The 144,179-nt window shown below is 42.4% G+C and overlaps 1 protein-coding gene and 1 pseudogene across 1 annotated transcript; both read right to left on the bottom strand.

The window, feature by feature from the left end:
* Positions 1-34,355: 34,355 nt before the first annotated feature.
* LOC124798435 (alpha-tocopherol transfer protein-like) lies at positions 34,356-141,028 on the bottom strand. Its single transcript, XM_047261844.1, has 7 exons — positions 140,969-141,028; positions 134,741-134,810; positions 101,632-101,788; positions 55,370-55,622; positions 50,055-50,165; positions 43,592-43,697; positions 34,356-38,922 (listed from the first exon to the last, which is right to left on the bottom strand). Exons 2-7 carry the CDS (start codon positions 134,808-134,810, stop codon positions 38,771-38,773), a joined length of 849 nt encoding a protein of 282 aa, XP_047117800.1. The 5' UTR covers positions 140,969-141,028; the 3' UTR covers positions 34,356-38,770.
* LOC124799453 lies at positions 54,800-54,917 on the bottom strand (annotated as a pseudogene).
* Positions 141,029-144,179: the final 3,151 nt, after the last annotated feature.

Genomic DNA, 144,179 nt, shown 5'->3' with positions numbered 1-144,179 from the left:
CACGTAGGTAAAAAGACGAGGGCTAGTAGAAAACCTTGGGTAACAGAACAGATACTGAATTTAATTGATGAAAGGAGAAAGTACAAAACTGCAGTAAATGAAGCAGGCAATAAGGAATACAAACGTCTCAAAAATGAGATCGACAGGAAGTGCAAAATGGCTAAGCAGGGATGGCCAGAGGACAAATGTAAGGATGTAGAGGCTTATCTCACGAGGGGTAAGATAGATACTGCCTACAGGAAAATTAAACAGACCTTTGGAGAAAAGAGAACCACTTGCATGAATATCAAGAGCTCAAATGGAAACCCAGTTCTAAACAAAGAAGGGAAAGCAAAAAGGAGGAAGGAGTATATGGAGGGTCTATACAGGAGCGATGTTCTTGAGGACAATATTATGGAAATGGAGGAGGCAAATTGGTTCAAATGGCTCTGAGCACTATGGGACATAACATCTTGGGTCATCAGTCCCATAGAACTTAGAACTACTTAAACCTAACTAACCTAAGCACATCACACCCATCCATGCCAGAGGCAGGAGTCGAACCTGCGACCGTAGCAGTCACGCGGTTCCGGACTGAAGCGCCTAGAACCGCTCGTCCACCGCGGCCGGCAAATGGAAGAGGAGATAGATGAAGATGAAATGGGAGATATGATACTGCGTGAAGAGTTTGACAGAGCACTGAAAGACCTAAGTCGAAACAAGGCCCCGGGAGTAGACAACATTCCATTAGAACCACTGACAGCCTTGGGAGAGCCAGTCTTGACAAAACTACTATCTGGTGAGCAAGATGTATGAGACAGGTGAAATACCCTCAGACTTCAAGAAGAATATAATAATTCCAATCCCAGAGAAAGCAGGTGTTGACAGATGTGAAAATTACCGAACTATCAGTTTAATAAGTCACAGCTGCAAAATACTAACGCGAATTCTTTACAGACGAATGGAAAAACTGGTAGAAGCGTACCTCGGGGAAGATCAGTTTGGATTCCGTAGAAATGTTGGAACACGTGAGGCAATACTGACCCTACGAAGAGGAGTTTGTGGCACAACTTGACTAGAAGAAGGGATCGGTTGGTAGGACATGTTCTGAGGCATCAAGGGGTCACCAATTTAGTACTGGAGGGCAGCGTTTAGGGTAAAAATCGTAGAGGGAGACCAAGAGATGAATACACTAAGCAGATTTAGAAGGATGTAGGCTGCAGTAGGTACTGGGAGATGAAGAAGCTTGCACAGGATAGAGTAGCATGGAGAGCTTCATCAAACCAGTCTCAGGACTGAAGACCACAACAACAACAACCCCCCTGAACCCTCAATATACAGGGTGAGTCACCTAACATTACCGCTATATATATTTCGTAAAGCACATCAAATACTGACGAATCGATTCCACAGACCGAACGTGAGGAGAGGGGCTAGTGTAATTGGCTAATACAAACCACAAAAAAGTGAACGGAAGTTTGTTTTTTAACACAATTTTTAAATGGAACCCCGTTAGTTTTGTTAGCATATCTGAACATATAAACAAATACGTAATCAGTGCCGTTTGTTGCATTGTAAAACGTTAATTACATCCGGAGATATTGTAACCTAAAGTTGACGCTTGAGTACCACTCTTCCGCTGTTCGATCGTGTGTATCGGAGAGCACCGAATTACGTAGGGACCCAAAGGGAACTGTGATGGACCTTAGGTAAAGAAGAGACTGGAACAGCACATTACGTCCACATGCTAACACCTTTTTATTGGTATTTTTCACTGACGCACATGTACATTACCATGAGGGGTGAGGTACACGTACACGCGTGATTTCCGTTTTCAATTACGGAGTGGAATAGAGTGTGTCCCGACATGTCAGGCCAATAGATGTTCAATGTGGTGGCCATCATTTGCTGCAAACAATTGCAATCTCTGGCGTAATGAATGTCGTACACGCCGCAGTACATCTGGTGTAACGTCGCCGCAGGCTGCCACAATACGTTGTTTCATATCCTCTGGGGCTGTAGGCACATCACGGTACACATTCTCCTTTAACGTACCCCGCAGAAAGAAGTCCAAAGGTGTAAGATCAGGAGAACTGGCTGGCCAATTTATGCGTCCACCACGTCCTATGAAACGCCCTGTCAAGGGTCAGCCTAGTGTTAATTGCGGAATGTGCAGGTGCACCATCATGCTGATACCACATACGTCGACGCGTTTCCAGTGGGACATTTTCGAGCAACGTTGGCAGATCATTCTGTAGAAACGCGATGTATGTTGCAGCTGTTTGGGCCCCTGCAATAAAGTGAGGACCAATGAGGCGGTCGCCAATGATTCCGCACCATACATTCACAGTCCACGGTCGCTGTCGCTCTACCTGTCTGAGCCAGCGAGGATTGTCCACGGAAAAGTAATGCATGTTCCGTAGATTAACTGCCCCGTGGTTTGTGAAACCCGCTTCATCGGTAAACAGGTGGAACTGCAACGCATTCTCTGTTAATGCCCATTGACAGAACTGCACTCGATGAGTAAAGTCATCACCATGTAATTGCTGATGTAGCGACACATGAAACGGATGAAAGCGGTGACGATGCAGTATGCGCATGACACTACTTTGACTCAGTCCACCGGCTCTCGCAATGTCCCGTGTACTCATGTGTGGGTTCATGGCAACAGCAGCTAACACACCAACTGCACCCGCTTCTCCTGTGACGGGCCTGTTACGGACCCGTTTGCGTGCTACGACCATACCTGTTGCATACAGTTGGCGGTAGATGTTTTGCAATGTGCGGCACGTTGGATGCTCTCTGTCCGGGTACCGTTCTGCATACACTCTGCAGACTTCAGCTGCATTTCGTCGACACTCGCCATAGATAAGTATCATCTCCGCCTTTTCAGAGTTCGAATACACCATGGTCATAGTTCCAACACTACGCTATCACAGACGTCTGGTAACACGGTGTACTACAGTTGGTCTGCGTGCGGGGACGAATGCAGAATAACAATGCAGCAAGCGCTACATGCGGACACTGCGACAGCTAGACCAAACCACAACAGTGCACTACAGCCACACTCGTAAACACGGTCGTCATCGTAAACATGTCCCTGCAGATGCTGCTCGCCGACCGTGGCCCGTGTTTGTTACAACACGCAACTGAACGTTGGAGGTTTCAAGCGTCAACTTTAGGTTACAATATCTCCGGATGTAATTAACATTTTACAATGCAACAAACGGCACTGATTACGTATTTGTTTATATGTTCAGATGTGCTAACAAAACTAACGGGGTTCCATTTAAAAAACGTAGGTTTGTGTTAAAAACAAACTTCCGTGCATTTTTGTATGGTTTGTATTAAACAATTACACTAGCCCCTCTCCTCACGTTCGGTCTGTGGAATCGATTCGTCAGTATTTGATGTGGTTTACGAAATATATCCAGCGGTAACGTTAGGTGACTCACCCTATACACACTCCTGGAAATTGAAATAAGAACACCGTGAATTCATTGTCCCAGGAAGGGGAAACTTTATTGACACATTCCTGGGGTCAGATACATCACATGATCACACTGACAGAACCACAGGCACATAGACACAGGCAACAGAGCATGCACAATGTCGGCACTAGTACAGTGTATATCCACCTTTCGCAGCAATGCAGGCTGCTATTCTCCCATGGAGACGATCGTAGAGATGCTGGATGTAGTCCTGTGGAACGGCTTGCCACGCCATTTCCACCTGGCGCCTCAGTTGGACCAGCGTTCGTGCTGGACGTGCAGACCGAGTGAGACGACGCTTCATCCAGTCCCAAACATGCTCAATGGGGGACAGATCCGGAGATCTTGCTGGCCAGGGTAGTTGACTTACACCTTCTAGAGCACGTTGGGTGGCACGGGATACATGCGGACGTGCATTGTCCTGTTGGAACAGCAAGTTCCCTTGCCGGTCTAGGAATGGTAGAACGATGGGTTCGATGACGGTTTGGATGTACCGTGCACTATTCAGTGTCCCCTCGACGATCACCAGTGGTGTACGGCCAGTGTAGGAGACCGCTCCCCACACCATGATGCCGGGTGTTGGCCCTGTGTGCCTCGGTCGTATGCAGTCCTGATTGTGGCGCTCACCTGCACGGCGCCAAACACGCATACGACCATCATTGGCACCAAGGCAGAAGCGACTCTCATCGCTGAAGACGACACGTCTCGATTCGTCCCTCCATTCACGCCTGTCGCGACACCACTGGAGGCGGGCTGCACGATGTTGGGGCGTGAGCGGAAGACGGCCTAACGGTGTGCGGGACCGTAGCCCAGCTTCATGGAGACGGTTGCGAATGGTCCTCGCCGATACCCCAGGAGCAATAGTGTCCCTAATTTGCTGGGAAGTGGCGGTGCGGTCCCCTACGGCACTGCGTAGGATCCTACGGTCTTGGCGTGCATCCGTGCGTCGCTGCGGTCCGGTCCCAGGTCGACGGGCACGTGCACCTTCCGCCGACCACTGGCGACAACATCGATGTACTGTGGAGACCTCACGCCCCACGTGTTGAGCAATTCGGCGGTACGTCCACCCGGCCTCCCGCATGCCCACTATACGCCCTCGCTCAAAGTCCGTCAACTGCACATACGGTTCACGTCCACGCTGTCGCGGCATGCTACCAGTGTTAAAGACTGCGATGGAGCTCCGTATGCCACGGCAAACTGGCAGACACTGACGGCGGCGGTGCACAAATGCTGCGCAGCTAGCGCCATTCGACGGCCAACACCGCGGTTCCTGGTGTGTCCGCTGTGCCGTGTGTGTGATCATTGCTTGTACAGCCCTCTCGCTGTGTCCGGAGCAAGTATGGTGAGTCTGACACACCGGTGTCAATGTGTTCTTTTTTCCATTTCCAGGAGTGTATATATATTAGCTATGGGTGTTTTGTTTCATTTATTATGGAAGCACAGCAGTCGCCATTTTCCCCACATCATTTATTACATCTGTGTTATGTTGGGTAATTTCATAGTTTAATAGCACACCGCAGAAGGTTGTTTCCAGTGCACTTTCATGTACAAATTATACTTTTTGCTACCCAGTGCGGCCTGAAGTTAAAAATATAAAAATATTAATTAATGTAGGTGCTGTAAATATAGCCTATCGTGCAACAATCTGGAAACAGTTTCATCACAGCACGGACATTAAAGCTTCAAATCGCTACTGACAGTGCTTTGGGAATAAACGAAAGGTAAATTTAAAATCTTTTATTTAATCAGAAAAGAAAAATAGTTAGGTTTAGCGACCAAGGAACTGGTAGCAGACGTACAAAATGAAATCAGGAAGGTAGTTAGTTACACATGGCGCTGGCACAGGAAGGGATGAGTGCTATTCGCTGCTAGGCATCAAGCAGTTAGCCGAGCATCCGCCAGGCAGCGCCGCTGTAGCTATCGGCTAGCCGCGTGGCGCCGTACGGCGACGGACAGAGGCGCGGCTGTTTGTTGATCGGCACGGCCTACGGCTGGCCATGCATAAATTATTTGGCGCAGGCGGCGGTCGCGGGGGTGGGGATTAGGACAGCTAACATAATTGTTCCATACATTATCGCGGCGGCGCACCTGGAGCTGCCGCAGCCGCGGGGGATACTGGTTCCCTCGGCAGCCACACAGCCCGCTGCGCTTTCCGGAACATAGCCTGACAATCGCGTTGATAACATTACCTGCCGTGATTAGCGAGAATCGCTGCACTGCGCCGCGCTGTTGTATAAACACTACACGCCGTGGCCGTCACGCGTTTTTTGCGCACAACTGGAGCCGTTCCGACGCATGTGTTGCGAGTATATACAGCAGATATATGTTTTCCATTATAACATTTTTAACAGTGTAAATTTTTCACGCACATTTTCCACATTGTCTTTTAATTTCTTCATTGACTCGATGAATATTTATTTCATTTGCGTTTATATTTTTTTATGTGACATGTAAATGGTATGTACACTACTCGCCATTAAAATTGCTACACCAAGAAGAAATGCAGATGATAAACGGGTATTCATTGGACAAATATATTATACTAGAACTGACATGTGATTACATTTTCACGCAATTTGGGTGCATAGATCATGAGAAATCAGTACCCAGAACAACCACCGTTATTACGGCCGTGATAAGCCTGGGCATTGAGTCAAACAGAGCTTGGATATCGTGTACAGGTACAGCTGCTTCAACACGATACCACAGTTCATCAAGAGTAGTGACTGGCGTATTGTGACGAGCCAGTTGCTCGGCCACCGTTGACCAGACGGTTTCAATTGGTGAGAGATCTGAAGAATGTGCTGGCCCGGCCAGCAGTCGAATATTTTCTGTATCCAGAAAAGCCCGTACAGGACCTACAACATACGGTCGTGCATTATCCTGCTGAAATGATGGGTTTCGCAGGGATCGAATGAAGGGTAGAACCACGGATAGTAACACATCTGAAATGTAACGTCCACTGTTCAAAGTGCCGTTAATGTGAACAAGAGGTGACCGAGACGTGTAACCAATGTTACCCCATACCATCACGCCGGGTGATACGCTAGTATGGCGATGACGAATACACGCTTCCAATGTGCGTTCACCGGCATGTCGCCAAACACGGATGCGACCATCGTGATGCTGTAAACATAAGCTGGATTCATCCGAAAAAATGACGGTTTACCATTCGTTCACCCAGGTTCGTCGTTGAGTACACCATCGCAGGCTCTCCTGTCTATGATGCAGCGTCAAGGCTAACCGCAGCCATGGTCTCCAAGCTGATAGGCCATGCTGCTGGAAACGTCGTCGAACTATTCGTGTAGATGGTTGTTGCCTTGCAAACGTCCCCATCTGTTGACTTAGTTAACGAGACGTGGCTGCACGATCCGTTACAGCCATGCGGATAAGATGCCTGTCATCTCGACTGCTAGTGATACGAGTCCGTTGGGATCCAGCACGGCGTTCCGTATTACCCTCCTGAACCCACCGATTCCATATTCTGCTAACAGTCATTGGATCTCGACCAACGCGAGCAGCAATGTCGCGATAAGATAAACCGCAGTCGCTATAAGCTACAATCCGACCTTTATCAAAGTCGGAAACGTGATGGTACTCATTTCTCCTCCTTACACGAAGCATCACAACGTTTCACCAGGCAACGCTGGTAAACTGCAGTTTGTGTATGAGAAATCGGTTGGAAACTTTCCTCATGTCAACACGTTGTAGGTGTCGCCACCGGCGCCAACCTTGTGTGAATCCTCTGAAAAGCTAATTGTTTACATATCACAGCATCTTCTTCCTGTTGGTTAAATTTCACGTCTGTAGCACGTCATCTTCGTGGTGTAGCAATTTTAATGGCCAGCAGTTTATTATGTTGTTTGGAGACTTTTTAACATGGCAAAAAATTCTTGTGGTGTGTGTGTGTGTGTGTGTGTGTGTGTGTGTGTGTCTGTTCTGTATATTTAATTTGAGAGTCCTTTGTGCATCACACCAAGCGTAGTACATTAATCGAAATAAGCACACTGATAAGTGCTGCTTAACCGTTAAATGAGACCACGAGTCCCAAGTTACATTAGTGTTATAAATATCCTTACGTCGTTTCATAAATAATCGAATACTTTTGAAAATGGTGCCAATTTACTAAAAATTTAGATGAAGCTTATGTGTTTTTACGCGGTAATATTGCAGTACTGTCGTTTTTTTTTACATATTTTGAAGATGACGCAAATTTCATATCGTTTGGATACCTTTGAACAAGACGCCCTAATGAAACTACCATAAGTAAGCTAATTCCTCCATCTTGGCTCTTTCCAGTTTTTCTAATTTTTCTGTTTTCTCGCTAGCTGCTGTTTGTGTATGAGAAATCGGTTGGAAACGTTCCTCATGTCAGCACATTGTAGGTGTCGCCGCCGGCGCCGACATTGTGTGAATGATTTTTATGGCCAGTAGTGTAGAAACAGAGGATGGGTTGTTGATACACAGAATGTATTGTAACTATTCGAAAGCACGACAGGAAAGAAGAAATGAAGTTGTCTCATGCTAACATGTGATATATCACGAGCGTGGCTATAATGATCGTCAGTGTGCAAAAGGGGTTGCAATCTTATCAATCAAAATCGTAGAAACTAAATGTCTGTTATTTTTTAATCCCTCTGGTAATCATAATACACTACAAATCAAGTTTCTTGCTGCTGTTTGGACACATGAACCTAGGAACGCTTTTTCCCATCTAACATAATACTGGCGTCAAATTGCTCAGTATAACTGATAATCGTATTGCACAGACCTACCAGTATTCTCAGTCAACAAGCCCATAATTCTTCAAAGACGTTCTAGTAATCCATCTGTTCAGTTTCCACCTAAACAACATGATTTCTGCGTTTATTCTGAAGATTAACGCTTCAGTAGCTACATCTACACACCTATTCCGCAAGCCACCGAACGGTGCATGGCGAAGGGTACCTTGTACAATTTCTAGTTATTCCTTTCGTTCCACTCCTAAATTCAGGTAGGGAAAAAACCAGTGTCTAGAAAAAATGTATCATATATTCATATAGGACACAGTGTCGTAAAAAAAAATTATTATTATTTTGAGCATTTCCTCATTACAGAGGCTTATCTCCAACATAATAATTTACTTGGAAATTACAATACAAACAATAAACGTTCTTAAACTATATTTTAAAAATATTTCTCCAGGTATTTCGATCTTGTGTGTCTTCTTCCTCTGCGCCCATTCTCCTCATTGTGTGCTGTAAATTTTGGAGCCAGGTGGTCATAGGTCGTCCCCTTCTTCTTCTCCCTTCCGGTTCCCACTCCAGTATCAATTTTGGTATTCTGGTTTTCTCCATTCGTCGTACACGCCCGTACCACTGTAATTTCTGCCTATCTATTACGTCATATATTCTTTCTTTTATTTCCATTCTCCTTATTACTTCGGTGTTCCTTATCTTTTCTTTCCTGGAGGTTCTTGCCGATCTTCTCCAAAAGTCCATCTCTAGAGCTTGTAATTTTTTAATGTGCTTCATGTCAATTATCCAGGTCTACGTTCCATACAGAACCACACTCTCTAATATGGATCTATATATTAATTTTTTAGTTCTGCTCATTACATTTCTGCTCCATAGGACTGAGTTAAGCATCCCAATGACCCTCCTCCACTACTAATTCTTTTATTGATTTCTGACTCTGATTTTCCCTCGATTTCTAAAATGGATCCCAAATAACAGAAAGTGTTTATATTTTTGATTTTCTTTCCTTCTATGTATAGCTCATCTGAATCATTAGTCAAGTATTCTGTTTTTTGGTAATTTATCTTCAAACCCCAAGTTTTGTATGCTACTGCTAGTTGATTGCACATATAGTTAGCATCCTCCCCATCTTGTGCTACGACTACTTGATCATCAGCAAATAATAAATGATGTAGGTAAACTCCATCTCTTATTTCTAATCCCATACTATTACATTTACGAGTCCATGTTCTAAGCCTAATATCTATATAGATTTTAAATAATGATGGTGACATGGGACAGCCCTGTAAAAGGCCTTTGCTTGTTCTAAATTTCTGTGAAAGTTTATTACCATAAAGGTTCAAATGGCTCTGAGCACTATGGGACTTAACTGCTGAGGTCATCAGTCCCCTAGAACTTAGAACTACGTAAACCTAACTAACCTAAGGACGTCACACACATCCATGCCCGAGGCAGGATTCGAACCTGCGATCGTAGCGGTCGTGTGGTTGCAGACTGTAGCGCCTAGAACCGCTCGGCCACTCTGGGCGGCTGTTCGTCAAAACTAGAAGAAAAGTTCCTATAGTTATATATCTGGATACCAACACCTGTTGAGATGTGGGATAATCTGTCCTCTCATTACCATCCGCTTTCATGTAGAAGCAGACAGACTAAGCAGTGCTCCTTGTGGTTTTCACGCATCCTGACATTGCCTTTAGCCCTTCTTCACAGTGAATCACGAAGTCTTTCATATACATCTGCCTTCATTCGAACCGCGTTACAAGCATTGGTCACACACTGGTGTAACGTCTACACATTGTCGATGGGTTGGGCAAGTGTCCCTGTAGTCAGATATCTGACAGATTCAGGTGCAGTGAAAAGGAAGGCCATTCATCCTCGATAAATCCACTGCCCGCGAAAGGTTGCACGATCCATAGAAATTCGAGTGGTGCCCCTTCGTTCGTAAACCACAACTGTTGTCTTTCTGCAAGAGTGACGTTCTCCAGTACTGCTGTAATTCAGCATTCTGAAAGCGATAATTCACAGCACATGTTTATTAGTTTGGTGGGATGTATAACAGTATGAGTTTGTCACGGACAATTACGCATCGTATATTTATACTCAAGCCATACTGATGCCTGACCTCTCTGAGTGCTCGAGGGTTTGCATCTGCACACATGTGGGAATTTACTATGCCATCTCTCGTGAGTCCTGCTTCGTCCGAAAATACACTGTCCAGTCACATTAATGTGACCTCCCGTCAGAAGTCTGAGTAGCCACCAGTTGCAGTGCGGACCGCAGTAACGCATTCTGGAAGGTATAGACAGGATAGAAGGGAGAACTGATAGAGGTACTCAAGGTACCCTCCGCCATACACCGTCAGGTGGCTTGCGGAGTATAGATCTAGAAGTGGATGTAGATATGGAACCATGACGATTCCAGCGCCGCGGACAGCTGCGCTAGGTTCCTCGTGTATAGATCCATGGCGCGAGCACCCCGATCGAGGTGGACCCGAACATTCGCGATTGCATTGAAATCCGGGGAGTTTCGTGGCCAGGGTAGTACAGTAAACCCATCCTGGTGCACTTCGAACCACGTACGTACATCGCGAACTGTGTGTCAAGTTGCATTGGCCTGCTGGTAGACGCCATCGTGTCGAAGACAAGCAAACTCTATGTAGGAGTGGACGTGTGTTGATCCATAGCGCATTCCAGAATGACGAGATCATTAAGGGATGCCACAAAAAAATTTATCAGACCAAAATGCTCTCTCTTTCCTCCAGCCTGGACCCTTACGACAATTGTTGCAGGATAATCGCTTCCAGATGTTTCACGCCAATGGAGCTTAAAATGTGAATCGTATGAAAAGGTTAGTCATTGCGGCTCAGTGGACGTTCAGCTACGATGTTGTTGTTGTTGGGGTCTTCAGTCCAGAGACTGGTTTGATACAGCTCTCCATGCTACTCTATCCTGTGCAAGCTTCTTCTTCTCCCAGTATCTACTGCAACCTACATCCTTCTGAATCTGTTTAGTGTATTCATCTCTTGGTCTCCTTCTACGATTTTTACTCTCCACACTGCTCTCCAATACTAAATTGGTGATCCCTTGATGCCTCATAGTATGCCCTACCAACCGATCCCTTCTTCTAGTCAAGTTGTGCCACAAATTTCTCTTCCCTCCAATTCTATTCAACACCTCCTCATTAGTTATGTGATCTACCAATCTAATCTTCAGCATTCTCCTGTAACACTACATTTCGAAAGCTTCTATTCTCTTCTTGTCTAAACAATTTATCGTCCATGTTTCACTTCCTTATGACTACACTCCATACAAATACTTTCAGAAACGACTTCCTGACATTTAAATGTGTACTCGATGTTAACAAATTTCTCTTCTTCGGAAACGCTTTCTGTGGTGTCACCGCCAGACACCACACTTGCTAGGTGGTAGCCTTTAAATCGGCCGCGGTCCGTTAGTATACGTCGGACCCGCGTGTCGCCACTATCGGTGATTGCAGACCGAGCGCCGCCACACGGCAGGTCTAGAGAGACTTCCTAGCACTCGCCCCAGTTGTACAGACGACTTGGCTAGCGATGGTTCACTGACAAAATACGCTCTCATTTGCCGAGACGATAGTTAGCATAGCCTTCAGCTACGTCATTTGCTACGACCTAGCAAGGCGCCATTACCAGTTACTGTTGAGATTATGAATAATGTACCGTCAAGAGCGACGTTCACCATTTACGGATTAAAGTTAAGTATTCCAGCAGCTACGTCCTTTTTTGCTAAAGTCTAACTTCCTTGTCCTGTTCCAAACCTCACGCCAGCCTGCGTGAGCTAAAACGCGTGCCTTTCGGCTTCCTCTCATAGTGGGTTGGCTCTCTTGCCAATCCACAACACTTTCCTTGCCATTGCCAGTCTACATTTTATATCCTCTCTACTTCGACCATCATCACTTATTCTGCTCCCCAAATAAGAAAACTCCTTTACTACTTTAAGTGTCTCATGTCCTAATCTAATTCCCTCAGCATCACCCGACTTAATTTGACTACATTCCATTATCCTCGTTTTGCTTTTGTTTATGTTCATCTTATATTGTCCTTTAAAAAAAAAAAATGGTTCAAATGGCTCTGAGCACTATGGGACTCAACTTCTGAGGTCATTAGTCCCCTAGAACTTAGGACTAGTTAAACCTAACTAACCTAAGGACATCACAAACATCCATGCCCGAGGCAGGATTCGAACCTGCGACCGTAGCGGTCTTGCGGTTCCAGACTGCAGCGCCTTTAACAGCACGGCCACTTCGGCCGGCTCCTCCTTTCAAGACACTGTCCATTCCGTTCAACTGCTCTTCCAGGTCCTTTGCTGTCTCCGACAGAATTGGAATGTCATCGGTGAACCTCAAAGTTTTTACTTCTTCTCCATGGATTTTAATACCTACTCCGTATTTTTCTTTTGTTTCCTTTGCTGTTTGCTCAATATACAGATTGAATAAGATCGGGGATAGGCTACAACCCTGTCTCACTCCCTTCCCAACCACTGCTTCTCTTTCATGCCCCTCGACTCTTATAGCTGCCATCTGGTTTCTGTACAAATTGTAAATAGCCTTTCGCTCCCTGTATTTTACCCCTGCCACCTTCAGAATTTGAGTGAGAGTATTCCAGTCAACATTATCAAAAGCTTTCTCTAAGTCTACAAATGCTAGAAACGCAGGTTTGCCTTTCCTTAATCTATTTTCTAAGATAACTCGTAGGGTCAGTATTGCCTCACGTGTTCCAGCATTTCTACGGAATCCAAACTGATTTTCCCCTAGATCGGCTTCTACCAGTTTTTTCATGCGGCTGTAAAGAATTCGTGTTAGTACTTTGCAGCCGTGGCTTATTAAACTGATAATTCGGTAATTTTTACATCTGTCAACACTTGCTTTCTTTGGGGTAGAAATTCCAGCCTTCTTCATCGATGAACAGTAGTCAGCACGGGTGGATGAATCAGGTACCTACTGCAGAGGCCCATACGGAGCAAAGTTTGCTGGACTGTCGTTGAGGAAACACTGTTGGTATTTCTTCGGTTCATTAGGGTGGTCAGCTGCTGAAGAGTTGCACGTCTATTCGGCAGCACACGTCTCCACAGCCGTCGTTCATACCTGTCATGTATGGCCTGCGGTTCACCACAGTTGCCTCAGCGGCGGTTTTGGGTAGTGTCATTTTGCCACGCACAGCATGAAAACAGTTTACAAACTTAGCTGTGCAGGCTGTGAACTGCGGATTTTCAATGGACCATATCTCAATAGGAACTGATTTCTTGACATAACATTATGGGACCTTGTTTTCTAGTTTTGAGCACTAATACCTGTACCTCGCGTCGAAATACGTGACACTTGTTTTTGAACACCGGTATATAAGGTGGCAGGGGTAAAATACAGGGAGCGAAAGGCTATTTACAATTTGTATAGAAACCAGATGGCAGTTATAAGAGTCGAGGGGCGTGAAAGGGAAGCAGTTGTTGGGAAGGGAGTGAGACAGGGTTGTAGCCTCTCCCCGATGTTATTCAATCTGTGTGTTGAGCAAGCAGTAAAGGAAACATAAGAAAAATTCGGAGTAGGTATTAAAATCCATGGAGAAGAAATACAAAATTTTGAGGTTTGCCGATGACATTGTAATTCTATCAGAGATAGCAAAGGACTTGGAAGAGCAGTTGAACAGAATGGACAGTGTCTTGAAAGGAGGATGTAAAATGAACATCAACAAAAGCAAAACGAGGATAATGGAATGTAGTCGAATTAAGTCGGGTGATGCTGAGGGAATTAAATTGGGAAATGAGACATTTAAAGTAGTAAAGGAGTTTTGCTATTTGGGGAGCAAAATAACTGATGATGGTCGAAGTAGAGAAGATATAAAATGTAGACTGGTAATGGCAAGGAAAGCGTTTCTGAAGAAGAGAAATTTGTTAACATCGAGTATAGATTTAACTGTCAGGAAGTCGTTTCTGAACGCATTTGTGTGGAATGTAGCCATGTATGGAAGTGAAACATGGACGATAAATAGTTTGGACAAGAAGAGAATAGAAGCTTTAGAAATGTAGTGCTACAGAAGAATGCTGAAGATTAGATGGGTAGATCACATTACTAATGAGGAGGTATTGAATAGAATTGGGGAGGAGAGGAGTTTGTGGCACAACGTGACTAAAAGAAGGTACCGGTTGGTAGGACATGTTCTGAAGCATCAAGGGATCACAAATTTAGCATTGGAGGGCACCGTGGAGGGTAAAAATCGGGGAGGGCAACCAAGAGATGAATACACTAAGCAGATTCAGAAGGATCTAGGTTGCAGTACGTACTGGGAGATGAAGAAGCTTGCACAGGATAGGGTAGCATTGAGAACTGCATCAAACCAGTCTTAACACATATACCTCTGTACAAGCCCAATTGACAGAATTTCTGTTTTGTGTGATGATTGCCAACGTGGTCCAAATGTACAAAAATATAAGTCAACGCAGGAAGTAGGAAGCACAAACCTGTATTTTCCGAATACATTATTAGCTGTGTGCTGCTTGATACACCCATATTACTAAATATCTTGATGTAAAGTTGTAAAGCGATATGAAATGGAACAAGCACGTAAGTTCGGCTGTGGGATAAACGAATTGTCACTTTCGGTCTGTTGGGAGAGTTCCATAAATTTGTAGTCGATTTACAATGGAGACCGCGTATAAAACGCTAGTATCACCCGCTCTTGAGTACTGGACGGCCATATTTCAGTAAAAGACTTCTACCTGGAAAGGACCACGGTCCTTACGGAGTGATCTTATTTTTCCAGGCTGACCATTTCCAATTTCTGAAATAAGGCTGTTGAGCTTCCCATACAGTTTCTGCAGTCCCCAACGCGAGATGTACGTTTGTGGCAATGGGACAGTGTTGTAGTCAGTTTTAAATGCCGGTTCCCTTAATTTTCTCAAAAGTGTTTCACGAAAACACAGTCGTTTTCGCCTACGGAATCCTATTTGACATCACAGAACATTTACGTAACAGTCGCTTGTTGATCGAAAATACCGACAAAAGTCTAGCATCACACATATAAATTGCTTCAATATCTTCCATTAATTCCACCTGCTAAGGATCCCAAACACTAGAGCAGTACTCAAGAGCGGGTGATACTAGCGTTTTATACGCGGTCTCCTTTGTAAATCAGCTAAAAATTTCTAGAACTCTCCCAACAAACCGAAATTGACAATTCGTTTACTCCACAGCCGAACTTTACGTGCTTGTTCCATTTCGCATCGCTTTACATCAAGATATTTAGTAATGTTGGTGTATCAAGCAGCACACCGCTAATACTGTATTTGGAAAATACGGTTTTGTGCTTCCTATTTTATGCGTTGAATTATATTTCTGTACATTTGCACCACGATGGCATTCATAACACCAAACAGAAATTCTGTCAAAGTCAGGCTGTACACTCCTACAGTCGCTCAACGACGACATTTTCCATTTTCCTGCACACTGCAGCCTCGGTCGCAAGTTACTGAACATCTTATCCATCAAAAAGTTTTATGTATATACAGAACAAAAGCGATCCTATCACACTTCTCTGGGGCACTGCTGACGACACACTTATTTCTCATTAACGTTCGCCGTCCAGGAAACCGTAATGGGTTCTGTTACTTAGGAAGTCTACGACACTCTCACAACGCAGTGAGCATTTTTCAGCATGACATTGTTGCTCTGGGTCAAACGATTACCAAAATCTAGGAACATGGAGGCAGCCCTGTTTGTAGTTGCTGGTGCAGCAATATATTATCACAATAGAAAAAAAACAGTGAATAGTAGAAGGACTATGAGTGAGAACCTTTAGTAATTACAACTTTTTGGAGAACCAGCTGGTAAATCTTACACAAAAAAATGACAAACACAAATCAATTGAGGAATCGTGTTTGATAGGCAAAGCATACATTCGAGTGGACTCTACACAAATTCTCCCCCGGAGTAATCCCTTGCACAACGCAATCTGACTTTGTTTACATGAATCCACTCCCAGGCCCAACTCTTTTCAAACAGAATCAATTGCGATCAAGTATACCACAAGCTATGGTTATCATTTAACAACCCTACGTCAGTGCAGCAGCACTTTACCCTTTCAGCTTGAATTAGGCGGCAGCAGAAAATGGCGCGCTGTGGGCGAGGAGTGATGCACCGCGGCAACTATAATGTTCTGAAGAGTTCACGAAAATATGCAAACTACGCGACTTGAAGTTCTCTTCATCAGAACGCAGGAGACTTCCCTATCAGAGGTCTGAAGTCTCGGCAGATTGCAGTCTGAGGTGCATCCGTTCGCTGGTCTCACCAAACCAATTTGACTCCCAAGCACGAGAGTGCCTGCTGAAACTGTCAAAAGTCAGACGTCATACACGATATGTACGAGATGATATGCAGTTACAATGTCGATGCAGTTGGAAACTGCCACAGGCCCTTAGTCCGTCGCAAGATATAAACCACAAGTCTCACCCACTAGGGAAGCACCTAAAGGTCTTCACCGGCGGAGAAACAGGAGGCGAAGAAAAATGGATAATAACCAGTTTCCACCAAGTCTCGGTACAGGAGCCGAATTAGCAAAAACGAAACCGCCCACCATTGCAAAAACCAATCGAACTATCCTCTACTCATTGAATTTCGCCTCTTGACTTTTCTGTTGGCCTGGTGGCCAATCCGGACACAGCCTCTACCTTGCATATCCTGAGAGGAGCCAATCAGCGACTCCATATCTCTTTTGTCTGGAAAAAGAAGATTTTAGACTAGGTAGCCGTCTTTCTCACGGGAGGCACGGCCACGTTTTAGCAAAAGACATCTACCTAAAAGGACCACGGTCCCTCATTTACGATCTTATTTTTCCAGGCTGACCATTTCCAGTTCCTTGAAGAAGGCTGTTGAACTTCCCAGACAGTAGTGCCCATGAAATACATGGTTTCACCACTCGCCAAAGGAACTTTGTGACTTCCTGGCGTCATAGGGGAGTTACAGTCCTACCTCCACTAAACACGTAACCAGGCGCTCTGTCTGTATCGTCCCAGCTTCTAATATGATAACGCTTGGAATTTTTATGGACTTCCCACCATTTGCACAAAAGCTCTGTTTACAGCAGTCTCTCTTAAGTGGCTCCATTCATCCACTTTCAACCCTCTGACCATCTTCGTAATGGACTAGCGCCTGGCCCAGGTAAAACATTTTGCGAACCGGCGCCCTTCTGTCCGACCCTAAGCGGAAGTAGGAGAGAGCTTCAGCCAGAAGTCCCTCTGCAGGTAAAATCCACTGAGTCCACTGAATGCTGATTCACAGAATCACTCACAGAGCCAGGTCGATGCACTCAGCATTTATGGCCCAAATTCACGTCTCTCTCTGTCCTCTGTCACCTGATCTTAATCTGAATGACAGTGTTGTTAAGGTGAGAGAGTGGCATGCCACCTCTCAATATTTTCATCGCACCAGACATGTCGGGTCTCTGAAAAGTGTAATAATCGTAAATGACATCATGATAACTCTTTGACTGTAAAATTATCAATTGTACAACTCAATGTTGTTATTTCAGCTGCCTGGCCATTGTCAACTGTAAATAATAGTGCTCTAGCACCTGTAGAAACCTAAAAATCACCTCAGATGTATGTACGTCATCGTTGGGTGTTTAATTTTACATATTTTACATGAATTTAGTGATTATTAAATTAGTTAATTTGTTTATTAATTTGACTTCTGAAAGTGATTATAGGCATAGGTCAACAAAAGTGCCATGACTAACTTCATTAATTCACATAGAAAACTCACGTGAGTAGCACACGATTTGACGTTATTGCCAAGATAACATTTTTCTTTATGTAAAGATTACAACATTTATTTTCACTAAGACATATATTTATGATTAAAGCAAGCGACAGCATGCAATAGTGCAATTCATCATATCATGACAGAATAACGCAGATAAAGTAGGATTACAACTTTGAAAGTAAAACTTGTATTATGTATATTAGCCTTACCAAACAGTCGTCTGTTCAAAACATTGTTTTTTGATGTTCATAAAGTTTAATATAGTTTTTCAGTGTACATGGCGAGCCGAAATACGAGGGCGTGCTGAGAAGTAATGCCTCCGAATATTTTGTGTGGAAACTCTTTAAAGATTTTAAAGAAAACAAACGTTATGAACATTCTACACCTTTAGTCTTCATGTTTACAAACAGGGTGACAATTATTGAAATACATGAAAAAAAAAGTTTAGTTACGAACTACGGCATCCTCACACTTTATTCAACATGTAAACGTCATTACGGATACTCGGTTTTAAGACATGTTCAATATGCCTACCATCATTGGCAACGATGTGATGCAGACGAATAGCGAAATTCTGCATGACCCACTGAAGTGTCGGAACAGCGATGCTGTCGATGACCTCCTGAGTGGCTGTTTTCAGATCAGCAATGGCTTTGTGATTGTTGTTGTACACGTTGTCTTTAATATAGCCCCACAAAAAGGTGTCGCATGTGTCCAGATATGGAGAATATAGTGGCCAGTCGAGGTCTATTCCAGTGGCCTCTGGGTACCATAGAGCGAGAATGCGGCCCCAAAGTGCTGCTACAGGACATCACACACCCTCCTGCTTCGATGGGGTCGAGCTCCGTCTTGCATGAACCACGTACGGTCGAAATCAGGTTCACTTTGTACAATGAGAATGAAATCATCTTCCAAAACCTCCACGTACCAATCGGTAGTCACCGTGCTATCAAGGAATAGGGTACCGATTATTCCTTGACTGGACATTGCACACCACACAGTCACCCGTTGAGGTTGCAGAGACTTCTCGATCACGAAATGCGGATTCTCAGTCCCCCAAACGCGCCAATTTTGCTGTACCGTGACATTTTCACTTGCAAATGGCCGACAACAACAAGTCGTGTGCGCATGCGCATACTGATTCTCGTCATACCCTGTGGCCAGCCTTCCAGTTTGAACGTCCTAACGCAAGCCGTTCAGAAGTTATGACGGTTTTATTTCATACATTTCAATATTTGTCACCCTGTATCAGCAGCCCTCTGCCAATGGAGGTTTCCGCATAACAGCTTGTGCCATATAAGTTGTGTGACGTAACTTCTGCGGGGCATGAGGAACAGCGTTCTGTTATCGAGTTCAGAATTAGAAGAGTTCCTACACTTATGGAATACCATCACCTTCAGCATGACAACGGCAGGCCACGCATGAATGGTACGACAACAAGCCGAAGCCTTGCGTTTACTGTCACCGATCATCATCCATACAGTCCCGGCTTGGCCGCACCCGATTTTCGTCTGTTTGCAGAACTTAAAGAGCACCTTCGAGGACTTCACAATGACAGTGGTGAAGTGGTGCAAGCAGAGGTGAGGTTGTGGCTCCGTCAACAAAGTCAAACATTCTACAGTGACAGTATCAACAAACTAGTTTCTCGTTGGAAGAAATGTGCTCGTCCCCAAGGTGATTTTGTTGACAAATAAATATGTTGACATGAGAATGAAAATGTAGAGAGTTCATAACGTTTATTCCATTTAAAAGGCTTTAGGCGTTTTCATATTAAAAAATTGGATGTATTACTTTTTCGCACTCCCTCATAATGTGACCACCTGCATACTGGCGTAATGGTCCGCGAAAAGCAGCAGCGATTCTACATGGTACGTATTTGACAAGTCTTTCTTATATTTATTGAGTTGTGTGGTCCAATCCATTCATAGTCACGCACTTCCCGTACGTTAGTAACCTATGTTCTGTGGTCGCGGAACTGGTGCCCGATAACGTCCCAATCTCTTAACATCAGGCGAATCAGATGGCCAGCGCATCATAGTGAGTTCACTATTATGCTCCTCTAACCACTGCAGCATCATTCTGGCCTTGTGACACTAATAGTTATCTTGATGGAAGGTGCCATCGCCGTCGGGGAAGACATTAAACACGAAGAAATAACGTTCAAATAGTCCACAACTGTCATGCTCCATTTGAATAGTTCCACAGGTTCCATGGAATCCCAATTAAATTTTCCCGATAGCATAATGGCACAATCATGCTCAGTGACAAAATTGCTCAACATTGTATACGAACAGTCGCGCCACATTTTATTACGACAGTCGGGAAACACCAATAAAACATCGCGGAACAGCCCTGTAGCTTGTCCTGCGATTCGCTTCCAGAACTTTGTTGCTATGTGTGCACTCGGTTTAGTACTGCTACCCTCCCCCCCCCCCCTCCCTCCCTCCCCCCCCACCCCCACTGCGGTCAGCACCCGCGACGAGGGACGAGTAGCCCATCTGAACATGATCATCGACTTGCTGTAACAAGAAAAAATAGACACACATTCAGCAATGTGTGCTGATGGGTGCGTTGAGATACACTTGTGTCTGCATCAGAATAATACTCTGTGCTCATATCAGCCACAGAACACCGCCTCCCTTGCTTTAAGAGCGGGCAACCCTTCAAGCTCCACGTTCTGTGGTGAGACTTGGACGTCCAGCAAACTCTCGCTTGCTCGTGACGTCTCTGTCCTTCTACGAGTTTCCGTGCATGCCACCGTCAGGAACAACCGACCTGCGTCGCCATTCCCGAGATGCTCGTTCCTAGGGGCCGGCCCATAAAGATCTGCGCTTTGTCATAGCTGCTTATGTCAGGTGAATACTACACTTTCGACACATATCGTCACTAGAATGATTTCCCATCCATTTCTGCCCCGTTTGTATAGTCACTAGTTCAGTACCAGATGTTTCCCGGGTACGTATTTATTCCAATCTTCTATTAGTCCACCTGCTCCCTCCCCCCCCCCCCCCCCTCTCAGTCCATCTTCTTCCCCGCCTCTGTCCATCTACCACCTATGTCCAGTTCCTCCACCCCCTGCCCCCCCAGAGGAGGAGAAGAATGAGATTAGTGTTTAACGTCCCGTCGACCGCGATGTCATTAGAGACGGACCACAAGCACGGATTAGGGAAGGATGGAGAAGGAAATCGGTCTTGCCTTTTCGAAGGAACCATCCCGGCATTTGCCTTAGGCTATTTAGATAAATCACAAGAAACCTAAATCGGGGTGGGCGAATACAGGCTTGAACTGTCGTCCTCCAGAGTACGAGTCCAGTAGGCTACTCACTGTGCTGTCCTGCTCGTTTCCACTCGCCCCCTCCACCCCCCAAATCTCTGTCGATCTTCTGCTGACCCTCTCTCTGTGCGTTTGCTCTTCACCTGTACTCTGTCCATGTGCTCCTCCCCTCTCTCTAACCATTTACTCCTACCCCTCTGCGTATCTGCTCCTTCATCCTCCTTCAACCTCTCCCTGTCCCTCTTACCGTCTCACACTTTCCAGGTAATGACTTATATGTGTATCAAATTTGACTGAAACCGTTCCAGAGACTTAGGACGCTCTTTTTACCCATGGTTTTGCCCACATATGCATATATTTCAAATATAATTGACATATTTCATATGTTACTCTACCCATTTTTATCCCATATCTCTAGCGAATTTCGCCCTGCAGTATCATTTTCACGCAACGTCATTTATGTGACTTATATCTCCTAAATTAAGTGCTGTACAACTATATAATTTTACGAATGCTTCCAGCAGTATTTGCAGCCGCTGTCTGCGAAATGGGTTGCGAATAGAGGTAGTAGCAAAGAAGTAATAAATTTAAACATCAAGCATCATGCAGCAATTTTCCTGTGTTAATAGCAAAAACATAAAAAGCGATAAATATTTTTCCTTTCATTATTTTGTGGGGGTTGTCAGCGAAAGCAAGTTTCGTAAAGGCTTGAAATTATGTATAAAGTCTGTCGCAAGTCATTAAGTGTTATCAGTCTCAAACAATGAATGATAAATTCTGAATATTCGCTCGTCTTAAGACACACTTCCTTTTCACCCCCAAACCAACCCCTTTGATAAGTATGTGGTTCTTATCCCCACTTCCATTCCTTCCAGACAGTAAGTAATACATTTACCAAGTTTGACTGAATTGGTCAAGTGGTTTCGGAGGAGATGTGAAACATACATACATATATTTTTCTAATGTGTAAGCTGAAAGCAAGGGGAAACTACAGCCGTAATTTTTCCCGAGGACATGCAGCTTTATGTATGATTAAATGATGATGGCGTCCTCTTGGGTAAAATATTCCGGAGGTAAAATAGTCCCCCATTCGGATCTCCGGGCGGGGACTACTCAGGAGGACGTCGTTATCAGGAGAAAGAAAACTGGCGTTCTACGGATCGGAGCGTGGAATGTCAGATCCCTTAATCGGGCAGGTAGGTTAGAAAATTTAAAAAGGGAAATGGATACGTTAAAGTTAGATATAGTGGGCATTAGGGAAGTTCGGTGGCAGGAGGAACAAGACTTTTGGTCAGGTGATTACAGGGTTATAAATACTAAATCAAATAGGGATAATGCAGGAGTAGGTTTAATAATGAATAAAAAAATAGGAGTGCGAGTTAGCTACTACAAACAGCATAGTGAACGCATTATTGTGGCCAAGATAGACACAAAGCCCATGCCTACTACAGTAGTACAAGTTTATATGCCAACTAGCTCTGCAGATGATGAAGAAATAGATGAAATGTATGACGAGATAAAAGAAATTGTTCAGGTAGTGAAGGGAGACGAAAATTTAATAGTCATGGGTGACTGGAATTCGTCAGTAGGAAAAGGGAGAGAAGGAAACATAGTAGGTGAATATGGATTGGGGGGAAGGAATGAAAGAGGAAGCCGCCTTGTAGAATTTTGCACAGAGCATAACTTAATCATAGCTAACACTTGGTTCAAGAATCATAAAAGAAGGTTGTATACCTGGAAGAATCCTGGAGATACTAAAAGGTATCAAATAGATTATATAATGGTAAGACAGAGATTTAGGAACCAGGTTTTAAATTGTAAGACATTTCCTGGGGCAGATGTGGATTCTGACCACAATCTATTGGTTATGAACTGCAGATTGAAACTGAAGAAACTGCAAAAAGGTGGGAATTTAAGGAGATGGGACCTGGATAAACTGAAAGAACCAGAGGTTGTAGAGAGTTTCAGGGAGAGCATAAGGGAACAATTGACAGGAGTGGGGGAAAGAAATACAGTAGAAGAAGAATGGGTAGCTCTGAGGGATGAAGTAGTGAAGGCAGCAGACGATCAAGTAGGTAAAAAGATGAGGACTAATTGAAATCCTTGGGTAACAGAAGAAATATCGAATTTAATTGATGAAAGGAGAAAATATAAAAATGCAGTAAATGAAGCAGGCAAAAAGGAATACAAACGTCTCAAAAATGACATCGACAGGAAGTGCAAAATGGCTAAGCAGGGATGGCTAGAGGACAAATGTAAGGATGTAGAGGCTTGTCTCACTAGGGCTAAGATAGATGCTGCCTACAGGAAAATTAACGAGACCTTTGGAGAGAAGAGAACCACTTGTATGAATATCAAGAGCTCAGATGGCAATCCAGTTCTAAGCAAAGAAGGGAAGGCAAAAAGGTGGAAGGAGTATATAGAGGGTTTATACAAGGGCGATGTACTTTGAGGACAATATTATGGAAATGGAAGAGGATGTAGATGAAGACGAAATGGGAGATAAGATACTGCGTGAAGAGTTTGACAGAGCACTGAAAGACCTGAGTCGAAACAAGGCCCCGGGAGTAGACAACATTCCAGTAGAACTACTGATGGCGTCGGGAGAGCCAGTCCTGACAAAACTTTACCATCTGGTGAGTACGATGTATGAGACAGGCGAAATACCCTCAGACTTCAAGAAGAATATAATAATTCCAATTCCAAAGAAAGCAGGTGTTGACAGATGTGACAATTACCGAACTGTCAGTTTAATAAGTCACAGCTGCAAAATACTAACGCGAATTCTTTACAGACGAATAGAAAAACTGGTAGAAGCCGACCTCGGGGAAGATCAGTTTGGATTCCGTAGAAATGTTGGAACACGTGAGGCAATACTGACCTTACGACTTATCTTAGAAGAAAGACTAAGAAAAGGCAAACCTACGTTTCTAGCATTTGTAGACTTAGAGAAAGCTTTTGACAACTTTAACTGGAATACTCTCTTTCAAATTCTGAAGGTGGCAGGGGTAAAATACAGGGAGCGAAAGGCTATTTACAATTTGTACAGAAACCAGATGGCAGTTATAAGAGTCGAGGGGCATGAAAGGGAAGCAGTGGTTGAGAAAGGAGTGAGACAGGGTTGTAGCCTCTCCCCGATGTTATTCAATCTCAATATTGAGCAAGCAGTAAAGGAAACAAAAGAAAAATTCGGAGTAGGTATTAAAATTCATGGAGAAGAAGTAAAAACTTTGAGGTTCGCCGATGACATTGTAATTCTGTCAGAGACAGCAAAGGACTTGGAAGAGCAGTTGAACGGAATGGATAGTGTCTTAAAGGAGGATATAAGATGAACATCAACAAAAGCAAAACGAGGATAATGGAATGTAGTCAAATTAAGTCGTGTGATGCTGAGGGAATTAGATTAGGAAATGAGACACTTAAAGTAGTAAATGAGTTTTGCTATTTGGGGAGTAAAATAACTGATGATGGTCGAAGTAGAGAGGATATCAAATGTAGACTGGCAATGGCAAGGAAAGCGTTTCTCAAGAAGAGAAATTTGTTAACATCGAGTATAGATTTAAGTGTCAGGAAGTCGTTTCTGAAAGTATTTGTATGGAGTGTAGCCATGTATGGAAGTGAAACATGGACGATAACTAGTTTGGAGAAGAAGAGAATAGAAGCTTTTGAAATGTGGTGCTACAGAAGAATGCTGAAGATAAGGTGGGTAGATCACGTAACTAATGAGGAGGTATTGAATAGGATTGGGGAGAAGAGAAGTTTGTGGCACAACTTGACTAGAAGAAGGGATCGGTTGGTAGGACATGTTTTGAGGCATCAAGGGATAACAAATTTAGCATTGGAGGGCACCGTGGAGGGTAAAAATCGTAGAGGGAGACCAAGAGATGAATACACTAAGCAGATTCAGAAGGATGTAGGTTGCAGTAGGTACTGGGAGATGAAGAGGCTTGCACAGGATAGAGTAGCATGGAGAGCTGCATCAAACCAGTCTCAGGACTGAAGACCACAACAACAACAACAATGTGTATGGGTACCATATGCCCATACTGCTAGCAAGCGGCGCTAGGTCTCGTGGTGGGCAGTGTTTTGGCTGATCTGCGTATGTGCCCTATGAATAAATATAACGTGTATTTCTGTGGGTGTTGTTGTTGTATGGGAATAACTAGAAAGTATTTTAACGTCAAATATCATACATCTCTATTTACACGGAATTTATGTATCATGGAAGTTACATAACATCTGTTCTTAGCAAAGCAGTGATAGTATTCAGAAACGTCATTTATTAGTTCCCCACAACCTCCCAACTTGTTCTTTCTCCAGAGTCAGAACCTGCTATATAGGTCTGGTGAAATGTCTTCTAACAGCAGATAGCTGTTGTTAGAACTCCATTTCTGCCTTCGTTCAGGTCTTGCACTCTTGCTTTTTTCCAACGTGCCGTGGGAGAACTTCTTGCAGAAGGGGGACGTCACCAACTCGGATCCTCGCTGTTCCTTCATTTGAGCTTTAGACTTCGTAAAAGTTTGGCAAGAGCATGAGATATTCCTTACTTCAACGCCTCCAGAAATCTTCTGCTGTTTTCCGACGGAGTCTCGTCAAACCTGTTACGAACAGTGGCTTGGATCCTATTGGCAATGTACTAACTCTCTCGACGAGGAGGAAGTGTGCTGGAATGAGGACTTCGTCTTCAGTTTGAGAGATGGATCTCGGCTTCAGGGCTGTTTCAATATTCACTTCTACAGTTTGCAACCATTCTTCGTCCGCAATGAACCGTCTGAACTTTGCGGAGACATCGTTTGGTTGGGCCAACCATTGTCTCCCAGAATCCTCCCCACTAAGCCGCACGTGGAGCCATAAACTTTCAAGTTATGCCTTGTTGATTCAGGTATTGATGTGTCTTATAAGCAGAGATGGCTGTCCTTAATTCTGTTATCACTTTGTTGGCTGCGTGGAACGTTTGGGCGCTGTCATTGTAGACTCTGTGTGAATTCTGCGTCTGCCAATAAATATTTGAAGTGTCAACAAGAATCGATCCATTGATGCATTGTTTTAGGTGAAGGGCTATAGTCACAGCACAGGTAAATAGTACAATACAGCATACTGTGATACTTGCGACTTTGGCATACAACGACAGTCAGTTGTAAGGCCTTGCGGTGTTGTCTGGTCGGCTGGTAGTGCAGCTTTTATACTCTAAAGCAGAGAAAAATGCCTCGAAGGGATTATCCAAATGGGACGGAATATGGTAGATGTGATGTACATGTACAGATAAACAAATGATTACAGTTTCAGAAAAATTGGATGATTTATTTAACAGAAAGAGCTTCACAAATTGAGGCAACTCAATAACGCATTTATCCACCTCTGGCCCTTACGCAAGCAGTTATTGATATTGACTGATAGAATTGTTGAATGTCCTCCCAAGAGTTATCGTGACAAATTCTGTGTAATTGGATGGTTAGATCGCCAAAATCTCTAAATGATTGGAGGGTCATGCCCATAATGCTCCAAACGCACTAAATCGGGAAGAGATCCGGCGACCTTGTTGTCCAAGGAAGGATCTGGCAAGCGCGAAGACAAGCAGTATAAACATTCGTCGTGTGGGTGCACAAGTTATGTTGCTGAAATGTAAAACCAGGATAGCTTGCCAGGAAGAACAACAAAACGGGGCATAGAATGTCGTCTGCGTACCTCTGTGCTGTAAGGGTGCCGCAGATGATAACCAAAGGTTTCCTGCTATGAAAACAAATGGCAACCCTGATCGTTGTCGGGTCGTATGGCGGGCGACAATCAGGTTGGTATTCCACCGCAGTCTGGGCCATCTCCGGACAACGTCTCCGGCCTGAAAGCTCATTGATTGGTATAGAGCTGTCTTCAGTGTCGAGTCCCACTTACAACTAAGACCCGACGACCAGCGAAGATGTGTCTGGAGAAGCCCCAGGCAGCGTTGGCATACGACCCTGACTGTCGCCCGCCATATGGCCCGATAAGCAGAAGTGATGTTCTGGGGTGTCTTTTCATTTCATAGTACGACCCCTTTAGTTTTAATCTGCGGCTTTCTTACAGCACAGTGGTACGTCGACGATGTTCTATGCCCCTTTTTGTTGTTCTTCGTGGCAAGCTATCCTGGTTTTACATTTCAGCAAGATAAGCACGCCGGCACGCGTGAGAGCTTCTACTTCTTGTCTTCGTGCTCGCCGAACCCTACCTTAACCAGCAAGGTCGCCGAATTCTCCCCAACTGAGAACGTTTGGAACAATAGGGGCAGGGATCGCTAATCAGCTCGGGATATTGATGACATAATTGGACATAATTTGGAACGAGATCCCTCAGGATCAATGCTAAGCCGAATAACCGCTTGTATAAGATCCTGAGGTGGACTAACGTGATAGTGACTTGCTCAGTTTCTGAGGCTCCTTCTCATGAATAATTTTTTTTTCTGAAATTGTAGTCATCTGTTTTTCTGCCCATAAACATCATACTTACAGATTTGTGTCCCATTTGGATAATTCCTTCGCGGTGAGTTTTATTTTGTATTTTATTTATTTATTGATTTATCTATTTATTGTCCTAGAATGAATTTCTTGATCAGCTACACAGCGAGTATTTTCCACGGTGGGCGGCGCAAGAAGGAGATGCGAAGCTCTAGAAAGCACAATTCTAATTTCAAGTTGATGTCAACGTACGTGAGTAACTAGAGTTAAAAGCTTTGTGCAGTAATGGCGTCTCCGTCCAGGATAAGTGGATGTCGTTCTTACGTGGTAATTTTGGTGTAATCTAGACGTCCACCTAGACGCAACAAATTGGCATAATAAAAGATGAGGATTCATTGGATGGTGGAGTGATGTTCTTCAGAGCTTGGACGTATTGGAAAAGCACTTGGGATCATCTGAAATGACGGCAAAATGTTGCATTCTAAAGCGCATGAGTGCTGCAGTTACATGGGCAAGAAGTTTAAGCACTTTTTTCAAGCCGTCATTAAGCGAGGGGGAGCCCTTTCCGTGCGAACGCCTGTCGAATACTATTCGCCACATGGTGCATCCGTCTCTCTTTCTCGTCATCAATTGATGATAGAAACATAAGGAGTCCGCTGAATTTGGTAGTGGAGCCAGTTCGACGAGATCATTTCTGATCTGATTTGACATCTGAGTGTCATATGCGGCTCTAAGGACATCGTTCTTCTCTAGACGTCTCTGCAAAGTGAGGAGGCGTTTTCAGCATTGGGGATATTATTTGGAAGAACGGCTGACGATTTTAGTGGGATTCTGACTATTCTTTACTGATCCTCAATAGAATAGGAAGCGCGAAGATGTCCTATCATCCTGTCCCTTCTTCTTATCAGTGTTTTCCACATATTCCTTTCCTCTCCGATTCTGTGCAGAACCTCCTCATTCTTTACATTATCAGCCCACTTAATTTTCAACATTCGTCTGCAGCACCACATCTCAAATGCTTCGATTATCTTCTATTCCGGTTTTCCCACAGTCCATGTTTTCTACCATACAATGCTGTACTCCAGACGTACGTCCTCAGAAATTTCTCTCTTAAAAATAAAGGCCTATGTTTGATACTAGTAGACTTCTCTTTGCCAGGAATCACCTTTTTGCCACTGCTAGTCTACTTTTGATGTCTTCCTTGCTCCGGACGTCATTGATTATTTTACTGCCTAGGTAGCAGAATTCTTTAATTTCATCTACTTCGTGACTGTTAATTCTGATGTTAAGTTTCTCGCCGTTCTCAGTTCTGCTGCTTCTCATTACTTTTGTGTTTCTTCGATTTACTCTCAGTCCATATTGTGTACTCATTAGATTGTTCATTCCTTTCAGCAAATCACGTAATTCTTCTTCACTTTCACTCAGGATAGCAATGTCATCAGCGAATCGTATCATTGATATCCTTTCCCCTTTGAATTTTAATTCCACTCCCGAATCTTTCTTTCCTTTCCATCATTCCTTCTTCGATGTACAGATTGAAGAGTAGGGGGGAAAGACTACATGCTTGTCTTACACCCTTTTTAATCTGAGCACTTCGCTCTTGGTCGTCCACTCTTATTATTCCCTCTTGGCTCTCGTACATATTGTATATTACCCGTCTCTCCCTACAGCTTACTCCTATTTTTCTCAGAATTTGGAACATCTTGCACCATTTTACATTATCGAACGCTTTTTCCAGGTCGACAGATCCTATGAACTTGTCTTGATTTTCCTTGGTCTCGCTTCCATTACTAACCGCAACGTCAGAATTGCCTCCCTCGTGCCTTTACTTTTCCTAAAGCCAAACTGTACGTCATCTAGCGCATCCTCAATTTTCCATTCTTCTGTATATTATTCTTGTCAGCAATTTTGATGCATGAGCTATTAAGCTGATTGTCCGATAATTATCGCACTTGTCAGCTATTGCCGTCTTCAGAATTGTGCGGATGATGCTTTTCCGAAAGTCAGATGGTCGCCAGACTCATATATTCTACACGACAACGTGAATAGTCGTTTTGTTGCCATTTCCCCCAGTGATTTTAGAAATTATGATGGAATGTTATCTATCCCTTCTGCCTTATTTGATCATAAGTCCTCCAAAGCTCTTTCAAAATCTGATTCTAATACTGGATCCCCTATTTCTTCTATACGGACTCCTGCTTCTTCTTCTATCACATCAGACAAATCTTCCCCCTCACAGAGGCTTTCAATGTATTCTTTCCACCTATCTGCTCTCTCCTCTGCATTTAACGGTGGAATTCCCGTTGCTTTAATGTCACGGAAGGTTGTTTTGGCATGCCCGTATGCTGAGTCTGTCCTTCCCACTATCTAAAATGCAAGTTATACGTCTACTTACATCTGTGGTTCCTGTTACATACACACGGGCCGTCTGCCGGTAAGTGAATCCTAAACATCCGGTGTTCACGTTGTCGTCTGAAATATCTTCGGTAGAAATAACCGACGAAGAAAAATGTTAATAAGTTCTGCAGCCTGTCTTTCTCGCAAAAGAGACAAAATAGTTGTCCCCTTTGAGCCGTGCTGAGGCTCACGTTGGTGCTGTTTGTAGGTTTCCGTCCTCTCTTGGAGAACAGACGGTATCGTTTAGTTGGAATGGTTGTGGTTGTTTTTATTATTTTCGTGTTGACTGGCGCCACTTGGGTACGCAATCCTGTCCGCTAGTGGCAGAGCAGCGGTGGATATCGATAGATATGTAGTAACTGTTCCCCTGTCTTTGGGGTGACGTCGTTGTTTTTCCAGGTCGTGTGAGTGTGCGAGTTCGGTTGGGGACTCAGGAGGAGCCAGGTCCGTGCTGTGGAGAACACGCATGGACTGCCGGTTGGAAGGTCTGTGCTCACGAGGGCGCACGGCCTCGTCGTAAACCGGATCCAGCAAGCTTTACGATGAGTGCATTTCAATCCAAGTTGAGAAACCTCCACCATTGTGATATCTCGCTATTCTCCAGTGACCTGGTTTCGTGTTGCTGCTCGTAATGTCGCCGAGGCAAAGAGCAGCGAGTGGAGTGCTTGGGGAAGGCGGATCTGATTAGCTTTCCTCGACTCTTATTACTATTTACTGCGTTCATCTTGTTACAATTTGTTCAACCAGCGGTAATTTTTCTTGCCTCATGTCCGCTAACGCCCCAGTTACCTGCCCTGGGGGTTTGTGTATGTAACGGTAGTGTACGTTTCCTGGTTTCCTTCTTCTACTCTAGTGGTAGAGATTCCTTTCTCGTTCCGGGCGCTCTAAACAAAGTATTCTGGGGACGTAGTGCAGACCGCCGGTTACGGCTTTGGCGTTTTGTTTCATCCTTGCATTTGGTTTATCGGACGTCAAGTAGCTTCAGCAAGATTATCAATAGTCATTCGTTAGACTGCCACTAGTCTGAGTTACCATCTTGTCAAGTGAATGAAACTCTTGGCTGCCTATCTCATTGCTCGCGAAAGTGTTTGTTGCCGGACCTTCTCAGAGGTCGATTCCTGGAGCACCATCTGTGGCCCCTTCGTTCTTGTAAGACATGTATGTTCTAAAAGGAGGTCTGATGGCCAGTAGTTCAGTGTAACGCTCCTTCAGCTCACGCTTTCTGCAGGTATAATCTGCCTCAGTACGCTTTAAGGAACTTATGTACTGGTCCTTGTGTTTTATTATTGTATTTATTATAACAATACCTTGTAGTGCCTACATTGAAGGTTATGTATGTCTAGTTAATAGTTATGGTCGCCTTCAGGAATAAATCTAGCAGTGTACTGTTCAGTGGATGTTAAGGGCCGCATTACAATGTTCACTATCATCTTATGTCACCCGTCTGGTGATAAGTTGCTTGTTTCTTAATGAACCTTTGGTATTATATTTGCTGTTTTACAGCAGGTTTCTAAATTTTTTTGTATTATTGCCGTTCCTGCCGTGTAAGGCCTTCAGCCGTGATTGTGGTCATTTGTCTTAAAATTCTGATTTGGTGTTTGTATTTTAGCAGTAAGCCTTAAAACCTTATTTACTCCCATTCCTGGCCTGCTGTGTTTGTGGCGACGTACCCTTAATATTTCAATACCTGTAAGTTGTAAATTGCTGCGAGTTCTTAAACAATTCTTGATTTATTGCCATTCTTCAGCCGTGATTATGGTCACTTGCCGCAAAATTCTAATTTGGTAGTTGCATTTACGCAGTAAGCCTTTAAAACCTTATTTACTGCCATTCCTGGCGTCTGATGCCATTTGCTGTGTTTCTGGCGACTTGCCTTCAATATTTCAATACCTGTAATATGTAAGTTGTAGCAAGTTTTAAAAAATTCATAATTTATTGCCCTTCCTGGCGAGTAAGGCCTTCTGCCCACAGCACAGTGGCTTGCTTTTAAAACATTATCTGCTGTATTTGTATTTAATGGTGGTTTGCTAACTTGTAACTCATTGAAAACACTATTATTTACACAGTTGTTTATTCCTTCATGGCCGGGCGGAGTGACCGAGCGGTTCTAGGCGCTACAGTCTGGAACCGTGCGACCGCTACGGTCGCAGGTTCGAATCCTGCCTCGGGCATGGATGTGTGTGATGTCCTTTGGTTAGTTAGGTTTAAGTAGTTCTAAGTTCTAGGCGACTGATGACCTCAGAAGTTAAGTCCCATAGTGCTCAGAGTCATTTGAACCATTTTTTTATTTCTTCATTAATAGCGAGTGTTATTTTTTATTTATTGTTGAGTCTGAAAACACTATTATTTACACAGTTGTTTATTCCTTCATTAATAGCGAGTGGTATTTTTTATTTATTGTTGAGTCTGGAATTACTGGTTTAAAATAAATTGTGTGTAACTGAAAAGGCAACCAATGGTAACTGATTGTGGCCCCGTCCACAGTCGTAACCGAATCCCGCCTTCTTTTGACTACCAGGTTTCACCCTTTTTCTACAACTCTTTACTATGTGACCCTGACTGAAGCAAAGAAGAAGCACCGATTGCTAGATCGCAAAATCTTGAGGCTATCATGGACGTCCTTCACCTTCTCACAGCCCAGTGACCACAATGTTCGTAAAACACACAACAGGCTTCCACTTCCTGCACTGACTAACGTGGTCGAACGTTGACAGCTGCTGTACTCAGTGCAGTGTTAGTTATTCCTTTCAGCTGTCATTGCACCATCTACCTCTTCTGACCAAAATTGTATCAGTTTCAGGATATGCCATTCTGAAAATTGTGCTCTCTTCATATGAATTAGCCAGGGCCTATATATATATATATATATATATATATATATATATATATATATATATATATATATCTCTTCAGGAAAACTGCGAGGTACCTCTGGAACTGAAACTCGGCCATAAGCTCCTACGTTCCCCCTTAGTGCCTGTGGAGCTTCAATGGGTTTCTTACGTTGAGTAAATGTTAAGTTGACAATTCTGTTTCTGTCACCATTATGTGCACGTAATGTTTCCTTTGTTTGTTCATAAGCAGCTGTAGTTACAGTAATGCCTTGCACCAAACTCTCGGGTTCCTCTCGAGGTAGCCTGGAAGAAACAGCTGCAGAGGAGTGCATTTCAGCAAATAATGGGTGCAAAGATATTATTGTGCTTTTCGTGGAATGCAAAAACCGCAACAAAAGCTATCAGGGAAGAAACCGCCAGATGGGAAAACCATCAAACGGAAGAGAAGGCTAACAGATGGTGACGTTCGAGTCCTGTTCAGTGACGCTACTTTCTGGCACATACCAAGCTAAATTTCTACCGCGGTACGTAGGAGACGAATTAACGGCATATGGTACTCATAATTTTGAACAATTCATTCAGTGTTTTTTCCATTCTTATTATTTATCTTTCTTCGGAAAATAATTTTTGCGCTCTTCACAATTCTTTAGTCTTGGAAATAAAATTGGAAAGGAAATTCGACCAAAATTTTTCTCGTAAAATTAAATTATTTTGGCATGAAGAGCTAAACTTGTTCCCAATTGCGAACAGGATGATCTTCTTCTTGCGAACTCAAACTTTTCCATCTTGAAAAGTTAAATCATCCCTCCATTAGAACTCTGATTCTTCAGCCGTTAAAACTTTTTTGTAAAATAAATACTGATGTATGTTAGGAAATAAAGGAAAATTATTAAATGAAATTAGCTCGTCTTTCTACAACAAAGAAGTCGCAGAATGTGTAAAACATCTTATAAACGTACCTACTACGCAATCAAGGCAATTAACGTAGTTTTTCATAATTTTCTCCACAAGTTATCTTCAGCTTCATTTCATCTAAAATATAAGTCAGCGAAGACAGATTTTTCCGTGACTGTATGTGCGTGTGCGTGTGTGTGTGTGTGTGTGTGTGTGTGTGTGTGTGTGTTAGAGCCAGAGAAATGCTGTAGGGTTGCATCAGCTGGGCTTCGACAAAGGCACAGCTGGATGACAGCCAAGCAAGAAAATGAAAGATTATAGAAGGACATCGCTAAATGAAACCAAGTTGAAACACAACTCTTGGAAACAAAAGAGAAGAACGAGATGGAAACAGTTAACAGTCCCATCGTACTTCCAGAAATTAGTTCCTATTGTCTAACATATAGTATACGAAACACATAATACTGATGCCGCTAGCGTTATATATTCCGCTTCAAGGGAAATATCAAATGACGGTGTAAAAAACGACCAGAGAACTTTGCATCAATATTTAATAGGTGTCTCGCCTGTACAACAGAAAATACATTTCATATAAACCGAGAAATGCAATATAAATAAAGTTTATTAATGAAAAACGATATTTTATTTTTTTTATTAAATGCTCCCAAATAAATATTTTGTCAGAGTAATATAAAAGGAAAACACTTCTTTCTAATGTAAACATGTAGAGCACTCTTTCCTGTTACAAAATGTCTCTTGAGCAGAGCTGTACAAACAATATAGATTATATCTGCATTATTTTCATGGTTTGCCGCTTCTGATAGAATATATGTGAAAAAATCTTATACAGAAAAATGTTTCTTACCAAGCAAATAATCTGCTGACCTACTTTCATGCATTGTGTATAACAAAAAGTCACACATAATCTATTTATGCAGAATAGTTGCAAATCATAACGAATTTACTCATGTTATCTCTTTACAAGTAAGTTTAATCGAATTTCTGAATTTTAGACGTAGTGATGCTTTGCAAATTTACAGAAAACAATTACAAGTTCGATGTGATTTCTCGGAAGTCGACTTGAGAGTGATCCTGACTCTAAGCTGGGCAGTAGTTTAATAAATCAACAATATTCTCAGAAACAACGTAGTTCTTCACACAACTTCTTAAAATACGAATTTATGTTCATTTTGTTAGTTGTTGAATGAAGCAAAGCGTCCATTAATCGTACATTTTAGTAAATTTATGAAGGAAAAACAAAAAATTTCTTCATCAGTGAATTCGTATTAGCATTTGTGAAGCTATGCATGATTCGGTACAAAAAGGCTGTTATATATTACATGCAAACTACTATTAGCTTCGTCCACCTATCAGAAACTCAAGTGTAATCAGAAATACTTTTCCCTAACATTACCAAATGAAGTGAAATACTTACGCCATTTTTTGCCAGAATGAAATGCACTGCTTACGTCCTGCGAAAATTACTTTCATTTGGAATAAGTGAAGAAATAAAGAACTGAAATAATTACAAGATGAAATGTTCTCGGTTCTCGAGCTACGGTAACTGAGATAAAATGCTGAAGTAATTAATTTCAGGTGAATTCATCTTGAACTTTATGTTACATGTGACAGAACATGTAAGACGACGAGCGCTGCCTTAATCTAAACAAAGAGATTACCACGGCCGCCGACTGTAGCCGATGTGGCAAAGTTGCAGCGCAGTGATATAGCAACCATGTTTCTTTGTCAACGTGCATGTCATTAAAAGTTCTTCTTGTTCGATAAGAACGTTGGTTTATGAACTTCACTTTCGTCAAAACCACTGTAGTGATTTGTATTGCATTTTGCACAGAATGTGAAATTATCATTGGCGTTCAAGTGTGTAGAAAGTATTTCCAACAGGAATCCGTTTCTATCACAGATCATGTTTTATGTAAAAAATATGGTCTTTTGAAATTACATGTGACGCTCTCTACGGGAATGAGATCAATAGTAAAGACTTTTTCTTTAACGTTGCGGAGAGTAATATTTCATAACGTATTGATATAAGATACTGTTGGTTTGTCGTAGCAACAACGTTTTAAATCTACAATTCAACAAAATAATTCTAAAAAAATATATCACGCCTATGAAACGAAATGTGTTGAACTGTGGCAATACTTACTCCGAAGCAGGACATACTGCCAGACCTTACCTAGGCTTATGAAAGTCGTTGGAAGTGAACGGAAACATTCAAGACAGTAGTTTTATACAGACTGGGTATACAGCCTTACGGGAACACAGAAAGCATGTTGTAAGTTAATAATAAAATGATATTATTATCGATATCGACTTAATTGCCATGATCAGATGAGCTGCTTAAAAAGAAACAAAGAGGGTGCTAGTAAAATTCTAGAAATCTAAATTACAAAGGAAACTAACGTCTGTGCACGATTGTATGCGTTTGTATAAGTAACTTATTCAGGTATGTATAGTTGTGTGTAGAGGATAGTTCGATTTATTATTGTACCTCGGATTAGTGATAAACGTCACAATAATTTTCTTGCCTCGCTTGGCTACTGGAACCAGTGCTTGAGTTGCCTTTCGCCGCAGAAGAGCGCACCAGCGCCAGCAAAAATTGCTGCTTGCGGTATCAAGACGAGGCGTGGATCAGCGTCCTGTCACAGCGAGGAGCTGTCTCATGGACGGGAGAGAACTGGCAACAGCGACTTCGACAGCGACGGCAGAGACTTGGGTTCGACGCCAGGTCACATACGGTGTGGCGGCTGAGCTTGTTTATGTCCTAGCGTGGCAGTCGAAGCTGTTGGCTACTGAGAAAACGACCTTGTTTGGGTGGACAGTGGCCACAGCCATCATCTGAGAGAGTCACAGCGGAGACGACAGTGGAATGATGTCCAGGTAGAAGGCAACACATGTAGGAACTTCCAAGTGGAGCAGCTGGCTGGACATAGCAAAGCAGGAAGTCGCCGAGCAAGCCTGGAGGACTTGGAGTCTGGGCTGGCTTCCTGTCAACATAGGAAATCATTCCGGTGTGGAGTAGTGGACGGCAGTTGGTTTCGTCGATCCAGGGAGCGCAGAGTGGGCTGCAGTCTAGTGTTCTTAGCTGCAGTGTACATTCAGCTACGACGGTGAATCCTGGCAATACCAAGGCACTTTTCGTAATGAGCATTACAAATGAGGGTTGGGTACTTTATGCCCACCAAAAAGAAGGTTGTTAATTCTTGCTGAATTACATTACCAACAACTTTTTAAAGAGTTTTTTTTGTAAGTAGGGTCCAGAACCTGACAATACTTTGTAGCACACTGTTAGACTATCCATGTACTTTCAGTAACATGTTCTGCAGACTTCATGAAAACGACAAAAAAAAAAAAAGTTCCGTTCATTGTTGTTGACTTTATCTGGGAATACTTTTTAAAGATGTGCAAGTTAGACCCTGAACCTCAATATATTGAATACGGTATTCATTGGGAAAAGTGATATCTACTACAGAAACTTAAATTGTTAAGTTTAAAACATATGTGGAATGTGGGGGAAGAGTTCATTAAAAACAATAAATATTTTTTCAAAATTATAAAGTATAGTGCAGTCGTCTAGTGAAAGGAGTATGGCTGAGGCTGGCCAAAGTATGTTACCAACAGATCATGCTTTTCAACTACAGCCACTCACTTGTGGTTAGTGCAGTAACACTGGGAAAGTTATTTTATGTTGTTGTGTTCAGTGAAATTTCAATCTCACCTTTTTGTCGGCATTCACTGCTTCATTTCCTTTTCATTTCTTACGTACAGCAGTGGGTAGCTTGGGCTAATGTGTTCGACAGCTGATTTTAGCTCTCTCGTTAAACACTTGTGTATTGCTAGTTATGTTACCAGCTTTAGGTTGGGTATATTCTAAGCTTTGGGATGCCGAATGAAACTGATTATTGTGTTTTCCTGGTCTCCTTTTACTGTTGTGTTATTATTTTCGGTAAAATACAAAATTGGCCAACGTTATTGTAAAGTTGGTGAAATCCAAGGGGGCAGTTTATTTAATCGTTTGCTTCATTGTGTTAGAAATTCAGCTTTTGCGTTTAGGCAATTTGAGCGCTGAGCACCTAGCGTCGGTCATCATGCGCATGCACTCGAAGAAGCTGAAATTGGTCAATAAATAAATGTAAACATTGTTAAGGAATTACGCACCCGCCAGGTTAGCCGAGCTCGCTAACGCGCTGCTTCCTGGACTCGGGTAGGCGCACCGGCCCGGCGGATTAACGACGAGGGCCGGTGTGCCGGCCAGCCTGGATGTGGTTTTTAGGCGGTTTTCCACATCCCTCTAGGTGAATACCGGGCTGGTCTCCACGTCCCGCCTCAGTTACACGGCTCGCAGACATCTGAACACTTTCGGACTATTCGATGGATTACAATCGTCGCAGACCGTTGGGGTGCACTAATTCCTTCCTGGGGGGTACGGGGTGGCGGCAGGAAGGGCATCCGGCCACCCCCTCAACTATTATTGCCACATCCGATTAACCATGCCGACCCTGCGTATCTACGTGAAAACCGGCATAAGCAAAAGAAAGAAAGAAAGAATTTTTAAAGAATTATGCATATCAACATCCTGTCAGTTGTCACTTTCACCATTTCCTGCGCCAGGTAATTTTGTTTCCTAGAATTTTGCTACACTCCCCATTTTATTTTTGAACAAACTTTCTTTTTGTACAAACTAATAATGATATCATATTGGTGTGTTTAGAAGGGCGGGTAGATAATCTTGAGATATGCGGGTATCCAAACGCTAGTGAAAGCGAAGAATCGTGATTCTTGTTGAAGTAATTCTCCTAAGGTTGATGGTGCACTAGAATGTAAGCCGTCCCAGGTTATGAATGAGCTGGGCCGTGCCGGTAACTGGCTACTGCGGAAGCGAGCGTGGTGCAGCGAGACAGCGGCGGAAGGCCGAGTGAGGCGCGGCGCGCTCAGTCGATGGAGAGGGCGCGGAAGGAGCCCTCCATGCCGAAGACGTCGGTGGCGGTGAGGCCGCGCCCTGGCCTGCGGGACTCGTCCACCCGCAGCGCCTGCTCCGACAGGAACCACTCGCGGTGCTCCTTCAGCCGCTGCCGCGTCTCGTCTGGAACACAGCGGCGGACACTTGTTACAAAAAATGGCCATTCCAAGTAAGAATAAAACACGTTTGTTTCTCCAGAAGTTTTTATTCTAGATAACGAAGTGAAAATACATTTTTTTTAAATGTTCTCTATTGATGGAACTTTTCCTGATTATCGGACGAGTCGTGGCGTCGTGTTGCCGCAACGTTTCGACGAGTTTCCTACTCGACATCTTCAGGTGAAGTGTCAGGTTCTTGTCCAATTGGTCTGTTTGTAGCCGCCGAAGGCCTAATGGGTGGACCAGTCGCATACCTCCAGAAGAACTGTCGCAGCTGGCAATGGGAACCTCACGATGGGCTGGAGGTGGGTTTGAGCATCAAGGACTCTTGTTGCTACCTGTCTGTTTCGCCCGCTGCTTCTACAGCACCGGCATACCTCTTCCGGACGCAAGCTACTGGCCCATCCACTGACTCCTCGGAAAAGGATTCTGTAGTATAGACGCCCTAATAGAATTGAAAATGAACCCGACACTTCGCCTAAAGAAGACGAGTGGGAAAATTGTCAAACAGTTGCGATAGCAGAACGCCACGGCTTGGCTGACATCCCGAAAAAACTGTCTCGATGAAATTCCCCAAGAAACCCTGTGTATCCAAATCTTAGGTATTTTTCTACGTAGTCGCCGTTTGTCTCAGCTCTCCACAACATTTACTATGCCTTCTGCATACTCAGTGGCCACCAAATTGGCAAATTAGTCATTAGTGTCCGATCTCCTTTCTCTGTCGTTTTCACAGAGCTTTCTTCCCCGAAAGATCCTGCAATTGGGAAAAAAGACAGTGATGAAATGGGACCATGTCTGGAGTACATAGTGGATGCTCAGCAACGTCCAACTTACACTGCTGAAGACAATCCTCCTTCAAAGCATCAGAATGTGGGTGAGCGGTATACTGAAGAAGCACAATGCTGCTGGACAACATTCCACGCCCTTTGTTTTGAACGGCACGGAGTTGTCTCTGAAGGTTCTGACAGTACACCACTGCACTTTGGCACGGAAACACTGTGGCCATAGCCTTTATAGCGCTAAGATTATCCTGACTTTGTTTTTGTTTTGCTGGGTATCGTGAGTGACACCATTCGGACTAGGGCTTTGTTTCTGGACTTTTATGGGAAACACACGTCTTTCCACCGGTAACAACAAAAATTCCTCACCACCATTGTCGTACCGAGTGCAAAATGCAATGGAGCTCCCACTCGTAATTTTTTTGTGTTAGTCTGCCAAAAGTCGAGGAACCCACCTGAAACACACTTTTATCAAATCCCAGTCACCACCAACATTTTCAAAAAAAACTAATCGTGAAACGAACACAATACTGAATTTTTTTCTCAATAATTGTTTTGCGTTGTCACAGCTGAAAGGTCGGCATGATCGTTCTAGACTGTTTCCGAAATGAAGCTTCATTCATAGCATTTATATAAACTACTATCATCTGTTTGTAAATTTCGGTATGGTAGATTCTTGTTGTATTCAGAAACTGTGTTATACGACGATCCTCACAGTTGGTGGAATGTAATGTTTTGCCACACAGCCGCCGTTGTGGCGGTTCTAGGCGCTTCCGTCTGGAACCGCGCGACCGCTACGGTCGCAGGTTCGAATCCTGCCTCGGGCATGGATGTGTGTGATGTCCTTAGGTTAGTTAGGTTTAAGTAGTTCCAAGTTCTAGGGGACTGATGACCTCAGATGTTAAGTCCCATAGTGCTCAGAGCCATTTGAAACATTTTTTGCCACAGAATCTAAAATCACACATGCATCAGAGACGACCGTTGTTCCTTGCTGTTACCGTCACAGTATGCCAACGATTAGGAAGGTCTATAAACCGTAACTTCCTCGGGGGGGCGGGGGGGGGGAGGGGGGAGGCGGGGGGGCGAAATTGTGCGGCTCATAGATTAAAACGTTCTTTGCGTCTAGAAAGCCACTCGTATATTGTCAAGCTCACAGATGTTTGGGAATAAGCGCTGGTCACCAATATCTACAAGTAGAACACTTCTTATGTTTGGACGCTTGAGTACAGGAAGTGACGCTGTCCATACTCTAATGCAAGGGAATCCTACATAACTACTAAAACTTTTTCACGTTTGATCAGTTTCCATACCATTACCAGGTAGCAATTGCAATCGGATAAAAACATAAATAAAAATGAAAAGTGGGAAACATTAGAGAATAAAAATGTGTAAAAACAGGAGAGAAAGCTCTTTTAGACGTAATAGAAAAAATTATCTTGACTCTAAGACTTCAGACTGAGACACTTCTTACACGTCTTACATGTTTGCTGGAAGTTGACGATGGTATCTGAATCATGGAAGACAGCGAAGGTGATACTGCTCTGCAAAAAAGGAAGAAGAAACGTCTGTGAGAACCACAGAGGAATAAGCTTTCTAAATGCGTCTTACAAACGGTACGCAAGGAATGTTAAAAATGAAATGAGAAAGACAGCTAATGCCGTCCTAAAATAGGAACAAAATGATCTTAGAAAGGGTGATCGTATAATAGGAGTTACTATAATGCGCCAGTTAATTGAAAAACGACCAGAAATACAATCTGGAGACTCACATTGAATTCACAGATTGTGATGCAACTTTTGATAGAGTATACAGAAGAAGATATTGAAAAATCATGGAAGAACGGACGTATCCGGGCTCGACGACACTCCGTCATGCGAAAAATAGGCCACAGGCCATAGGACAGAGGTGTCAGAAGAAGGAATGAAATGTTGGTAGGAGGGGCTGCAACGACTTACCCGTGGTGCGACGCATCCCTGATGGATCAGAACACTGGTCAAAATTGGTGCCAATGTAACATAATTAACCTACCTTACAGTTCACATGAACTTCTAAGCTGTGGTAGTTTTATGGCCTGTATCGACTCTTTGCTGTTGGAAGCTTCGCTGAGCCCGAGGGTGACGTCACAGGCGCCACGCTTTTGCACCATTACAGAGGAGGATTGTAGGAACTTTTGGCCAATTTCAAACTAATATGTCCCAGTTGGAAGCAGTTGAGAGCTTTTGAAACAATGCGCCGTATATCTCGTACGTAGACGATATTGTTAGACAGCAGAAACGGGAAGTTAATGTGTCACGTTGAAGCCAAGACCCACAATCAAATAAATCCTCTCTTCATTACCGATGACCAGCCATTCAGAAGACGGAACATGACTTCCAGTTTGCAATTCATAATTTCAATCAAATATGAATATCATTTAAAAATGTCCGTAAAGAGCTAAAGTAGTGGCGTTTAAAGGGAAATTTCCAATACACTCAAAAACAGTACTAGATGAACAATAAGCAGAACAAAATGTAGTAATTCTATGCAAACAGAAGTTATTTTGGTAATATTTTCTTAGGCTACTAGTTTCGAGGTTCCAAACATGTCATCTTCAGTCCTGTCACATGAATGACACCACGTACAACCCGTGCATGTACAAAGCTAGGTACCAATATTAGAATCTGGTTTCGTAGATATCCGAACTTCATGAACATATGTGCTCTACACACATGCTAATTAAGCTCGGACATCTACGGAAACAGACACGAATATTTGTTAGTAAAAATTTTCGTATTTCAGAAAATAAACGTGTTGGAAAGTACTATCTTTATAGCCAGTCACACAAAAGCCCTTTAGGTACTATGATAAGAATATACCTTACTTCCTTTAACAATCCTAGCCCGGTTCCTTTTCCAAATCATCCCCCGTCTGGTGGTTAGTGCAGATTATTAACACAGTCTGGCCCTTATGCAAGCAGTTATTCGGCTTTATTCGGTTGGGCATTGATTGATAGAGTTGTTGGATGTCGTCCTGCCCAACTGGCGCGTCAGATCGTAAAATCAAAAGCTGGTTGGAGGGAGATCTTTCTGGCAGACAGGGTCTGTCAGCGGTAAAAATGCTCGCCATGTGCGGGCGGGCATTATCTCGTTGAAATATAAGCTCAGGATGACTTGCCATGAAGGGCAACAAAACTGCCTAGAATATCGTCAACGTACCACTGTACCGTCAGGAATCCGCGTATGCGAACCGAAGGGTTCCTGCTTTGTAAAGAAGTGGCACCCGAAACCATCATTCTGCTCGTCGAGCCATGTGATGGGCAAGAGTCAGGTTGGTATCCCACCAGTGTCTGGGGCTTCTCGAGACACGTTTCCACTGGGCATCAGGCTCATTTCGAAGCGGATCTCATCAGTGAAGACAATCTTACTACAATCAGCGAGATTCCTGTCCTGTCATAAGGGTCAGATGTGGGTCAAAGCATTTCTAACTTGCTCAATTTGTGAGACACTTTCTCTTGAGCAAATTACCCAGTTCCTCTGTATTTCTTTTTAGTCTTATAGTATAGATTTGATGACGATACGATTTCAGAAAGTTCATGTTGTGCTTTAACAAACGGGGTGGTTAATTTTCTGCTGGTTGCCCTGTGTTTGTACCTTGAGCTAGTTAGCACGTGGGAGAGGGTTTTGAGAAGGGACCGGGCTAGGATTGTTAAGCGAAAGTAAGCTATGTTGTTACCATGGACGTAAATTGCTGTCGGAGATTGTACTTTCTCAGTTGGTTTGTTTTCTGAGATTCGAGGATGATGCGAAGAAGGATGACGGAAATCATTATTCAGAGACCATTTTCGCTGGCGTAGCTGTTTTTCCATCAGTAACTTACTATGGTAGACTTCGAGGCTGTCCAGTTCACCACCATAATCCTTGGGCAGAACTGATTTCGGCACGTGTTTGTAAAATTCTTCCATGTCCTTTGAATGGACAAAAAGCTGAAAAATTATTGCAAAGCATTATTGATAGATTTTTGAATGCTTATCAATATGAAACTTTTATGTACAAAGCATTTTATAGTTGATATTTACACGATAATGTGTAATTAATGTAATATACTGTATAGAACACCAGAAGATCTGTTTTCACTGACATGTGTAATTAATGTAATATACTGTAAGAACACGAGAAGATCTGTTTTCACTGACATCCAGGAATTTTAAACTACATAAAAATAAAATATTTTAAATAAAAAATAAGGACTAGAAACGGGTCTTTTCCCACTTTTAACAAAAATGTTAAACTATTACCGGAAAATAAAATAATAACACTAATCTTCGCGTTCTGAGTATATTTTATTTATGAAAAAGTTATTAGAACAAAAACGGTTCGAAAATTTAATGCTACCGCATTCAAACAGCAAGCAAATGTGTTGACAATGGGATTCTGAGACAATAAAGATCCTTGAAAAATCTTGATAATTTCGGAAACCCCCGAAGTGAGACCCACAAGAGTGTGTTCACTGCTTCTACAGCTTAAGAATATTTCAACTCACTCCCATGCTTCTACAAAATATAGTCGACCTGGGCCTCATCTGGTAATCTTGATGGAAGTTCTATGTGTCCTCCTCCTTAGATTCACATTTCAAAACGATGCTACCAGGTGGTCTCGAATGATGTTGCTAAAGCTTGCTGGAGTTCCGTCACTCTGGAGTCAAATTGTTGCACGGGTACGAAACATGTTGTTACTGATAAGAACGTAACTGGTTCTCTTGCAGATCTTTCCAATTAATACTACCAAAGAAGGGCTTCGGTTTCTGCGGGAAACGGTGAATGGCTAAATTAGCTAAGAAGCTGAGGTGAATTCCGTCGTCGTGCAGCACAAACAAAGTATCTGTTCGTGCGTGCGTCGTAACCATTCGATATTTTCGACAGAATTGAAAAGTTATCTCTGTTATTGTATCAGAAAATGCTGCTACGCAGCAGTACTTGAAATTTAAATATTAAGCAACTGCTAACCTTAGGTATGAGTAATGAGCGTTTACTTTCAGTGATTCACATTTGAATGTACCTATGTATCAGGTAATCTTACGTTCTAAGAGCAATGTCTTCCATAGAAATAGCTGAATACTTTCGACGTTTACCTCCTGGTCTAAAGCACTTTTGTTTTATGCATGTTTATCTCTCGCATTGTACGAAACTATGTACTGACCAGGGTTCGTCTGTGGTAAGTACGTTAGGGGATGACCGACCATTCACAGTAACAAAGTTGTCGCAGATAGGTCTCCTTGATCTCTGTACAGGAGTCTACACTCGTAACGGTGATCATGACTACGTACTGATTTACTCACAGGATCACAATCCTGATCCCATAGAGGACAATTATCTTCTAGATAATACCACAGTAAATGGATCTTAAGTCTATAATTCAGGCATTATCATTTACTTTTTGGTGCGGTACCCATCTTCCCCCCTTACTCCTTGACTTTTTCTCTGTAAGAAGATTTTGAGAGGTGGCAATTTTTGGGCATTTATTAATTTAATGTAGTCACTCGATTAGTTCTTTTTTCATGGACCTTGTCCCGTAAGGATAGACGCTTCATTCATAACTGATGCCGTTATTCATATTGCTATGCAATCTGCTACATCCTTTTACTGTCCTGAAAAAGTGCTTCCCCCCAGTTGAATTCTAATCCCTTGTAAGTTTTGACACAGTATTTCCATACAACAATGTAGGAGTAACTGTGGGCTTACAAAATGTCAATCGTGTCTCTATATTTCACCTGTCAAGCCCCTGTTTGTTGTTCCACGTGAATTGTGAATTTTGCTACTTCCTTCTCGTTGTTCTTTTCAAACTGATATGTAATATCGTAGCCTGCTTAATTAAAATGTTTTACTTACTCTACCATTTTATTATTATTTCTTCTTACAGAATCGTTTCGCTTAAAACTACAGATTTAGTCTGTCGCGTTAATGTGTATAGGTTGCGTCCTTTAGGTGTTCTGAACAATAATTCGTTCTTATAGATTATTCTCTTTTGCTGATTAAAGTATAGTATTGTCTGCCATATAAAATAGTACGTCATTTATTGGAATAGAGAGACAGAGCTGAGCTTTCAAATCTCATAGTCCATCGTCGAGAATTATTTAAAAAATGGGTGGTTCCCTGCGCTCTGCTCAGACTCCTTGCTTACCGATGTACGTTAGTTTGGCACTTAATTTTAGTGAACAGGCTTCTGCGGACAACTATAAAATATTGCGGATCACCAAATTTTTCATTACGTTGCACATGATTCACGTTTAAAAAGTATTTTACAATGTCTATACATGAAAACTGGTTTTCATATTATATTGCATCTATTTCCAGGTATTTGTTTCGTCGCAAATACTGCCTTTCGGTGAATCTCATCATTTCTAAAGCCAACTTGTCTTCACTTGTGTCATTTTCAGCTATTTTTGCCCTACTACTTAGAGTCTCAGGAAGGAAATTGTATGCAGTGTCTACCTGTTTCGACGACATAATTTTTCTATTAATTTGCCCATTACCGTTTTGAAAATGTCATTACAAATACGTCTAAGAAATCACCCCCATAGTCATACATTTCAGTGCTGTTTCAACATACAAATAAGATAAAGAAGCAGCCAAATAACACGAGACGTAAGCTAGTATAATGACGACATGCTTCCAAATCCAGTGACTGGTACAGTAAGAACTTTGCTCTTGCCCTCGAATAAGCAGAGATGTGCACTCCTTAAGAAAACTCATTACATTTTAGTCATGGGAAATAAACATTATCTTACAAAACTATACAAGTAATAGGTAAATGAGTCATCCCTTGTAAATAACATAAAAGACAGCAAATTTATTAGAGTTACTTGTGATATGAAGAGTCAAGTACACTATGTAAACAAAATTGGAACCCGAACGCAAAAAATGTTTAAGGCCGCTACTCACAGTCGGATGGTTCTCTTATTGCTAGTACACGGATTATTCAATTACTCCTGAGTTTGAGGTACACATAAAACAATTATCGATTGCGATCGTGAAAAAGCTTACAAACCCATGCAAGTGTTCAGCAAGTCAGTCACTATTTTATTTCCACCACGGCTTTTGGAGGGTTAAACCTCCGTCATAAAGCAGTTTCACGTTAGTTAACATATTATATGTACTCGTATCTTTCGTATGTACGCCATCTGTGTGCCTGGTAGCAGAAGACAAGAAAAAACAAAACACTAATACAGTACAAGTTTCCAAGTTCTGTGGAGGTCTCTGACTGCAAGTACAGGGTGACAATTATTGAATTATATGAAAAACAAACGTAAATTAGTTTAAACTACGGCCTACACACATTTTATTTAACATAAAAACGTCACTGCAGATGTTCGCATTTAGGTTATGACATGTTCGATATACCTGCCATTATTGGCGATGATGTGACGCAGACAAATAGCGAAATTCTGCATGACCCGCTGAAGTGTCGATGACCTCCTGAATGACTGTTTTCAGCTTAGCAATAGTTTTGGGGTTATTGCTGTATACCTTGTCTTTAAAGTAGCCCCACAAAAAGGAGTCGCATGTGTTCAGATCCGGAGAATGTAGCGGCCAATCGTGGCCCATGCAGCGGTCCCCAAAGGGCTCTTCCAGAACATCACTCCCCTGCTTCGATGCGGTCGAGTTCCGCCTTGCATGAACTACATCTTGTCGAAATCATGGTGACTTTGGATAATGGGGATGAAATCATCTCCCAAAAGCACAGCACAGCTTCGATAGTCACCGTGCCATCAAAGAATGTCGCACGATAATTCCGTGACTGAACACTGCATACCATATTATTACTTTATTAATATATCTTCGTCGTTTACCAGCCATGGCTCGACAGACTGCGTCACAAATACAATGTTTATCAACTAATATTTATACGACACCATATACAAAATTTATATTACAAATAAAAGAAAATATTTATGCAGTGCACAAAAACAGATAGAACAGAGAGAAAATGAAATATAACTAAACAGGAAAGTAAAACTTCATAGCAGCAAATGAAAATACCATAAAGCAAAATGTTTACACATAAAGTTTCGTTTTGGCAAAATATGTACTTTAAGTAAAACACAAAATTAAATGTGCAGTTAACTGAGAACATAAAAAGAAGATTAAATTTAGGCAAAATTATATATAAAACATAACATTATTTATTATTTTGTCCATTCACTAGAACCACTGTTGAAAAACTCTTCCAAGGAATATAGTGGATGTTGTTTCAAGTCCTGAGCAATTTTTTTCCGAAATAATTCAGGTGGCAGGGATTTCACTTATGGAGGCAGTTGACTGTACATTTTTAGGGCGACTGTTGGAAAGCTGTCTTGTGTACTTGATAGGCGACACCTTGGCACTTCAATGTTCCTTTTACAGCGAGTGTCATGATTACGTATTTCGTGTCTTATGCTAAAATTCCTTTGATTTTCTTTTATATAAATGAGGCAGAAAAACACATACTAGCTAAAAACAGTCTTTATGCCTAGCCTGGTGAAAATAGGCTTACAGTGGTCCAGTCTTTTGCTAGAGGATATGATCCTGATGGCTTTTTTGTAATAGCAACACATCTTTGCAGCCTGAGGAGTGTCCCCACAACAACAGTCCATAACTAATGTGGCTGTGGAAGAGTGCGTGGTAGACTGTTGTGAGAAACTGGTCAGTTATTACCCTCTTCAGGTTCCTCAGGAGGTATATCACACGAGAAAGTTTGGTGCATACATATGCAGTGTGATCATTCATGGAGAGTTTGCTGTCAATCTTGAAGCCCAGTAGTCTGACAATTTCCATGTTTTCTTGCTCTTCATATGAAATGTTGGGTTTTTTCTTCATTGTTCTTCATCTTATTTATGATGAACCATTCTTTTATTTCTTCAAACATCCAATTTGATGCACCAAGAGCCTCTGCGGCTGTATGTCCTTTGGCAATAAGGGTAGTGTCATCTGCAAACTGCAACATTTGACTATTACAGCTCGTATCATTGGCATATATGAGGTCCTAAGACTGATCCTTGGGGCACTCCATGTTCCAGTTTTTGTTCAAGAGAAGTTGCTCCGTGCACTGATACTACCTGCTTTCGGTTTTCCAAATAAGATTGGAGTGTTGATAGAACAACACCTCCAACACCATAGCATCTTAACTTGGCTATTAGTGCTGTGTGTGAGATGAAGTCAAAGGTTTTGCTGAGGTCACAGAGTATCAGTGCCACACCCTCTCTCTCTCTCTCTCTCTCTCTCTCTCTCTCTCTCTCTCTCTCTCTCTCTTCAAAACTCTGTCTAATCGTTTTTAATAAGTCCAGTGTGGCTGTCACTGTTGATCTCCCTTTGTGTTGAAGGTGAAGAGGATTCTCAATCGCAAAATGTAGATTCTCACTACCCCAAATGCACCCGTTTTGCTTATTGACAAACCCATGCCAATGAAAGTGCGCTTCGTCGCTAAACCAAACCATACATGCGCACACTAATTCCCATCATGGCCCACGGCCAATCGTGCGGTTTCAAAGTCCTAACGCAAACCGGTCAGAAGTTATGACAATTTTATTTCATGCAGTTCAATAAGTATCACCGCGTATGCACAGTAATACAATTGTAAATAGCTCCAGCGGTCACAGGTGCCTTTTCCTATTGTGTCTATGTCACGTATACTTTGTATACACTGAAGTAAGCAAAATGTGAATATTAATACCCAATAAGTGCAAAGAACGTGTGAAATACTACTGCCAACAGTGGTAGTACCACCGTTTATAATAATAATAATTATTTTTATTATTACATTTAACTGATATTGTGTGTATGTATGTATGTATGTGTGTGTTTGTATGAGAGACAGAGAGAAAGACTAAGAGAGAGAGCACAGTTTTGATTATAACAGCGCTGTGGGTTGTTAAGCATATTATTGCCATTTTTTCTGATAGGATAAATTTTTACATTTTAAGTAATAGATCAGCTCTAAACACTGATCACATTAAGCTACTGCTCAAGAAAATTTTTGTTTTTCGGATTCCGCTATATTTATTGCCTGTTTGTAAGCATATTTATTTTGTCGTAAATGTGTACTCGTGTGTGTCTTATGCTGCCCATTTGTTAGAGAGCAACATATATTCAAATAAACACAACATTGTGGACGTGGAAGCAGCCGTAATGCCCCGCTCACAATATTCGCTTTGTATGCGTGATGGCGGGGTTCGGAAAGTGTGTTATGCAGGCAAAGAATCGTGTAGCGCTGCGGGGGCTGTTCCTAATACCTCAGGGATGGCTCGCTGTAGCTCTTTCATTAAATTAATAAAGCGCCGGCGACGTAGTAAAAGTGACGGCCCTTACCTTGTCGGAGAGCTCCTTCTTCATTATGGGCTTCATGATATTAATCAACGTCTCCGTCGCCGGGACGACGTTAACCATGTGGTTACCAATTACCTTTGACGGCAGGGCATCCTGAAACATTAATTAATTAAAACTTGCCTTTCGCTGCTCAGAAATTAAGTAGTCTCCTCTTTCGAGGAAGCGGGGTAAACCAGACGTGTACAAAATGTAGGTGCAGCGAATAAATATGATGAGTCTTTTCAGCAGAGCGAATCTGTTCCGCTGTATTTCCCAGCCTGAACTACAAGACTGGTGTTCCGTTGCACGTGGACTGTAATGAGCTGTATGCCTTAACGTATACAAAAAAAGCGTACTACCGCAGAGGAACTCTACGACCAGCCTGTAATTCTGTTTTGTTATTACTGTTTGGTTCCAATTACCCGGAAGACTCTGGACTGGATCTGATCCGGATAGTCAAATATCCGGATAACTGCATAAATCATGGAAAAAGCTAAATTTGTATGTACATACTGCTGTAATGTTAAGTTCATGACTGCAAAATAATGTTACTTAGATTCTGTGCAGTACTTCACTTACACACAGTGTCAGTTCTTGAACATATCAGTCAGTGTCAGTTTTTCTGTATTCAGTCACTTTTGTGCAGCCAAGTTTCGCATCCGCTTTACGGTGAGCAGCTGTATGCAGGGTGAAAAGTATTTAAACCGACAAACTCTGGGAGGTTGTAGGAGACATTTAAACAAATATTTTTCCTTAATGTCATTTTTTGCTATGAGGAGTATTTAAACCGAAGGAGGCCGTATACGCTCTTCAGTTGTTAGAGGCCGTATTACGATCTTCAGTTGTTAGAGGGCGTATTACGCTCTTCAGTTGCAGGCAACTGCTGTCCACCAGTGTAGTAGTCCATTGTCTCTGTTTACTAATGGAGCGATACACCTGGAGTGAGTACACTGATATGCTTGGTGCGTACTACGTAGTGCACCACAACGGACGACCTGCACAGCGGGTTTATCAACAACAATATCCTAATCGCCGTATCCCACGTCAAAAAATGGCTCTGAGCACTGTGGGAGTTAACTTCTGAGGTCATCAGTCCCCTAGAACGTACAACTACTTAAACCTAACTAACCTAAGGACATCACACACACCCTAGCCCGATGCAGGATTCGAACCTGCGACTGTAGCGGTCGCGCGGTTCCAGACTATAGCGTCTAGAACTGCTCGGCCGCTATCCCACATCAAACGACCTTTGCTGCTGTATACCAACGTCTGCGTGAGACCGGGTCATTTAGCAGATTACCTGGACAGGGACGCCGTCGCACGGTAAGAACGTTACAATTTGAGGAAGCTGTCTTGCAGCATGTGGAGCGGGATCCTTCAATCAGCACTCGTGCAACTGCACGTAACATGGGGACGAATCAGACGAATGTAAGATCAGTCCTTCTAGAGCAATTGTTACGTCCATTTCACTTACAGTGTGTCCGCAACCTGGAACCAGTTCATTATTAACCCAGAGCACAGTTTTCGCAGTGGTACCTGGGACACTGTGAAATGCATCCTACATTTTCATCCTCTGTGTTGTTTACCGATGAAGCAGCTTTCGGGCGTGATAGAGTCTTCAACATGCACAATTCGCATGTTTGGAGTGAGGATAACCCACATGCCACTGTTACTATCGCTCATCAAGTGCGGTTCTTCGTTAATGTGTCTGTCGGTGTTCGTGGGGACTGTTTAACTGGGCCGTACCTGCTACCTAGGTCATTAAATGGCAGGCACTGTTACAATTTTATCATCAGAGCATTGCCAGAATTTCTGGAAAACGTCCCGCTCCTTACAAGACAACGCATGTGGTTCCAACATGACGGGGCGCCGGCACATTTCTGTCGTCGTGTGCGTCGATTCCTGGACCGAAGGTTCCCAGAAACGTGGATTGGCAGAGGTGGTCCTGTACCATGGCCTGCTCGATCCCAGATATGTCCCCTCTGGACTTTTTTGTTGGTTTAATTAATTTGTCGCCAGAGAAATCTTCCTCTACCGGTTTAAATACTCCTCATAGGAAAAAATGCCATTAGGGAAAAATGTTTGTTTTGATGTCCCCTACAACCTCCCAGAGTTTGTCGGTTTAAATACTTTTCACCCTGTATACTCACACTCAGGCTGCCGCTCTATCCGTGTTAGTGCAGTGTCAAGACACGCAAACGCCATACCAGCTGACGGTTTCATACCTGTTTTAGTGGCCACATCATGCTCCTGGTTATCAGATTATTCTTGCACGTTTTGAATGATTTAATCGACACCGATATTTTGGAACCCAGGTTCTGAAGAGTCACAGGCAAGCCACTCATCTACATCCTCTCAATTGCAGTCGGAACGTTCTGGGATTTTCAAAAGCGTCTTTGTTATGTCTTCAAGTGCTATTTCGTCCTCTGCCGCTTCTCCTTCTTCGCCTTACTTTTCACTCTACTTCTTTTCATCTTCGTCTTTCTGTACCTCATCTTTGGTTGAAATGTCTTCCAATTTATTCCAAGCTCCTTGTAATCTGGTTGTTTTCACCAAATTCCATCTTCCCACCACAACGTAAGAGCAGTCTTTTAAATTCAAGCTATGGCGATGAGCCACCATGACTTCTTCATTTCCGCCTTCTGTCAGAAGCTTCCTCAACAATTGCCTTCAGTAATGCCTCTTCAAAGTTTCGATAACCGACTGGTCCATTGGGTGCAGCAAACTCTTCACGTTTGGCGGCAGGAACAGTGTTTTGAAATGTCCGTCTTCTCTATCAAGAATGCAAATTTTGGCACGGTAACATGATTTATACTAACCATAACCACAGGAGCACTAGTTTCCCTTTTAGAAGCTAACGTTGTTTCAGGTAAAGTATTCCAAATAAGGCCTCTCTCAATGCGTTGTATAAAAATTCAGGATCATAAGATTATGCTTCACTTTTGAATTTTTCAGTGAACTTTTCTGCTGCTGTAGCGTCTATTGATAGTTTTTCACAACTTAAATGCAATTCGCGATTATTGTGCCTTCCTTTAAAATGCCGTAGCCAGCCATTGCTCGCTTTAAATGAAGACAAATTGATTATTTCCTCGTTTTTTGGTTATGAAAAAGGGTAACCCAATGTTCCCTGCTGCAAAAACCATGCTCTTTGTTTTCCGCTGTTTTCATCGCTAGCCGCGCGGAGTGGCCGCGCGGTTTGAGGCACCATGTCACGGACTGCACGGTACCTCCCACCCGTGGTTCGAGTCCTGCCTCGGGCATGGGTGTGTGTGTTGTTCTTAGCATAAGTTAGTTTAGGTAGTGTATAAGTCTAGGGACCGATGACCTCAGCAGAATTCACATACAATTGGACGTTTTCTTTCATCGCTTTTCTCGATGAACTCCCATATTTATCCTGAAGGACAGGCACAAAGTTTAATGCACACTGACCGTTTTAGGAGGATCGTCGTTAATTCTATACCAGTAAATAGCAGTGTTATTGACCATAATTAATGCAGCTGTAGCCCTATTGTTAGATTTACTGAAGTATTCAAAGTAATCAAACTGATCTCGAAGATGCAGCTTCTAGTGTTGCGTTGCTGATATAAATTGCTGGTTACTCTAGCTACTCACTGCTTAAAAGCTTAAACTGTGACAATTTTAAAGAATTGTTAGTTAGAGATGATATGTTGACTTCTCAGTTAGACTGTGTAGTTGCAAACTTAAGTGAAGGCATTTTAAAATATTCAACTGAGGCACCAGTCATTTTGCTGCCATATGCTTGTATCGTTTTAAGGAAACTATTAAAACATGAAAAAGAGAATTTTTTTCTGATTTTAAGCAACCATTAACAGTACGTAACTGAATTTGTTCGTGAAGGTGTGCTGGAAACAGTAAGTTGTGTGGCCAAAGTGACAACAGTGTGCAGGCCTCAGTGCTTTTATATGTAAACATTATTTGGAAATGTGTAAATGTTTTACAAAATAGTGACAGTACAATTTAAAATGCTCCAAATATTCTGAACATTTCATACCCAGGAAAACACGCCTTTTGCAAAGATGTGAGCAACTGCGTTCATAAATGTGGTTTTTGTAATAGTATAAACGGTGATTCAGCTGCCCCTACCGATAGGTTTAATGCAGCCTGCAACGCCTTCAAAAATTGTGTGTGAGATTTTCATAGTCTCATTGGCTAAGCACAAACTAGTAGTCCTACAGAAGAAAGGAACAGGACATTTATATAGGAAATTTAACGCAGCTAAATTTTGTACCGGGGTTGCGTTTTTGCTAGAGTGCACGGTTTTCGATTAATTCAAGAAAAACGCATTTGAAGATCACTTTTGCATGTTTTCCTTGAATAATTCGAAAACTACAGCCTCTAGCGAAAACGTATCCCAGTAAATTTAAGTCATTAAATTTACTATAAAAATATAATTTTCATTTTTGCTTAGGACTGTGGTTGAATGTAGTGAATGAGAAGACAATGTGAAAATCGTGTGTGTGGTATTTGAAGGCGTTGCAGGTTGCATAGAACCCATGCGTTGGGACAGCTAAATCACCCTGTATATGACATGAACAAAATAAATAGCACACTCCGTCTTCAGGCCACGAGTGGCCTACCGGGACCATCCGATCGCCGTGTCATCCTTAGGGAGCGGGGTCAGCACACCGCTCTCCCGGTCGTTATGATGGTATTCTTGACCGAAGCCGCTACTATTCGGTCCAGTAGCTCCTCAATTGGCATCACGAGGCTGAGTGCACCCCGACAAATGGCAACAGCGCAAGACCTCCTGGATGGTCACCCATCCAAGAGCCGACCACGCCCGACAGCGCTTAACTTCGGTGATCTCACGGGAACCGGTGTAGCCACTGCGGCAAGACCGTTGCCAAATAAATCGCACAGCTCTTGTGTATTCTGCCGACCGTGTGGCCGTGCGGTTCTAGGCGCTTCAATCTGGAACCGCGTGACGCTACGGTCGCAGGTTCGAATCCTGAATCGGGCATGGAGGTGTGTGATGTCCTTAGGTTAGTTAGGTTTAAGTAGTTCTAAGTTCTAGGGGACTGATGACCTCAGATGTTAAGTCCCATAGTGCTCAGAGCCTTGTCTTGTGTATTCTTAACAGTTTTCGTCTCATTTCTGCATAAACAACTGTATGTGTTGCCTCCGTTAACTACCCTCATGCATATATCGAATAGAAACTCGCTCATTTTATGAGTCGCACAAGTCTTTTGGTGTTGGCTCGTTCATAATCCGATCGCCGCTCGGCTGTGGCGTCACGGTATAGTAGTTTGGGCTCGCCTGTAGGTGCTGTGGGTTACATGGTGTTCCTCAGCACTCACCTGTGTGTAGACGAGGTACTGCCTGAGCAGCACGAGGTTGAGGCGCGCCAGATGGGGCAGCGACATGCCGCTCAGATCGAACACGAAGAGGAAGCCGGTGGCGGCCGGGTGCTCGCGCAGGGCCAGGTCCTCGCACATCCAGTAGAACTTGAGCGCGTCCGCGTGCACGAAGCGGTCCGCCGTGTCGGGCAGCAGGCGCGCGAACAGCACGATGTAGCCGTCAGGGTGCAGCACCGGCGAGGCCGCCACGTGGCTGCAACGCCAACCACATTCACTGCCGAGCTGTTTGCCCTTCACCGAGCTCTTCTTTGCATGGTAGACGTTCAAGTCGGCAGAGTCCTAATCTGTACTACTAAACGGCTAAACCGAGCACCCTACGCAAGTTGCGGGTTGCCTATCTAACGGGTAACGGAGGCAACTAAAACATGATTTTCAGTGTATCATGTTGTTATTGGCCGAATTTAAAAATTATTAATGCTGTCATAATCTGTTCATTAACAGGTATAATCTTACGTTAAAGGTAGAACACGGTAAGTCAAATGTTAAAGTTGCAGACTTATTGACTTATTACTACCAACAATCAGTCTTAGGTTGTACGGTGTTACACTACCGGCCATTAAAATTGCTACACCACGAAGATGACGTGCTACAGACGCGAAATTTAACAGACAGGAAGAAGATGCTGTGACATGCAAATGATTAGCTTTTCAGAGCATTCACACAAGGTTGGCGCCGGTGGCGACACCTACAACGTGCTGACATGAGGAAAGTTTCCAACCGATTTCTCATACACAAACAGCAGTTGACCAGCGTTGCCTGGTGAAACGTTGTTATCATGCCTCGTGCAAGGAGGAGAAATGCGTACCATCACGTTTCCGACTTTGATAAAGGTCGGATTGTAGCCTAACGCGATTGCGGTTTATCGTATCGCGACAATGCTGCTCGCCTTGGTCGAGATCCAATGAGTAGAATATGGAATTGGTGAATTCAGGAGGGTAATACGGAATGCCGTGCTGGATCCCAACTGCCTCGTATCACTCTCAGTCGAGAGTGACCGATCCGCATGGCTGTAACGGATCTTGCAGCCACGTCTCGATCCCTGAGTCAACAGATGAGGACGTTTGCAAGAGAACAACCATCTGCACGAACAGCAGCATGGACTATCATCTCTGAGAGCATGGCTGTGGTTACCCTTGACGCTGCATCACAGACAGGAGCGCCTGCGTTGGTGTACTCAACGACGAACCTGGGTGCGCGACTGGCAAAACGTCACTTTTTCGGATGAATCCAGGTTCTGTTTACACCATCATGATGGTAGCATTCGTGTTTGGCGGCATCACGGTGAACGCACATTGGAAGCGTGTATTCGTGATTGCCATACTGGCGTATCATCCGGCGTGATGGTATGGGGTGCCACTGCTTACGCGTCTCGGTCACCTCTTGTTCGCATTGACGGCACTTTGAAGAGTGGACGTTACATTTCAGATGTGTTAGATCTGTGCCTCTACCTTTCATTCCATCCCTGCGAAACCCTACATTTCAGCAGGATAATGCACGGCCGCATGTTCCAGGTCCTGTACGGGCCTTTCTGGATACAGAAAATGTTCGACTGCTGCTCTGGCCAGCACATTCACCAGATCGCTCACCAACTGAAAACGTATGGTTAATGGTGGCCGAGGAATTCGTTCGTCAGAATATGCCAGTCACTACTCTTGATGAACTGTGGTATCGTGTTGAAGCTGCATGGGCAGCTGTACCTGTGCACGCCATCCAAGCTCTGTTTGGCTCAATGCCCAGGCGTATCAAGGCCGTTATTACAGCCAGAGGTGGTTGTTCTGGGTACTGATTTCTCAGGATCTATGCACCCAAATTGCGAGAAAATGTAATGACATGTCAGTTCTTGTATAATATATTTGTCGAATGAATACCCGTTTATCGTCTGCATTTCTTCTTGGTGTAGCAATTTTAATGGCCAGTAGTGTATTTATTGAACGCCGGTTGCGATTAGCCGAACGGTCTCAGGCGCTGCAGTCATAGACTGTGCGGCTGGTCCCGGCAGAGGTTCGAGTCCTCCCTTGGGCATGGGTGCGTGTGTTTGTCCTTAAGATAATTTAGGTTAAGTAGTGTGTAGGCTTAGGGACTGATGACCTTAGCAGTTAAGTCCCATAGGATTTCACACACATTTGAACATTTATTGAACGACGCGTTTTAGCCACGAAGAGCGTCACCAGCTTATCTCGGGAGACGGCGGTCAACAATCATGTCATTTGGGTGTATATATTGTGTGGGTGCGGATCGGCGCCAGCACTTTGTTCCGGGGTCATGGTTACAGTTTACGAGCTTTGTCTTATTCTACAGTGCTATGACTGATGACCAACGTTGCACCAGATAACTTGTTATGCCCAAATCGGATGAAACGCGTCGTTCTTGAATCAGTAAAGAACACTGTACGACCGAGGACTGTCTTTTAATATTGATCAAAATACAAGGTTGCTGTGGCACCTTGCCATAATGGATTGAAATAAATGTTCGCAATTATGAATATGTCTTGAGGTAGGGTACCTCACCACATAGAAATTACTCTATATTCTTCCAGCATCTGAAAATGAGGGCTCCTAGCGACTAACCAGCAAACTTAACAGATAATATGTTGAACACTGCTGCGCTTCAGCAATGGCTAGAGATCAGTAAATGAATCCAACACAGCCAACCAGTTGCAACAAAAGTTTATTTCACTCTCGTTTCCGCGTGTTTTACTCTATCAATGAGTGATGCACTCATCTCTTTCATTGTCACGTACGTTTATCTCAACGTGTTCATGAATTGCGTTTTTTACTGTTCATACATGCACCTGTGGTCTTACAAGGGCTTTAATGTAACTTAGCTTATTACTTGATAATGGCGTCCTCTAACACTCTGTATTTCCCACTGTTCTCTCACTGCCCTCCCACACCCTGAATGCATTTTCACTCATTAGCCATTTATCCAGCAGCGTACTTTGATCTCTGCACACGCATCACCTGCCTTGTTTTACTGGTGCCCACATTGTCCATTCCTTGTCAGATGGTGTCCTTGTCAGATGGTGTCCTGCTCATAACATCACCTGACACTTTATTTCATTGGCTTTATTTCTGGATTTTAGTTATTCTTATGTGACAAGCGCTCATCATAGTGGCCAGTACATTTAATAATGTATACAATGATCTGCACTGACAGTTTATTTTCATTAGACAAATGTCAGATGGCACTAGTGGGACTACTTTTATACGGCCCCACTCTGCATTGTTGCCAAATTGTTGAAGACAGCGGTGTCAGATGTGCAACATCACAATGACATTATGGTGGGAAGTTCAAATTTTGGCGGGAAAATGGTTCAACTGGGCTGCCTTCACTAACCTGTCCCCGCCCCTCCCCCTCGGCTCCCCTCCCCTTCCCCTCCCCAAGAAAATGGTGGGAAAGTCAAATTTTGGCAGGGAAAAAAGTCACTTGGAATACCTCCACTAACCTAAGAAAATTGCGAGAAAAAAGGTCACTTGGGCTACCCCCCCTTACCTAAGTCATTCGACCACCACCGCTTCCTTGGAATTGGTGGGAGAAGGGCTCAGCCTGTGCTTGGCTGCTGTATATGACAGACGTAAGTCTTTATTTTGCTGGCAGTCTTTATTTAAAAAATTTGAGTTGTCACAGGCAGTAGCTCCATCCAGGGTGTTCACCATGAGGTCAGAACTGACCTAGTACGTAATACTGCCACAGGAGGGCGCTGTGGTCCTGTGGCAGTTCGGGAAAAATGGCGGGAAAGGACTGAGTGTGTGTCCAACTCCTGGGGAGGGGAAGGAGTGCACTCTCTTTATTTTGAAACAATTTGTTGAGGGATGTATTTCACATAGTATATTTATGAGACTGATACACCACTCGCTCTGAACTGCTTGGGGTCACGCCACGTAGCCTGTAGACCTGCAAACTACTCGTAAATCACCGAAATAATGCAGTACACTGATACGCAGACACGCAAACAACTCCTAAATTGTCAAAATAATGTGAGATATGGTTTCTCAGGATGGGGCAGGATAAGGTTACAGTTGTGGATGGGGCCGTAATCAGTTACTCTCGGATGCATAACAACTACGTAAACTTTACTTAAAGAAATTAAAATTTTAAAACAATCACCAAAAAAACCACAATTGACTCTATGACAGCTGATGTCCTTATCACAGAATCAAAATTCCACAATTTTAGGGCCGAAGGCCACCAACAATAATCTCAAACAATAAACGGCTGAAAGCCTGAATTAGAAGTCAGAAGAACAATTCCAAATAGCATTGCCAAAATAAATCCCTTGCTTTTAAAACAAGTTTGCTTAAAAAAACTTACTATAACATGGCTGAAGGCTTTATCACTAAAGAAGTGAAATTATTGCTCAGCTGAAGGCCACACCGACCATAGTTTGAAAATTACAAATATCCTTACAACAAACATCACAGTCTAAGGAATCAGGACAAACGGTACTCAGAAAGTGTTCCAAGGGTCGGCCTGGGAAGGTAACTCAAACATAAGGTATGGTGAGACAGGCAGCCAAGAGTTGTACCACCTAACAGGATATCAACTCAGACTAGGGACAGCTTAAGCGCCGACCGACCGACTAACCAATCTTTCTAATGTCCGATCACCGGTACAAGGATGGAATATTTTTAGGCAAGGACGAAGAGACAGACAGCACTACATCTTCAGAAAACACCCAAGGCCGAAGGTACACCTCCCCTCCCCCCCCCAAAAAAAAAATATGCACAGTATAACACAAGAGGCTGTCAAACTACATGCTGTGTGGGGCAGCATCAACACAACGAGGAAAGGTACGCTAACGGAAAAGTATGCTAACCTCCAGGTCAGGCAACTCGGGCGTTAGCGGCCACAAGGACGAAAACACCGCTGGTTGCACTTCACTAATAAGAATAATACTAAATTCAATGATGAATAACATATAGAGAAAGCCTACAATATTTCACTGCCTCGAAACACTTCACTCATTGCTGCCAGGCTCAGCAGCCCTGGAAGCAACAGCCCGCCGACCAAAGGCGAGCTCTCAGAATAGTCGAGGTTGCATTAGCAGTTAACTCTTCACTCAACTTAGACGTCCAGGTTTCGCCGTGCAACGGACCTGCTCACTGCTGCGAACCCAACCGACGTGATGTCCGTTCGCCACTAACCACCCCACACAACACGACCCGGAAATACTAGCGGTCGCTCCAAAGATACACAGGACTCGTATCGATAAGTGCTGCAGCTGCCACTCACGGGCAGTCAAGCTAGCAACTGTAGTGGCGCCAGACAACACACTAAGAAAATGACACCACTATCGCTATTACAAGATGCCAAGCTATGAACGGCATCAATGCGAGCTGCACATGGCTCATAATGCATGTAAAAGGGTCTGCAAACACGCTCACTAATTGTAAAATGTCGAAATGACGCATTGCACAGACTATAGACCAGTTCACCGAAATAATGTAGAACACTGATGTAAATTGTCAAAAAATAATGCGTATTAGTTCTCTGCAAACACGCTCACTAACTGTAAACTTTCGAAATAATTCATTACACAGCCCACAGACCTGCAAACTACTGGTAAATTACCGAAATAATGAAGCACACTGATGCACAGACAACTCGTAAATTGTCAAAATAATGCATGTAAAAGGCTCTGCAAATACGCTTGCTAACTGTCAACTGTTGAAATTATACATTGCACAGCCTGCATACCTGTTCATAAAATAATCCAACAGACACGAAAACAGCTCATAAATTGCCAAGAAATAATGCATGTGTAATGCTATGCAATCACACTCAGAACGGTTAAACAGCCGAAAATAATGCAATGCACAGACACTCATTGCAGGTAAAATACTATTGTGAACTATCGGCGACCATCACGTATCAGCAAACTGCTTCCTACAGAGGCTTCAACACACACACACACACACACACACACACACACACACACACACACACACACACACACTCGCCAGCCAGATGTGGGCCAGCTCTGGCGAGATGAACGCTGGGGAGAGAGCCATTGCTCTGATGCTGCTGCCGCCAGCAGCCAGCATGTGAAACCTATGCCTATTTTTGGGTATACAGTTAGAATTCTTCGGGTGTTTTACTGATGTCTCATGTCTATGTAAATAAGAGTCAAGTCACCCTCTGGACATGCTATAGAAATCTGTTGCAATGCTTCCCAGAATAATAGAGGGTGCATTCTCCCCAGTAAACCTAACAGGACAGTCTGTCCCACACGCGAGACATGTCTAACTGTGTGTACGTGTATACCAGCCCAGCATAGCTGACGCATCGCCGTAAAATGTTCGTACAGCGGCTTATCATTGCAGGTGCAGCTAAAAGGTTCTCAATGCTAAAAAGAACAAAGTCTACCTCTCAGAAATAGTAAAGTGCTGCAGAAATATTTAATGGTCGCTATTGTTGGGGCTTTCGTCATGTGGAGGGCCACCAGAGACACATGGATATACACAGACATACAGAAAACAGACCAAGCGCCCTGCAAATGTAGAATATGTGGGTGGAGGGGACTGGACGCGATCGAGTACAGCGCAATACTATGCCACCTGATCAGAAAAATAGTGCTTTTGTGCTAGGTGTTGGCAGCTGTACCACATTTACAAGCAATTTTAGAACACGGAACGAGACGTATTGTCATGAGTGCATGGACAGAAGTGACATAAAATCGATAAAGTTACGAAAAATGATGAAAAATACGTATACATCGAGGGAAAATACAGCGAAATCGGTTCTAGGAGCTTCAGTGCGGAACCGCGCGACTGCTACGGTCGCAGGTTCGAATCCTGCCTCGGGCATGGATGTGTGTGATGTCCTTAGGTTAGTTAGGTTTAAGTAGTTCTAAGTTCTAGGGGACTGATGACCTCAGATGTTAAGTCCCATAGTGCTCAGAGCCATTTGAACAACGAAAGGTGGGGAAAATGAGGATGTACTTGTGTCTTGTGGTTGGTGCTGAAGAATTCTTGTACTTGGGGGCTACTGTATGTCTATTGAGTTAATAGTGATACACATGAGTTGACTGCTGTTTTCGATGCTTCCCTGGAAAAACAGAACGATCTGCCTCTAAACTTACTTGCATCTGCGTTAAAGAATGACAGAGAGTGGATGGAATGGTTGGTTGAGGTGGAGTTGTAACGAGGTATGATTTAATGGTAGACTGATGATGCATCCTATAGAGAGAGACAGAGATGTTGCTGCAGGTCATTTGACCCTTTTTTCCGATGTTCTGTCAGGATGCATAAGTTGTGTGACAGAGCCTGCATTCGACTCGTATACACATGCGTGTGCTGTGTGCGTCTTAGAGCACTGTCTACTTGCGATCGTTAACAGGAAACCTCTCGGTCATCAGAGGACTTCCATCTCATGTGTGACGAAACGTGACCATCGTGTTTCGACACATTCATCTAAACGAACGAAGATTTATGTGATGTACTCCATTCCCCTGTCGGATCTTCGGCATAAAATCAAGACTTCAGTTTCATAACTAAGATGCTTCTAAGTTAGTGATAGATGTTTATGAGGCATTGTAATCCCTGTGTATATGTTTGCTAGACTGATGTCTTGTTTACAGAGTTAGTGGTGGCATGACATGTAATTTCACATGTCAAATGGCGCTGCTATGTGTATATCTGTTTCCTTCTAAGAGGTATTCTCCATTACTAACGATCATTTTATATAGGTCTGATGCAGACATAGTTTAATTTCTGAACTGTGATCAGATGTGAAAAGTGGACAATATACATCTATGGAAAGCTATATTGTGCTTGTATCGTGCAGAACTGATGTTTTAAGGAAGTAGTTTTTTCATTTTACAGGTTCTTATTATAGTTTATCATAGAGAAACCTGTAAGAAGGATGTGTCATGTTCTGGAAATATATTTCTTACACTGGGATATTAACAGCACTTTATTCCACATGACTGGTAGATTGGAAACTGAAGCGACCTAACATTATAGCCTGTTTTAAGTGCAGAACCATGTAGCCTTACGAGTGCGTGTTTTATGTTCTCTCTTACTAATACCTTCCTGGTACTGATCCCAGACACTAGAACAATACTTTACAGTTGATAGCGTGGTTGATTTACATAAAAATACTTCGAAGTCCATCTGTCTGAGGCTCCATGATGCACAAAAACCACCCGTTTCTTGTTCTTATTAACCTTCTGCTATTACATCACAACATTTTGAAATCTACTACTGCTGCTAACCTCCTTAACATGTGTGCATCTGTAGAAATCTTGTGCACTTGGGTGGGTGCACCAAGCTCCATTCATTCACGAGACGTGGAATGTAGCGGTACCTCTGGTCAGCTGCAGATTAAGTCGGTAACGGTGCTGTAGGGCGGATTGGTCAAAGACAGTGTGTGTGTGTGTGTGTGTGTGTGTGTGTGTGTGTGTGTGTGTGTGTGTACGGTGCTGGAGGGCGGATTGGTCAAAGACAGTGTGTGTGTGTGTGTGGGGGGGGGGGGGGGTGTAGGGGGTCCTGTCACTCCCATCTGCATAGAGCAAGATTATAAATTATGCTCTATGCCCAAGGTGTTAGAAATATTTACAGCACTGTCTGGTATACTTTGGTGATGTATACGTTCAAGAATTAACAATGAATGGACATACTGCACAGTCATATATCTACATGTGCAACGGTACTCGCAAAGTATAGGAGGGACGGTTTAGCGATGATACTGAAATTGGGAAGCATGCTGTTACATCATTGGTCATTGTTGAAATTACTGTAACATTGCTAAAATTGTTCACACTATCAACTGTGATGCTTATAATTACAGTACATCGAGAGTGTCTTTTCCATCCCATTCATCCATTGGTATGCTGTTGGTTACCACATAATGATTGACTGGCATCGCTAGTTTGAGATGGAAAAATAGTTTTGATGGAGGGCCAACAGCTTCTGGGGATGGCTAGCACCAGAACAGTGATCACATACACGACTGCAATGTGAGGGATCAATCGATATGGAACACAGAGTCATCAGCTATCCCGTCACTGTGACGGATGAGTTTAAATGTCAATCACCTTTGGACAGCAATGATTCGTGCCATGGCGTTCATCTCATGGGCGCTAGCCCGCATCCAGCTGGCGTCGGCATGTGTGCATGTTGAAGTCTCTGTAGGAAGCAGTTCGCTGATATGTTGCAGTCGACAATAGTTCGAAAGTGTATTTTACGTGTGATGAGTGTTTGTGCACTGCATTATTTTCGGCTGTTTAAGTGCTGAGAGCGCGTTTGCATAGCATTACACATGCATTATTTCTTGGCAATTTATGAGCTGTTTCCGTGTCTTTTGCAATATTATGTGAACAGGTGTGCAGGCTGTGCAATGCATAATTTCGACAGCTGACGGTTAGCAAGCGTGTTTGCAGAGCATTTTACATGCATTATTTTGACAATTTACGAGTTTTTTGCTTGTCTGTTCATCAGTGTACTGCATTATTTCGGTAATTTAAGAGTAGTTTGCAGGTCTGTAGGCTGTGTAATACAGTATTTCGAATGTTTACAGTTAGTGAGTGTGTTCACAGAGCGTTAAATATGCATTATTTTTTGACAATTTACATCAGTATTCTGCATTATTTCGGTGAACAGGTGTGTAGGCTGTGAAATGCATTATTTCGACAGTTTAAAATTAGTGAGAGTGTTTGTAGACCCTTTTACGTGCGGTATTTTGACAATTTAGGAGTTGTTCGCGTGTCTGCACATCAGTGTACCCCATTATTTCGGTGATTTACGAGTAGTTTGCAGATCTGTAGGCTATCTAGTGTGACCCCAAGCATGTCAGGTCGAGTGTGTTGTATCAGTCTCATAAGTATACTTTGTGAAATCCGCCACTAAATAAATTGTTTCAAAACAAATAAAGTACACTCCTTCCCCTCCCCAGCGGCTGGACACAGATTGAGTCCTTTTCCTGCCATTTTCCCCCAGACCGCCATGGGATGACAGCTCCCTCTCGTGGCAGTACTGTGTACTACGTCAGTTGGACTCTGGACCTCATGGTGAACACAGTGGATGGAGCTACTGCCTATGACAACTCAGCCTGTTTAAATAAAAACTGCATGCAAAGTAAAGTACACTCCTTCCTCTCTCCAGCAGCCCAGCACAGGCTGAGTCCTTTTCCCGCCAAGGAAGAGATGGCGGTCGGATGACCTAGGTTAGTGGAGGTAGCTCAAGTGACCTTTTTTCCCGCCATTTACTTAGGTTAGTAGAGGTAGCCCAAATGGTCTTTTTTCCCCGCCAAAATTTGAACATCTTTCCAGTTTCATAGGTGGGGACGGAGGAGAGGAGGCGGTTAGTTTAAAGGAGGCAACCGAATTGACTTATTTTCCCGCCAAAATTTGAACTTCCCGCCATGATGACATTGTGATGTGCCACATCTAATGACAACATCTTGGATCCGCCATCTTGAATAAATTTGGTAACAATGCAGAGCGGGGATGTACGAAGGTTGTCCCACTACTGATGGCATCATTATTTAATGTTTTTCCATAGATTTGGTCTTTTGGTTATGTTTTATGATGTATCAGATATTCACACCTCTTTGTGGGTATCTAGTCGCTGTATGACATAATTTTGACATGTATGTTTCCAGGTTTGGAGTTATTGCTGTTACATTGTCCTCAGGTTATATGTATTTCTGAAGAAGTCACAGTTTGAATAAAACTACCATCTGTTGCAACTGGTCGGCTGCTTTGGTTTTTTGTACTTAACAAACAATTTCAAACCTATACGAAACCTTTCCTGGCTTCACCCCCCCTCTCCTCCAATCCTCCCGCCACACAGACACACAGTCACACACACACACACACACACACACACACACACACAAACAAACACACACACACACATTCACACACACACCTGTGCACACACAACACACACAAAATAATGAAAGGAAAAACACAAGTTTATCATCTACTACATTTTCATGCAGTAAAACTTTAACATCAGGCATGACAGTTTAATTTATTACTTATTCACTGTTAACTCTATTTTTAACACATTTCATGCAGACGGTATCCACACATAAACCTGCGTAAACGAATGACACTTTCCGCAACATCTCTCTAAAACAATATTCATGAAACTGTAGTTAAGACGCTGGCTATGAACGGAAGTGTCAGTACCTTCATAGACCTCTAGCGGAGAAACGATGCATACATGATATGACGTCACACAAAAAAATGTTTCTATTCTTATCGCCATATGAATTTGTGTGGTACACTGTAATAACGCGTTGAGACTAATGCACTTTTACATTAATTATCTCTTATATCTGAGACACAGACAACCACATAGGCCCAATGCACAGAAGCAATGTTTCGCGAAAAATAGATGTTTGTGAAAATAAAATTTATTGACAAAGCACTAGTCTCAAAGGTCGAAACTGTTTTTTAAATGTGTTTCAAGATCCTATACTTCCGATAAAAAAATAATGTACGCACCTTGTTATAAAATATTAATGAATATTTAAGATAATATTCATTATTAAGCTCAGCTGACAAAGTTTCCATCTGCAGGCTAGTGACGATAATATATGTTGACTGTTGTAAAGTGTATAATAAAGTGATATTAGAATCAGAACATTGTCCACGAGGAATGTTCTAAGAATTACTAGTAAACAATTCATACTAAAAGCAGTACACATATAATTCTGACCTGTTTCCACTCTTCGTGGTCCTCGTCATCGTCTCCATCTACATGGATACTCTGAAATTCACATTTAAGTTCCTAGCAGCGGGTGCATTGAGACACGTTCAAAGTAATTCTCTATTATTCCAGTCTCGAACAGCCCACCGAAAAAACGAACACCTATATATTTCAGTGTGAGCCTTGATTTCCCTTATTTTAATATGTTGGTCATTTCTCCCTATGTAGGTCCCCCGCATTCGGAGGAGAAAGTCCATGATTGAAATTCCGTGAGAATATTCCGCCTCAACGGAAAACGTCTTTGTTTTAATGATGTCCACCCCAAATACTGTATCATGTCAGTGACTCTCTCCCCATTTCTCGATAGTACAAAACCTGCTACTCTTCTTTGAACTTTCTCGATGCACTCCGTTAATACTGTGTGATAAGGATCCCACACCACGCAACAGTAGTCCAAAAGACGTGTAGGGAGTCTCTTTAGTAGATCTTTTGCAACTTCGTACTCTGCCAAATAATTGTAGTCTTTGGTTTGCCATTCCCCATAACGTTTTCTATATGTTCTATTCAATTTAATTTGTTCGTAATTGTAATTCCGAAGTACAGGGTGTACATATAAGACCACGAACACTTTCAATTATTTATTACACAAGAACCAAACGTTGTACAGATATCATACATTAGTCATTTTGAAGACAAACCCTGATAGTTTTTTTTCATGTATACCATCCAGCGTAGTTTGGTAATTTGCCGATTGTCAGCGCTATTCGCCAACATGGCGAGTTCAGGTGCGGAGTGAGCTGTTTCATGAAATAGTCTCCCCGATCACCCGATCTCACTCCGTGTGACTTTTTTCTGTGGGGACACATTAAAGATCTGGTGTATGTACCACCTCTACCATGTGATGTAGCAGAGCTCCGGGAGAGAATACGGAAACGGACTGCCACAGTCGACAATGCAAAGTGGGACGGGTTTCGGTATCGTATTAACGTCTGCCGGGTCACTCATCGTTCGCATATCGAATGTTTGTAAAAAAGACTTTCAGAGTTTCTCCCTAAAATGCAATATGTGTGACATCTGTACAGTGTTCAGTTCTTGTACAATAAATAATTGAAAGTGTTCCCGAACTTTATGTACATCCGGTATTTAGTTGAATTTTCGGCCTTTAGATTTGACTGATTTATCGTGTAACCGTAGTTTAACGGATTTCTTTTTCCACTAGTTTGGGTGACCTCACGCTTTTCATTATTTAGGATCGAGTACCAATTTTCACACCACGCAGATATCTTTTCTAAATCGTTTTGCAATTTGTTTTGATGTCTGATGATTGTACTTGACGATAAACGACAGCATCATCTGTCAACAACCTAAGACGACTGCTCAGATTGTCTCCCAAGTCGTTTGTATACAAACAGATAAAGAGTAGCAGAGAGCCTATAACACTGTCTTGGGGAACGCCAGAAATGCCTTCTGTTTTACTCGATGACCCTCCGTCAACTACTACGAACTGTGACCTCTCTGACCGAAATCACAAACCCAGTCACACAACTGAGACGATATTCCATAAGTACGCTATTTGATTACAAGCTGCTTTTGAGGTACAGTGCCAAAAGTATCTTGGAAATGTAGAAATACGGAATGAATTTGGAATCCTTTGTAGATGGCACTCAGTACTTCGTGTGAGTAAAACGCTAGTTGTGTTTCACAGTAACGATGTTTTCTAAGCCCGTATTGACTGTGTGGCAATAGACCGTTCTCCTCGAGGTAACTCATGATGTATGAACGCAGTACATGTTCCAAAATCCTGCTCAATATCGCCCTTAACGATATGGGTCTAAAATTTAGTGGATTACCCCCTATTGCCTTTCTTGAATGTTGTTGCGACCTGTGCAACTTTCTAGTCATTTTCATTAAGCTTTAGGTTCAGAGAAAACTGCCGATGCACCTACGATTGTGAAGTATTACTGCTATATACTTGACGTACGCACTAAATCATGACGTCAATCCTAGGCAACAACTGAGCGGCGGAGAGCAACGAAATTATTCTCTTTGTTTTGGACCCTTATGAAAATGAATAAGTGACAAAGGAGTGTGACAGCTTTTCGTGAATGTTCATATATACAGTGGGGGGTTACAGATATAGATAAAGCTGGACCACCACGACATCAACAGCCCTCAGGAGAATTCATACATGGTACAGTCTCAAAATCGATGACGGTGTGCTTCAGGCTCTTACGGTTCTAAACGCCTCAGTTATTCCCCTATTTTTATATAATTTCCTCGATGTCTCAGGATGCGTCTCATCAGCGATCCATACTTTAAGCCGAGTTGAGGCAGAAATTTCTTCCCAATTTCGATGGACCGTTAGTTATTCGATCTACCCATCCAATCGTCAGCATTCTTCTGTAACACCACATTTCACAACTTTCTCCTTTCTTCTTGTTCAAATTGCTTATCGTACACGTTTCAGTTTCGTACTAAGGTTCACTCCAGACAAACACTTTCATAAAAGACTGCCTAACACTTAAATTTATACTAGATGTTAGTACCTCGTTTTCAGAAATGCTTTTCTGTATTTTATATAGTGATCTTCTGCTGTCACCTTTATTTTGCTGCTCAAAAAGCAAAATCCGTACACTAAATTTAGTGTCTGATTTCTCGCTAGCAATTCCCTTAGTATCGCCTTATTTAAATAAACTACATTGTGTTACCCTTGTTTTACTTTCATTGATGTTAATCTTACAACCTCTTCTCAGGATACTATCTATTTCGTTCAAATGCTTTTCCAAGTCCTTCGCTATGTCTGACAGAATTACAGTACCATCACCAAACTTCAAGAATTTAGTTTCTCCTCCTTGAACTTTAATTCCCTCTAATTTCTTCTTGGTTGCTTTTACTGTTTTCTCAATGTACAGAATGAATAACATTGGGAATAGACTACAGCCCCGCCTCACTCCCCTCTCAACTGCTGCCTTTCACGCCCCTCGACTCTTATGACTGCAGTCTGATTTCTTTGCAAGTTATAATAAATTTTCGCTCCCTGTATTTTATCCATGTTGTCTTGAATATTTCTAACAGTACATTCCAGCTGAACATGGGCAAAAACTTTCTCTACGCCTGCAAATACTATAAATGTAAGTCTACTTTTCTTTGAACTAAGATGAGTCGTAGGGTCGGTATTATTGTATTGACTCGTGTAATCCTACGTTTATCTCGCACCTAACTAAAATATTCCGCGACAAACGTGCAGTTCTTATTTGAATCACTTGTATCTCTGTCGTTAACAAAACCTGTGAAGAGTTCCAATACGACGAGCATCAACTAGGCATTAGTCGAACGAAGGTTTTGTATATGATCTTTTCATTACTCCTACTTCCTTAGAATTACTTGCTTAGTGTTACTCCAGTAAATATGTTCTTCCTTACTTCCTTCCACATAATTAGATGTAATCGTTCCCCTTCAGTCACTGCAGACATACTTCTGGGTACTTGGAGGAAGTTAGGTGCAGAGAAGAAGATCCTAGCACTTTAGTAGACAATGCTTAACTATCGATTTCCCCATGAGGATAGTTACAGAGCAAAATTAAAAGAAGACATGAATCTGCCACTCGGAACATGTACTAGAGTACGTATCAGAATTAAATGTATTTTCAAGTAGCCTGTTACAAATCACTGAGGGAATTCAGTGTGGTCGCACTATTGAGACAAATAAACAGTTATTCCAAATCAGTCATAATGGACAAGACCAAAAGTAACTCGTTCGAATGACGATCAGTAGAAGGAATGTCTCACCGCTTTTCTCTTCCAAATCTATGAAATATTTGTACTAACAAACGGTTTATCATAATGTTTCCCAAAGCGCAAGAAAAAGATTTTGCACCAATCACCAGCTGATTCTTGACATGGATGAAAACCAGGACACCTTTCCAGTCACTTCCTATAGGGAGGCGATAGCACACAATTCTAGATGCATAAACAGGAGTAGGCGAAAGTGGCTTTGTCAAGAGACGTATACTAATAAATCATTTCTTTTATCCCATATCGGAAAAGCGACACCATATCGAGATGTATCGAAATCTTGTCCACGATTGATGTTTTCGAGAAAGCTCATTTATTTCCCTTGTTTGTTCTAGATTACCGACTCTACCAGTAGAAAGTCAGAGAAGCTATTTCAGGCAGAATGGTGCTTTTACATTCAATACTAAGCACAGTAAGAAGACTAAAAAACGGTGTACCCGACTCAATTATCTCTAGTCAGCCGCGACAACCCTTAAAAATGCTGGAGAGAGTGCTATGTTGGCTTAAGAGTTTGTTCAAAGGAAGCTGTTTGTCTTAGCGAACTTTTCTCTTCGCTCTTACCGTCAGATTTATCCAAGGCCTGTTAACAACATGGCAGCGTCTTTTGCCCACTTTCAGAAGTTCATAGACCTCGCACTTCCTTCCGCAGAGAAACAATTTCGTGGCGAAAGGCTAAGCCACAGATTTCGAAAGTTCCTCTCTGAAGAAGAATGTACACTGTCTATAATCCTTCTGAAAAATTAAAATGGTTTAAGTGTGCAATGATCGTTAATAACGGCGTAATCTGCACAACAGCAGTAAGAAAATATTTGGCAAAGACTTTTTGAATTATTTTTTATCGACCGATGAAGTATTGGAAAGTAGTTTGAATAAGTATAATGAATGAAAATTTGCAGTGTTTAGTGTCATCCCCTTCAAGAAAATACCTGCAAAAGTGGAGCTGAATTTTATTTTATGATACCGGGAGTTTCAAATAAGTTGAATTTCTCTGTAGCTTATATTTACTTAAAAAAGTAAACATAAGAAGCAGAGTTTTGAATATAGTTTATTTTGCTATTTTCCAGAGAGTTGCAGTTGCAAGCCAATTTTTTTTATGTAACATTTTTCCTGTACTTTAGGTCAAGTATTTAAATCATGTCAGCGTACTCTTAATAATTTCACCATTTTTCAATAAAACACCATTTCGGAATATTCAGTTTCACGCTATTAATAATATCTTGTTGTGAGTTATGGTAGTTTCTGTTTGCTAATAACATGAATTGGAAAACGACCAGTTGAAGAACCTTATATTAGAACAGGACAAATTCTAACAGTCATTAATTTTATATATTTCTTAAGTAATGCTTATGTAGAAAATGGATGAGTTAAATTAGTTAAGTAATAAGCATTAAATAAGGTAATTAGTTTATTAAAAACAGGTTTTGAAAGCATAAAACTGGAAGTTTAACTCTTCTATTAACTTTTTTATTTCTTAAAAAATTTAACTAAGTAAGTAAAATCAATAACATTTTTAAATCCGTCTGTGTGCAAATCTGCATAAATAGAATTTCTATCAATTTTAATTAGGAAACTAGAAACGTTCGAAGTTTCAGCTGTGGATCTAACATTCTGTACCAACGTAGCTGTGTTGAGATGGCATCTGTGGTGGCGGAATGTTCATTTAAGTAAGGTGTTCAAAAGAGTGGCCGTTTTAGTGAAGGCGGAATTCACAGCATCCGGCGCCATAAGGTTCCTCCGTGTGCTGTTTGAAGTCGTCAGGGGTTTTGGCTTCGGTGAGATAAACACGATTCCTCAGAAGTTTCCAGAATAAGAAAACTGCTGGTGTTAAGTCGGGCGAAGGTGAGGGCCATTATTCAGGATAGCAGCGACTGAATCATTTTACACAATATTTATTGTTTAGTTCTTGCACAACATGACGCACATGCTAAGCAAACGTCGTGCTGCATGTAAATACGGCCTCGACTCTCTAGAGCGACACTGTCAACAAGAAAATGTAAACTGTAACCGATAAAAGCTCGATGCATCCGACCCATCAGAGTGCCCACGAAGTAGTGTGGACATACGATACCACCTCCAGGGATTCAAGAGCACACGTTAAGGGACCACCTCCTTTGACGATCGACTGACGCACCCACCTAGGATTTTATATGGCCCAGTAATGCATATTATGACGTTTTACGGCACCATAATTTTGAACGTGTATTCATCAGTAGCATATGCAAGTCTGAAACAAGTGATTCTACTGGCTTCTTGTAAGCGACCTCTGGACCGCGATGTATTACATGAAAAAAAGCTATATCTACATCCTAGCTTCTTGCTGATCTATTGCCGACGCGTCTTCTCAAATTCCTTGTTTCTCGAAACCATTGTCCAGCACGCAAACATTGTCCAGCAATGGCTGGTGGAGTTGAGGCACCTAGATATCTCACGGAATGAGTCATGGATGCTTTATTGTCACCGTATCTTCAGTCGAAGATCATCAGTAACATGTCAGGGTGCAGTGTATAAAACCATCGAACACGACTTCAAACTACGCGGCAAGGAAGATTATCGCTCCAAGACAGCAGTAATTTTACATCTCATCCATAGGTCGTTTAGAAGGTGGACTGAGCTGTGCATTGATGAAAATGAGCACACTCATGAACACCTCTCTTAAATGAACATTTCGCCACAAGAAAACCTATCTGAACGCAGGCTATTACGTACAGCATGTTACATTCACGTCTGAAAGTTTGAATGTTTGTAGCCCCTTAAATAAAATCGATAGAAATTTGGTTTGATTTGTACAGAGTTTATTCAAACACATCAGCTATAGGACAAATAAAAATAATAGTCTAGCTTTTCTATAGTACAACATAATACAGGGTGGAGATTCTCGTTATCATATTTATGCTATAGCAGTCACCCTGAAATTTGGTAGAAAAAGTTTTCAAAGTGCTTCCCAGTGTGTAGTGTCTTGAACTTTCTGTGATGAATTACTGAGGATCACGATTTTTCTGTAAATTGAAGTCAGGATCCTGGAGTGTTACAGTTTTCGAAGACTCTGACCTTTAGATAATCTCACCAGTGGAGATCAGGACTAAAAATGGTGGGTGATGGGGGGAAGGGCGAGGGACGGGGAGGGGGGGGGGAGGGGCATTCCACACCATCTTCAGAACCCATGATGCTGTATTCATTGACGTCCTGTTAGAGATGGAAGTGTGCCTCATCACAAAACCAGATGATTAACAATTGTTCCATTTTCAAAGGCATCGATCATCTCATTCCAAAAGAATATCGCTACTCAACGTCACTGCCTTGCGAAAGTTATCACAGTTGAATTTTTAAGGGAAAATGTTAAGTTTCTGTTTCATTATCCACAATAGAGACAGTTGTGACATCCTGAGTTGCTGTGCTGAATGTTTTCTTTGATATAGTAGGCTCTTCACTGAATACGGTCCGTAATTGTTTCATATTGTTCTGGGTGCAAGCTGATACTGGACCTTCCATGAGTCATGTAGGAATCCAGATTTCCATAACGTTTCATCAACCTGTTAAACAAAACAAGGAACACTTCCACGAAGTTCACAACAGAGGATGCTTAAATTTTGTCATCGTAATTGGATTTATTCTCAGTACTACAACCTTGAGGAAAAGTATTCATCCCGCATGGTGCTCTTCCTGGATTAACTGTGCCTTGGATGCATAACAATACATCCGGAAACAAACACTGTTCCAATGTTCGTGCTTCCTTTCTGAAAGGTGAAATGAGATACTGTTGAGTGAGATACAGAATTTTCGAAGCTACAACACAACATTACAAGGAGACTCATTTATGGCTTACGATTGAAGCACAACAGACAAACACTTCGCGCCACGCTGTGCTATGTTATGGAGAAAAACATCTCACCTGAGGCAGTTTGTTAATGATGTCACTACAAACACATTTCTTGTGTTTTCAGAATACGGTGCACCTAACGGGTGGTACGTATTGTGACAGTTGGATCGTGGTCTGAATGTGTAGAGCGAAAAGTTTCCAGGTGACAAAAAGGACAGGTGACGTTTGTGATCGCAGTCCGCGTCCGGCATTATCGACGAGTGTGATTGCAGCACAGTGTGCCCCCCGCCCCCCTCCTACCCGCCGTAACCTTGCTGCCGGCGTTGCCCCGGGTCCGGTTGAGGGGGAGAGGAGAGAGGGACGGGGGAGGGGAAGGGGGAGGGACGCGCTAATGGGGAGGCGGTACGACCCCCGACCTTTTGCGCGGTTTCACGCCGCGAGCCGTCCTCTGCCAACACCGCGGTTCGCCGACCTCTGGCGGAGCTTGGCGGCCGATTGAAGGGTCGCCAATAACGAGGCCGCATCGGGCAGCATCCTCACCGCGCCGCTGAAAGCGGCCACGAGCCACGTTATCACACTGGCTCAGAGCGGCTGTACAGTGCTCAACGGTTACCATCATCTCTTCCGTCTGTGAACCACTGCTGGTGTACGTTAAGTGCTCAAAATTGTGTTAATATGTAAAGGGTGAAACTTCACAGTATCACCACACTCAAATATTGTATACCTGCATAAAACACAAGTGCTCTGCTACAACATGTTAAGCAGGAATGTGACAATGCATCATAGGCTTAAATGAGACAAACCTGAGCAAGCAACGTTTTAGAAGAAAACAAGACGTGAAGAAAGTAGCGGCTCACATAATGTTTATGTAAAGTCTCACACTGATTTTTCACGTTTAAGAAAGTACATCAAATACATAGAGAGTGTAGTATACAGTATTTCTGTGTCTAAAATGCATGTGAAAACCGCATCAACGACACATAAAACATTTATGTCTCGTGTTAGAATGGTATGTCCACGTCCATAATAAGTCAAAATACGCAAAGACTATTGCCATTTTGATTGTAGGATTACTTTAGGCTATGATAATAATAATAATTATGAGCGCCTGACATGCTGAGAGGTCTTTCAGTAATGTTTCACTCCTCCAAGTACTATTATAGGGGTAAGAATAGGATGCACCATTTCTACACTACAGAAATGTAATGGATGATAGTGACTGCTTACTATTGCATTATATTAAATTTTATCTTCATTTACTGGAATTTATGTACACTTAACAACTTTCAAGTGAAACTGCAATATTTAACGATCGGAACTATGATGCCAAGGCTCTCTTAAAGGTTTTTCAAATTGTGTTTCCATTAACAACTACTCAATAATAACAAAATGCGAGTCGTTGTTTCACTTAAACTACACATCTTCGTGGTATGCAAATGTAACTTCATAATGACCATAATATACGATGTAAACATACGAAAAAGCCAAAGAAAATAATGTATAAGCTTTCACACATAGAGAGCAAATATCAGTATCTAAAAAATATGGTCATTGCACCAGAACAAAATTATTTGCAATATATGTAAAGATTTCGAATAGAAAATACACATGCCACTGCTGTCGTAAATTAATTGTTCTGCAGTATTAAAAAATATGCTCATGGCTTTCATACGAGCGCTTGTTATAAAACCTACAGGTTAATCTCCAGTTGTCAACGACTAAATTTCGGTTTCTCTAGCAGACTTTAGAAGGCACAATGGACTCTCATAGTAAGTGTTTCCACATCTAAATTATCTGTATTACTTATGAAATTTAAATTGTGTACATTACTTATAAAATTACACTCAGCTCACGTAACATCACTACTGATAAAACTTACAGATTAAGCATCACTTGTCGGCGAATGAAGTTTGATGTCTGTACCACATTTTTCAGGGCACAACGGATTACCAAATTAAATATTTCCATATCCAACTTGTCTGAATTTCTTTATGAAAATACACGCAGCTCTCTCGTTGGCACTACTGATGCAACTTACAGCATAAAGTGCGTTTGTCGACTAGTATAGTTTGATCATTATACCAAAGTAAGCAATGTTATATCCACTTCTAAATTTTCTGTATTATTTTTCAAAAACTTCCTTTGGTTCAGCTAAAAGCAATATCAAAGTCAGCCAAATAGTGCAGTTACCCCCATGTTAGGGTATTAAATTGATCCTGCAGTAAAAAAGAATTTGTCATCTTTTGCTGGTAATGCTAACCAATGCTGTCACACAATGATTTGATGAAATAGCATACTGAAGAGTAATAAGACAGATTAGTATACATAAGAAATGAAGGTTGCTATACTTTCGACAGTCCACTTCCAACTACTCTTCAAAGTCAGCAAAACATTATAGTGGTTCCATGCTACAGTATTAACTTTATCTTACACTACAAAATGATGATTATCCTCTGCTGACGACTAACTTATGCTATCGCGCAGTGGAAATTAGAACACCAAGAACACAAGACAGTGATATTAAACACAAACAGATAGGTACTGAGATCTGAAATGCACTTCTAACACCAGTGCTGTGATGTGTGTGCCATAAATTGACAGTGATGTTAGGAAAGGAATCTTAAAACCGAACTGTAACACCAGAGGCTAACAGTATCCGTAAATTGACTGTGGTGTCAACTAATGAATCTTAAAACTGTACTGTAACACCAGATGCTAAAAGTATATGTGCCATAACATGACAGTGGGTGGTACTGGATCTCAAGTAGCATTCTAAAAGCAGAAGCTGACAGTGTGTATGTACTGTAGCCTAACAGTAGGTGTGACAACTGCATCTCAAAACCGTATTCTAATACAGAAAGCTCACTGTGTGTGCACCATAGCCTCTTTTTGATAATCTGCATCTTATTCCAACAAGGAAAAGGGATTAGTCAGCAAGCTGAGACTTGTCGATGTCAGCAAGTCAAGACTTGTTCCAAAAAGTGAAATGGTTATTCAGCAAATTGAGACTACAGACTAAGCATATGTACACATTCAGCACTGTCTCCCTGATATTATCTGCACGTATCTGCCTCCCTCCCCCTCACTCGATGTGTGTATAGTCAGGAGGCTGTGCTAGAATGTGTATGTATGCTTAGTAGTCTCAACTTGCTGACTAAGCATTTTGCTCCTTGGAACAAATCTTGGCTAGCTGACATCAATAAGTCTCAGCTTGCTGACGAATTGCTTTTGTGGGATGAGACATATCACAACTTGTCAGAACAAGGTTACGACACAATACACTGTGAGGACCTACACTGTTCGTTATTGGCACGTACACTCTGTCATCTTCTGGTGTTAGAATACCTTTAGAAATCCCCAGTACCAGCTGTCATGCTATGGTACGTTCACAGTCAGCCTCTGGTATAGGACTGTGAAACACAGTATCTGATATCACTGTGAAGTTATGGAACATAAACTGTCAGCTTCTAGCGTTGGAATACTATTTGAGATTCAGTAGCCGAGACCCATGTCAATTTATAGAACATACACAGTGAGCCTCTTCGTTAGAAAACTGTTTGAGATCCCTAATAGCACATACCCACCGTTACATTAGGGCATAAGTACTGTGATCTTCTGGTGTTGCAATACTATTTGAGACCCCTAGAAGCATACACTCTGTGTTACATTATACTGTCATCTTCTGCTGTTACAATACAGTTTTAATATCCAGTAGCTGACACCGGTTATCAGATTATGGCTGATACACTTCCAGATTTTGGTGTTAGAATTCTATTTTAGTTCTGAACGCTTACTTGTTTGCGTCAAGTATCGCTGCTTTGTTTGCTTAGCATTGCAGCTTCCACAGTGCAACAGCATAAGGTAGCATTATCAGCAGAAGATGACAAATGTTTAGTACTCCAAGATAAGGGTTAATACGCTTAGTACAGACAATTTAAACATAGCAATATCATTGTTTGATTTGAAAAAATGATGAATAAATACTCATCGACAAATGCACCTTATGCTGGAAGTTATATCAGTAGTCCTAATAAGTGAGCCACATGTACTTTGGTACGCAGAAAAATTAGAAGTTGAAGTACTTAATTTGAGGTCCAATTAAGTTTTGCAAAATGTGGTACATATATCACACCTTAGTCGTCGATAAGCACTGCAAAAGTATAAATTTAATCAGTGTTGCTAATACGTAAGCTGTGTGTATTTTGATAAGTAATACAGACAAATTAGATGTGAAAATATTTTATTTTAGAGTCCGTTCTACCTTGAAAACTGTGGTACAGAAAGGGCACTTCAGTCGTCAACAAGTGCTCTGAAACAGACAAGTTTTGACTGCTGCGCTGTTATGACAGCTACGTGTATTTTGGTAAGTAACACGGACAATTTAGATTTGGAAATATATAATTTGATGATCGAATGTGCCTTAGAAAGTGTGGCACGGGTATTTAACTTCTGAAATCAATAAGTGCTGCTTAACTTTTCTTAGTGGTATTATTGACCGTCATCTACTATACAGAATTTAGATGTCAGAATATTTCATTTGATGGTCCATTGTGTCTTGCAGAGTGTGATACAGATTCTGAATTTAAGTTGTCGAGAAGTGCTGCTTAATCTTCAAGTTTCAGCAGTAGCTCTATTACGCAAGGTGTGCGTATTTTTAAAAATCTTATAGGACAACCAAGCTACGATAGAAGTGACATGTGTGTTTCATAATCAAAATCTTTGCAGATTTCCACAAACTATTTTATCTTGGTGCACAGATCGAATTTTCGTTCACGATGAGAGATGTGTTACTACACTTGCATATTACAATAAGATACCAGTAGATATCTTGTACTCGAAAGTTTTCCTGATTTGATAAATAATTTCATTTTGGAGCAAAGCTCAGATTTTCGAGATACAGAATGTTACTGTCTCCCTGTGTCGAAGGCTGTCCAGCTATTGACCATGTTGTATTTAAATCTCATATTATGACCATTATGAAGTTATGCTTCCATCTGACAGAAATATGTAAGATTTCGACAAAATGCCGTTTTTCCCACAAATAGTATTTGGTCAGTTTGTTTGTCTGTGCTGTTTTGTGTTTTTACATCTTATGTTTGATTCGTTGTGATTGGATTTTGGAGTTATTTAGAGGTTGATTATAGTTTTAGAGAGCCTTAGCACCATAGTTTCGATTGGTAAATTTCCAAGCCCTTCTCAAAAGTATATACGTAACCTAGGTCAAATGAGAATCTATAGAGTGGTTCCCAACAGGTGGTCCGCGGACCCCCAGGGGTCTGTGAGCTACACGAGAGGGGTCCGCAAGATGCTATTAGAATAAAAAATATATTAAATATATTTCGTATGATAACAGATTTTTTGCTTTGACCGTCTCCTGCATGAGCAGAGCTTTAGCGAACGCTAACTTCTGCGTCTAGCGTCTTCCTAGAGCCAACTGACCCTAGCACACTATAGGCAAAACTAGAATTAGATAGAGGCAAATAGTTCTGCTGTATGCCGTTAGACTGCGCGCGGGGCCTCTTTGCGGCTGACGACTGACAGTCATCTCAATAAGAACTGAAAATTAAAACTAACTGTATACTGAAGGAGTACTTTGTTGTAACTGTATTTTTCAAATAAATAATACCTTGTATGACATTAGTGTTTTCTTATTTTTCACACATGTCTACTCAATGCCATCTCAAGTGAAGTACACTTGAAAGACCAATATATTCAGTTTTCATTTTTTCCTGTCATTTTCAGTTCATACTCTATTTTTATTTTTTAAGGAGTTTGTTATGCTAAGAACTCAGATTTGAAGACAAAGATTTTGAGCAATAATCAAATATTTAACAATAAATATGATGGCTAAATTGAAAAAGTTTTAAGCTCAGTATTTTTTCAATAATGAATATGTCAATGTTTTGTAAGTACCAAAAATAGAAAACGTATAAAAAGACGCTTAATTTGGCCTTTTTAGGTACTTGATACTGTGATATGACAGAGATTGGATTAGATTAGATTAGATTAACACTAGTTCCATGGATCATGAATATGATATTTCGTAATGATGTGGAACGAGTCGAATTTTCCAATACATGACATAATTAGGTTAATTTAACAACATACATAAGTTAATATAACAACTTTATTTTTTGTGTTTTTGTTTTTTTTCTTAATTTATATCTAAAAATTCCTCTATGGAGTAGAAGGAGTTGTCATTCAGAAATTCTTTTAATTTCTTCTTAAATACTTGTTGGTTATTTGTCAGACTTTTGATACTATTTGGTAAGTGACCAAAGACTTTAGTGCCAGTATAATTCACCCCTTTCTGTGCCAAAGTTAGATTTAATCTTGAATAGTGAAGATCGTCCTTTCTCCTAGTATTGTAGTTATGCACACTGCTATTACTTTTGAATTGGGTTTGGTTGTTAATAACAAATTTCATAAGAGAGTATATATACTGAGAAGCTACTGTGAATATCCCTAGATCCTTAAATAAATGTCTGCAGGATGATCTTGGGTGGACTCCAGCTATTATTCTGATTACACGCTTTTGTGCAATAAATACTTTATTCCTCAGTGATGAATTACCCCAAAATATGATGCCATATGAAAGCAATGAGTGAAAATAGGCGTAGCAAGCTAATTTACTAAGATGTTTATCACCAAAATTTGCAATGACCCTTATTGTATAAGTAGCTGAACTCAAACGTTTCAGCAGATCATCAATGTGTTTCTTCCAATTTAATCTCTCATCAATGGACATACCTAAAAATTTGGAATATTCTACCTTAGCTATATGCTTCTGATTAAGGTCTATATTTATTAATGGCGTCATACCATTCACTGTACGGAACTGTATGTACTGTGTCTTATCAAAATTCAGTGAGAGTCCGTTTACAAGGAACCACTTAATAATTTTCTGAAAGACAGTATTGACAATTTCATCAGTTAATTCTTGTTTCTCAGGTGTGATTACTATACTTGTATCATCAGCAAAGAGAACTAACTTTGCCTCTTGATGAATATAGAATGGCAAGTCATTAATATATAATAAGAACAACAAAGGACCCAAGACTGACCCTTGTGGAACCCCATTCTTGATAGTTCCCCAGTTTGAGGAATGTGTTGATCTTTGCATGTTACGAGAACTACTTATTTCAACTTTCTGCACTCTTCCAGTTAGGTACAAATTAAACCATTTGTGCACTGTCCCACTCATGCCACAATACTTGAGCTTGTCTAGCAGAATTTCATGATTTACACAATCAAAAGCCTTTGAGAGATCACAAAAAATTCCAATGGGTGGTGTTCGGTTATTCAGATCATTCAAAATTTGACTGGTGAAAGCATATATCGCATTTTCTGTTGAAAAACCTTTCTGGAAACCAAACTGACATTTTGTTAGTATTTCATTTTTACAGATATGTGAAGCTACTCTTGAATACATTACTTTCTCAAAAATTTTGGATAAAGCTGTTGGAAGGGAGATTGGATGGTAATTGTTGACATCAGATCTATCCCCCTTTTTATGCAAAGGTATAACAATAGCATATTTCAGTCTATCAGGGAAAATGCCCTGTTCCAGAGAGCTATTACACAGGTGGCTGAGAATCTTACTTATCTGTTGAGAACAAGCTTTTAGTATTTTGCTGGAAATGCCATCAATTCCATGTGAGTTTTTGCTTTTAAGCAAGTTTATTATTTTCCTAATTTCAGAGGGAGAAGTGGGTGAGATTTCAATTGTATCAAATTGCATAGGTATGGCCTCTTCCATTAACAGCCTATCATCTTCTAATGAACACCTGGATCCTACTATATCCACAACATTTAGAAAATGATTATTAAAAATATTTTCAACATCTGACTTTTTGTTCGTAAAGTTTTCATTCAATTTGATGGTAATACTGTCTTCCTCTGCTCTTGGTTGACCTGTTTCTCTTTTAATAATATTCCAAATTGTTTTAATTTTATTATCAGAGTTGCTGATTTCAGACATGATACACATACTCCTGGATTTTTTAATAACTTTTCTTAATATAACACAGTAGTTTTTATAATGTTTGATAGTTTCTGGGTCACTACTCTTTCTTGCTGTCAGATACATTTCCCTTTTCCGGTTACAAGATATTTTTATACCCTTAGTAAGCCACGGTTTGTTACAAGGTTTCTTACGAGTATATTTAACTATTTTCTTGGGGAAGCAGTTTTCAAATGCATTTACAAAAATGTCATGAAATAAATTATATTTTAAATTGGCATCAGGTTCACGGTACACCTCATCCCAGTCTAATTGCTGTAGGCTTTCCCTGAAATTTGCAATTGTTAAATCGTTGACTGAACGTACTACTTTGGAGGACTGTTTAGTATTGCTGAATGGAGCTATGTCATATATTGTAACTAGCTGTGCACCATGATCAGAAAGACCATTCTCAACAGGCTGAGCATTTATCTGGTTAAACTTATCTTGGTCTATAAAGAAGTTATCTATCAGTGAGCTGCTATCCTTTACCACCCGAGTAGGAAAATCAATAACGGGTGTCAAATTGAAAGAACCGAGTAATACTTCAAGGTCATTTTTCCTATTACCCTCTTTCAGAGAATCTACATTGAAGTCCCCACAAATAATAATTTGCTCCCCCCTGTCTGACAGATAGCACAACAAGGAGTCCAAATTTTTCAGAAATATATGAAAATTTCCTGATGGGGACCTATATACAGTTACAATTATAAATGTGCCTTTATTTAATTTAAGCTCACAGGCACATGCTTCTATATGTTTCTCTACACAAAACTTTTTTGTTTCTATACTTTTTGCACAATGATAACTTTTGACATATATGGCAACTCCTCCTTTCTCCATATTTTCTCTCATTACATGTGCAGAGAGCTTATAACCACTTACATTTACCTTATCCATATCAGTAACAATGTGATGCTCAGACAGGCATAGTATATCTATTTCATTCTCAGCTTCTAAATCTTCTAAACAAACCAGAAGCTCATCTACTTTATTCTTTAAACTCCCAATATTTTGATGAAATATACTTATATTATTTTTAATTATACTTTTATGAGAACCTTCCCTTATTCTAACATTTGCAGCACTCTCCTGTCTGAGTTTCTCATTGTGCTTAGGCCTAGTTTCTATACCAGTGGTCACATGGTGTTCAGAGAGGCAGATTATGTCAACTGGGTTGGGTGACTTTAATTCATCAATGCAATTACCTAGGACTGAGATACAACTTGGTGGAGATAAAATTTCTGGTGATTGGTGAAAATTTATAATTGATAGCTGTGATTGGTGATCCAATGTGCTAGAATTGTGTTGTTTAATTTCTTTCCTAAACTGAAGATTTGTTTCAATCCTGACCTCTCGTAGAACTTGACATCTTTCTGTCTTACCTATCCTAAAAAAAGGTGCTGCTCCAACACCTGTAACCACTGGTATTTTACCATTCATGGCAGTGCCTCCCCCCCTTAAATTTCCTGCTATTACCCCAGCCAGTTTCCCCTTCCCTTTCCTGTTGAGATGTAGGCCGTGCCTGGTATAGTTCCACCTACTGAGATAATCAACAGGAACCACACCAATATGAGCACCTGCACCCGACAAAAGCAGCTGTTCCAACTCCAAATTAACTCTCCCAACAGAAGAGTTCAAATGAGGCCGGTCGTGGCGTCTCAGGACAGATACAAATTCAACATTGGTGTGTCTCGATGCCGACGCAATCTTTACCAGGTCACACTCTATACTGTACCCAGGATATCTGTCGATGCTGTTCCCTGGCCCTCCCACAATAACCACGGTGTCTTCCCTGGTAAATCCTTTACAGAGTGAACCTAAATCCTCTGTCACCTGATCCAGACTAGCACTTGGTTTGAAAAAATTTGTGACCTGGTATTCTGGTCCTAATTCCTCCTGCGGAAGTTGGCCTACACCTCTGGCATGAGAACTGCCTAACAACAAAACTTTCTTCCGTTTCGATGACTTTCCTACATTCTTTTTCAATTTCCTATTGAAAGTTTGTTGTGTTCTGTCTACACCTACCTCTGCTTGAGGCTCATCAGTTTCTAACTGAAGCAACAGGTCAAACTTATTTTTGACATTCACCACAAAACTGTCAGACTTAGTTCTAGGCCTGTTCCTTCTGCTACCTGTTGCCACTTCCCACCTCTCTTTGCCCTTCTCCCTCCTTAACCTGTCCAGATCTTCCCTAGCCTGATCTAGCTCAGCCTGAAGGGCAGCAATTTTCCCCTCCTGTTCCACTATCTTTCTATCTCTAAGTTACCAATCATGCTCGATGAGGGGGTCCTCGAGAAAATTGTGTTGGGAACGCCTGATCTGTACTATACAATGAGAATCCATGCTATCTAATCAGTATCATCGATTACATTTTTATAGTCTAGAATATTATGTGTTGTCTTCCTCCCCCTAAAATGTCGCTTGGTCAGGTCTGTCTGCTTTAGTCCTAGCCCTGTTTAGCATGTTATTTTAGCAGAGCACTTATGTTTTGTACAGTTACAGAACAATTTAGATGTGAAGGCACTGTAGGTTGCACCCCTTGCGTATTTTATACATGATGTAAACATTGTGTTATTGACACGTTTCTCGCATACATTTTACTCATGGACATATTTACACTTTGAACATGACACTAATTTACGCAATTTAGATGAGGCTTACATGTCTTGATAAATATTATGTGTACTAAGATGGTATCTGTTCTTTCGGACATGTACGAAAGAACAGATACCATCGGTGACCAAGCAGCTCGTTAGAATGAAATTACAATGAAATGAACACCCTTATCTGCTTACAGGTGTTGACATACGTCAACGGGGACAGATGAAGATGTGTGCTCCGACCGGGGCACACATTTTCATCTGTAAGCAGCTAAGGGCGTTCATTTCATTGAAATATTATGTTGTTTGGAGACTTTTTAACATGGCAAAAAATTCATGTGGTGTGTGTGTGTGTGTGTGTGTGTGTGTGTGTGTTGTGTGTGTGTGTGTGTGTGTTCTGTGTATTTAATTGGAGGGTCCACTGTGCATCACACCAAGCGTAGTACATTAATCGAAATAAGCGCACTGATAAGTGCTGCTTAGCCCTTAAATGAGACCACGAGTCCCAAGTTACACTAGTATTATAAATATCCTTACCTCTTTTTCATAAATAATCGAATACTTTTGAACACGGTGCCAATTTACTTAAAATTTAATTGAAGTTTATGTATTTTTGACACGGGAATATTGCAGTACTGTCGGTATCTTTACACATTTCGAAGATGACGCAAATTTCATATCGTTTGGATACCTTTGAACAAGGCGCCCTAATGTAAACTACCATAAGTGAGCTAATTCCTCCATCTTGACTCTTTCCAGTTTTTCAGTTTTTTCTAATTTTTCTCTTTTGTCGCTACCACAACTGTGTTTGAATTTTTGAACTTCCCTTCACTACCATCTTGCATTTTGAAGTTTCGTACGAGTGCTATCTTGGATTTCTGAATTTATTGCCAGTGCTGTCTTGCAGGCTGGCCGGAGTGGCCGTACGGTTCTAGGCACTACAGTCTGGAGCCGAGCGACCTCTACAGTCGCAGGTTCGAATCCTGCCTCGGGCATGGATGTGAGTGATGTCCTTAGGTTAGTTAGGTTTAATTAGTTCTAAGTTCTAGGCGACTGATGACCTCAGAAGTTTAAGTCGCATGGTGATCAGAGCCATTTTTGAGCTGTCTTGCATTCAGCAACTGGAAGGCCGTGACTGCAGTGCGGACTTAGCAGTCGACGGTTGAACCGTGTGCCATAACAGACAAAGACATAATTCTGTTATCAAAAATGCTTATTTAGTCATAGTACCAATTGGACCCACTTTAGTCCACACACGTCTTCAGCTGTTCTTTCTACTATACATTATCTATGATAGTGCAAGGTGGCTCTACCTTTGTGCCTTCCAGCGAAACGTATATATTGCCATTCCCATTGCCAGTCAGTGGATCGATTTTTACGAAACTTATCACAGAGTAAGGATACTGCTGTAGGTCAGTTAACAGTAGTGCACTAACATGTGAGGTTAGGACTATTGCTTGAAGTTCCTCCTCTTCTCTTGAACCCTCTGTACTGAGGAAAAGATTTGAAATTGGCAGAAGAATATCTGAAGAAACGATCACAGTATGAAAATACCGCCATTGATTCTCAATATACATTGTTACAACGTGACACGAACACTACTAAATGCTGTATTTCAGATGTGGTACAATGTACAGCGGCAATTATTTTACTACTTTGAATAATACTCGTAAATTCTTATCTCCTGATGTTATGTACAAAATATAGTATTTAACAGAAACCGAGAACTTCTAAAATGGCTATAATGCCACTCATGTAAGTGTTTAGAGAGCAAGTTTTAGAAAAATAGAAATAGTTTAAGTGGTACCAAAAACAGTGTATGACATTTTGAACAGTGTCCGAAGTATTGGTGCTTACTTCTCTTAAGTTAATCTGTATGCGATTTTTTTTTGTAACCACGTTTATTTGTCAAAATTATTTGCAGCTTTCACATAGTAGCGAGGAAAATATGTACTCGTTTAATTGCTGCGTACCGCAGTTTCTAAACAACTGGCGTACATGTAGGAGAATAGTGATCATCGATGCGACTGGGCTCGAATGGTTACATCGAGCGTGATGACAGAGTGGTGAATCACCAGCCTCGCTTTAGGAAAGACTCAGACTCAGAACTCCATTTAGTCAGCTACATTACGTTCAAGTGATTTACGTAAATCAATTAAGGTAAAAACTGGGATGGTAAAAGGTCTCTGTTGGATTCCTTTCATGTTAATTTCTTAAATCTGTTGTCATTTACGGCATACATTCCACTTCTAAATTTACTGTGGTGTTTCTGACTATCTGGGAGGAGACTGAGCAGTGAAACATGTTACTTTTACACATAAACAAGAACGATCTGTCACACCACTACACTTTAAAACACAGTTTATATGTAATTCATGTCACACAGTCTCATACAGAAGCTACATCCGCTTTCTTTTATATACTGTATATGATAAGATACTGTCATCCCCCTTCCCTTCTGTGTGAGAGGATTAATGATGAGCAAATGTATTTCTAGTTGCATGCTTGATGGTAGCAGACAAGCCTGTCTGCTAGAGAACAGTAGGACCAATGTCGGAACAGGTAGCTACGCGTTCTAGAAGCCAAGAGTTTTGTATTCTTAGTATGGTCCTGTCCATCCTTTGTCATGTTGGTATAGGGAGCTGGCTCTCTGGTCACTTTCGTTTGTATTTGTGAAGCACGCTCGGTAGGAGCCCAGGTCAGTCTGTCTGCGGCGAGCGTCTGAAGGGGTAAGATCTCCGGCTAAGCGCGTGTCTGCTAAGTCCGTAGGACAACGGATTTCTTAAATTCAGATTAACTGAAAATTTAATCACCTTTATTTCAGGTTTAACTCTAAAATATCTAATCTTATCTTAAATTGCAATGCAGTGTATTTCGAGTGTGAAGTTCAGAATATCTTACAGTAGTTGCTTTGTCACTACTTGGTGTTGGAAGTGGAACCACGTGTTGATCAGTAACTCTAACTAAGATCATCAATCTTAAATGCGAATGTGCGTGAGATTATAACGTCTGGTCTTAACAATAGTTTTCAATACAGCAACTTTTCTTTATGTTTAACCCACGTGGGAGTGTACTTTGTGAGACCAGTACCATGTGCTTATACAATTGTTTGACCCATCAGGTTAATAGTAAGACGATAGTAACCAGTTCGAGGTTTTTTTTTTTGTAAATTGCTTTTCGATCTAATTTATTTTAATTATCAAAATTATTGTGGAGTTACACTCTTTGTGTGAACCAAGTTGACCACGTGAAGCGTGTGGTGTAATCATCAAAGTAGCCCTCAGCTATTCTTTTCGGGAAGATTTCACAGAGAGTTAGTAAGAATTTAGTATACCAGTGTGAGGTAATTACATGACGGACAGGATTGCACTGCGAACGTAACTTCTTTGGGTGAAAATGGAATCGGTTGGTTGTGGTTAATTTCCTCTTGCATATGTTTCAACGTTGTTTGTGTGTTATTTTATGAATGCAGTGTTGTATGCAGTCTCCCAATCTTGGGTCCATATTTGATGTGTTCCGTAAGATTACAAACTCACATTTTCACAATCCTAAATAAGGCACCAGTTTAGTTATGAATCAAGTTTAATATGCTGAAATTTCAATTATCAATGTTAAAATAAAATAAATTTCCAAATATAAACTGATTTATTTCATTTTATTTAAATTCTCTTGTTTATGCTGTATTTCAGATGTGGTACAATGTACAGCGGCAATTATTTTACTACTTTGAATAATACTCATAAATTCTAACTCCCGATGTTATGTACAAAATATAGTATTTAACAGAAACAGAGAACTTCTAAAATGGCTATAATGTCACTCATGTAAGTGTTTAGAGAGCGAGTCTTAGAAAAATAGAAATAGTTTAAGTGGTACCAAAAACAGTGTATGACATTTTGAACAGTGTCCGAAGTATTGGTATATAATATATATATATATATATATATATATATATATATATCACCGGTTGTCGTATGACTATTAAAAGATTATAATTAATGTTAGTCTGGTTGGGAATTTGGTAAGCTAGACTGGATACCTGGTGAAACAGTTGCTCAGTAATGCAAGGTTAACTTCCTCAGATAACTCACAGCTTTTAACCCACTTTTATGGTCTTGAATATCAACACCGCTTTCAGAATAAATAAAAGCAACAACATTACAATGGTTGCTTGGGAAAGAATACAACCGAATTCCTTCTGCAATCGGTCATGTCTTCTATGTCTAGGGACCTCTTTGTTGATGGTACTTTATACCACAACTTTACCTTACGAGTGTTCGTCTACTGTTGTGATTCCACGGCAAGCAGCCAGCTTTCCAACAAGGCTACGGTATTACAAACAAGAAAATAGGGGGCGAGTTGTAATATTTAATAATAGCAACTTGCAGTCCTACGCTTGTCTGGGATTCAGGCAGGCGTCATTACTGAAATCGCAGTGATCGCTAAAGGTATATAGGGTGGTCCATTGATAGTGACCGGGCCAAATAACTCACGAAATAAGCGTCAAACGGAAAAACTACAAAGCGCGAAACTTGTCTAGCTTAAAGGAAGAAACCAGATGGCGCTATGGTTGGCCCGCTAGATAGCGCTGCCATAGGTCAAACGGATATCAACTGCGTTTTTTTTTTTTAAATAGGAACCCCAATTTTTATTACATATTCGTGTAGTACGTAAGGAAATATGAATGTTTTAGTTGGACCACTTTTTTCGCTTTGTGATAGATGGCGCTGTAATAGTCACAAACGTGGTATCACTTAACATTCCGCCAGTGCGGACGGTATTTGCTTCATGATACATTACCCGTGTTAAAATGGACCGTTTACCAATTGCGGAAAAGGTCGATATCGTGTTGATGTATGGCTATTGTGATCAAAATGCCCAACGGGCGTGTGCTATGTATGCTGCTCGGTATCCTGGACGACATCATCCAAGTGACCGTACCGTTCGCCGGATAGTTACGTTATTTAAGGAAACAGGAAGTGTTCAGCCACATGTGAAACGTCAACCACGACCTGCAACAAATGATGATGCCCAAGAAGGTGTTTCAGCTGCTGTCGCGGCTAATCCGCACATCAGTAGCAGACAAATTGCGCGAGAATCGGGAATCTCAAAAACGTCGGTGTTGAGAATGCTACATCAACATTGATTGCACCCGTACCATATTTCTATGCACCAGGAATTGCATGGCGACGACTCTGAACGTCGTGTACAGTACTGCCACTGGGCGCAAGAGAAATTACGGGACGATGACAGATTTTTTGCACGCGTTCCATTTAGCAACGAAGCGTCATTCACCAACAGTGGTAACGTAAACCGGCATAATATGCACTACTGGGCAACGGAAAATCCACGATGTCTGCGACAAGTGGAACATCAGCTATCTTGGCGGATTAATGTATGGTGCGGCAGTATGGGAGGAAGGATAATTGGCCCCCATTTTATCGATGGCAATCTAAATGGTTCAATGTAAGCGGATTTCCTACGTAATGTTCTACCAATGTTACGACAAGATGTTTCACTACATGACAGAATGGCGATGAACTTCCAACATGATGGATGTCGGACACACAGCTCGCGTGCGATTGAAGCGGTATTGAATAGCATATTTCATGACAGGTGGATTGGTCGTCGAAGCACCATACCACCGCCCGCACGTTCACCGGATCTGACGTCCCCGGATTTCTTTCTGTGGGGAAAGTTGAAGGATATTTGCTATCGTGATCCACCGACAACGCCTGACAACATGCGTCAGCGCATTGTCAATGCATGTGCGAAATTACGGAAGGCGAACTACTCGCTGTTGAAAGGAATGTCGTTACACGCATTGCCAAATGTATAGAGGTTCACGGACATCATTTGGAGCATTTATTGCATTAATGTGGTATTTGCAGGTTACCACGCTGCAACAGCATGCGTTCTCAGAAATGATAAGTTTATAAAGGTACATGTATCACATTGGAACAACCGAAATAAAATGTTCAAACGTACGTACGTCCTCTATTTTAATTTAAAAAACCTACCTGTTACCAATTGTTCGTCTAAAATTGTGAGCCGTATGTTTGTGACTATTACAGCGCCATCTATCACAAAGCGAAAACAGTGGTCCAACAAAAACATTCATATTTCATTACGTACTACATGAATATGTAACAAGAAATTGGGGTTCCCATTTAAAAAAACGCAGTTGATATCCGTTTGACATATGGCAGCGCCATCTAGCGGGCCAACCATAGCGCCATCTGGTTTCCCTCTTCAAGCTAGACAAGTTTCGTTCTTTGTATTTTTTAGTTTGACGCTTATTTCGTGAGATATTTGGCCTGGTCGCTTTCATACTACACTGCTGACCACTACAACAGCAACACTGGGAAGGATAGCAAACAACAAACTGTTACTAATTGTCCATATCCATTGTGATAAGGAGAGTACATTAATTTTGTAGGTGATTTGGTGATATAAGTGGTGCAAAATTCAGTACAAGCAGCAACGAGACCTCCATCCTGGTTGTGCATCGAATGGAACTGCGCTTGGATGACAGATGTAGGTGCGTCATACCACGTTGGTTCATCGCTATGGCAGGGTAGCTGGTGAATAAGGGAAAGTGCGAGAAATGAGGGAGAATCCATGTTGGAATGTTTTCAGTGGTCGAGAGATCTGTAGAATACAGCCAGAGGAGGGCCACAGCAACAACAATGCAAAATACTCTGTATTGAGGTAGGTGAGTGCAAAATAGGCACCAGGTAGTGTTCCGTTGCTTTGTTGAAAGCGTATTCAATGGTAATGCATACCGTCGCGCCAGTGCTGGCCCGTACGACGGTGATAAAAGTAATCTGGCAACATTCGCCCTCCTGAGAGCACAATAGCCTCATTAAATCTCAACTGAAATCCGGTGTTTCGACAAGAGTCTGAGTCGTCTTTATCAGAAGTGAAACGTACCGGGTGATGTCATTCTTAGACAAGAAGATCATGTTATAGTTGAAGCGTCATATAATTTCGATTTTGTGGTGCCTAACATAGCAAAGAGCATTTAAATATTCTCTGTTATTCTCTGAATAGCTGTTGTTGTGGTAACATTATTCAATGTCTTTTAAGAACTTCGTTCAAATTGATGTACTGAGAAAATTTGGTTGCAAATGGTTCAAATGGCCCTAAGCATTATGGGACTTAACATCTGAGGTCATCAGTCCCCTTGTGTTTGATCTACTTAAACCCAACTAATCTAAGGCAACACACACATCCATGCCCGCGGCAGAATTCGAACCTGCGACCGTAGGAGAAGCGCGGTTCCGGACTGAAGCGCCTACAGCCGCTCGGCCACAGCTGCAGGCCATTTGGCTGCAGTTGCTCTACAGATTCTACAGGGAATGTTCGATTGTTTCGTTCTTTTGGGCAAAAAAGAAACAGATTCGAACTCTGAATAACTTATAGTCTTAAATCTAGAGTTATATGTCGACTGGCTTGTTAATATGAGAACCAACATACGCCCACATGACTGAGACGGCGAAGTAGTTAATACAGTGACAAAGCGTTAACAGAATAATCAGATACTGCGTGTTGCCATTCTGTTTGAGGAGATACACTTGTTAGATTAGGGCACTACATGGCTTTTGTCAGTAAGGTTCAATAATTTGAATACTTCAAGTAGCTTTGAGGATTCAGTTTCCTGAAGAGATATAGCTGTGAATCTGACCGAGTCTGCACCATGGTTCTTACGTTACACGGGCATTGTCCTTAACAATGTGAGTCTGGAAGGGATGACTCAAGTTGCAAGATAGTTCGGTCTTTCTTTCTTTTACTGGTGCCATGTCCGGCGCTGACGCAGGGTCGGCATTGTTAGGAATGGATTTGGCAAGGTTAGTGGAAAGGGGTGGCCGGACGTCCTTCCTGCCGCCACCCCGTACCCCCCAGGACAGAATTAGTGTACCGCTACTGTCTGCGTCGAGTGTAAGTAATGGAATAGTGTGAGAGTGTTCAGATGTCTGCGAGTCGTGTAACTGAGGCGGAACGTGGGGACCAGCCCGGTATTCACCGAGCGGGATGTGGAAAACCGCCTAAAAACCACATCCAGGCTGGCCAGCACACCGACCTACGACGGTAATCCGCCGGGCGGATTCGATCCGGGGGCCGGTGCGCCTATCCGAGTCCAGGAAGCAGCGCATTAGCGCTCTCGGCTAACCTGGCGGGTCAAGTTGCAAGATAGTTCTCTGCTAATAATCCAGGTTTGACACCCTCCTCCCCTTTTCCCTCCTTCTCCTTCGCTGCAACACAAATTTCAAAATGGTTCAAATGGCTCTGAGCACTATGGGACTTAACATCTTAGGTCATCAGTCCCCTAGAACTTAGAACTACTTAAACCTAACTAACCTAAGGACATCACACACATCCATGCCCGAGGCAGGATTCGAACCTGCGACCGTAGCAGTCCCGCGGTCCCGGACTGCAGCGCCTAGAACCGCACGGCCACCGCGGCCGGCAACACAAATTTCGATAGCACTACTATTTATAACACGTTTCATCGTTCCGAAGATCGCAAGATGGATTCTGAAATTTTTGACGGTTCGGTAAGAAACATTGTCTTTGAGACAGCTTTGATTTCTATCACTGCTACCGGAGAAATGCTGAGATGTTCCTTAAGCATTTTATTCCCTCCCAAGTGGAACGCGATGCCAAACCTGAAGTGGTAATGCTCTCTAAAAAGTGGCGCTGACTGTTAAAAAAGCATCCCCAGTCAGCGACAGCGAAACGGTTTTATGAGACCTACTGGCTCACAGACCGCGCAGCACCCTTTCCTCGCGGCAGACGTCGTTCCAAGTAAGAAACTTTACGGTCGACAAAAACTTGCGAAACGGGAGAGGACAAAATGGGATTTACGTAGCACAAGAAGTTAAATATTCAGCGTTGAACAGCTGCCAGGCCGCATATGGAGCGGCGCGGACGGGCGATTTGCTCTGTGGCCGCGTGTAAAGAGCGGCCTGTTTACGACCGCAGAGAGTGGACGGCGGGCGGGGCGCGTGTTACACATGGATAAAGCGCGGTTTTGTTAGCCCTCGGCTGAGCGTGCCAAAGCAGCGAAAGGGACGTGGCACTGGGATCTCGGTCCTTCCAAGCGGCCAAGACGGATGGTTTTGTTTTCTTCGCGATCTGCGGGACGGGTCATTGCTAGAAAAGTCGAGCATACAAGTCGCATTTTCGGTTTGTCAGATGCCTTATTACAGTTTGCTTACAGCCTATTAATCTGCACTACGGGGTAACTGACACACACCGTAAGTACATTGTGGAGGGCTTGTCCTAGAGTTTTAATTATCACCTCGAAAAAGTATGTATTGAGTACTTTAGCCGTCTGGATTGGTCTGAAAGAGCTGAAAAAAATCCTCTGCTGGCCAAAAAGAATCACTGCACTATATCAATGGGCTGCGCCGTTTTGTTGGCTCCCGTTGTGGCGTGCTACGGTGCTGTCGGGGGCTATTTCGTTTTGTACCAGGACTGCAGACACTAATCTAAGAAAATAAAATAAAGTAATAACTACCTACTTTATTTCTCGCGGTGATAATATAGACTGTTTATGTCTGTCCCCCCTGCAAATCTCAGAATGCTGGCTTAACCAAAGTATAATCAAGTATTTAAGTATTTTCTCGTCGGTTAAACTCTACATACTAAAGACGCAGATATTTTATTATTTTACTTTCAGAGTTATACTTATTCAGAACCGTCGTTTCTGTCGACTTTTTGTGGTAAAGTGAGCTGTGTCGCAAAGACTGTCCACAGTAAATGAGTGCTCTGGCACGGTAACATCGAATAATCACGTCTCATGGCATTTATACAAACTTAACATTTTATTAAAATGAGAGGTGTATTAAGAGATAGTAGGTAAGGGGCTAGTACTTTGCTGTATGATTACTAATAGTAACTTTACTACCTATCTAAATATTAAGAAACAACAGATTTTTTAATGAAAAACATCAGTTTTTTCCCCTGTACTTCTCTTGGCGTCTATTTGAATGACAAGTAGCCTATAGGAATGTAATACATACTAGTATTAAAAGTACCTGAACTTATAAATCTAAATGTTTGAGGTATTTAGCCAAGCAAAATGTCAGCTCCAGTTTATAATGTTTGTTAGAATGTAGGAGAAACTGTTACATTTCGTTAGCTTTGGTCTTCCCTTGGAATCATGGCTGGTTTAATGTGAAGAAAATGTCCAGTCACTGACATGAGTAATATGTTTGCGCTTCTCATTAAAAAATTCGAATGCAGTTAAAACGGCGAATCTCTCCTATGAGTTCACTCCTACCACTTCTCGATAATCTTTATGCGTATCATTATCATCAGCTAAATGACTGTGCACATCTCACTGCCATAGCTCGACGTTGTTAAAATGCTTTGAAGGCGAGATATCCGTATCAGAACCACAGGAGACTGAACTCGGTTTATTAAAAGAACTTAAGGCTATTTGTATTATTCTGTTTGTTATAATGTCTATCCAGTAAATGGGTTCGACATCACTAAATAGAAAATTCGTCAGCTTTTTCCGAGAGTTAATAGTTGATTTGTTCAATTTTGCTTCGATGTGTCAGTGGAGATAGGTCCTTTTGTGTTACTTTTCCTCTAGCTTTAATGGAGTACATTGCAGTGCCATTGGCTCCACAATCTTTTCCGTCTTCACACCCTGAACGACTTTATTTTAATCTGGCATTACTTCGAAAATTTCAATTTATCTATTATTAACTACCTGTGCTTCTCATTAAGTTCTTGGAAATAAATATTCTAATGTTTGTATAATCTCTTCCCCAGAGCTATTTTCAGCTGTTTCTGTTGTCATATTTTCATTGTACTTTTCACATCCACTCGGACAGATTTCGAATAGATTTATGTAGCTGAGCCAATGGCCTTACCGCAGTGGTAACACAGGTTCCTGTCAGATCACCGACGTCAAGCGCTTGGAATGGGTGACCATTCGGTCTGCCGAGCGCTGTTGGCAAGCGGGTTGCACTCAACCCTTGAGGGCCAATTGAGGAGCTATTTGACTGGGAAGTAGCGGCTCCGGTCACGAAACTGCCAACGGTCGGGCGACGGTGTTCTGACCACATGTCCAGTGGCGCTCGTGGGGTGAGGATGACACGGCGGTCTATCGGTACCGTTGGGCCTTCAAGACTTGTTCGGAAGTAATTCTGTTTAGTTGAGCAAGTTATATCATGTTGCCCTTACCATTTACCTCAAATCTATCCTCAATAGCTACTTTGAACAGTTTGAGATTTTCTGTCCATTTGCGTTCTTCATATCTGCAGCAGCTTCGAATGTTCCTCTAAGTGCCTATGTTAAATAACCTTCTTCTATTTTCATTTTAAAACATTGAACTTGTCGCTTAATTTGATGTCACATTGTTGAACAAACCGACCGGAGTGACCGATCGGTTCTAGGCGCTACAGTCTGGAACCGCACGACTGCTACGGTCGCAGGTTCGAATCCTGCCTCGGGCGTGGATGTGTTTGATGTCCTTAGGTTAGTTAGGTTTAAGTAGTCCTAAGTTCTAGGGGACTGATGACCTCAGAAGGTAAGTCACATAGTGATCAGAGCCATTTGAACCATTTTGTTGAACAAATTGCTATAATTTGTATTTCTTATGCGCTGTCGGTTGAGTGTGTTTATTTCAAGCTTTCTCTCAACTTTTCTCTCTGCGTTAATTCTAAGGCTACTTGAAATTTTAAAGTTGTTTAAGATCATCTTATGCTATAAGACTTCTTTGTTGTTTGATAAAATATATGCGCTCTGTTAATTTGCTGACGCAACCCGTTTTCCAGCGGTGAATTACTCTTTAATTTTAAAGCGAAAATCCCCATTGTTATCTTCTAATGGTATCTGCTGTCATTAACATTTTGTGTAATTCTTTGTCGAGGCATTCTACCTCTTCATCATAAAGTGTAAACGATGGAGCGTTGACCTGAAAGATGGACACCAGTATATAATAAACTTTCAAAATGACGGATTGATATGGCACTGTCATTAACGAATTGTGAGACTTCCTACAGAACCATACAAAACGTTGTACTTGCAATATGCTGCGTTCGCCGTTCTGCGAGTTACTTACAACAAATACACAGCCACCACTGTCCAAGAACGTAAGAGTGCGTTATTATTGTCTGAAGAATATTTTCATTTTACTTGAAAAAAGAGACAGCATTGGTCGTATATTTTTTACTATTGCAATAGTAAAAAATATACGGCCAATGCTGTCTCTTTTTTCAAGTATACCTGTTATCTGGTCGTAGTGCACAAGACAACATGGAGTCACCAATCAATTTTCATTTTAGTCTTTATGATCTTAATTTCGGCCGTTTTTGTTACAAATCTACATTTGTAAACCTGTATTTGTATATCTGTGCTTCATAATTATCTTCTCTGTGAAAGGGGAACTCTAAATCATCGGTATTGCCACACAACTGGAAGTAACTGGAAGACAACGATCAAAGCTCCGTGCTATTTCCACGCCCTCAGGTTCCATGCACTATAGCCCGGTCTGACACCTACGACTCCACATGGACTATCGTACTGGCAGCTGAATTCACGCTCTCCTATCCGTGGGATACCCTGTCCTGACTCCATATAGACAGCGAGATGTATCAGCAGCTCAGTGAGAGGCATAGAACTCGTTTCACTGCAAGCACTGGGTATTGTGGACATGACATGTTCTCAAAATTATGAGTTTGTATTACTTCCCGACTGCTAAATTCTAAAACTCCTGGGTACATGGCTGTTGTCAAGATATTAAACACTTGACAAAAAATGTTTTAGAAACTTTAACAACAAACTTACAACGTAGCATGTATGTGTGCAAATGCTACGATAATAATAAAACTAGAAGTTCAAGTTTAACATAAACTTGATAAGAAGGGTTCCGGAAATGCCGTTCAACAGCAAAACGAAAAAGAGGTAACTAAAATATAACAAGGCATCACATGCTAACGTACCAAATGCAAATATGAGTTTTGTAGAATCCAAGAAGACAGACGATCCTTTTCAGGTCCTTTATTCAGAAACGCTTCTTCACGAAAAATCGTTTTCGATAACAATGGCGACTCTTACTCAGTGTGAAATCCTGAGGATACTTTTCTGCTGAAATCATAATAAGAATTTTTTGTTTCTTTGCTTACTGGAGGACTGTATACAAGAGTGATTGATACGTTACGAAAGACGGTATTATTCGATCCCTGTGTGAGGGCTGGGACAAAGAAGAAAGGAGTGCAAATGTGACAAAGCGCTTCGAAAAACGTGGTCCTGGTGACAAAGAATTTTGAAATTACATCCAAGTAAATTATTGCACTGAAAGGAGTGACGAACACGCAGATGTCGTAAGAAAGGCGAACGTTATACCGTAGGTATATTATATCGTTATATCGTAGGTATCTTAAGTAATTGAACACTAGACTTTAAGCTACTTTAACATATTTCTAGAAATGGTATCATATAACACGCTAATATGCTGTTTAATTTATTCATTAGTGTGCAGCCGGTTTCGCTCTAGCACCTGTTGTACTTATATCATGGATACATGAAAGTAAAAAGGTGAAAGCGATGTTTCAAAATTGTAGTAAAAACGCAAGCAATACTTACAGCGTTTGTTAACAGTAAGAGCAGCATACACACATGAAAGATCACACTTCCAAAAATACGACATTTATAAATGATGTTTAGTCATGCAGATATAGATGTCTGGAGTGGCAACTATAGACGGTCATCCAAGGAAGACAAAAAATAAACGGCAACGATTCATGAACAAACGTTAGCTTCAAACATTGCTGATATCTACATGCAGTAGACTTACATTCGTCAGCTGGCGCTCATTTGTCGAAACTGGATATACTTGTCGCCAAATAACTATCCGCGATCCTTTTTGTACAGAATATTTTCCGTGTGCCAATCACTGTTTTTGTTATTTGAAAGGCACCTATTTCGGTCAGTGTTGTACACAATTTTTGAAATAGTCTGTTTTTCCTTTTCTTTTACAGTTAGATTTAAATTTGTTCGTTCAAAACAGAATTTGGTTCTTTAGCATAATGTGAAAAGATTTCCACTTTTTCATGAGGTAGATGTCTGGAGAGCCAAGTTATAGACAACCATCCAAGAAGCACAAAAACAAAACACCAAATATTCATGAACAAACGTTAGCGTAAAATGTCGCTAATATCCAAATGCAATAGACTTTGTTTCAACCAGCTGGGTCTCATTTATCGAAACTGGACATAACTGTCAGCAGAGAACTATCCGCGAACGTTTTTGTAGACGACCTATTTTCCGTGTGCCAATCACTGTTTTTGTTATTGTAAAGTCACTTGTTTCGGACAGTATCGTTCAAAATTTTCCATACGTTCTTTTTTTTCAGTTCAGTTTTTTCGTTCATAACAAAATTTGGTTGTGTAGGATAATGAGAAAAGGTTTCCAGTTCCTTCATGAGGTAGATGTTCGGAGTGGCAGTTACAGGCAACATCCAAGGAACACAAAAAATAAAACGCCAAATGCCTTATGTAAAATAATAAACGGTTCAGATGGCTCTGAGCACTATGGGACTTAACATCTATGGTCATCAGTCCCCTAGAACTTAGAACTACTTAAACCTAACTAACCTAAGGACAGCACACAACACACAGTCATCACGAGGCAGAGAAAATCCCTGACCCCGCCGGGAATCGAACCCGGAAACCCGGGCGCGGGAAGCGAGAACGCTACCGCACGACTATGAGCTGCGGACCGTAAAATAATAACACAGTTTTCAGTTTTCTGCATTATACGCTTTTCTTCTCTTAGACGCGTAGCAAATGTCAACGGACTACTTTTGCCAGTGTTACAAAGTTCTTTGTATCGTGTAAGTATTTTTCTGCTGGTTTATCCAATGTAATAATTACCGCAGTGGTTTCACCGCATTTTATGTGTGTCCGGTGTCAGATTCTATTGTCAGTCCGGAAATCAATTTTTGCTCCTGTGACTCATCTTCTCGGACATTTGCCCGATACATGGTAAGACCGCAAACAATGTTTTCTACTTTTTCGCTTTCTTTACTATCGTTATTTCTGTCCTACATTTAGTTCTCATTTTTCCAACGTCTACAGATTTAATTTATTCATCCAGCACTCAGTCCCTCTAGCATGGCTATGTGCCTCGACGTATTGGGTTATATTTACGTGTTCTTGTCAGATAGTGCTAAGCGGATTACTCTGTCTACCATAGCATGAGGACGTGAGGTATTGTCGATTATCTCGTCGCATGTGGTCGGTTTCCGGAAAAAATTAAATGCATTACAGACTGAAAGATCTAAAAAGATTATACTGTTTTCATTTTCATATTCAGTGGTACGTTTTCTAGTTTTGTACAGTTCATTGTATTTCTGATGAAGTGTGGATACCTCCTCTTTTGTTCCGATGAACAAAATAGCCATTTATAAAGCGCTTATAACACCTTGACTGATCAGTTAGCATTGACTACCTTACAAGAGGATTTTTCTATGTGATCCAGGAAATATTAGCTAATGCTGCCGCCAGACTACAGTCCTAGGCTAATAGCTTATTTTGCTTGAGGTGTTTTTCTTTAAAACTCAAATAGTAGTAGGATAAGATCACTAGTAAAAAGTTCAGGAGGTTCGACAATTTATACTTCACTAAGTTTCCTGTATTACAAAATATGTTTCTTAGAGTACTAATTGTTTCATCTACACGGCTAATGACATAAATTTACCCTCTGGTGGGATGATAATCTTTTTAATCAGGTCGGACATTACAGACGACGCTGCTGTCAGGGAAAGTCTTGAAGAAGTTGATGTATATGAAGCAGACACGATCGTCTGCGAGACCCGCAGCATAAGTATTATACAATATTGGTGGTCCTAAGAACTAAAAGAAAAAATGTATTTGTGGGGTGCACATCCTCCAGATACTTAATAAACGTGAGTATGGTCCATAGTAGGCTACAATGCGACGTTTATTTAATCGTGCTATTAGCTAATTTCAACGGAGCGACAGTGTTAAGTACATTTGTAACACGAAATACAGATGTTACAAATGTGCTTGACAATGACGCTTAGCTAATAGCACGATTTAAGTAAACGTCGCATTACAGCCTACTACTGACCATGTTTACGTTTATTAACTGAAAAAAATGAAACCAACACCTGAGTTAAAGTGGACGATGGAAAGGTGATGGGAAGACATTTTACGAAAAGTTTAGTAAGCAATTACCAGAAAGAATAGCGAGGCTATTATCGTATTCGTCATTAAGAACACCTAATACGTAACTGAATGCAACAAGTGATAAATCCGGATCTTGTGTGCCGTACATACTTACAAGAGTGCAGCGACGTTGTCTATCTCGGGCATCAGGGGGTCCCTGTTGGAGAACGCCTCTGGGGCGTGGGTGCGCACCGTGTAGTACAGGTCGACGCCCTCCTTTGCCTTCTCCAGGTCGCCGTCGGCTGTCCGCAGAAACAGTGGCAGCTGCTCCTCTGCAACAGCACCCGTACTCTCAGTGCCGGCACAACTGCACTCTCCACCATAGAAACTGCCATCTTGGCAGCTTTTTTCTATCTCGTGGTCTCGAGGTTGCAATTACTGTATCCAACAGATTATGAGAAGATGTTCGTAAGAAAACGTAATTTGATAATCAGCTAGGGCTTAACCCACCCGTATTACCTCCAAAGACGTGACTGTTTACGATACAAAACGGAATAAAACTTGTGAGACATTTCCGCAATTTTGTCCATATTTGTCACTGATTTGATTTTTCCGCTTAATCTGGTATCTATTTACTAAACCAGACCATATATACTGAAGTGCCAAAGAAATTCGTTATCTGCTTATTATCGTGTAGGGCCCCCACGAGCACTCAGAAGTGCCGCAAGACGACGTGGTATGGACTCGACTAATGTCTGAAGTAGTGCTGGAGGGAACTGACGCCATCATTCCTGTAGGACTGTCCGTAAATCCGTAAGAATACGAGGGGTTGGAGATCTTTTCTGAACAGCACGTTGGAAGGCTTTCCAGATATTCTCAATAATGTTTATGTCTGGAGAGTTTGGTGGCCAGCGGAAGTGTTTAAACTCAGAAGAGTGCTCCTGGAGCCACTCTGTAGCAATTCTGGACGTGTAGTCCTGCTGGAATTGCCCAAGTCCGTCGGAATGCACAATGGATATGAATGGATGCAGGTGATCAGACTTCAGCGTTCTTACGTATGTGTCACCGGTCAGAGTCGTAGCTCGGCGTATCAGGAGTCCCGTAATCACTCCAACTGCACAAGCCTCACACCATTACAGGGCCTCCACCAGCTTGAACAGTTCCTCGCTGACATGCATGATCCATAGGTTCATGAGGTTGTCTCCGTACCTATACACGACCATCCACTTGATACAATTTTAAAGGAGACTCGACCGACCAGGCAACATGTTTCCAGTCATCAACAGTCCTATGTCGGTGTTGACGGGCAGAGCCGAGGCGTGAAGTTTTGTATCGTGCAGTCATCACGAGTGGGCCTTCGGCTTCGAGAGGCCACATCAGTGATATTTGGTTGAATGGTTTACACGCTGAGACTTTTTGACGGCCCAGCATTGAAATCTGCAGCATTTTGAGTAAGGGATGCACTTCTGTTACGTTGAACGATACTCTTTAATTGTCGTTGGTCCCGTTCTTGCTTTTCCTGGCATCAGCGATGTCGGAGATTTGATGTTTTACAGCATTCCTGATACTTACGGTACACTCGTGAAGTGTTCGTACGGAAAACCCACACTTCATCGCTATCACGGAGATGCTGTGTCCTATCGTTCGTGCGCCGACTATATCACAACGTTCATCTTGATAACCAGCTAATTGTAGCAGCAGTAACCGATCTAACAACTGTGCCAGACACTTGTTGTCTTATATAGTCGTTGCCCACAGCAGAACTGTATTCTGTCTGTTTATATATTTCTGTATTCAATACGCATGCCTATACCAGTTTCTTTGGCTCTTGAGTGTATCTTCTACCCTAATAATAAATCTGTAAAACTGTCGTGTTTTTCTGTTCGTCTCTAAACACGATTATCTCCAAAACTGCTAGACCAACTTTTACGGGGTTTTCGCAGGTAAATTGAGCATACGAACCGTGATTTTAAGTTTTACCAAGACTTTCTCTTCTGTTTGTCTATCTGCGAAGCTGCTATATGGATTTTAATGGGGCTTTCAGTGGTAAGTTTAGCATGGGGGCAACGTGTAGCCTATATTTAGTTAAAATCGCATTACAAGGAAAAAATTTTCAAACGTATTACAAAAATGTATGTACGTTTCGCATCTACTCTGAAACCAGTGGACCGCTTTCGACAAAACTGGTGCAGTTATCGCCTACTGTTTGGAAAGAATCGCTGTGGGAGTGAGTTAAAAAGAAGTGAATGCCCAGATTTTATTCATCCAGAATTTGAGGACGAGAGCGCTTAGTGACTAGTAACAAAGTTTACACATAATTTGAAACCTTCACGAAACTTTTTCAACCCCCCTCCCCCCCCCCCCCCCCCAATCAAAGGAAAACTTTTCCTGTTCATTTTCGCATTAGGTATGACTCATATTGCAGACAGTGCTTATAAGTATCAATGAACATACTTGAGAACTTATACGTATGTATGATACATAGCTCAGGATATATGACATCATAAACACTGAGATGCGCGAAAAACTGTAGCATCATGCAGCGACATTTAAATCTATTATTACGAACCCGCTGAACCGATTTCGATTAAATCTGGTAAGAAGATAGCTTGAGTCACGAAGAAGAAAATAGGCTACTTAAGAAAGTGGGAAGACAGATACTTATTGATTTGCAGAATATTACGCGAATTAGATAAAAGCATTTACTCTTTGAAAAACCTATTTACCCTTTGATATATAAACTTTATCATAAGTATTTACGAAAAAGCTTTTCTTGGTTGATATGTGCTTATGTGATAAGACTCATAGTGACGACTTTAGTGCTTAAAAATCTTCGTTGTGTTTATTCCATACTTTCACACTATTTGCTGCATAATGTACACGTTGCCTAATGTACAGCTACTATGTGCACTTCCTGTATTTGAGAACGAGAGAGCTTGTGACTTCCACATAATTTCAGACATTCACTAAACGTTTTTTTGCTGACAACCCCTACAAAATGCCGAAAGGAAAACAGGCCTTCGTTTCCTACATTTTCGCTGTTCATCCAGCAAAATCGTCACCTCAGCCATGAAGTCATGACGTTTACATTTATTGCTTCTTTGCTACTAACTCTATTTGCAAGACATTTCGGAGACAGTATCCACCTAAGCTGCTGAAAGTACCTACAAAATTATCGTATCACACATAGTTCAAAAGAGAGCCCTGTGACGTGACAGAGAGAAAGGCAGGAGGAGATGGAGTAATAGAATTGAATAATAAATACCAGGTTACGCCGGGTACTCAGCTAATTAGAAATAAAACAGTGTATGTAACATTTAACAAATGTATCTAATTTTATAAGAGTTATAAAGAAAGGAAAATTGAGAATGTGTTAGATGACGGTCAGTTCGGTTTTTAGGATAGGTAAAGGCACGAGAGAGGCGATTCTGAAGTTGTAATTGATAATGGAAGCAAGACTAAAGAAAAATCAAATCCGTAGGATTTGTCGATCTCAAAAAAGCGTTCGACAATATAAAATGGCGCAAGATGTTCGGAATTCTGAACAAAACAGGGGTAATCTATAGGGAGAGACGGGTAATATACAATATGTACAAGAGCCAAGAGGTAATAATAAGACTGGACGGCCAAGAACGAAGCTCTCAGATAAAATGGGTGTAAGACAGTATCGTTCTCCCACACTGTTCAATCTGTACATAGAAGAAGGAATGATAGAACTAAGAGAAAGGTTCAGCAGTGGAACTAATATTCAGGGTGAAAGGGAATCAATGATACTATTTGCTGATGACACTGCTATCCTGGGTGAAAGTGAAGAAGAATTACATGATCAAAGGAATGAACAGTATAATGAGTACAAAATATGCATTGAGAGGAAATCGAAGAAATGAGAACAGCGGGAAACATAACATCAGGATTAATGATCACGAAGTAGATGAAGTTAAGAAACTCTGCTATCTAGGAAGCAAAATAACCAATGACGGACGGAGCAAGGAGGACATCAAAAACAGACAGGCACTGGTAAAAGTCTACTAGTATCAAACATAGGCCTTAATTTGAAGAAGAAAATTCAGAAAATGTACGTTTGGAACACAGCATTGTATGGTAGTGAAACATGGACTGTGAGAAAACTGGAACAGAAGAAAATCGAAGCATTTGAGATGTGGTGCTACAGAAGAATGTTGAAAATTAGGTGAACGGATAAGGTAAGAAATGAAAAGTTCTGCTCAGAATCGGAGAGGAGAGAAATTTGTGGAAAACACTGACATGGAGAAGGGACAGGATGATAAGACATCTGTTGCGATATGAGGGAATGACTTCCATAGTACTAGTGGGAGCTGCAGAGGACAAAAACTGTAGAGGATGCGAGAAATTGGAATACTTCCAGCAAATAACTGAGGTTGCAAGTGCTACTCTGAGATTAAGTGGTTGGCACGGGAGACGATTTCGTTGCGGATTGCATCAAACTAGCCAGCAGACCGATGACTTAAAAAAAAGTACTTCACATGACACTCCCGAGAAACTGTGGGCTTTAGCACGCTGCTTCCAGGGTTGAATGGGGCCAGACAGTCCTAGATCGAATCTGCCCGGAGTGCCGGCCAGCCTGGGTATGATTTTTAAGTGATTTCCCTCATCCGACCATGTGGCTACCGAGCTAGTACCCTCGTCCCACTTCAGTTAAACGGTTCGCAAACATTTAGAAAAACGTTCTCACCCTTTCACATTAGGTAACGCTAGACAGACGGAGTGCACCAATTCCTTCCTGAAAGAGCGCGGAGGGGATGGGTGACAGCAGGAGACAGGAGGGGCATACTGTCATCTTCTAAAACAGTGCCGAACCCAACAACATGTCGATCCAGTGTAGACCTGTTTGTCATCTAACGCACCCCTAGGATGGAAGAGGTAACATTATTTTTATTTATTTTCTTGTTATACATCTGTCTTAGCAACTGAAGCCTATAGGCATTATTTATAACAATATTCTCAAGTGTGACCAGTTCAGTTTCTACAGAATCTGGTGCAAGAGGGACAGCTGTAACTCGATGAATACTAGAATGAAAAAAGGCCATCTTAGGGGCGTACGGATGGGCCGAGTCTGCAGGTATAATATTGTCGGAAAACGTGTTTTCCCGAAAAATATTAAATTCAATGCGGTTGTTAACCACAGTTAAAGTGAGGTCCAAAAAAGTTAGGGACCTAGTATCGGATTCTCGCTCAATTGTAAAACTGATATTATGATGAAGCTGATTAAAAATCGAAAAAATATGGTCTACATCATTTTGAGAACATACCATGATTATTAGAATGTCGTCAACATATCATTTGTAAAATTTTATTCTCCTAAGAATCTCTCAGTCACTGGCAAAAAATTCAGACTCTAAGTACTTAATAAAAATTTCTGATAAAATCCCAGCTAGGGGGCTTCCCATAGCCAAACCTGCTGGTTGTAAGTAAAATCTACCATTAAATGTAAAGTAGTTGTGTTTTAAAACGATCCGTAGCAGCATCATCAACTCATTGACCTCTTTATCCAAAAGTTTTTATGGTGACGTAAATTGCACTCTAGTATTTGCAGTGTGTGGCCGACTGGTACATTAGTGTATGAATTTGTTACGTCAAACGATACTAGTTTAGAATCTTCAGAAAAAGATACCTCGCGTGAATTGGTAGCTAAATGAATGGAATGTTTAACGGAATTGTTTTTACTAAAAACGAAATTTTCTTGAATCTTAGTATGCAAGTATTTCGCCAGCTTATGATAGGCACTTCCCGTACTGTCCACGATAGGGCGAATTGGGTGATTTAACTTATGAACTTTAAACTGGCTTCTCAATTTAGGGGGCTTTGGATTCATGTTTATCAGCCCCTTCTTTCGGAACTCTCCTATCAAATTTTTAGTATTTTGGATTCCAGTTGTAATTTCTTTTTGGAGAGTAATAGTGGAGTCTTTGGTAAGCAGAACCATCCCGTTGTCATTGAAAAAAGCTTCGATCTTGTCTATGTATTCTTGCTTTGTGGAAATAACTACGGAGTTTCCCTTATCGGCTTTACTGACAATAGCATCATTTTGTATTAGTTGGCGGTTAATACTCCTTAAAGCCCGATTTGTGTTATTTTGGATAAAGAGGTCAATGAGTTGATGATGCTGCTACGGATCGTTTTAAAACACAATTACTTTATATTTAATGGGAGATTTTACTTACAACCAGCAGGTTTGGCTATGGGAAGCCCCCTAGCTGGGATTTTATCAGAAATTTTTATTAAGTACTTAGAGTCAGAATTTTTTGCCAGTGACTGAGAGATTCTTAGGAGAATAAAATTTTTCAAATGATATGTTGACGACATTCTAATAATCACGGTATGTTCTCAAAATGATGTAGACCATATTTTTCGATTTTTAATCAGCTTCACCATAATATCAGTTTTAAAATTGGGCGAGAATCCGATACTAGGTCCCTAAATTTTTTGGACCTCACTTTAACTGTAGTTGACAACCGCATTGAATTTAAAATTTTTCCGAAAAACACGTTTTCCGACAATATTATACCTGCAGACTTGGCCATCCGTACGCCCCTAAGATGGCCTTTTTTTCTTTCTAGTATTCATCGAGTTACACCTATACCTCTTGCACCAGATACGGTAGAAACTGAACTGGTTACACTTGAGAATATTGCTATAAATAATGGCTATAGGCCTCAGTTGGTAAGACAGCTGTATAACAAGAAAATAAATAAAAATAATATTACGTCTTCCACCCTAGGGGATGCGTTAGATGACAAACAGGTGACAACGATATCTATCCCTTACATAGGCAATATAAGTTACAAATTGGGGCGTTTACTCAGCCCATAATTTCAGAGTCACCTATTCTACTAATAATAGTTTACATGGGAATTTAATTCACTCCTTGCAGAGTTAGAGCGATAAACTTTCCCAATCAGGAGTATATAAAATTACATGCCGGGATTGTCCAAAATTTTTCATCGGGCAAACGGGGCGAGCTCGGGGTCTCAGGTATAAAGAGCATATTCCTACCAGAAGCGGTGACCGTACTTAAGCGGAACACCTTGTGCAAACGACTCATTCGCCGAGCTCTCCAGTTAATATCGAGTTACTTCATGCCGAGGTTAAGGGCTTAAAACTGGATGTTTTGGAAGAAATGCATGTCTTTAAGCATCTGAAACATGTTAAAGATAATATCCTCAATGAACAACTCCTACTAAGAAATAGAAAATTCTTTGAAGGTTTCGCGCCTTTACTTTGTTCTTCATACTTGTAAAATCTGGGGATTATCACATGCGCGCGCTGACTGACGTCCGCGGTTGGTCAAGCTGTTCATCTTCTTTCTTTTTATCCTCATTTCCTTTTACGATGAAGGTGATTTTAGCCCATTGAACACCTCACGTTTTATCCCTATATCTTTTTATTACAACGACGTCTTTAGATTGCGTCCCCTCAACCCCCCCCTCCCCCCCCTCCAGGATAACTACTGACTTTAGGTATAGTTTTTAAGGGTTCTTCCTGTTGTCATAGGTAGCTTCATATATAAGTTTCTTTACTAGCATAAGCAACCGTGTGTGGTTATTTTTAGGTTTCATCTCCTATTTAGCTCGTCTCTTGTTCTATCCATTTCATTTTTTTACATACGTTGATCCACGGTTGGGAATATATGGGCTATTTAGCCCCGACCGATGTATAAACTTTCTCGTATTCGTATACGCATGCGCATTCAAGTAACTTCCCTTGTCTTGCGCATTTGCATAGATAGCGGGTCAGGCTTGAAAGTGAGTGACCGTTTGTAGCTGCAGTTTATGGCGGCTCATGGCCCAACGGTATATGTGTACAGTTTGTGTTTTCCTTTTCTTTTTCGTTTATAAATGTGTAGCTATGGTGATCTTTTAATCATTGACAAAGATCTTCATAGGCATTTGTGGGTTTTATTGTTGTTCTGAGGAAGTTCTAGTTATCTATGCCGAAACCTGGGTTAACACTTAACACTAGGTGCTTCTTTCGCAATCGAGGCGGGTTTCTAGTTTTTTAACGATTGCTGACGCGCTGCGATGTTGAAGGTTCTCGACATATTTCTTTGTGTTCTCTCAGTACTGAATGCCTGGTTCCATGTTCTGCTAGTTACAACATACGTCACTGCTTCCATTTCTGATTTGTATGTTATTCTTGATGGCAGAATCTCAGCAGTTAGATGCATTATGAAAAATATTGTCATAAACAGAAATTTATACTTGTTTAGAAGATTGTACTTAGAAACCACCGCCTTCTCCGGCACGCAAATTCAATCCATCGGTACATTTCAAAACAACGTGCACTCTAATGCAACGTAAAAGATTCACTTTGGATTTTTTTACATTTCTGTTTTTCTGAAGAGCACTAATATAGTGCCTCGTTTCCCAGTCATTCACTCAAAGTACGGTTTTCACATCTCTAATCTGTAATTTCAAGGGAGACTGGCAAAAGGCAATGCAGCTACATACACTCCTGGAAATTGAAATAAGAACACCGTGAATTCATTGTCCCAGGAAGGGGAAACTTTATTGACACATTCCTGGGGTCAGATACATCACATGATCACACTGACAGAACCACAGGCACATAGACACAGGCAACAGAGCATGCACAATGTCGGCACTAGTACAGTGTATATCCACCTTTCGCAGCAATGCAGGCTGCTATTCTCCCATGGAGACGATCGTAGAGATGCTGGATGTAGTCCTGTGGAACGGCTTGCCATGCCATTTCCACCTGGCGCCTCAGTTGGACCAGCGTTCGTGCTGGACGTGCAGACCGCGTGAGACGACGCTTCATCCAGTCCCAAACATGCTCAATGGGGGACAGATCCGGAGATCTTGCTGGCCAGGGTAGTTGACTTACACCTTCTAGAGCATGTTGGGTGGCACGGGATACATGCGGACTTGCATTGTCCTGTGGGAACAGCGAGTTCCCTTGCCGGTCTAGGAATGGTAGAACGATGGGTTCGATGACGGTTTGGATGTACCGTGCACTATTCAGTGTCCCCTCGACGATCACCAGTGGTGTACGGCCAGTGTAGGAGATCGCTCCCCACACCATGATGCCGGGTGTTGGCCCTGTGTGCCTCGGTCGTATGCAGTCCTGATTGTGCCGCTCACCTGCACGGCGCCAAACACGCATACGACCATCATTGGCACCAAGGCAGAAGCGACTCTCATCGCTGAAGACGACACGTCTCCATTCGTCCCTCCATTCACGCCTGTCGCGACACCACTGGAGGCGGGCTGCACGATGTTGGGGCGTGAGCGGAAGACGGCCTAACGGTGTGCGGGACCGTAGCCCAGCTTCATGGAGACGGCTGCGAATGGTCCTCGCCGATACCCCAGGAGCAACAGTGTCCCTAATTTGCTGGGAAGTGGCGGTGCGGTCCCCTACGGCACTGCGTAGGATCCTACGGTCTTGGCGTGCATCCGTGCGTCGCTGCGGTCCGGTCCCAGGTCGACGGGCACGTGCACCTTCCGCCGACCACTGGCGACAACATCGATGTACTGTGGAGACCTCACGCCCCACGTGTTGAGCAATTCGGCGGTACGTCCACCCGGCCTCCCGCATGCCCACTATACGCCCTCGCTCAAAGTCCGTCAACTGCACATACGGTTCACGTCCACGCTGTCGCGGCATGCTACCAGTGTTAAAGACTGCGATGGAGCTCCGTATGCCACGGCAAACTGGCTGACACTGACGGCGGCGGTGCACAAATGCTGCGCAGCTAGCGCCATTCGACGGCCAACACCGCCGTTCCTGGTGTGTCCGCTGTGCCGTGCGTGTGATCATTGCTTGTACAGCCCTCTCGCAGTGTCCGGAGCAAGTATGGGGGGTCTGACACACCGGTGTCAATGTGTTCTTTTTTCCATTTCCAGGAGTGTATTTAAATACATTTAAAACCATTTTTTTGCTATTCCGGGTGATGGACGATCTGCGCGCTGTATGGCTCTGAGCACTATGTGACTTAACTGCTGTGCTCATCAGTCCCCTAGAACTTAGAACTACTTAAACCTAACTAACCTAAGGACATCACACACATCCATGCTCGAGGCAGGATTCGAACCTGCGACCGTAGCGGTCACGCGGTTCCAGACTGTAGCGCCTAGAACCGCACGGCCACCTCGGCCGGCGTAATAGACATAGTAGCCGAGTAGCAACAACGTTGGGTTTTAGTTCAACAACAATTAAAAAACAATTATTTTCACTTCATCACCATCCTGTACATGTGAGTAAAAAAGGAGCTTTACAACTTTGGAATGATATAGAAAAATTAGTGAGATAATTTACAGAATCGGTAATGTGCCATTTTGTAGCAAATGATCTCAAATTTCACATAAAAGTGTCAGGTGTCATTTTGGTTCGATGTGACTACCATTTGTGGTGTGGCAAGCATCCCACGGGTAATCAGTTTCATCCCGCAGTCGATGCAGGAAATTGGGCGTAACTTGTGCAACGGCAGCGTAGAATCGATTTTTCACATTTCGACTAAATTGTTTGATTGAGGAGGAACATAAAAACGGTCTTTCATGGAACCTCAGAGAAAGAGATCCAGTGGCGTCAAGTCTGGGGAGCGAGGTGGCCATGCAGTTGGCCATTCACGGCCAATCTACCGACAATGGGGAGCGATTATCGAGGAAACTTCGAACTGCCGTCAGGTTCAAAAATGGTTCAAATGGCTCTGAGCATTATGGGACTTAACTGCTGAGGTCATCAGTCCCCTAGAACATAGAACTACTTAAACCTAACTAACCTAAGGGTACCAAACACATGCATACACAAGGCAGGATTCGAACCTGCGACCGTAGTAGTCGCACGGTTCCAGATTATAGCGCCTAGAACTGCTCGGCCACCCCGGCCGGCCGAACTTCCGTGAGGAAATGAGATGGTGCACCTTCCTGCTGGTATTAAACCCTCTCTTCTCGGTCATCTTCATCGATCTATGGAATTAAAAAGTTTTCGAGCATATCCATATACACAACACCAGAATCATCAACATGCAAGCGACCTGCTGATTTTTATGATCTCGCAGGGATCGACCCGTTTCAACAAATTTCTTGTGCCAAGATTAAACTGTAGCCTTCTTGGGGGTTCTTCAGCATATTCGGTGTGAAATTTAGGCCGAACAGTAGTTGCTGAGTTTGTTTTATGAAACCAAAACACAGCGAGCACGCTCCCTGCCAGTGAAACAAGCCATTTTAATTACGCACTACGCTAGCGCTCCTGGTGGCGGAATGGGATAATGATGTACTACATGAATCAAACTTGAGGTTGTTCGCTACAGAATGGCGCACCTATTGATTCTGTAAGTTATCTCAAAATTTTTGTATCACTCTAAAGTTGTATAGTCCTTTTTGTTTCACAGCGTATTTTGTGATAAAGGAAAGATGACCAAATCATGACTCAGCAAAAGAACTGAGACGGATTAAGGGATGCAGACATTCGTGAATTGCAACCCTAATCGAATTGCACGCATTCTGCCACCGACATTTCTTGGGAATGCTGGTGATTAGCGAAAATATTTCAATTTTGTCTTTCGCGTCGTCGCCAAGATCTATAATCGCCCGTACTGCTACTCATGTGTTGAAGCCTACGTTGTATGACATCGACTGTACGTTCGTTTTCCGCAGTCTCATCGAACTAGATGGCGCAGTGGTTAGCACATTGGACTCGCATTTCTTTCGACGATGGTTCAAAACCTCGTCCAGCCATCCAGGTTAGGGTTCTCTGTGATTTCCCTAAATCAATTCAGGCAAATGGCTAGAACTTTCTTTGGGAAGGGCACGTCCGATTGGCCTCGTACAATCCTAACTGGAAGCCGAAAGATATCATCATTTCTCTTAAAACAAGTAAACCTTTACCCTTTCCCTACAGTCCAACTATCCTTACCACATTGTGTGCTCCCTGCCGCCAATGGATAAGCAGCTGCAGCAGCAAGTCGTATACCCCTAGCTTACTTATTTGTTACGTAGTTTAATTCTTAATTTCTTTGCATGTTTTTGGGTACATGCATTGTTTAATTCATACATTTCGGGCGTATTATAGTATTTGAGAGTTGTAGCATCGCGATTTAGTGTTTAATTCGTAGATTCTTACTTAAATTGCGTGTGAGTTTCGTATAGGAGGTGTAATTTCGAGTTTCAGTTACTGTAATCGTAAATTCAGGCAGATTGTAGCGCAGTCGTTAGACATTCGTACAGGTTAGTTAATACATTTTTGCGTGTTTCCCTTGCGTTATCTAGGCACGGACTCGTGTTTCAGCACCTGTTGTTCAATATCGATTAGAATGGACAGGGACTGTGACTGCTGTGTTCGGATGAGGGCTGAGTTGGCATCCCTTCGCTCACAGCTGACTTCGGTCGCGCAGCTTGAGGCTGTTGCCAATGGGCACCATTGTGGGGAGCCGGACTTGGGTATCACGGGGATGTCAACCTCGTCCCGTCTGTCCCCAGATCGGTCTGCCGCTGTGGTTGCCCCGGTTGCTGTCCGCAGTGGGGCTGAGCCCTTGCCTGTGGTTGATTGGGAGGTCGTTCCAAGGCGTGGCAGGCAGCGAAAGACGTCCCCGGAGGCTGATCAGAAAGCCTCCCCGGTGCGTCTGACAAACAGGTTTCAGGCACTGTCTCTGGCTGAGCCAGATGCAGCTGCCTGCCCTGTTTCAGAGGATGATTCTCAGCCTTCAAGGTCGGGGCAATCGCAGAGGGTGGGCTTATTGGTAGTTGGGAGCTCCAATGTTAGGCGCGCAATGGGGCCCCTTAGGGATATGGCGACTAAGGAGGGGAAGAAATCCAGTGTGCACTCCGTGTGCATTCCGGGTGGGGTCATTCCTGATGTGGAAAGGGTCCTTCCGGATGCCATGAAGAGCACAGGGTGCAGCCAGCTGCAGGTGGTGGCACATGTCGGCACTAATGACGTGTGTCGCTTTGGATCTGAGGAAATTCTCTCTGGATTCCAGCGGCTATCTGATTTGGTGAAGGCTGCCGGTCTTGCTTACGAGATGAAGGCAGAGCTCACCATCTGCAGCATCGTTGACGGAACCGACTGCGGACCTTTGGTGCAGAGCCGGGTGGAGGGTCTGAATCAGAGGCTCAGACTGTTTTGCGACCGTGTTGGCTGCAGATTCCTTGACTTGCTCCATAGGGTGGCGGGGTTTCGGGTTCCGCTGAATAGGTCAGGAGTTCACTACACTCAGCTGGCGGCTACACGGGTAGCGGAGGCTGTGTGGCGTGGACTGGGTGGTTTTTTAGGTTAGAAGGCCTCGGGAAAGTACAGGGTGGGCTGCAATCTCAAAGGGTTCATGGCAAATACAGGACGTGCTTGGATCAAGGAATAGTCGGAATTGTAGTTGTAAATTGTTGTAGTTGTGTTGGGAAAGTCCCTGAGCTTCAAGCGCTAATAGAAAGCACAGAAGCAGAAATCGTTATAGGTACAGAAAGCTGGCTAAAGCCTGAAATAAGTTCTGCAGAAATTTTTACGAAGTCTCAGACGGTGTTCAGGAAAGATAGATCAGGCAGAATTGGTGGTGGAGTGTTTGTGTCTGTCAGTAGTGGTTTATCTTGTAGTGAAGTCGAAGTAGATACTCCGTGCGAATTGGTATGGGTGGAGGTTATACTTAACAGCCGAACTAAGTTAGTAATTGGCTCCTTCTACCGACCCGCTCCTTCTACCGACCCCCAGACTCCGACGATATAGTTGCTGAACAGTTCAGAGAAAATTTGAGTCTCGTAACAAATAAATACCCCACTCATACGGTTATAGTTGGTGGGGACTCAACCTTCCATCGATATGTTGGCACAAATACTTGTTCAAAACCGGTGGTAGGCAGAAAACATCTTCCGAGATTGTCCTAAATGCTTTTTCCGAAAATTATTTCGAGCAGTTAGTCCACGAACCCACGCGAATTGTAAATGGTTGCGAAAACACACTTGACCTCTTAGCCACAAACAATTCAGAGCTGACAGAGAGCATCATGACTGATACAGGGATTAGTGACGCCGGCCGTGGTGGCCAAGCGGTTAAGGGCGCTGCAGTCTGGAACCGCGCGTCCACTACGGTCGCAGGTTCGAATCCTGCCTCGGGCATGGATGTCTGTGATGTCCTTAGGTTAGTTAGGTTTAAGTAGTTCTGAGTTCTAGGGGACTGATGACCTTAGAAGTTGAGTCCCATAGTGCTCAGAACCATTTGAACCATTTAATTAGTGATCACAAGGTCGTTGTAGCTAGACTCAATACCGTTTCTTCCAAATCCACCAGAAACAAACGCAAAATAATTTTATTCAAAAAAGCGGGTAAAGTGTCACTAGAAGCCTTCCTAAGAGACAATCTTCATTCCTTCCGGACTGACTATGCAAATGTAGACGAGATGTGGCTCAAATTCAAAGATATAGTAGCAACAGCAATTGAGAGATTCATACCTCATAAATTGGTAAGAGATGGAACTGATCCCCCGTGGTACACAAAACAGGTCCGAACGCTGTTGCAGAGGCAACGGAGAAAGCATCCGAAGTTCAGAAGAACGCGAAATCCCCAAGATTGGCTAAAATTTACAGACGCACGAAATTTTGAACGGACTTCAATGCGAGATGCCTTTAATTGGTTGCACAACGAAACATTGTCTCGAAATTTGGTAGAAAATCCGAAGAAATTCTGGTCATATGTAAAGTACACAAGCGGCAAGACGCAGTCAATACCTTCGCTGCGCAGTGCCGATGGTACTGTTATCGACGACTGTGCCGCTAAAGCGGAGTTATTGAACACAGTTTTCCGAAATTCCTTCACCAGGGAAGACGAATGGAATATTCCAGAATTTGAAACACGAACAGCTGCTAGCATGAGTTTCTTAGAAGTAGATACCTTAGGGGTTGCGAAGCAACTCAAATCGCTTGATACGGGCAAGTCTTCAGGTCCAGATTGTATACCGATTAGGTTCCTTTCAGATTACGCTGATACAATAGCTCCCTACTTAGCAATCATATACAACCGCTCGCTCACCGATAGATCTGTACCTACAGATTCGAAAATTGCGCAGGTCGCACCAGTGTTTAAGAAGGGTAGTAGGAGTAATCCATCGAACTACAGACCTATATCATTGACGTCGGTTTGCGGTAGGGTTTTGGAACATATACTGTATTCAAACATTATGAATCACCTCGAAGGGAACGATCTATTGAAACGTAATCAGCATGGTTTCAGAAAACATCGTTCTTGTGCAACGCAGCTAGCTCCTTATTCGCACGAAGTAATGGCCTCTATCGACAGGGGATCTCAAGTTGATTCCGTATTTCTAGATTTCCGGAAAGCTTTTGACACCGTTCGTAACAAGCGACTTCTAATCAAGCTGCGGGCCTATGGGGTATCGTCTCAGTTGTGCGACTGGATTCGTGATTTCCTGTCAGGAAGGTCGCAGTTCGTAGTAATAGACGGCAAATCATCGAGTAAAACTGAAGTGATATCAGGTGTTCCCTAGGGAAGCGTCCTGGGACCTCTGCTGTTCCTGATCTATGTAAATGACCTGGGTGACAATCTGAGCAGTTCTCTTAGGTTGTTCGCAGATGATGCTGTAATTTACCGTGTAGTAAGGTCATCCGAAGACCAGTATCAGTTGCAAAGCGATTTAGAAAAGATTGCTGTATGGTGTGGCAGGTGGCAGTTGACGCTAAATAACGAAAAGTGTGAGGTGATCCACATGAGTTCCAAAAGAAATCCGTTGGAATTCGATTACTCGATAAATAGTACAATTCTAAACGCTGTCAATTCAACTAAGTACCTGGGTGTTAAAATTACGAACAACTTCAGTCGGAAAGACCACATAGATAATATTGTGGGGAAGGCGAGCCAAAGGTTGCGTTTCATTGGCAGGACACTTAGAAGATGCAACAAGTCCACTAAAGAGACAGTTTACACTACACTCGTTCGTCCTCTGTTAGAATATTGCTGCGCGGTGTGGGATCCTTACCAGGTGGGATTGACGGAGGACATCGAAAGGGTGCAAAAAAGGGCAGATCGTTTTGTATTATCACGTAATAGGCGAGAGAGTGTGGCAGATATGATACGCGAATTGGGATGGAAGTCATTAAAGCAAAGAAGTTTTTCGTCGCGGCGAGATCTATTTACGAAATTTCAATCACCAACTTTGTCTTCCGAATGTGAAGGTAGGAATGATCATCAAGATAAAATAAGAGAACTCAGAGCTCGAACAGAAAGGTTTAGGTGTTCTTTTTTCCCGCGCTCTGTTCGGGAGTGGAATGGTAGAGAGATAGTATGATTGTGGTTCGATGAACCCTCTGCCAAGCACTTGAATGTGAACTGCAGAGTAGTCATGTAGATGTAGGTGTAAAGCATGGTCATCGAATCCATGCTCTCTGAAGATATTAGAGCACATGAACTTTACTGAAACCAGTGTAGGCTCTCTCTTTTCTTCCAATGATCAACTCTTGTACCTCGACCATCTATACAAAAAACCTCAGCAACCAAAAGTCTACCAATTTTGTATCTCTTGACCTCGACAATCCATGTGACCGAGTACTGAATCCTGGTCTTTGAAACTCCAAGACTGAATAGTGCCATTTAACTGTGTTTAGCATACTGTGTCCTTCCTATTCAATCTTCCATTCCTCTTAACCATTCAAAACACCAATTCCTAGCCTATCATCTGTCACAATGAAGATATTTTCAACTCTCGACTCGTACACTAAAAGTACGCGTAAACAACAATGACACACCTTAATCCTCTAACTCACTCTGCAGAAATCAGACTCTCTCTTCCAATTTCAACTCCAGTTCAATCAGTTCACGTGCTGCTACAAGCAATGGCTTCTGAAGATCAATCCTTACAGTACCTAGGTACTGATTCAGTGGCGGGCTGGTGGATTTGCTAACGGTAGGCTCGAACAACGTGCAAGTATCATGGAGATGCTCTGAAATTCAAATGGCTATTCCAGGAGAAAAGGCTAAGTTCTTTTCAAGGAAAACTGTTGAGAAAATTTCGGCATGCAGAACGGACTTACTGCAGCCACCGTATATTTCCCGCAAGGACCACAAAGACAAGAGAAATTAGGGCTCACACAGAGGCATATAGATAGTCTTTTTCTCTCGCTCTAATTGCGACTGGAATAAGAAAAGCAATGACTAGTAGTGTTACAGGGTATCCTCTGCCGCGCACCGTAAGATGGCTTGCGGAATATGTATGTAGATGTAGATTATGAGAAGAACCACAAGAATTTACAAATTTGTGACTTCTAATCAGCCATTTTCGATGGTCGTGTCGAATTAATTAACTTGGAAAAAATTCGATCATCAACTCACATAGAAACATCACTTATTAAGGAAAAGAACGCCCACAACTGTAGAGTGCATACCTCTGCTGTTATCTAGATTTTTACACTTCGGAGTACTCTGCACATTCCGCATGCTATAGTACAACCACTCATCCTTCCACCTCTAGTTCCAGTTCTGACATGCTTTTCGAATCTCGACCAACCTTTCATCAACCTAACACTATATCCTATCCCAGGGCAACTTCGGACCCCCATTCCCACACAATGAAATATTCTCCAATCAGATCGAACCCTTCTCCTCCATATTTCTTGTAGTTATCATCCTCTCCCGTCCTTTCCTCCTTACGAGCATTACCCGTCTCCATCCTTGTCTGTCCCAGAATGTATGTTTTCTCATCCTTGTACATTATATTCATTCCCATATAGTAACCTGCTTGGCCCATCAGTTTCTTCGCGTCTTGTGATACCACAAAATCAGATAGTATCTTTCCCATCGGAGGTGTCTTTTACTGCCGCGCGGAACTAGCCGAGCTGTCTAGGGCGCTGCAGTCATGATCTGTACGGCTGGTCCCGGCGGAGGTTCGAGTCCTCACTCGGGCATGGGTGTTTGTGTCTGTCCTTAGGATAATTTAGGTTAAGTAGTGTGTAAGCTTAGGGACTGATGACCTTAGCAGTTAAGTCGCATAAGATTTCACATGCATTTTTTGTCTTTTACTTTGTACAGTATAATGGAGTGTCACACATTGTTACTTTTAATATGTCTTCCACATCAGCAAAATTGGTTAAGAAATTCGCACTTTTCACCTCGTCTGAAAACCATCTAGCAGCTTTACAGCTCATGAAAACATCTCCATGTGGTTATCAGTGTTTTGTGCCGTTGTGCAGCTCACGTCTTTCTTGGACAGTACCGAAGACGACCCACTAACCCGCTGCAGCCGTACACGCGTCAACAATAAGTGAACGCGGCAGGAGAAGAACAGCTGGTAGCCTAAGTCGTAAGGATGCTTCATGACCGTCAGGGGCTTCGGCTTGATTTGGATTTAGCTCCTGACCCACTTCCGTTTCGAGCTGCAGACCAGTGTTAATAACAAGTTAATGCGGTCGTAGTCCTATGTGAGTATATGAACGCGACGATATATTGTAGCGAGTATTCGCCCTATGCGTAATTACCGGTACTAAACCACACATTTTGATTGATCCATTATGATGTTAAGACACTGATGATCGTTCACACTAAAAACAAGAGGCTTCTATTTTGTGCAATTTTTACTTACGTATATTACAAGTGTTGCGTCATATGTGATCATCTTATTACTATGAATATTGTACAAAAATTAAAAAAAGCTGAACTTTTTTTCCAAGCGAACTGCTTTAGACTTGCATACGAATATTTTGCCTGGGTTTAGTCACTTAAGCGCTTTAAATAATTTGACATATGCAGTTTGCCTGACTTACTATTATTCTTTTTTAAGCTTACGTAAAACGCAGTCCAATAGTGTCACTTTGTGTGCTAATTTTTTGGAAACATTCTGTATTATAAAAGATATAACAAGTCGTTCGAAGTATTTGTGTTACCGATAAATACGATCCGAAGCAGTTCAGAAGCGGGCCCTAAATTTGGTACATGCAGATTCGATCAACACGCGAGTATTGTTGAGATCCTTTGTGAACTCAAACTGAAGTCCCAGGAGTGAAGACGACATTATTTTCGCGAACACTACCGAGAAGTTGCATAGGCAAGATAAGAGAAACTAGGGGTTCGTGTAGGCAGTTCTTTCTTTCTCGCTGTGTCTCAGAGTGTAATAGGGAAGGAAATGACTAGTGGTGGCACATGTTCTATCCTCCAAACACAATATGGTGACTTGCGGAGTATGAACGCAGGCGTAGATGTAGCGTCTCTCTATGACTAGTAGTGGTACGTTATACCATCCTCCAAAAACGGTATGGTGAGTTGTGGAGGACGAACGCAGACGTAGATGTAGCGTCCTTCTGATGACATATTTTTTGAACGAGCAGAGCAATCTCAACCTGATGATTGTGCTTAACAGTTAAGTAAAAGGAATACGTATTTTATGGTAATTATCAAAATTCTCGCCACAGAATTCCTAGAAGTGGAGTTGAACAAAATTTGTTACAATTGTTTGATAGATGTTTGCTACGATATTAAAGCAAACTCGTAATAACCGCATGTCTGATGCGTATGCCGCAAGTGCGCAGAGACTGTAATTTTTGCCGTAGGAAAACACCGTCATTTATAGAAAAATTAGGAAGCTCGAGATTTGCACGAAACTGTACAAAAATGTCTGAGCAAAAGCGAGAATATTGCAGGGTACACCATCTTTTGAAACACGAAGGGAAAGCATGGCATCGTATTCGTGGTGCTGGTTTCGAAGACTGACTTTATCGACTAAGCACAATAAGCTTGCTTAATTCATCAGTGTATCATCGCTATTCTCTATAAAATTCAATGTCGATTCATAATCCGTTTTAAATGACGAGGAGCTCCTGAGAGGAAGCAATCATTGTCACCATTAAGGTTTCCTCTACAGATATACCTTTCTTTGTTGGTAATTTTAACATTACCTCAACAACAAATAGGTAACTGCAGTGCTGATACACTATTAGCTCTTGGTGTTCTGACCAAAATCTGTTTATTAATTTCACATTCTCTGCAAGAAAATTTCAAGGCAATATGAATGAACCCTGGATGAAAAAAAAAAAAAAAAAAGAATGGTTCAAATGACTCTGGGCACTATGGGACTTAACAGCAACGGTCATCAGTCCCCTAGAACTTAGAACTTCTTAACCCTAACTAACCTAAGGACATCACACAACACCCAGTCATCACGAGGCAGAGAACCTGGATGCAACATTGATGTCTTATTTAGTATAAAAACACCTAGAAATATTATAAGCGATACGTCCTCTTCCCAAAGAAAGCAACGAATAATTACGCCCGTTGGATGGAACACAAACTTCTAGTCGGTTGTCCTTGGTTTGATAGCCAATAAGAGCCTCATATTCCTTTCATGAACACAGATAGGAGATAATGTGTTACCTTACAATTTCAAACTGAAGTACTTTCCGCAGAATACCAAATTCTATTTCAGACCGGCTCACCATCGAGTAAGTGAAAGATACAATTCGACAGCTGAAATTCAAATATTAAACAGAAATTTGGTAATTAATGATAAATAGAGACAGGAAACTTCCAGAGGAATGTAAGGCAAGAACGAAAGTGCTTTACAGATATCAACAGAAGCACTGAAGAAATTATGACCACATATCATCACTGAACCGCTGCTCTTGGCAAGAAAAGGCTTTCTTTGGCATGATCAAAAGATCTGCCCTAACCAAAAATTAACGCAGAAGACACCTTAATACTATGGAATAAGTATTCCGGCTCCAATAACAAGTGTAGAACCCATGCGGACGTTTGCCACTGTAGACAAGAGTCTTCTCTCTCATTCTTTGAATGTGGAACATTAAAAGCCATCAGATAACTTCTTAAGAGTTAACATACTCACCATACTGAAACATTTAAGCACAGTGTTCATGAAAATTATCGTATCTAATTCCTTTGTAGAGGTTAAAATATTTGTTTTAGAATTGTGTTGAATGTGCTTTTCACTGTGAGGAAACAATTACAGAATCCCAACATATGTGGGCGATTCGTTCAGCGAAAGATGATGTTTCTGTGAACTTCTGCGAATGACATCTTATAGAGCAACCATTAAAATCATATTTTCAGAGATATATTTCCAGAAAATGTTTTAGAGACAGTACTTAGAGATGGAATAAGAATGCCTGTAAGGTAATTTGGTTGTCGTCCGAAGGGACGAATTTTACCACGGCATGAATAGTCAAGTCTAGTATCAACGTCACATCTGACAGGAGAGACTTTGAAATTCAGAATACACTCACTAAAAATGTGATTAAAAATCGCAGCTACCAAATTTTTCCACGTCGAAAGCAAAAGAGTCCGCGTTCAGTATGGATCTGCGAATTTTGTCACTAGCTTTTTCTCAAGATGAAGAGTCAGTAGTGCCGTTACATTGTCCCAAGAGGCAACCTATAACCAGTCATGCTCACAGTCTTTGTATGCACTCAATAATTCCTGTTAGGAAAACTTTGTACTGATTCCATACACTAGAAGAGTATTCCAGTGTAAGTCGTAGACGAAAGAAAAGCTGCAGCCTCCGGAAAAAATAAATATGAATTAATTTTAAAAATCTGAAATGTAGAAGTATTTAAATGATTTAAAATGTTATATCCACGGGAAAAAGCCAAAGTTCAAAATAAAGCTTAAGTAGATATTTGTGTATATGCTGCTTGACGCTGCGGCACACCGTCTATCAAAATACGTAGAAGACTTTCGGTGAGCTACGAATAGAATAATTGGGAAAAAGTCTTGCGAGGGAGGCTACACACCGTTAATAACGTCTGAAGCTAAAAATAATCGTTACACATTCATGGTTTTAATAATGCGATAAAAGAATTTATTGTTTTCTGTAGTCCGAAGACTACTAAGTTACAACTCTGAGTTCCAAACGTTTGTGGAAAATAGCTGAATGCGAGAAAATGTGGCTGGTGTCTAAAACTAATTACGTGGTAAGAGAATAGGTAATGGAAACCACTTGCCTCTTCAAATTGACACTCATAAGCTCGGCTTTCTAGGCACGATAAGTTAAGATCAAATGGAATTGTATACCACACTGCAACTCGGGTAACACAGCTCTCTTTGAAGCTGCTGAAAATATGTGACAGTCGTAGCCGTGTAGCAATAATGAATGTGACCTTTGTGTGGAAAACACAAACAATATTTTCTCTCTCCTTTATATATCATAATTGAGTTACTAATTAAACTGTAATCAATGCTAAATAATGTCTGTTGGTTCATCTACTTAACTTGACACAAAACTCAATTTGAAAACTAGTCAATTTCGCGAATGCTAAGCGAGATTACAGTGAACAGATATGTAAATAATAATTATACTTTATTTCTTGTGCAAACTAGACTACCACTGACCTACAGGTGTTTCACCAAATACTAGAGCTTTATAAATGTCCCATTTCATATTTTCATAATTAATGAGCATTGATTTGTGTATAAGAAGAGTGAATAGAGCTCTTATGAATTAATTTGGTAACTGATGACATTGTTGGCAGAAGTATATTCTAAGGGTTACGCACTTCAATGAAAAAAAAGTTTTCTTCAAATAACTTCCGGCGGTGCAGCCGGGTGAGATCGTCGACAACAGCCGATATTTGAAAAGGAGCACACCCTGCCATTTTCAAAGCAAGATTACCTTGAAATATGGCAGGGTGTGCTCCTTTTCAAATATCAGCTGTTGTCGACGATCTCACCCGGCTGCATTACCGCAACTTATTTGAACACTGTACAACCCCAGGGGGGGGGGGGGGGGGACTCGGGTATCACAAAGGCTTTCTTTTTCACACATTTATTTGCGAAGCGTTGATTTTCTGTCTTAAGTCTGACCGGTTATTACAGGTGACTGTGATGTGGATGTGTGTATGTGTGTGTGTGTGTGTGTGTGTGTGTGTGCGTGGTGTGTGTGGAGGACAGTGTCGCGTTTCCAGTTGATAATGAGGATGATGAGTATGATGATGCGAAAGGAGAGACTGTCACATGGTGCTAGTTCACAGTATACTCCATGAGAAAATCTAGAGAGGTTTGGGATTTAACCTAGGATACTTGCGCAAAGCCTGGAGATCAGGGACTTAATACCAGCTTCTCTCCTTTAATTGATAGCCACATACTGGTAGTGCAAGAATTTTCTCACTAACAATAATCGAACCGAATACACAAAAGCTGACAGTTGCCGTACGATAGCAATTTTTACTGCACTAGGAAAAAGTAAAATGAGAAAACATATCTCTGTATTCTTTTCACCAGATATATCACCAGTAAAACATGGATATGTCAGTTATCTTTGTCATAGCGGGTAATGTCATTTACGGCCTCACAGGTAACTGAAATGAAGTAAAGTTGTACGGTGCTGTCTCATGTGCCTGAAGCACACTAATATTCCGTCCTTGTTTGTGGATCAATATCCACTGGAAATAAAATGTTGCAACTTCCTGCCAACAGAACACTGAACCAGTGGCTTTTTGTTGTGAGATACGTCGCACAGCTGACGGCATTGTGGAACTTGGGCAAACGCTTTTGGGAACCAACAGTTTCATTACATCTATTTCTGACTTTTGGATAGCATACGCAGCGTTCCAGCCTATAGTCAAGCGGCAGAACGCCAGTCAGAAACGAGAGAGCACAGAGGTCTGTGAAGGAGACGTCCAATTGCACGCTGATCGACCCCTCTCTAGGACGACAACGTGACAGTAACGGCCTCTAAGTGAAGTCAAATTCTACAGCAGCATCTAGTTAGGCGCTTCAAGACAAGCGACTTAGGAACTGTATATACTGAAGAGATTTCTAATTTTGTCTGTCGCCCTTTGCTTGCGACACATGGGTGTAAATACAAAGTTAAGTATTGTAATCGTTTCCTTTTGTAATAAAATTAATTAATACGATATGTTTGAATGTTGTCTAGTGATCCGAGAAGGCAGGCTTTCTAGATTCTACATATTTGACGACAAGGCAGGATTCAACATTGGCGACGAGTAATAACAAGAAAACAGTGCCTGACGTCCATGGATTTTCTTTTGTGTTTTGCTGGCGCCTTAATTCTACATTGTCTTTTCTTTGAAAGTGTGTATTTCTTTGCTTCAACAGTGTATCTTATAGTGGTTTTGCTAAAAAGTGTTTTCGGTGGGCATTGTGGAAATTTTCTTTGCTTGTGTGTTTATTTGTATTGCGTGCCTTGTCTGTTTATTGCATAATTGTCTCTTATGATATGAGAAACCCACCTCTTCCACCCCCCTGCTCAGATGCCTCAGATGCAAGCGATAGATGCAACGCAGCTAACACAGATATTTCAGTTTCAGACCCAACAAATCGCATCTCTACTCAATACAGTACAGCAGTTACTGGTGAACGCTGGACGCCTGACAGAACAACAAACTACGCCTGTCGCTCCGGGTGCCGTAGCGCCGTTTCGCTGGTTTAATGAAGAAGTAGAATGGCTCAAGTGGTTGCAGCAGTTTAAGGCCCGCGCAATAGCTCACAACGTACCAGGTGCTGCGTAACTCCATTACTTTTTGTCAACAATAGGAAGTGCAGTGTTTCGCCTCATTCAGGAATTGTTCCCTAACGTCACTTCGTGTGAACTTTCCTACGATTGGGTTGTATATTCGTTAACTAACTATTATGACTGACAAGTGAATGTGGTCACAGCGTGCCAATTCTTTCATTGCAAGAAACAGTCAGAACAAACTTAGCTCGAATGGGTAACAGATTTGCAGGGTATGACGAGGAAATACAATTCAAATGTGCTTGTGGTGCTTTATATACTGATGTTATGTTGCATCATGCAATCGTGCACAATGTAACTGATGTCAAACTTAGGGAACAGATTTTGAAACAGTTCTGTCCATCATTCCAGCACGTAGTGCAAATTCTAGATCATTACGATTCAGGTGCTGTGTCAGCCGATAAATTTAAGCAGCCACCAATTTGTCGGTTCGAGTCATCCCTTGCTCATGACTGACCCATTGGATAGCGACAGCCTGCGAGTTCCATGCCACATGAACAGTTCTCTACACAGGTGAACAGAAATAAGTCATACTTTCTTTCGTTTTCACGGCAAAAACGCCATGACTGTCCGTCAAGTCAAGCACAGTGTTACGCTTGTGACAAGCAAGGTCACGCACAATCCGTCTGTTTGCAACGAAACAAACATAAGAATTCTGCCCACTTACATAAATCTAGTCACAAGGACAATGTAATTAACGCAGTGTATTGAAAGCCGGCAGCAAGCATTAGCTAAAGTAGCAAGCAAACAGTTTCTTCTATGCTAAGCCAGTCCAACAAACTTTTTGTTCATTTGCATATTAGTGGGAAACATGTGATATTACAGTTGGACACAGGCAGCTCTGTTACATTGATGAATAGTAACACGTATGAACTGTTAGGCTCCCTACACGTGTCTAAAACTAGTACGCACCTGACGGCTTGTTATAGACATGACATTCCCGTTCTCGGAAAATGAACTTTGCCTGCTATGTATCGCTCACATACGTGAACTGTTACTTTCACTGTGCTACAATCACACGATTGTGAGAACATATTTGACCTTGATTATTTTGATTTGTTTGGCTTTCAAATTCAGGACAATGTGTTGTCAGTGACTGCATTCAATGCAAAAGAGAGTGTGAAAGACTTCCATAAACTTTTATCTGAAGGTTTAGGCAAGGCTAATAATTTTGTTGCACATATTACTATGAAAGACGATGCTCAGCCGAAATTTTTCCGGGTCAGAACTTCCCATTGTATTAAGGGACAATGTGGCTGCTGAACTTTAAGAATTGGAAGACAGCGGAAATACTGCGCCCATACAAGTAAGTCAGCGGGCAAGTCCACTGCTTTTGCTCCCCAGACCTTCAGGTCGTATTCACCTCTGTGTTGACTTTAAGTCTACAGTCGGTCCATAAACTAAGGTTGAAACTTATACATTGCCATGCACGGAGGATCTCATAGACAGATTAGGCGCTGTTCTCTGCTTTTCAAAAATGATTTGCGCGACGTATATCTTCAAATACCTCTAGATGAAGAATCTCAAAACGTATGTGTTATGAACACTCGTTTGCGGTTGTTTAAATATGTGCGTTTGCCTTTTGACAGTGATTCCGCACCACTGTTTTACGATGGTATTTGGAACAATTGACTCCTCAAGTACCAAATTGTTCAAACTATTTGGACGATATTGTCGTAGCAGGTCGTAGACCTCATGAACACATTGCAAGTTTGCGTGCTTTGTTTCGTGTGTTATCTGATGCAGGACTGGGCAAGTGTGACATTTTAAACCCGAGTGGCAGTATCTTGGTCATGTCATAAACAGTCAAGGTGTGCATTCTCTACAGTCACATACGTTAGCCATATGTGACCTGCCAGTTCTTCTCAGTGTCACAGAATTGCAGTCTGTCCCGGGAAAAATGAACTATTATATTCGGTTAATACCGAATGCTGCACAAATCGCAGCTCCATTTCATCGCTTGGGTCGCGAGAACGTCCCCTTTGTTTGGACAGATGACTACCTGAAGATGCATTGCTCAGTGATCGATTCTTGGTTCAGTTTGATCCTGACAAACCGGTTGTGTTTAAGTTGACGCTTCCTCTTACGGAATCGGTACAGTGCTTTCACACAGAATTGGTGATAAAGACAGGCCTATTGCTATGGCATCAAAAGTCTTGTCCAAAGGTCAGTGTAACTATTCAGAAATAGAGAAAAAAATTGGAAATTTGTGGTAAGGTATTGTGGGACCAAACTGCTGAGCTCATCGGTCCCTAGGCTTACTCACTACTTAGTCCAACTTAAAGTAACTTATGTTAGGGACAACACATACACCTATGTCCGAGGGAGGACTCGAACCTCCGACGGGGAGAAATAGAGAAAGAGGCATCAGCTACTGTATATGGTGTCACCAAATTCCACCACTATTTGTATGGCAGACAACTGTACTTAGTAACCTATCACAAGCCATTGCAGTCCTTATTTCACCCGACGAAGCCGGTTCCTGTACAAATTGCAAATATTGGATTTGTTGCTGTCTCAATACCAGCACGAGATTGTGTATCGACCGACGGCGATGATGATGATGTTTGGTTTGTAGGGCGATCAACTGCGCGGTCATCAACGTCTGTAACAAGTCCCAATTTTTACACAGTCCATTTTCTTTCACAATCAAATATAGTCACTGTCACAAATGATGAAGATGATGATGATGAAATGATGAGGAAAATACAAAAACCCAGTCCCTGGGCAGAGAAAATCCCCAACTTGGTCGGGAATCGAACCTGGGACCCCATGATCCAGGCGCAGTATCGTTCGACAGCTCAACATGGTAAAGCGGACGCACTTTCACGCCTTCCGATTGGCCCTGATACAGGCATCGACGCTTCTACTGCATCTTGTTGTCACATCGATCTTCAGAATTATGCTTCAGTCCCTTCCTGTGAACGGTAGGAAACTTGCACAAGTGACTGAAGCTGGTTCAGATTTGAAGGTTTTGCTAAAATACATTTTCACACCTTGGCCTCGCTCATTGCTTAGCATAACGAACTCTGTAGTGCGCCGATACTTTGCACATTGGCATAGCCTCGATCTACAGCAAGGAGTTTTTCTTGTTGGCCGGCCGGAGTGGCCGAGCGGTTCTAGGCGTTTCAGTCTGGAACTGCACGACCGCTGCTGTCGCAGGTTCGAATCCTGCCTCGGGCATGGATGTGTGTGATGTCCTTAGGTTAGGTAGGTTTAAATAGTTCTAAGTTCTAGGGGACTGATGACTTCAGATGTTAAGTCCCATAGTGCTCACAGCCATTTGAACCAGTTAGTCTTGTTCAAAATGACAGTGGACAGTCACATGTGCTGATTCTCAAAGCTTTTCAAAAAGAAATGTTGCACTTACTTCACGAAGGACACTGGGGGATCATTCGTACGAATCAGTTAGCGCTTCGACACTGTACTTGGCATGGTGTGGACACCAAATAGGATAGGTGACGTCACAAATTCAGGCATGTGTGGAAAATCGCTCCACCACAAAAATTCTCTGCTTGGCCTAAGTCGCAATCACCATGGCAACGTGTGCAGATAGACTTTGCGGGACCTTTTTGGAACAGTCGTTGGTTGATTGTGGTAGACGCTTATAGCAAGTTTCCTTTTGCTGCGCCAATAAATTCGAGAACGTCACGTAGCACAATTCAGATATTGTCCTCTACTTTTTTCCTCAAAGGTTTGCCTGAAGTCGTGGTGTCGGACAACGGCCCTCAGTTCACGTCAAATGAATTTTGAAACATTTTGTGAACGCAATGGCATACTGCATCTAACTAGTGCACTGTTCCCTCCACAGTCTAACGGCGAAGTTTTGTCAGAACGTTCAAGCAGCAGATGACTAAACTTCACACCGAACACACCAGGATTCAAACATTGCAACTGCTTCTCACGTTCTATCGTTCGCATCCACGAGTTCGACCATCGCCGGCCGAACTGCTTCACGGCCGCCGCCATCGGACACTACTTCACCTGCTCCACCCTCCTCAGCATGCGGCCCCGAAGGAAGGCTGCAAGTATCGCTACGCGCCGCTACACAGCATGTTGTTATCAATGGAGAGACGTCTACAGACGTTAAAGTAACCTGTGGCGTGCGACAGGGGAGTGTTATGGGGCCATTGCTTTTCACAATATATGTAAATGACCTAGTAGATAGTGTCGGAAGTTCCATGCGGCTTTTCGCGGATGATGCTGTAGTATACAGAGAAGTTGCTGTATTAGAAAATTGTAGCGAAACGCAGGAAGATCTGCAGCGGATAGGCACTTGGTGTAGGGAGTGGCAACTGGCCCTTAACATAGACAAATGTAAAGTATTGCGAATACATGGAAAGAAGGATCCCTTATTGTATGATTATATGATAGGGGAACAAACACTGGTAGCAGTTACTTCTGTAAAATATCTGGGAGTATGCGTGCGGAACGATTTTAAGAGGAATGATCATATAAAATTAATTGTCGGTAAGGCGGGTACGAAGTTGAGATTCATTGGGAGAGTGCTTAGAAAATGTAGTCCATCAACAAAGGAGGTGGCTTACAAAACACTCGTTCGACTTATACTTGAGTATTGCTCATCAGTGTGGGATCAGTACCAGATCGGGTTGACGGAGGAGATAGAGAAGATCCAAAGAAGAGCGGGGCGTTTCGTCACAGGTTTATTTGGTAACCGTGATAGCGTTACGGAGATGTTTAGCAAACTCAAGTGGCAGACTCTACAAGAGAGGCGCTCTGCATCGCGGTGTAGCTTGCTCGCCAGGTTTCGAGAGGGTGCGTTTCTGGATGAGGTATCGAATATATTGCTTCCCCCTGCATAAACCTCCAGAGGAGATTACGAATGTAAAACTAGAGAGATTCGAGCGCGCACGGGGGCTTTCCGGCAGTCGCTCTTCCCGCGAACCATACGCGGCTGGAACAGAAAAGGGAGGTAATGACAGTGGCAGGTAAAGTGCCCTCCGCCACACACCGTTGGGTGGCTTGCGGAGTATAAATGTAGATGTAGATGTAGATGAAAGTTGCCTCGTTTACACAAAACCGAAGAAAGGAATTTAATGCAGACTTGTAGAAGTAGCCAACAGAGAATTTACTGTGAGTGATTTAGGGAATGTTAAGAAATCACACACTTAGACTGTGTGATCAAAAGTATCCGGACATCCACAAAAAGATAAGTTTTTCATGTTAGGTGTATTGTGTTGCCACCTTCTGCCAAGTACTCCATATCAGCGACCTCAGTAGTCATTAGACATAACGAGAGAGCAGAATGGGGCGCTCCGCGGATCTCACAGACTTCGAACGTGGTCAGGTGATTGGGTGTCACTTGTGTCGTACGTCTGCACGCGAAATTTCAACATTCTTAAACATCTCTAGGTCCACTGTTTCCGATATGATAGCGAAGTGGAAACGTTAAGGGTCGTGTACAGCAAAAAAGTGTACAGGCCGACCTCGTCTATTGACTGACAGAGACCGTCGACAGTTGAAGAGGGTCGTAATGTGTAATAGGCAGACGTCTATCCAGACCATCACACTGGAATCCCAAACTGCATCAGGATCCACTGCAAGTAGTATGACAGTTAGGCGGGAGGTGAGAAAACTTGGATTTCATGGTCAAGCGGCTGCTTATAAGCCTTACATCACACTGGTAAATGCCAAACGACACCTCGCTTGGTGTAAGGAGCGTAAACATTGGACGATTGAACAATGGAAAACGTTGTGTGGAATGACGAATCACGGTACACAATGTGGCGATCCGATGGCAGGGTGTGGGTATGGCGAATGCCCAGTGAACGTCATCTGCCAGCGTGTGTAGTGCCAACAGTAAAATTCGGAGGCGGTGGTGTTATGGTGTGGTCGTGTTTTTCATCGAGGGGGCTTGCACGCCTTGTTGTTTTGCGTGGCGCTATCACAACACAGGCCTACATTTTAAGCATCTTATTACTTCTTGTTGTTGAAAGGGAATTCGGGGATGGCAATTGCATCTTTCAAACGATCGAGCACCTGTTCATAACGCACGGCCTGAAGCGGAGTGGTTACAAGACAATAACATCCCTGTAATGGACTGGCCTGCATAGAGTTCTGACCTGAATCCTATGGAACACCTTTGGGATGTTTTGGAAAGCCGACTTCGTGCCAGGCCTCACCGACCGACATCGATATCCCTCCTCAGTGCAGCACTCCGTGAAGATTGGGCTTCCATTCCCCAAGAAACGTTGCAGCACTTGACTGAGCATAAGCCTGCGAGAGTGGAAGCTGTCATCAAGGCTAAGGGTGGGTCAACACCATATTGAATTCCAGCATTACCGATGGTGGGCGCCACGAACTTGTAAGTCATTTTCAGCCAGGTGTACGGACACTTTTGATAACATAGTGTATGAAACATTTAATTACAGAAAGACTCCCTGTTAGCAGAATGGCGTTCCTCTCTCCACGGCGACGGTTTACGTCAGCAGTGCGGCCATACGCTCTACTGGCAAGACGGGTGATTTTAGGGCAGTTCGCTGTGGGCAGACATTTGGGTTTGTTCATCTCCGAAGTCGTGCGGGCACCTCGCTGATTACATTGCTTGAGGAGCACGCAGAAGGGAAGGAGGAAAATAAGTGAAACTTGAAGTCCCTGAGAGGCTGTATAATATTATTTAGGAGATAACAAAGTCGAATCAAATTTACTTATCAGTATGACTCTAGAACCCTTCCGGTCCAAGTCGTGCACTATTTCTTTTGGGTAGAGGTGATAAAATGGTTGTATCCTTTCCTGAGACAAACAGATCCACAACCACTGTAAATGGTCCTTGATAGCCCAGATACTGGCACTGGGACCAAGTTGACGACCCTGGTGGTCCCAGGCAAGTACCGTTAGAGACAGATCTTGAGAATACCTCAGCATCATGCCGATAGTTCATAGAGACACATGGCACGTGTGGACGAGCGTTAATCTGCTAAAAAAATGCACCAGGACAGCGTCATATGAAAGATAACGCATGAGGACGCATGATGTCTGTGACACACCATTGTACCATCAGAGTTCCCTCAATCACTACAAGATGTGACCTGAAGCTACATCCGATGGCTCCTCACACCATGGCGACAGGCGTAAAACCGCAGTGCCTCTCCAAAATATCGGAGCAATGGGCTCTCTGTCCAGGTCGCCACCACACGATAACGATGAAGATGACGATGGTCATCCAGGATAGTGCGGCACCACGATTCATCGCGGAACACAGTGCAATGACGTTCACCAGCAGTCCATGCTCCTCAGTCATGGAATCGCTCAAAATGCAGCCGTTTCTATGCGTTAACGGCACTCTACGCTTGGGGCGGTAATTCTCCAGTCTGGTTGCTGCGAGTCTCCAACCAATGATGCTGGGATTTCTCTGCCAGTTATCGGACGCTAGACGCAGATGCGAAGGGGCGGCGTTGTGTTTGATGCAGAGTACGGCGGTCTTGCCTCGTGGCTGTCAGACGCGGTCAATCAGAACGTTCCCATGTAGTCCAACACTGAGCTACTGCCACATCCGATATGCCCCACAAATCTGGCCACTGTACTATTTGGCACACTGGCCAAGTGCAGATCTCTCTTAGGTGCCGTCGCACGTGACGTCTTCATCACCTTCACAGTGCTCACTCAACGTCTAACGCTGTCCACGCCCTTTATACAGGATGCCCTACCAGATCTAATAACAACACAGAACGCAAACAGCGCACATTCACTCTGGCAGGCGCTCAGAGAGTTGCAAATCATGCGTGTACGAAGTTACATTGACCTCTGACCATATCTTGTGCTGCTGCTCTCTTTTGACAGGCAGTATATTTCCCACAGTATCAAAGACGTGCTGTGAGTACTTCGATTTAGGAAATTTACCGCGGGAGTCAACTACCGAGGGCAACACTGAGTTGTCGAGGTGGGTCGTTGTATACTACATCGGATGTAACCGTAGCTGGAAGGGCCATGACACAGCAAAACACGCGCCAATACAATGCTGTTCAACAACTGGGGAGTAGCCATACCATGCAGAAACCCCGTCATTATGGAGCACAGGAACCAATGCCTCACAAGTGCCTTTGTTCATCGCACGTCATAGGTTACAGACACTACCATGGCAGTAGACCAATACCGTTATCATTAGGAAAGGTTTCTCGTACTGACGAGTCATTTGTTCACTCCAACGGTATGGTGCACTCACGTCGCAAACGACGAGAGACAATCGATACCGACTGCAAACAGGGCAGTGTTCAGAAAGGTGGTTGAAGTACTGTAGTGTGGAAGAGGTCTACGTACAAAACGGGAGTCCTTCATACATTTGATATCGTGTCTGTCTGTTGAACAAAAAGCGACTGACCGAGCATGTGCTCTGATTTGTTTGCATTTTCATTTAGAAGATGGGGGGGTCGTCTGAAGGGCAAACAAATCAGAGCACATGTTACCACATCATGTCAAAATGTTCCAAGAGACACCTTATGGACATGAAACCCGCGGGTTGCGTGGCCTCAGTACTAGTGAATACCTAAGAGGCCTCAGTGGACGAGAATGTGTGCCTGGGAATAATCTCCAGCAATCTCTCTGAGTCTGGACAGTGGTTAAGGTTCTTGAATCTGTGGTGTTATCAGTCATTTGAGCAGCCTGTTGCACGACCTACTTCCTCAGGGATGCACAAATCAAGACAACTGAGTTGCTAACCAAAGCGTTACCTCTTTGGAAAGTGATTACAGAACTCCCTAGTGTTATGAAGACTAATGAAACTGCAGGGGGATTTTATGACGTAGACAGTGAATCTGCTGACAGCTGGTACATGGAGACCAGAGTAGGCTAGTCCGTACCTGGCACTGGCGGCAGGTGCGGCTGCTGCTCCACCCACTCCTTCAGCTGCTGTATCTCATCCGCAGACATCTGTAACACAGAGGAGACCACCTTGAGCAGAGAATATTTTGTTACTTTGACCGAATTGGTGTTTGGTGCACTCCAATGGACGTAGAAGCTCCTGTTGTTCAGTTGTGAAGGGTCAAGACTGACAGAGGAGAAAAATTTTGAGCAATTTGTGTCGAGATTCAATAAAAAAGGAAAATAATTCAGTGATTTAAACGCAATGTTCGAAGGAACTATTGGTTTTTTACTAGGATTTATTAAAAACTGTTGTGTCTAGACAAGACAGCCTAGACACAATGAGAGGAAGCCGAAAGGCACGCGCATAAACTCACGCAGTCTGGCGTGAGGTCTGAAACAGGATACGGAATGAATGCTATGAAGAAAAGTACGTAGCTTCTGGAATACCTAACTTTAATCCACATTTGTACAACATCGCTCTTGATGATACATTAATAGAATCTCAATAGCAATTGAATACGGCGCCTTGCTAGGTCGTAGCAAATGTAGCTGAAGGCTATGCTAACTATCGTCTCGGGAAATGAGAGCGTAGCTGTCAGTGAACCGTTCCTTGCAAAGTCGGCTGTACAACTGGGGCGAGTGCCAGTACGTCTCTCTAGACCTGCCGTATGGTGGCGCACGGTCTGCTGTCACTGACAGTGGCGACACGCTGGTCCGGCGTATACTAATGGACCGCGGCCGATTTAAAGGCTACCACCTAGCGAGTGTGGTGTCTGGCGGTGACACCACAAAAACAATCCGGATTCTCAGAATGAGGCCGGTTAGGTCTGTGGAGGAGAGCTGTGACCTTGGTCTCGAAGTACATTACATAAAACAAAGTCTTGATCACATGTTACCTTACGAAAAGTGAGTACTGGTTTCGGCTTTGCAGCCATCATTGGATCTAAAAATTACAGCAGCCGGATGTAGGCTCGTTGTCAATATTTGATTACGCGCCTACGTGACGCTGCGGTACTTTTTAGATTTGATGATGGCTGCAAAGCCGAAACCGGTAGTCAGTTTTAATAGAGTAGCAAGTGACTAAGACTCTGACATACACAATACCATCCAAATTAATAAATTTTTACAGTAAACGACCTTCAGACGTTACAGTTATTGTCTTTTCAAATAACAACTCCTTTCGTCTTATTGTCTAGGACACTTCCTTTATTTCTTGCTGGTGTTTATTCGGAATATGCAAGAATATGTGAGAAGTGCATAGTGTCTGTGTGATAGGGAAGCACCCGAGAGACTACCTTTAATCGAAATTCGTAGCATTCATATGAACTATATTTTCAGGAAACGATTATGGTTCGCTGTCAGCTAAGGGAAATCCGTGACTTCTCAGTTGCCACTGTGCTCTAGTAAACACTCCTAAGAAAAACTGTTTCCAAAACAGGAGGTTTGTTTCCGACACATTTGGTACTTCCAACCCGATAAAAATCTATAAACTGACTTAGCAATAAACTTTGTTCGGACAAGGAAAGAAAAAGCGTACGCCATTTCTTAATGGAAATAGGAAGGAAGCCTAGGGATAATATCCTACTGACGAGGAACTCATTGGAGAGCATGCTCTGATCTCGATTTGGATAAGAAATCAGCCGTGTCCTATTCAAAGACATCTATCCCGGCGTTTAGGGATATCACAAATGGCCAGAAGGGAATTTTGACAATCTTGCCGTGGAACACTTCGCGCACCCATCACTTCCTCTGCCAAGTGGTACATAAAAAACGTGCTGCTGAGCCTCGAAGCCTTGTAAGCAACTGACTCGATCAAACTTACAGGTGTGAATCAAGTAGTGGGTTTGGACACCGAAGAATCAAAGCTTTTCATAGAGACGTCGGTTAGTAGGAATAAACGTTTCGCAATTATAGCAAAGCGAGGACCCAAATCTGACTCATTAATTGAAATTTATTCTGAAAAAAAGATTTACAAACAAAGAGGAAAACGCATGTGAAGCTCTGAAATCGAGAGGAAAGACTACACTAGCATTCAATGCCAGGTTCACATGTGCTCAAGCATCGATTAAAAGTTACCAGAAGGTGACCGGCGGTTGTCTCCCGATGAGATCACTTACGTACCACGAACAGTAAACGTCATACTCGATTTTAAAGGGCTCTGGCTACTCCTGCAACTGGGTGAAACCTTGTAGACAGACTTTCACCAGCATGGTCCCTATCGCGAGTTTTCCTGTGATAAACAGTGACCACGTGGACGGTACGTAGTGACTGCTCTCGGACACCAACAAAAGCGAGGGTGAGTTGTTTTGCTACGCCCTATTTGAAATCTCGATGTTAGAAGGAAAACAGCTGTCAGGGTAGTCACTCATTTCTATTGCCACCATGTATGGCCACTCATACGATAAGTTATGTTAGTCTTACAAGCGAGTTCTGAGGGAATTCGATAGATACGTTGGAATACCTGACTATTCATAATCACTGTCTCCCATGAAGATATCACAGCGCCCCTGACGGCTTTCTACAAAGTAATGGGCGTCTTTAACGGTCACAGCCATCTTGGTAACCATCAATAACTAAAGCTTGAAAGCTGTTGCATTAAATCTACCTGGCTCAATGTTACCCCTCAACAGACGGAATTTATGTGTGACTCTCCTCTGCGGGACACACACACACACACACACACACACACACACACACACACAAAAGAAAAAATGGGAAGCAGGTATTTTTTATTTTAATTATTATCTTAGTTCCCTTACGAAATAAAAGTGGTGTCAAGCATAGCAGCACTATGTACTTAGAAAGAAGGGGCTTCCAATGCAACGTTAGCATTAATGATTGAAAGTCAATAGCTGCTACAGTAGTGGAGTGAGATAACAACTGTCAGAGGAATAATAATATAGCGTGATATACCATACTGTGCATCTCATGTAATTTTAATACTGAATATTGTGACAGCGTTAGTTACTTACTTACAGATGTAGTGCTAGTTCCGTGTCCAACCTGTCTTCCTGCCCGGGGGTCTCTTAAGAGATGTGGAGGAAGGTCTGTTGGCACCGACTGAGCGCACTGAGTACATCCGACTGCAAAACGTGGCTCGTGTCGGCACGAACGACGCCTGCCACCAGGGTTCATAGGACTTCCTAGCTTCCTACCGACGGCTGGCTAGTTTGGTGAAGACAGATTGCCTCATCCGCAGGGCGGAAGCAGAGCTATCGTTTCCCAGAACCTATCGCGGTTCTCTGGTGTGGAGCGGAGTGAAAGGTCTAAACAAAAGGCTCGGAAGATTCTGCGACAGAATCGGATGCAGTTTTCTCGACTTCCGCTAACGGGTGAAGCATTAGGTCAGACGTGCACTACACGCAGGTAAGCGGATAGTAGGGTAGCAGAGTAAGTGTGGCGTTCACATGTTGCTGTTTTAGGATAGATAAATCACTTCACAGGTCCCATAAGATACTCTTTGAGTCCAGGTGTCGTAGCATTCGTCATAACACATTGCAGAAAGAAAATATTAATGTAGTGTTAATTAACTGCAGGAGCATCTAGGTCCTGGGACCAATCTCGCTTATAAGCGATAACAATGCCAACGTAGTACTAAGGTAAGAATGCTGATTGAAATAGCAATGAAATTCCAAATTCCGATTGGGATGTATATAGCAAAGATAGGTTGAACGCTGGTGATGGAAGCGTGCCGGCCGTGGTGGCCGAGCGGTTCTAGGCGATACAGACAGGAGCCGCGCGACCGCTACGGTCACAGGTTCGAATCCTGCGTCGGGCATGGACGTGTGTGATGTCCTCAGGTTAGTTAGGTTTAAGTATTTCTAGGTTGTAGAGGACTGATGACCTCAGAAGTTAAGTCCCGTAGCGCTCAGAGCCATTTGAACCATTTGATGGAAGAGTATTTATAGCCACAAAAAATACAATAATATCTAGTGAGATTACAGATTTGGAGTGCGATAATTTTGCTCAATACTGGATCAAAAATGGTCATCGGGTACTATATAGACCCCACGCCACAGTAACGGCAGTGACGGAACAGTTGAGGGGAAGCTTGGAGAATATTTCACGTAAATTGTCTGGTCATTTTATGGTTTTAGGAGGAGATCCTAACCTACTAGCTACAGATAGAGACTCAAGTGATTAGGACGTGGAGTACGGATAGAGAAACATGTGAAGTTGTTCTAAATGCTTTATCCGAAAATTACCATCAGTACTTAATGAAAGCACCGACTCGGAAGCCAACATATTAGTTTCTGCTTAGCAAGAGCTACAAGAAACAGATTTCGGATTACATGAATGGTCAACACGACAATTTCATCTCCAGCAATAACAACGCTGAGCATCAATTAATGAAGCTCAAGAGTGTTGCACAACATGTGTTAGATATGTGCTGAGCAACGTTATGAGCCAATCTTGTGAGGGTGAAAAAGACCCACCGTAGTTCGGCAGCTGTGTTAGAAAACTGATAAAGAAGCAGAGAGAGCTCCACTGAAAACTTAAACGTAGCCAAAGTCTCAGACATAAACAAAAACTAAATGAAACCAATGGTAGTGAAAGGAGAACCATGCATGAAGCATTCAGGTAATTGGAAAGTAAAATTCTGCCGACCAACTTGACAGAAAATCCTTAGAAGTTTTTGTCTAATTTAAAAGGACAGAAGCCATCTGTCCAGATACTCTGTGACCATAATGGGATTGAAACATAAGACGACAGAGAAAAGGCTGAAATATTAAACGTAATTTTACAAAACTCTTTCACACAGGAAGATCGCACTGTAGTGCTTACTTTAAATTGTCACACGAACGAAAAAATGGCTGATATCGAGAAAAGTGATCATGAAACAGAAAAGCAACTGTAATCGCTGAACACAGGGAAGGTCACTCGACTTGACTGGGCACTAGTACGACTCTACATAGAGTATACGATAGAATTTGCCTGTCTTCTATCAGCAGTGTACCATATATCTTTGGTGGAGCGAAATGTTCCCGACAGTTGGAAACAAGCACAGGTTATTCCCGTTTTCCAGGAGGGGCGTCAGACAGAAGCACAAAACTATTATTGCCTTTATCTCTCACATCAGTCAGATGTAAAATTTCGGAATATATTTTATTCTCCCTTATTATGACATTTCTGCAGGCCGGAAGTCTATGTAGAAACAAACATGGGTTCCGAAAACACCGATCGTGTGAAACCCAGCTCACTCTGTTCGTCCAAGGGACACGGGAAGCGGTAAATACCGGCGCCCGGGTTGTTGCCGTGTTCCTTTATTTCCGGAAGGCATTCGATACGGTTCCACACTGCCACATAATGAACAAAATACGAGTGACTGGACTGAAGAGTTTCTAGCACACAAAGCACAGCACGTCATTTCGAAAGATGTCTTCAGGCACAAATGTAAATTCGGATGTGCTCCAGGCGAGTGCTATAGACCCTTTACTTTTCATAATATATCATAGATAACGTTGGGGCCGGCCACCGCAAGGTGGCTTGCGGAGTATAGACGTAGATGTAGATGTCACTGTAATTACCATCTTCCGTTCACTAAGAAGAAGCTGGATATTGTGACACATCGTTTGTTCCAGTGTCAAATGTTTACTCTTCGGATCTCTGTTCCTGTTCCTCTGTTCCTTAGGTTTTATGAAAGGACTCTATAGAAATCCTGTATATTAATGACTTACAATGTAACACCTGTTGTGATGTCCACAGCTCGTGGTCTAGCCGTTACCGTTCCTGCCTCTAGGCCCCGAGTTTACTTGTTCGATTCCCGTTCGGGTCGGAGATTTTCCCTGCTCGGGGCCTGGGTTTTATGTTGTCATCATCATTTCATCATCGAGGTGCAAGTAGCCGAAGTGGCGTGAAGTAGAATGATTTGCACTAGGTGGGTACTCGCGGCCAATAATGCCGCACGATCATTTTATTTTTCATAAATTGTGATCTTAGACTCGTCGCAGATGACGCAGTGGTTAATGACAAAATGTTGTAATCAAGACATGCTAGTAACGGTCATTCAGATCTTGACAAAATGTCAGTCCTTCCGGAGATAGGCATCGTTGCTAGAACAGGTTAAAGATTAACTAATTTTTGAACATTTCACCAAGAGAAATGTTTTTGTGTCGTTCTAAAATCGCGAGGTGTAGCTCATATCCTATGTCCTGCAACATGCACTGCACGTTAGCTATCGGAGCAGTACGCAGATGTATTGGTGGCTCTGAAACTTTGCTTACCTCAGCTAAGTGCGCAGGACTTGGACAGCTGGGTGGGAGAGTGGTTCGCCAAGCGTTCTCGTGAGTAGCGACGGAGCGGCGGCCGCCTCCGGTAGGCCTTTATAAGGCGATTTGCCGCCCCCTCCGCCCCCTCGGCCCCCTCCAGGCACGCCGTCACCGCCAGGAGGCGACGGTCACGTGGCGTGGCGCGCGCCTCCGCCGCCTCTGACACCCGACACTGCCGGGATCTCCCGCAAGGCCGCGAGGGCGCCAGGTTTCCTCCTGCCCTGTGTACGTCTCCAAAGATCTCTTGTGGTCCGCAATGTACCACGTGTTGCCCGTCTCTGCAAAATCTCTCCTTTCTCTACGCGACGACTGTTTCGATAACTGGCATAATATTATTACGAATCCGAGATTCATTCACATTCGTACCTTGTACTACGGTCGGTTTTAGCGTTGCGTAGCTTAGTCGTTTAAAAGGGAACCCTTACAGCAACACTTTGATGTCTACCTGTCTCTCCGTTCGACGGTGCAAAGCCTCTTTTCTCAGGAACTGGTAGATGAATCAAGCTGAAATTTATGTCGCATATCAAGGTAAACAGACCCTTGGCGGTGTAAAAAATTTAAGCTTCTAAATCAATGCAATCAGAAGATACCGATATTTATACCACATACTTTGATATTCGCCAAATCTCTCATCAAAACCTCTGGGGTACTTCCAGTTCACCTTGCAGGAAGTAAGTAACCAGGAATAACATAAACTTGCACAAGTTTCAAATAGCCAACAAAATTTGGTGATGTTTCTCAATCGACACCATTCCGTATTAATAGTGCAGTAACATCGGCAGAACCCCTAGATTCATTTATCGCAAACCTCTTGCCCAACGTAAAGTCCCGAGTGACTGGAAGAAAAGTGCAGGTGAAGGACGGATCCTCAAAATTAAAGGCCAAAATCCTTGACGTCGGTTTGTGGCAGGATTCTCGAACATATTCTCATATTCTCAGTTCGAATATAATGAATTTCCTTGAGACAGAGAAGTTGCTGTCCATGAATCAGCACGGATTTAGAAAGCATCGCTCCTGCGAAACGCAACTCGCCCTTTTTTCACATGATATCTTGCGAACCATGGATGAAGGGTATCAGACGGATGCCATATTGCTTGACTGCCGCAAAGCGTTTGACTCGGTGCCCCACTGCAGACTCCTAACTAAGGTACGAGCATATGGGATTGGTTCCCAAATATGTGAGTGGCTCGAAGACTCTTAAGTAATAGAACCCAGTACGTTGTCCTCGATGGTGAGTGTTCATCGGAGGTGAAGGTATTATCTGGAGTGCCCCAGGGAAGTGTGGTAGGTCCGCTGTTGTTTTCTATCTACATAAATGATCTTTTGGATAGGGTGGATAGCAATGTGCGGCTGTTTGCTGATGATGCTGTGGTGTACGGGAAGGTGTCGTCGTTGAGTGGCTGTAGGAGGATACAAGATGACTTCGACAGGATTTGTGATTGGTGTAAAGAATGGCAGCTAACTCTAAATATAGATAAATGTAAATTAATGCAGATGAATAGGAAAAAGAATCCCGTGATGTTTGAATACTCCATTAGTAGTGTAGCGCTTGACACAGTTACGTCGATTAAATACTTGGGCGTAACATTGCAGAACGATATGAAGTGGGACAAGCATGTAATGGCAGATGTGGGGAAGGCGGATAGTCGTCTTCGGTTCACTGGCAGAATTATGGGAAGATGTGGTTCATCTGTAAAGGAGACCGATTATAAAACACTAATACGACCTATTCTTGAGTACTGCTCGAGCGTTTGGGATCCCTATCAGGTCGGATCGAGGGAGGACATAGAAGCAATTCAGAGGCGGGCTGCTAGATTTGTTACTAGTAGGTTTGATCATCACGCGAGTGTTACGGAAATGCTTCAGGAACTCGGGTGGGAGTCTTTGGAGGAAAGGAGGCGTTCTTCTCGCGAATCGCTACTGAGGAAATTTAGAGAACCAGCATTTGTGGTTGACTGCAATACAATTTTACTGCCGCCAACTAATATTTCGCGGAAAGACCACAAAGATAAGATAAGAGAGAAATGTCCAGTCTCTGCCAGCTCACTTCGACGAGTTCAAATATATATTTCAAACTGCTGATGTACACGTAATACTTTTGTCAGAGACTTGGCTCAAACCAAGTATTCCTACAACTTCCGTAAACCTAGATGGCTATATCTTTCTCAGGCACGACAGATGCAACAGACGAGGGGGCGGAGTAGGGGCGTACATACGCTCTGATTTGTCACCTACAGTACTACACACATCCGACAACAATGTAGATAAACAAGTGGAATATATGTTCATAGAGATCAAATCACTTAACATAAAGTGCTTAATATGTGTCCTTTACAAACCTCCTAAAGTAGGTGGGTTCGCCTGCTTCGAAACTGCCCTCTCTAGTCTCGAATCGTCATATGAACATGTAATTATAGCTGGTGACACCAACATTAATTTTCTGTGCAATAGTCCTTCCACTGGGAAATTTAAGAGGATGCTTTCTTCCTCAAATATGACGCTACTTCAGCTGGCACCTACTCATCACACGACTACCAGTCACACTTTCATAGATATATTCGCGACGAAATCCCCGAACAGAATAATCCGCACCTCTCAAATATCTGCGCCTGGCATGTCTGCCCATGACATCATTTCCATGACGTATTCACTAGAATGCCCTAGAAAGAAACAAAAACTGTCTACATACCGAGACCTCAAACGCATAAATTTGCCTGAACTCGAAACTGAGGCACAAGAAATAGTTTGGGGGATGACCTCTACTCCCCTCATGGACATAAACGACAAACTCCACGATTTCACTAACAAAATTACTCAACTATATGACAAATATGCTCCAATAAAGACCAGAAAAGCAAAAAGGCAACCTGCACCTTGGCTGACTGATGAACTAAAACAGCTAATGAATCGCAGAGATGCTGCACATCGAGCATACAAGATACACCGTACATCTGAAAATCACGCTGTATACAAGCAGAAACGAAACAAAGTCAGTCAAGCGGTGAGAAACGCTAAGCTCAGACATGCCCGTACATTAGCTGACAATAGATGTAGACCAGCTATCCTGTGGAAAAATCTCCGTAGTCTCGGTTTAGGCAAAATAAAAGTTGCAGAAAATCCCATGGTCCCAGCTGAAGAACTAAACCGATTCTTCACATTACCTGCA

This window comes from Schistocerca piceifrons, chromosome 5 (genome assembly GCF_021461385.2).
Source record: "Schistocerca piceifrons isolate TAMUIC-IGC-003096 chromosome 5, iqSchPice1.1, whole genome shotgun sequence".
Lineage (NCBI taxonomy): Eukaryota > Metazoa > Arthropoda > Insecta > Orthoptera > Acrididae > Schistocerca > Schistocerca piceifrons.
This window is presented reverse-complemented; position numbering and strand designations above follow the sequence as displayed.

Bases quoted from the DNA above. Each gene is read 5' to 3' on its own strand.
- LOC124798435 (XM_047261844.1), bottom strand. From the start codon at position 134,810: ATGTCTGCGGATGAGATACAGCAGCTGAAGGAGTGGGTGGAGCAGCAG. The intron at 55,623-101,631 runs GTAAGTATGTAC...TTGGCGTTGCAG, and splicing joins GACAACGTCGCTGCACTCTT to CCACGTGGCGGCCTCGCCGG. The intron at 43,698-50,054 runs GTAAGGGCCGTC...ATAATTTTTCAG, and splicing joins AGAAGGAGCTCTCCGACAAG to CTTTTTGTCCATTCAAAGGA.